Source organism: Aptenodytes patagonicus, chromosome 3 (assembly GCF_965638725.1).
Source record: "Aptenodytes patagonicus chromosome 3, bAptPat1.pri.cur, whole genome shotgun sequence".
NCBI lineage: Eukaryota > Metazoa > Chordata > Aves > Sphenisciformes > Spheniscidae > Aptenodytes > Aptenodytes patagonicus.
In genome coordinates, this window is record NC_134951.1 from 101,858,395 (window position 1) to 102,002,573 (window position 144,179).

Here is a 144,179-nt window from a genome sequence, read left to right on the forward strand (position 1 = left end):
AGACCCCCCCCTCCGCGCGCGGGGAGCGCTGCCCTGGCCGGCGGGGACTTGCCGCCGAGGCTCCAGCGGCTGCCGGGACCGGCCGGGCTAGGGCTTGAGGGGGAAGAAGTGGGTGTCCATCTTTGTTAAGGGCAGAGCTGAGGAGACAGGCTGTCGACGAGGAGCACGCTACCGCCGCGCTACGCCCGGCTCTTCGGGCGCACCGGAGAGGCGGGAGCGCGCCTCGAAACAGACCGCCTCTGGCGTCCGCGCCTGGGGGCGAAACTGCGTGAAACGGAAGCGACTTGAGGAAGCCGCGCCAGGGACCGTGTCAGCCCGCCCGGCGTGCGTGCGTGCGGCCGCCCGCCGCGGCTCCGCGCCTCCGCGCTGACATCAGCGGTGCTCGCCCGCCGCGGCTGGCTGAAGCGCCCTGCCGCCATCTTGGCTACGGGCAGTCCCGCGAGGGAGCCGGGAGCTGCTCCTGCTCGCCTGCCATCTTATACCGGGCAGCCCCGCCGGAGGGAGAGCGGGTTCAGCCCCGCCTGCGACGGCGAGTCCTTGCGCGGGCCGCGGGCGCTGCTCGGCGTTGGCACGGCCTTGCCGCGGCGGTGAGGGGCAGAGCTGGCGGGGAGCGGGGCCGGGTCGGTTTCTCTGGCCCTCGCCCGGGCGGGACGGGGGAACGGGACCGCGGGCGGTGAAACGCGTGGGGCCTTTCCCCCCGCAGAGCTGCAAACCTGTCAGTTCTCCTGCGAGGGGGGGTTCGGCTCCTGCTGTCAAGTTACCCTCCTGAGATAAAGTGATTTTATTATATGGTACTTACAAAGGAGGAAAAAACTTACAAAACCTTCCCGGTTTTTGGTTCTTCGACGTTTAAGCATGCACAGTTGCACCTTCCTTTCTCTTCGTTGATAGTTTCACTAGAGTTAAACTTTCAACTGCCAGGAACCACGTTTTGGAGTAATGTAGCAGGTTAATATGCAAGCTAAGCTGTGTGTACCAGTTGTTAAGAAACAGCTGAAGTTTTACTGTTCTCATCTGATTTACCTAATGAATCAGTCTCATTTTGAAAGAAAGGAAGTTTTACCTTCAGTTTATGTTATGTATACACATACACGGTGTAAATGATCAGCGGTTTGGGATTTTCAGAGATTTCAGGTTGACTATCAAGAGATGAAGGTTAGAACGTCATGTTTTGGACTGCGAAATCTTCTCCAAGGGCTGAGCTTCTGTGTCAGATACTACTTCAGGCATAACCATCTTCAAACAACATGTCTTTATAGTAAAATAAAACCAAAAAAATGCCACATCCTGGACTGTTCAGGAAGTACATGCACACACATGACTGTGCCACCTGGAAGCATCCTTCCATGGAGATTCTTTTCCTGCAAGGTATGCTGTTTAAGTATAAACTTAATGTCAAGAACCACCTTGGCACATCTGTTAAGGAAGCCAGCCATGTTTTTCAAATGTCGAGGAAACACTTTTTTCCTAAAAGGTTTGAAGCAGGGGGATAAATACTAGGATTTCAGTTATGTTCAAAGACATATACTGTTGTTCAACTTTCCTATACTGTTTTGATGTAAAGCTGCATTTTGGTTGCTTTTCCTGCTGTAGCAATTTTTTTAAAAATTGGTACCTTCCAGAAAGATTCAGATAAAGTGTCAGGAGAAAACTGCAGGGAGAGGTCAGCTAGTCTAGAGGCAAAGTGTCCAAACCGATGACACCAGACTTAACCACTGTGAGCTGGCTCAACAAAACTTGACCTTTACTGTGCTGACCAGAAAGTCATGGTTTGTACCATATTAAATACTAAAATATTCTATTGACTTCTCATAGTTGTATTCACATGTGATAAACTCTACTTTGAAAGGTACTTCGATTTATTTCTGTAAGTAAATACTGTGTAAATTGGTGGCAATGTATCATGCACAGAGTCAGAAAATGGTCTGAAATAATTTCAGACCTGTTCTTCCGTTCCTGTGTTTCTAATACAGTGTTTCCTAAAGGTATTATAAAAGCTTACTGCAGTATGACAGCCTGTAAACTGATTTATATGCATAATGCATAAATGCTGTTTGAAAAGATCAGTGTTTTGGTTTATTTTACCTTAAACGTTTTCAGATGGATGTGTAGTTCTAAAATTGTTACAAGTTGACAGGGTTTCTTCAAAGGTGACCCAAAGATCATCTTGTAACCTTCTTATTTCTAACCATAACATAAACAGTTCCTAAGTCTGTGTCTGAAATGTAAACAAATGTTTCAAGGAGAAGTATGAAGTCTTGATGGATGAGAATGTGTGGTTCTGTTTATTCATTGGCAGTTCACTAACACAGTTAGAAAAGCTGGTCTATCATACTGGTTTCAGGATACAAACAAGTGGTTTTCACCTGAAAGGAAGCTATGCCTGTTTGCTTTGGAGCAAATGTTTGCAAACTGATTGTGACCGAGATCCTCTGCTATCCTCAAAATCTCTCTAGATGCTCTTCTAGATGACTCTGTTTTCCCCAGGTAGGGAGGTGTACAGTAACTCTAATGTATACCTACACTGTGGCCACCAGCTCTATATAATATTTCAAAATAAATACCATGGGAACTGTTGAAAACAAAAGGAGGGGAAATCATCAAAAGATTCATAAAGTGTGGAAGTTGCCAAAATAAGTTGTGGATGCTAAAATGTTACATAGCTACAAGGGGAGACGATGCATGTACATAACAGAGACTTATTAAATATCCAGAAACTGTATTCAGCCCAGGAAGTGCCTGAGCTAAAATCGTTGAAGGCTGGGGGAACACCTGTTGGGGAATATCATCTGGGCTTGTCCCATTCTTACGCTTCCCTAAGTATCCATTTGTGGCCACTGTGGGGTTTTTGTTTGCTTGCTTCTGGTTTGGGGAAGTGTTTCTTACAGCAGTTTTTCCAGTGACTGGTACTACTAACACATCCTGCAATTTCTTTACCTTGACCAACTACACGGTTGCTCCAGAGCTTCTCTGAAGGCTTTCACGGTTTCTTTGACTTGTGCTTCTGATTTGATACACTAGGCTAGAGGGACTGTTGGTCTGAACCAGTCACAAACACTAGTATGCTCTCATGAATGATGTGGTTTACATTCATAGGGAGTTTGGTAACTGGAGCAGATAGTTTCTCCTCCTTTCAAAGTCTACTTATTCACATTTTAGATTGCGTGCATTTGTGAAGACAAACCAGGAACAAACCATCAGTTCTTGATGCAAAGTGAGGATGGGGTAAAAAGTATATGCTGCTTTTTAAGATTAGACACATTCACAATGAATGTTACAAAATGCTACTTTGTGTGATCTGTGCAGTGTTATGTACTGTAATATATGTTGTTAAGCTTACTATTTGATCAAGATTTTACAGCAAGCAAAAAGAAGTAGCATTGTACTAGCAATTTTAACACATTTTTAACATCTTTACAAAAGAAGACAGCTTTGTTGGCAATGAGGTCGCAGTTGTCTGCTCACGGATCATGGAAAACCAGATCCTTAAGCTTATTCCTGATAAAATTGTTGCAGGACCCATAGCAGTTCACTGCTTCACTTCATTCTGTGCCTTATTTACACTAACACTTTTCAGGAGGTGGAGCAAGAACCTGAACAGCTGCTAGGACTCCTAGGAACAGGGACAGAGGCGTGGGCGGCATTGTTGTCTAGGAAAGGAAATGAGAAATGATACTCTTAAGACAGGAAGATTATGATAAAACGCCTCTGAAGAAGGAAAAATAACAGAATTCCATACAAATTAACTAAAAACTAGTTCTAAAACAAGAACAAACATTTTTGTGTATAATCAATTAAGAGCATACATTAATAGTACCCTAGATTTTGAAGGGAAGACCTCAATAAATGTGTCAAGTAAAGCACGTTTGACAATGCCTTCCTAAAAGATCAGGAAGAATTGAAAAGAAAAACTTATTCCAACTCTGGTTTTTCTTTTTAATGGCAAGTACTATTGTAATAATGCAAAGTTGGGTTTGGGTCTGTAGCTCAGGAAATACCATCATTGCCTCAGTATATTCATACTGGAGTACAGAGTGCTGGCTTGTAGCCATTGTTGTCTTTCCTTACTTAGCAGGAAGGAACAAAAATCCCTTCTAAAAGGAAGCAAAATACATCCATAACCTCATCAGAGCTTTCGTACAAGAATCTTCTGAAATCAGAGCAGGAAAACTGGAAGGACATTTCAGCAAGATACAAAGCTATGACAAAAAGGATCAAGGAAAAATTAGAAGAATTGCACAAGTATACATTCAATTCAGGAAGCCCAAGGGTAAGTGGCAAAAAATACAAACATTTCTCATCATTGAGTACAAATAAAAGGCAGTGAAGCCATTCCTGCTATAAAATGCTGTTTTACTGATTATTTTATGGTGGTAGTTTTGAAAGTTGAATATTTTAATAATTGTGGATAGTAACAGCATGTGTTTAGAACAGCTTATACCTCTTATGATAGTGTATTTACATTAATTTCTCCATAGGCAAAGATACAATAATCTCCTGACTTTTTGATAAAGAATACAAGATGTTGTAAGTTACAAGAGCAATTACAGGTGATCTGAGCCTTTTGTTAAATTTAGAGCAGGTATAGGTAGCTTAAGTACCCTAACTTTGAAAGAACCGTTCTGATGCATGCAATTCCTTCTTTAGTATAAAATGTATGTGCTATATTCTGTCATTTGTGTATGTTACAATTGTGTTGTACAGAACAATGATTGAATATAGGGATTCTAAGGAAATGGTCTAACGATATGTTGGACTTGAAACATGTTTGGTTTTTATTGAACAGATCAGGTTTGGAGAGAATGTGTACTTTGAAGAGAATGGCTGCATATTTCTTTCAAAAGCAGATGATGGTAAGCGATTTCTCTTCCTAACATGGTACAATTGTTAAAAATGTTGTGCATGTGTCACTTTGTGTACTTTTCTTACATTAAAGCTTAATTGCTCTGTTTCTTAAAATAACTAAAAATACTTTTATAAAATTCTTTAATGATTGATTAATAATTCTAGAATCCTGAATCTGAAAAGGTGAGGTGAAGAGAGTTAGGGAATAGTATATATTGACACTAAGGCACGTTTCTGGAGAGGAAAGAGAGAAGTCACTTCTTTTCAGAGCCCTAACTTAACATTTTGAAAAAGGAAAACCACATTCATGCTTTTTTATTTCTGAGGGGGTGGGAAAAAAAATTACTAATTGTATTTAGTAAAAACAACTGTGCTTTAGGTATCTGAACTTTAAAATTTAATACATTTACTAGAAGCTAAGATCTACACTTTAAAAATATTTTTAATAATAACTACAAGACTTTTTTTTTCCTGGAACTGTATTTTTTTTGTTTATTTTTACAAAGTGCATTTGCAAATATCCTGCAAGACAAATATTTGGTGTTAATAAATTCCAGTAGTATGCTTGTGAATATTGCAGACAGACTTATTAAATACAGGTATTAACAACCACTGTTCATTTTGACAGTGCCTTAATTACAGGATTTTTTTTGCTATCTCTTTTTTTTTTTACGTAGTAGATGGAGGAAATGTTGATATTTTATTCAGTACTGAAGATCTTGGCTTTTCTGATGCCTTTATTCAACGGATCAGAATTTCACCAGATCAGAGATACATGGCTATCAGCTTAAAAAGTGAAAATTCTGAAGAGGCAACCTGCGTTATTATGAAACTTGGTCATTTTCCTGTCGTGGAAAAAGTAATTCCAAATGTATTTAGTTTTGGTAAGTTGTTTATATAAATACTCTGTAGATCACACCAGCTTTCAACACAACAATTTTGTTAGTCTACAAATAATATTAAAGTATTTAATAAAAAAAAAAGCAAGCAACATTTTTAGATTTAATCCTTATAGCTGTTGAATTGTTTCTTATTTAAGATATCTTCCACACTGCACAATTACAAGTTATCTGATGTGGATGAAAGTGAATGCTTTCATGATAAAAGTTTTCCTTCATTGTAAAAGCAAGCATTTATACATGTTTGAAGTCATGCATATCATTCTTTTTATTTAATTCAATACACTTCTCTAAAAATTTACTGACATAACTGTTTGCAATATAAAGATATTTTTCAGAAATATTCCAATTATTAAACCCTTACAGCTACTACTGAAGTCACTGATAGCTGGAGGCACTTAGCTTCGCTGAAAAGCGTGCAAGTGCTACCTACTATTAGGGCTTGGCTGGAATTTCAGCTGGAATCTAGGATGTGGGTCACAATTCAGAGCCCGAAGAAGTCAGTCAGGCCTTGAGTCAATTCTTTCAGAATAGATTAGAGAGCTTTACATTGCTGTTAAAATAAGCAGAGGTAAACTGAAGTGAATGGGAAACCTTTATTTTTTTATAGTATGTTAAAGAATATAGCAAAAAGAGTGCAATAGTGTGTATACAATGTTCCACATCTTGTATTTTGGATTATATTGTTAGAAGTCATCAAGTATATATAGTGCAGTAAGCAATTTACCTGGGCAGGGCAAGAATTAGGTAAAACTTCCTAGTTACAAAAATGAACACTAGCAAGAATTTAATGTTGTAAGTGTTTGCACAATTGAAGTTTATAATGCCTGCTGAAAACCAGGCCTGAAAATTTGCCAGTGACATTTTTGACTATACTCGCTTTGAACATGTATCTAGGTTTGTCTGGAAGAATCAGTACATTGAAGAAACCAGCTCCCTGTTGCCTACATAGGTGTGACAGATTACGGCAGATAGTAAGAGTACAAAAAATGACTACCAGAATGGTAGAGATGACACTGATTTTGTAAACTTACTCAGGTGTAAGTGAGGTACTGAGGTATCATGAAGTATAGAGGTACCTCAGTCATGACCAAGAGAATTAGGTCTTATGATCACTTGCAAAGTATATGCTTGTATTGCATGATATGCAACAGCAGGCAGACAAATGAAAGTTCTTGAAAATTTACATCTGTGGTTTTTTAAATGCTAGGCTATAGAAGAACTTGGATTTCCCTTCTAAAGGCTTGTCTTCATAGTGAACCCTCAGCTACCTGTGCACTTTGGAGCCACATTGCTGTTCAGATAGCAAATTGTTTGCATTACTTCAGTGTGGTACTTCCTCGGGTTTTGTACTGAAAAATTAGTATTTATTCATAAGACAGAATACAGTAACTTTTTAAAGAATATGTACTAAACATCATTCTGGTGGCTGTAGGAGCAGCAGAGATGGCAGTAATTTGGCTGTATCAGTAGATTACTAAACTTCAGAATAGCAAGGTTCCTATATTTATACGTTTATGTTGGTGAACACATGTACAAGCATAGAAAACTGGAGAATTTTTCTCTCAGCAGTACCCATGAGGCACATGCATCATCTCTTTTCTCTAAATGGTTTGCATGCAGTCACATGCAGTGGTGCAGAGCTCATACCCTCTTTATTATCTTGCTGACTCTATGTAAACCTCTGTTTCTCTGCTCAGTTTTGAACAGCCACACATCATCTATTTTCCTGTTACCTCCAGAACCCCCACAGGGTCAAGAACTTCCTGTGCCTTTTTTTTTTTTTTTAAATATATTACAAGATTCTTGTTCTGTGGGATTCAGAGAAAACATGGAAAAATCGTTTTGTGGCTTACCCCAGCCTCTGGGATGTAGAAGTGCTGTCCTCAGTTCCATGCCAACTGCAACCCACCTTTTTCAGCATTGGGTCCAGTGTTCATGGAGCTCCATTTTCTCTCAGTAATAGTATATACTGTTCCAAATTTGATATGCTTTTGTCTTTTTTTCCAGAATGGGCTACAAATGATGTTTTGTATTACACCAGTCAGAAGAACCTTAAATGCCAGAATGTGTTTATGACCACTTTCACTAATCAGAAACATACTAAGTTAGTTTATACAGAACAAGATGCAAGGTAATACTTACCTAAAATATAACAAGTCCTTTACATATGCTAGAGTATTTTATATGTAAAATATAACTGGTTTGGAAAACAAATTCTTCCATATCATATTCCAAATGGTAAAAGGCATTTTTAAGTTGTGTTCTGCTGTCAGTAGTGCCTTACGCGGTCTGAGAAAGTGCTCTGTTCTCCTCTTGATATGTGATCAACAGAGATTTAACTTCCCTCTCTTACCTCACGGGTTCAGCTGAGTTTAGAAATGTCAAGGTCAGTCTCAGGTCAGGGTGTCCTTTAATGAATGTGTGACAGTTTCATACAGGGTAAATCAGACTCTGGATTTCATTTTGTTTTCTCTGCTATTGATGTCTGATACATCTTCTAAAAAACATAGAAGTTCAGGCTAATCCTTGCTCTGGGTAATGGATGAGCAAAATCATTACGGCGTTCCCAGAGATAGAACTATTGTTGACTGAATACCCTCTCAATAACCTTTCTTTAAGCAGTGGTTTAGGAAGACAAGAAGGCTCTTGCTAAATTGAGTGCAGAACTAGTTTTTCAGCCACGTAGCATGTAGCATGTGGTAGATTTATACAGCATTCCATAAATATTTGTGATTACTCTTAATTTAAGTTACATATTCAGTGAAGAAATGTCAATTGTACTTTCATCTAAAAAAACCAGAAAAAAATCTGCAATTGAGATGGAGTAAATAAGATCCTTTTGTTCCAGCTGCATTTGATGCATACTTTTGGAAAATCAAGTTGCACTGACCTGACACTTCCCCACCGGGAAACTGTTGGCATAATTCTGAAGGTCATAGTCATTACAGTAAATCTACTAGAAACTTACTCTAAAGGTTCCTGTACTATTGCAGCTCATAACTGAACTCACTTGTTCATTGGAGATGGCAAGACATTCTTTTGTATTGCCATTGAGCAGTTCCATTCTACATCTCACCAGCTCTTTTAGGTGCAATCAAATATTTTTTTTAGAAGCTGAAAATTTCTTGACTTCCTTAAAAAAAAAAAAGCTACAAAGACAAAAAAAAAAAAAAATTCTAATAGCAAGGTCAGAGTCCTTGGGGAGAAGTGTAACCTGCATTTCAGCTTGACTCTTAGAGGTAAGGTCAGCAGAGCTGAACTGTTGGAATCTCTGCTGAATGCAGTGCCATGCTCTTGCCAAATTCGTGTGTATTAGAGAGGCAGGAGGCTGATTCCTTGCAGACTTTAGATAACCCGCTGTGCCTGTCCTCCTAAAGATGTCAAGAGAGTGCAATTAGAAAAAACAATAGTATCAAAAAAATCAGAGTTCCTCCACCTGCAAATAATTAAAGGCACTGAAAATGCTATCTTAAAGCATCCTTTCCTTCACCAGTCAAATATTTTGAAGTCTAGAGGGATTATTATTGCAGTCATGTATCTGATCTGTATAATGCAGATTACGGTATTCAACCCTGCAATTTCTTCATTAAATCTTTTGGATCTTTGTGTTGGACAGTGTTGCTTTTAGAGACATCCAGTCTTAAAGATTCAAAACGGCAAAGAAACTGCTATGTCCCAAGATGTGACGTTCCAATTAATTAGGATGACTCAGAAATTTGAATCTGAATTTCAGCCTGGAGTTGTCTAATATTAGCATCCAGCCACTGCTTATCATTCTGTTTTCTGTTTCTAGATTTTAGAAGCAATTAAAACCAATAGATAGTTCCTAATTTCTTAGATAGTTCCAAAACCAGTCCCTAGTTTCCAGCTTTATTACTGCAACGCTGTCCGTCTTGTCTCATATAGGCCTCTGTACTTTTTAAAAAAATAGTCTTTTTTGTTTTTCTTGCTTCAGACAAAGTTAGGTCAGTAACACTTAGGCTTTTTATCAATTTATCTTTATAATAGCTCCTACTGTTCTTTTGTTACTGCTGTTCCCACATGATGTCCTTTATTAATTTCAATTTAATTATCCGTTACTACTTTTTTTTTTTTTAAATAGGGTTACGAGCTCAACAAAAATTTCTACATTTTGCCTGGATTTTAAAGTGTGTATACATCAATGAGCTTCCAGTCTATCTCAGTGAGGCGAAAACCTGGATTCAGTTGCGCAACAACTGAACTGCTTTCCTTGCAGATTTCAGGTTCCACACACAAGATTGTGGGTTTTTGAATCCCAGGGAAAATGCAGCAAGAGTGGGTCTGGGAACCAAGTAGTCTGGAATTTCTCCAGCCATGCTTACAGGCATGGTGTTTCTTACCTTGCAGATGGAAGCCCGTGATTCTGAAACAACCAACGTATTTTAAAAATACTAATCAAGTTTCAGTTGTTGGGGTTTTTTTTTAATTATTCCTTACAGATTCTATGTGGACATATATTGCACAAAAGATAGGCGTTTTCTCACTATCAACAGCAACAGCAAGACAACCTCGGAAGTTTGGCTGGTTGACTGTAGACATCCTTTTAAGTTACCTGCTCTTGTACAAGCACGAACAAAAGGGATCATTTACCACATTGAGCACAGAAATGACGAGTTATATATTCTTACTACATACGGAGAACCTGCAGAATATAAGGTAATTTTAACTGATAATAAGATTCATAGGATTCATTCAGATACCTGTTGCAGATCATACAGAAATAGTAAGGCTGGCTTTTAATTCTGTGGTTCACGGCTTACTGAAATTTAAGAGAATTAGAGCGCGCTGCATGGATTGAAAGACTGATAGTAGTACACCGAGTCTCGCCTGTAGCATGCCAATTTGATTCTAACTCCTTTGGCAACATCAAAAAATGAGTATACTTTAACAGTTGTTTCCCCTATATTAAATTTTAAGTTAGTGATCTCAGTCTGTACAACCAAACCACCTACAGTTCTGCTGGCCACACTGAAAGCACTTACTGCATGAAAATCTTCTATAGCTTAATCTATGAGAATTGAACTTTTCCAAATGTTACTGAATTGTTCTTCCATTTTGCCCAAGTAAAAGGAATTTAAAAACCTCAAGTTTTAGTCAGGCAACCCCCCCCCCAATACAAACTAGTAATTTTTTGCAATAAAAATGTTGCATGAGAGCACCTATATGTCTGTACATCTCATTTGTAACTCTTACTACATCTTAGTAATGCAAGATTGTTTTTTGGTTTTATAGTTGATGAAGGCACCAGTAGCTTCCAGTGGCATGGAGAACTGGCAGTTAGTTTATGCACTGGAGGAGAAAACCAAGCTAGTAGACTTGGAGATGTTCAGTGATCACTGTATTATGTTCCTGAAGAATGCTGGTCATCTTTACTTAAGTGTGATTTCTTTTGTTTCACATTCAGTTCAGTCAATAAAGGTATGTTTTAACTTGGCTTAAGCAGCATAATCTTTTTCCAGTACTATTTCATTTTTTTTTAACATAACATTATAATGAAAGCAAAGATAAATTCCAAGAGTAGAAGTGGTTTGGAAACTATAATACTGCCAAGTTTGTCCTTATAACTAATTGTATTACCTGTGGCTGTTCTTCAGGATTTCATGTGGTGGCTTATTGTAGCACTTCGACAGTTAGAGAGCAGCTATCCTATGAGTCAGTTATTTCTTCAGCTTATTACTGTCAAGCTCTTTACAATATCGCTGATTTCTAGTGTAAAATAGGACTTGATTCCCTAAACACTCTACTTAGTTTTACTGGGCCTATTTTTGGTTACACTCATCAGTGTAAGCAAGGAAATATGCCTGGCCCTCCCACAGAAGAAAGATTAGAACATTCAGAAGACAAATACAGACACTGTCCCATAATAAATGGGAAGAGTTGATATTGCAGTACAATTTGTGCAAAGTATTTCTTCCCTTGTCTAGTTGTTGCTAAATACTTGTGGATTAAAAACAAAGTGACTCAATTCAAAACCATGATTTCTGGAGACCATTCGGACAAAATATTTAATTGATTTGTTGCCTGAAAAATACAATCTGAACTACTCGCAAGTTTCTTGCAACAAGCTACCAATGCTGCATTCTGTAAAACTGCTACAGAAAAGGTTTTCAACAAAGTACTCTGTATGGTCTCTGAAACCTTCATTTTTGAAAATGGTTGTAGTTTATTTATTCAGAAAACGTCTGCAGTTACTCTGGAGAACTTGGACTTCTGCTGCCATTTCAGAAGTCTCTAGCAACCTTACCCAAGTAAGCAGTGGCCTGGCAGAGGGTTTGACTATGTCCCTGCTGCTCTCAAAGAATGAATCTTGATTTCTTTTATTCTTAGCAGAGTTAAAAATCTTAAATATAATAGCAGTAAGTGTCTGAGGGTGAATGTGCCAGGAAAAGGTTTTGTTCTTCACAATGGCTGGCACTAGGAACAAAGTTAAGAGGCAGGGGTTTTCAGTGGCTTAGCATTACTGAGCTAACTCACAGCAAAAGCATAACAACTGACATGGACTTGGCTGTATAACATGTTGAAGTAGGACTGGAAATCGGAGGGGAAATAGGACCAAAAAAATAAAAACAATGCAGGATAATTTCAAAAAATGTTTCAGTTTAAAAAAAAAATCTGCACTAATGCCCATTTTAAACTGAATTTGGATTTATTTTTCTTTTTTATTTCATTGTTGAACTTGATCCAATGGCCTTAGGGGAAAAGTTCGCTGAAGTCTTTCACTTTTTGATTGTTTCACTGCTGAACTTAAAAGAAATACAGGTTGTGCTACATACAAACTGAAGATATTTAGCTTAATATTCAAAATCTTTTCCTCTGAAGGACACAGTAGGCAAAATTTACAGGAGCAGTGTAAGGGTCTTACCTGAAATGCCGTGTTTTCTCAGCTACCTACGTGGGCCTGTGAATTTGAATTGGAATCTCATCCTGAACATACCACCGGCACTTGCTATTTTCAGCTCACCTCCCCAGTACACCCCCCTAAGCATTTTGCATATTCGTTTAAAGAAAATAATCTCATTGAACAAGCTGTGCAAGAGGTACCAATTATTACGAATTGTCACACTACACGTTTACTAGCTAAAAGCAAGGTAAGATTTTTTCAGTCCTTTTCCCATTCCCTTTATTCTTCCCTTCCTCCCCACCCATTTAAAGAAAATACATTTGGCAAGGCATAGAGATTAAAAAATGTGAAGAGCGGTTGGTGCTATAGTTACTAAACAGTGGGTGTTTTCTTCAGTGCTACAGAGAAGAACAAGAAAGAGTCGTGATAAGATTTTTTTTTTTCCATTAACCTGGATATGCCAGAGGAGATAACAATACACGATGAGTCAAGAATCTTAGTATAGTGTAACTTAGACTTGCTAGTTGATGTATGGTATCATACTCTCCATGATAAATTAAAAAGATGCCAGCTGTTGAAAAGAACACCACCCCACAACCACCTGCACAGTATAGATGAAGAAAGAAAAGTTTTAACAGCCTGAGTTTAAAAAATTGGAGATGTTAATAAAGAGTTTGTGCTGCAGTAAGTGGTAAACTATTTTGTTAATAATAGATATTCGTGGTGTTAAAGGGGGAAGGAAGACTTGGGTGCTTTGGTAGTTTAAAAACTCCTCAGGTGTTGCACTTAAATGAATTTTAAACTCTGCATCCATAAGCCTACACAGCAGAGGTTCAGTCTCTCGCTTTATTTTTCAAGAGTGCTTTGTACATTCTAAGTGAAAAAAAATTACTGTAATCAAAAAACCACATTTTAAAATAAATAATTGAAGTTTTCATTGCCATGTGTCATTAAGATTTCTGAAATGTCCTTTATTGTAAAATACTCCTTCATTTCCAGGATGAAACTTTGGTGCCAATTACAGTTTTTCATAATATGAATTCTAAAGAGCTACACAGGAAACCACTTCTGGTTCATGTATATGGAGCTTATGGCATAGATTTGAACATGAGCTTTAAAGAAGAGAAGCTGATGTTAATTGAAGAGGGTTGGATATTAGCATATTGCCATGTCAGGTGAGTCAAATATAAAATGGAATTAAGATTTTAATCTGTGGGATATACAGCCATTTCTTGATATGCAAGTGAACAGGTACAGAAATTTTTTTTTCATGTAGCTATACCTAATTCTTCATGCTTTTCACTTCCATCTCTTTTTAGATTTTTTTAAAAGGAGTTTTTAAACAAAAAAAATAAATTTATCTCAGGAGAAAAAAATTACACTTTCAAGACCACATACTGCATTTAAGTTTCTTAAATCAACAGGATGGTTGTATGTAACTTTCAGTCTTTTGAAGTCTTATTACTTCTTGCCTCATCTTTGCTCAAGAAAAATTTTGGTAACACGTTCAAATTGCAATGACATGCTACCTCCCTCTTTCCGAGGGCATTGTATACTAATGTTCAGTCTGCATCTTCCGAAAGCCATTTGCCTTCTACAGCAACAACGAAGCATTTAACCTGCATCTCTTGTTCTTTTATTGGCTAAATCCTCTGTCTCCAGTTTAGCTACAAACGTACTAGTTTTATAAAACCACTATGTACAATAGGCTTCATATTTTCATTGAGATAATAATTCAGTAGGTGAAGATGATAACAAAAGAATCACTTTTGGAAGGGGAAGGAAAGGGGAGAATGAGCAATTGTTTGAAATACCAGTTCCAAAACAAATTCAGCATACAAATATATTAGGCCTGCTATATTTAGTGGCAAGCATTGTGCTGTTCTTCCTCCCACCCCTCTAAGTATCTTAAGATGGAAGTCAGTCCTAGATGAAGATGGATTCTTCATCCAAAGATGAAGAATTGTGGAAGACTAATCAGTTAATTCATTTTAAACTGGAAACCTGAATAAGGAAGCTTCAGGTGGCTGAGAAGCAAAATTGTGGTTGCGTAGAAAGGAATACAAATAAATTTTAAAATTCTGTTTTACAAAATATAACATTTCAAGTAGTATTTGAAATTCACAAACTAGGAAAAAAAAACCCCACACCTAACAGTCTCCGAATTTAAGCTACACAAGACAAATCCTGAGAGTCTCAGTGTGGAGCTGAGAATACTATTTTACTGTTTTTAATAAATGCTAGTGTTAGTGATATAAGTATTGAAAATGTTTTAGATATTTTAATAGCTTCCTGTATAAAAAAAGATTATATTAGCATCTGATTTTGTATTGCCTACAATGACGGTGTCATTTCCTAAAATGGTGCTTTTCCTGTGAGTTCCAGGACACAAGCACACAAGGGCACAGAGTGCCCTTATGCAGTTAGGATTTTCACCAATCATCACGTACAGATTTTTTTGTTTGCATGTTGTGTATTTTGGCCATAAAGGAGGGTAAAGACAAGAATAGAGAAAAGAAGAGTTAATTGGAAAGGCATACTATGGTTTTGCGATTCTGTGGCTGCTGCTGTCCTCTCACTATCTGAAGCTTTGCCATGTGATGTTTTCCGAAGAGACTCCAATTTGAATCGCTTTAAATTTCAGGGGTGGAGGAGAGCTAGGCCTTAGCTGGCACAGAGATGGATGTCAGCATAATAAACTCAAAGGTCTCCATGACCTTAAGGCTTGCATCACGCTGCTGCATGAACTAGGATTTTCTCAGCCAAAATACACAGCGCTAGCAGCTGCCAGTGCTGGAGGAGTTCTTGCAGGAGCCCTGTGCAACACTGATCCAGAACTCATCAGAGCCATGGTTTTACAGGTGAGGGGCTGCAGACCTTTTATGGATTATGACATTAAACTGTATTTTCTGCTTCATGCTACCAGTTTCAGAATTGGAAACATTCCAATTCAGAATTCACTTTGTGTCCTATTTGCCAACTTTTTTTTTTTTTAATAACAACTTCTAAGGCTCCTTTCGTAGATGTTCTAAATACAATGATGAAAACTCATCTGCCACTGACAATTGAAGAACAGGAAGAATGGGGAAATCCATTAGCAGATGAAAAATGTATGAAGTATATCAAAAGCTATTGTCCATACCAGAATATTAAGACACAGGTAAAACTATGCTTTCTGTGTGGAATACTACAGTACTAAAGTGTAGCAGTTTATAAGAAAACAAAAAGCAGATAACTGAAATTTAAAAAAAAAGTCTATTTTACGTTTTCAGTGCTTTAAACCCCAGCATTTTAGAATTGTCTTAGCTGCTGCTTTGTGTTAAAATGAATCATCAATACAAATATAAACTATTTCAGTAATAATCTTAGCAATATTTGGAGTCATAAGTGACTACTGAAATTAACCAAACACCTTCTCCTAAATAATCAATAGATTTCAAAAACTGTTTTTGTTATAGGACTGCCAGGAAGTAACAGATTATTCTATTGTATAAACAAACCTCAACATGTAAAATACGTTCTCCTTTTGTGGGGGGTTTCTCTTGTTCCACTGGGTTTTGCAGCATTTGTCACAGGAGGGAGGAGGTATTTTCCACTGACTAAATACCTTTTCAGAGGCGAACAATGAAATGGAAAAGGAGCTATGGCTTTGATATTGTCATCTTAGAGGAAATCTTTCTCTATTTGAAGTAATGCGTTAGCTGTGTTGCATAGTTTCATTAAGTAAAATCTTTATGTATAAAAACAACTACTTTTTAGGTATGGAAAGATTGCAAAAGTAAACTTCTACTACTGTCCTAAGGTGAACCATTCCATGATTAGTACTTCCCCTTTTTTTGTAATCACCAGCAAGCAGACAGGTATCAGACCTTTCCAGTGGGGAGAGGATGTTTTTGGTTAGCTTTTGCAAGCAGATGATCCCCTAATACGAAGTAATTTTTCAGACAAAAATACTTTTTGCAGTTAGAGTGATAAAAGTGGTTTTTTAAGAGCAGCAGGTAATTATGTAATAGATGTGGTTTTAGATAAACCATAACAAGTAGTACAGTAAGATAAATAGAGAAGAATTTGTTACTCACTTTATGAGAAAAATCAGTTGTCACGTATGTAACTGGTTTTGTTTTTTAATCTCAGTGTTATCCTTCAGTTTTTATCACGGCATATGAAAATGATCAACGGATACCACTAACAGGAATTTTACAGTATGTTCAGAAACTTAGGAAGGCTGCACTAGATCACGCCAGCAGAACAAGTAAGAAAGGTAAGAGTAAGAATATTACAGATACATGGAGTTAACTAAACCAGAATATTAGTAGTCATGTAATTAAACATCATAGAGATTGACTCCTCCTTAAATGCATTTGTTTGTACAATACAATCCAGTACCTAAAGCTCTGAAGTAGTTTCCATTATCTGCAAAGATGAGCTGTGCAGTCATACTGACAAATAGATAAACCTCAGCTTCTAAGATGCACTCTCCAGAGCCTTAAAAGGGACCAGATATCTCTATATTGTAGACCTGCCTGAAAATAGTTAAACCCCTATGTGTTAAATGTTAATAGTGACAAACCACAACAGGCTCAGAAAACCCTCTGAGATGAAAAAAAATGAGGACTGGGAGAATGAGTTGGGCTCAGTCTTTCCTAGGCCTCAACATACGGCAAGTGTTGGACAGGGCTGGGTGAACCCATACTGTCTAGTCCAGCTACTGATACAGTCAGACTGCAGTTCTCAACGACACATGGATAAAAATCTTATTTTTGCTGCTCTATAAAAACCTGCTTTTTGCAGTTTGCTACAACTGCAGGTGTTAGTCCAAGTTAGAATGACAGCAGTGCCAAGGCGTAGATGCTTTTATACCTGAAACTTAACACTAGCATCGGGACTGTTTCCACAAAACGTATATTCAAGCCTTATTATTTTCTAGTACCATCTAATGTGGGGAGAGGCATTTACCATCAGTACCAAAATAGATCTTGAATTAGCTTTTCTAAATTTCATTATGCCCCTTCTCTGCTAGCAGCACAGCTGCAATGGTTGAGAAAGGATAGCAGGTACTGCAATTGCTGTTGCAGTCTTTGCTTAGAAAGAAAAAAAGCACGTCTTTCCACAAAGACTGCGAGAGAGAACAAACATGCCAAATATATAAACAGTTTTCAAATATGTAGTTCATAGAAGTACAAATAGTTCATCCAGCAAGCCCCTATATGATTCTTTTTTTTTCTTAAGGAACAACAGAAATTCTGGCAGGATAGAAGGCAGAATTATCTATCCCTAAACAACTCACATCCCCGCTTACCTTTTTCCTCATTCATTCAATGTCAAATGATCACTAGCTTCACTGTTCCAGGAAATCGGATCCCTAATATCATCTTAGACATCCAGGCAAACGGCAGTCATTGTGATTCATCTTGGGAGGATTCACTGAATGAGGTGTGTTCCCTTTATTGCGCACATCCATAACAGGTTGGAGGGAGGTGTCCCCTCAATTGATACTTCAATGTTAATAGTTCATGCAGTCATTGAATGTATGTTTGAAGTATTAAAAGAAGAAAAAACCTGCTGGAATTAAGGTTGCTCTTGCAACCTTTTATACATACTGCAAGAGCAACTGCTGGGTTTTTTTTAATATATATAAAAATACAAAACCAGCAGGTTTTTTTTTAATATATATATAAAACTATATATAAAACTAGCAGGTTTATATATAATTTTTTTTTATATATCGATATATATTTTTATGTGCATATATATACACAAGAGCCAGTGACAGAGCCAGATTATTGAACCTCATTGTGCCTTAAGCCTCAAAAGAGTATTAAACTCCCACTGTAATGTGCTGAGAGCTCTGAATGAAAGGTTCTAATTTGTGCAAAACATTGTTCCAGCAGGAAGAGTCTTGCACTGTAGAGTATTAAGTGCTTAAAGTTGTCATACTGGCTATTTACTTCCATCTTCCTCATGAGTAGAACATATATGATGGGTTTGATCTTTACATTCTGAAATGCACGATCTGTACTATCAAAGGACACTACTACAATTAGGTTTCAACATTTTGCACTTCGTACAAGCGTGCATGCTAAAAGCAACATACTGCCGAGACCTGCCATATTGTTACTGATGTCTCAGACTATCACAGTTGGATACAAATTTTATTACTGTTAATTTTAACAAACCCTAGCAAGTGTTACTTGGTTCTTGTGACAGTTATTCCCAAAATGAATTCTTTCAGGAAAAGCCTCATTCTGTCTTAGGGCAAGGTATTGCTTAGCATTAGTATGGCAAAGGAAGAAGATTAGAATAGCTGTGCAAGAACCTGAAGGTTTATAGTGCAAAGAATTTTTTTATTTTGTAATAAAATATTTTCATTATTTTAGGTTGCAAGACACCTTGCTTTTCTGAACAAAGAACTTGAGGAAGTATGCCATGTCCAACATATGAAATCCTGCAAGTAGCTAATAAACACATTGACCACCTGAAGAACTTTGGGTCAGATTTTTATTTGTATGAAAAGTGAACACCTTCTCCAGAGGATCTCTCCTCTTGGATCTCTGCTTTACGGGCATAAGCAGACAAGAAATTCAAAGTTGGGGGTGGCATTGGCTTATAAACATACAAAGCAAGAGCTGAATTTCTCCCCTGCCAGATAGTACAGAAGTAGCCACCTGCATTAATCCATTTGTTCAGTACAGTTCTGTTCACATAAGCAAGCGGTGCAGCACTATACAAGTGGAGCTGAAGCGCAACGGTTGGTGCTTAAAGCCTGACATGTGAAGACATGTACTTTCCGGTCTAGGACCTCCCTTCCGAGACCACGCTTTACACAAGGCAGTAAAACTCCCAAGAAGTATTTGATGTAAAAGTCTCACTAGGGTCTTCTAAAACTAATTCACATACATAGGTGATGATGACTATTGCCCTTCCTAGCTACACAGCAGCAATACTGTACTGATCATATGGTGGGATCAAACAAACTGTAAAGAAAAAATGGACTCTCAAGAACAGGAATTTTAGCAGAACTCTCATCTGAGTAGATCCAAAATCTTGTAGTTAACCTTAACTAGCATGGTAATCTTAAAAAGGAGGTGCCGGAGTCCCTCCGGAAGACAAGACAAATGCCCCAGAAGGAGATGCCAGAGTCCCTCCAGAGGATAAAACAAAAAGAATGCCCCCACTAAAGCAGCCTGATCCATAGCTGACCTCTGAGCAAGGCACAAAACTGCTGCACGTCGCTTGTTATGATAGATGCATGGCGCACACCTAGGAACAGCAACTGGTACAAGCAGTTGGTGGAAAATACACTATGTGGCCATAAGGTCCTCAAACCGAAACCAAGTTCCCCAGATCACCCCCGTGTCCAGAACAGACTGCACTGAGTCAAATGCGTCTCCTTCCTTTGTACCACATAAGCCACTGTAGGTGCACCAAATGCAAATCAAAGCACGTGAACAAGCGTGACGTTCAGTCGAGTTGTTTCAGTTGCTCACTCTGAGCTAATGTATGCACACCTCACCTCAGCCTTAGGGTAGAAAAAGAAATAAGAGAATGCAAATGTATTCTAACTCAGCAGGGGGGAGGCAGAATCAGTTGGAAATACAGTCCTGAGCGTAGGATTATTAGCTATATTTTGTAACTTTGAGGATAATCAGAGCTGTTGGAGTTGAGAGAAGAGCTAAGCCATCACAGCTTTATATATCAGTCTTGCTTGCTTTTACCTGTCTTAACAAACATAGGGCCACCCCTTTAGAACAAGTTTTACAAATCTACAGACTTTCTAAAAGTTACTATGAACTGCCGCAGGCTTTGGATTCCTCAGGAGCTCTTAATGACTAGCAACTGTAAGGGGCAGCACCCAGAAAGCAACTGTTCTCCTTCCTCACAAAAATGCACACATTTAAACAGGACAGCTTTTTAGGACAGGTTTACTTTTCTTCTCCACAGACCCTAGGGGAGATTTTATACCACACTTTTTCCTATTCATCACCAACACAGATGCAAGACAATTAGGTATCCGTTTTATTTTTCAGGACGTTTATTTTGTACACGAAGTTTTAAAAGCCAAAGAAAACTGAAATTTTTTAGCATTTCCCTGAAACAAACATTTCCTAAAGTAACATGAAAGCTTGGTTATTCTACTGCACTTAACAGTTCACATAGAGTAAATTGAAGGCACTGGAATAACAAGCTTTTTCTGCCACAAAACAATTTCCTTGAAAAGCTTCCATAGTATGAACAGGCTTTGCTGTTTTATATTCGAGGACGAGGCCTTCTCCCATTTCAGTTTTAATTAGTTTGGTATTGACGGCTTTACCAGCATTGCTAAAATTAGTACTTAGTCTTATAATAGCTTCAGATGGAAGGCTAGGAACTATAGCTTTCAGGTCTATTGTCGATTCCTGCCCAAAATTGAGAACCATCATAAAGACTCTGTCTAACCCATCCAATTCCCTCACATACACAAAAACATTACTGTCATTCCAGACGTAGCACATCCACCCCCGATGAATGGGTAGCTCGCTGTTGCGAAGTAAAGTTAGCTCTCTGTACAAATTCAGGGTCGAGTTGGACCAGGTCATCTGGATCTGCAACAGTCAGCGTTAACAGGGTCATTTCTTTGCACTGAACGTAGGAAATGTGACTTGCCTCCCGCACCCACGCAGTCTGCTGAGAACACACCTATTAGAATTCCGTTTTGACAAGTAGCTCTCTTCAAATTTGTCTGCAAATTGCACTGAAAAACTGCTTTTTCTCATGCACTTCCTTGGCACTTGCGGAGTGGCAGAGACAGAGATTATTAGGCAGGACAGAATTTCCCCAGCACTAACCCTATTTCTTCCTCCCACAGTGTCCTTTTAGTACCGTTTATTCAGGAGAAAGCCACAGCCATTCAAAGCTCGATACTGAACTTTTTTCATTGAGTCTAAGCAACTGAATTCACAGGGTTTGTTCTGTGTTTTATTTTTCCTGTCTTCGATTTATTCTTTTGCCTTCAATTCTGGTCAGCACTGTAGATCAGCCAGATCTGTTTGATTCACTGCTCAACTGCCTTGAAAAAAATTTTTATTTACTTACATTAGAGATGGTCTATGTTAAGTTCTTGTTACAAGGCCAGTGCTTTCTATAGCAACAGAAGTGAAAAAAAGACCAGATTTCAATTTGATATTAACATCCTTTTAGTAATTTTTAAGAGCCGAGTTGCCACATCTCCGTTACAATTGCAGTTGCCCTGCTTAAGTGAATATAGACAAAGTAGACTCCTTGCTCGTGCAAGGATTTCCTCTTCTAATAAAATCTGTTCGGATTCAGTGCCTGTTTATTTTCCTCCCTTGAGTTTGTTCTTACTAGCTACACTACCAATTCCCACTAAGTAAAAGAAGTCAGAGCAAAACAGATACAGTAAGATATTTTTAAACCATTAGAGTTAGTCACACATACAGATACCTACTTCGACATTGACACTTCGGTAGTCGGAGTTAACAGGTAACCAGCTACTGTTGCCTTCAGTAAAACCAGCATTAACTTCGCCATCCCACTGCATGGGGGATTTCTCTGGAGAGGTCACCTAGAAAATAAAGCGGTGTCAGAGCATTACCAAGAAGTTACTTGTTTTGATTAGTATATTAAAAAGTTATGCCTTGAATAGCATGTTCTCACATCTTCCAAACGATCACCGTTGCAGCATTGCTTTCTTTGGTTTAAGTTTAAATTTAATGAGGAGGATGTAATCCTGCTCCAAATCTAAAGGGAAAATAAGAATCCAAACAGTTCCTGAAATGGAGGAGAACGGATGGTCTCATGGGTACGGCATCACTGGGTAAAATGTGGAATTCCCAAGTGACTCGACTAGAGTTGTCTCCCCTTGCAACAGACGGTTGGATAAAAGTTTACTAAAGACAGCTAGGATATTCTGATAGTGAGTGAATATAGGAGGTAATGAGATGCTGTGAAAATAACAGTAAACAACTAGTAAATGCTATTCACTGTCTGTTCTTTTGTAACCATCGCACTTTTCACCTGAACTCTTCAAGCTTACATTTGCAAGGGGTACAATTTGGACAGGATTGTTTGTGTTAGAAAGATAAAATTATTTCCAAGTGCAAAAACTTTACTGAAAACCAGCTTTTAGCTGATTAAAAAGTGTCGATGTAGAAAGTCTGAAATTCTTATTTTGAAGAATTCAGAAAAATTCTGAAAAAGCTTCCTCATTGTTACTGAAGAGCTTGCCAAAAGATCTGACACTTAAATTTAATGATATAAGAGGGCATAAAATATTTTGCACGTACTTTGTTTGTTTTCCATGAAAACTGTTTTTCATATAAAGGGCACTTTTCAATACAATCTGTCAGAACAGCAGCTCAACAAAAGAAACTGTCACTTTGCTTTGTGACATTATAAATAACAGGTTTCTCCTTTTAGCATGTTCTGAAAACAGGGGGGGAAAAATCCCAAGTTTTCAACACTGGTAACACTCCCTTTCATCTTTTCCAGCTTCTCCTGAAGCATTTTAAATGCTGGGGCTAAAAAACTATACCCTGAGCAAATACTCTCCAGCTTTCTAAGACACCCATTAATCAGGGATTCCTCCTCTCCAGACTGAAGAGTGGGTTTGTGTTGTTACAAAGCCGTGAGCCACAGGGCAGCCACTAAAAGAGTAAAGCCTGAGGAGCCAAGGGCAAGCCACTTTTCTGAAGAGCATCATTCTGTCAGCAGTAAGCAGCAGCAGGAAGAAAACGCAGGAGATCTTTTGACCTCAGTGTTTCTCAGAGGAAAGGAGATTTCCTTTTAAATCAGAGAATCATTTCCTCACATCTCAATCAGACAAACCTGGAGATGATCCCGTGCTTCTTCAAGTACCTCTTTCCATTTGGTACAAAACTAGCCAACACCGTTGGTAACATCATCAGAGGCTGTCTCATTCCCTAACAGAGGCTTTTCACAGTGAAACCAGCATCTGCCATAGGACCGTGTTCTCACGGTGCTCAAATATGGTCACGAGAGGCAGAGCTGAGCTGTTCCCTTTTGGGCATGACCTTTTCCAGTCACGCCCATACATCTTGGACAACAGACGCAACAGAAGTCAGGTATGATCACGGAAGAGACAAGAAATGAAATTACAGGGGCTGAACATGAAAGCTTTTGAGTTATGCAGGTCAGCACAGTGTGAAGGGCACAGACACTTTGTTTTAATGCCTTGACCTTGAATAAACTTACTTCTGAAAATTTCTGTAATCTAACAAACATCCTGTCATGTGTTACTTGTAGTTGTGACCAAGTGAGGTTCCCAGGCTCAGGTGCCTAAATCCTTTATAGAAAAATATCTAAAAGACAAATCAAAAAACCCTGTGTGACAAGCAAACGCCACTTCTGCTTGCCACCAGGGCAATGCTAAGCAGGGGCTGGTCTGTACACCCACCCCTTTCTGGAGATCCCTTCTTCAGGGATTGGGCACGTTGTAGAGGGCTGTGGCTCAGCCAGGTGCCTTTGCATAGTCAGAGCAAAGCAGCCTGCAGGAGATGGTGACTGTAGCTACGGTCTCTCATGAACTCTGATTTCCTTTAAAGAGCAGCCGGGAAACAATGGACTTTGACATAGCGATTAGGGTACTTCTGTGGGAGGACGGAGATAGCGACTTGGTTCCTCTTGCCTCGGATGGCTGCAACACCCCTCTCCTAACCACCAGCCCAGGCCCGGTGTTGGCACTTGCTGCCCTTTCTGCTGAAGCGAAGCAAAGCAACACCGCTGCAAACCATGCAAGACTAATCTGGCAGAGGACAGAAATCAGGGACCATGATTGCAGTCTTAGCTGTTCAGACACACGTCAAGGCTTTGGTTTCTGGTCTTTGGCCATTTCCACGTGCTGTCCAGTGATTTTGCCGTGGGGAACACAGAAAACCATCTAAACAGTAAGAAAGACTGGGTTTGGTTAACAAAAGGAAGTTCTTGTATTTTTGAAAGTTCTCTTACTCGGAATTAAACAACAGGATTAGAGTTTATATGCTCTTCACTTACATTTTCTGATACGGTGTTCTCCATACCTATTTCTTCACCATAGTAAGTTACAGGAGTACCAGGGAGGGTTAAAAGCAGCATGTTCATAACATTGACGTACTCCTTCCCAATCCGAGATGAAATCCGAGCAGCGTTGGGGCTTCCAACCTGGAGAAAACATCGTTCTGTTAAACGCACATTATAAAATTCCATGCATATGTGAAATTGGTTAACTAATTTAACAAGGTAGTAAGTTTTTTTTTCTTTTTTTTCTTTCCCCTCCAGGCCTGCGAGGGCAATTATCTTTTTTATCTTGGTGCCAGTACAAACTTCTGCCCCAAATAATTTAGCACACAGGAGCCCTGCCAGCAGCACATGGGTCAGAGGTGAGAAGAGATGACGAGTAACAATTCTTCACGATTACAGTTCCCTCAGATTTCTGCCATTTTCTCTGCTGTGTGAAGGTGGTCCTTGTTTTGAAAAGATCTCTTGCACTTCCCAAACGTGCTTCCTAGCAAAGACCAGCAAGGTTTTGAGTTAACTGTCCTCAGCTGCCTGCTCTGTTCTTCCCCGCCTTGGGAGGTTTTCAGAATCCTTTGGCCATAAACTGACTCAATGCAAAGACAATTGTACCAATCCCATCCTCACTGGTGGTTTAAGCCAATGCCCCATACTACATTGGAGACACCGAGGGAGAGGCACGATCATAAATTCCCTTCTGTCACCCTTGCACGGGGCATGTAACTGTTACCGAAGGGCAGGACAGCCAGCCAGCTGGCCAACGCCAACGGCTGCAACTACAGCAGCTGAGAGTTTCACATGGATACCTACTATAGCTCAGCCATGGGCTCAGGCTGCTGCTGATCCCACTGAAATCAGTGTGTATGTGTGGGGGAGGTTTCTATCACCGTAAGAGGAACTATCACCTATAGGTTTCTATCACCTATAGAAACAAGCCCTTCCTATAAGAGTTGGTCTAGAACTCTTACCGCCCAGTTTGGCCATTTTCCTGCAGGCATGTTTTTCATCCACAAGTTGACAGCTTCAAAAATACTGTTGCCCGATAGATTTTTCATGTTAATTAGGTTGAAATTGAAGGGAAAATCTGCTTCTTGGATAAAAGTTGTTCCATAATACATCATTGTTGCTTCAATGTCTTCATAACCATCTGAACCCATAAACCTACAAAGAAGTACAAGTACCTTTTCTGGCTCATTCCTGGTTTGCACAGAGCGGAAGGAAGCTAGGAATGGTGTTGGCTAGGAATGGTGTTGGACATACTTAGAAAATAACACAGCATTAAGAATTATGCTCGCTTCCCTCCTCCCCATTAAAAAAGATTAATACAGAGAAACAGTATTTTGTAAAGCAGACAAGGAGAAATATTTCTTGGAAATTTCTGGAGAAAAGTCTACAAGAGTCAACAAAAGGCTGTAAGTATCTGACTGAAGTCTTACCTTTCTGAATCCACATCCACATAACTCCATTCCAGCAATTTCCATGCTTTCCTTTACAGAAAAGGACCTGGGGTCCCTCAAGGTGAACATGAGCCAGCGATGTGCCCTTGCAGCAAAAAAGGCTAACGGTATCCTGGGCTGCATTAGGAATGTTGTCAGCAGGACGAGGGAGGTGATCCTTCCCCTCTACTCAGCGCTGGTGAGGCCACACCTGGAGTACTGTGTCCAGTTCTGGGCTCCCCAGTACAAGAGAGACATGGGCATACTGGAGAGAGTCCAGCAAAAGGCCACTAAGACCATTAAGGGACTGGAGCATCTCTCCTGTGAGGAGAGGCTGAGAGGTGCGACTGGAGAAGAGAGGTCTCAGGGAGGGAATCTCATCACTGTATATAAATATCTGAAGGGACGGTGCAAAGACGACTGAGCCAGGTTCTTTTCAGTGGTGCCCAGTGCCAGGCCCAGAGGCAACAGGCACAAAAGGAGACACAGGAGGGTCCCTCTGAACATCAGGAAACACTTTTTACTGTGAGGGTGACTGGGCACTGGAACAGGTTGCCCAGGGAGGTTGTGGAGTCTCCATCCTTGGAGATGTCCAAAAGCCATCTGGACGCGGTCCTAAGCAACCAGCTCTAGGCGGCCCTGATGAGCAGGGGGGGTTGGACCAGATGACCTCCAGAGGTCCTTTCCAAACTCAACCATTCTGTGATTTTAACAATCTCTGACTATGTGTCTGATATGAACAGTACTATTCATACTATACAATAAATCAGCCACGGGGCTGATTAATTACAGTGTCTCTGCGGTCCGAATGGTCGCCCCTTCTGCTTACTTTTGTACAGTCCATAGACACAGCAGAACTACCAGGGCCAATTTGTTTCCTTTCCCTCACACACTGGGGAAGAGGTAATATAGCCTATGCACCACTATTTGCATTTGAGGAAGAAAACTTTTTATGGCATATTATGTTATTAAGAAAAACAGTTTAGTGCTAGCAAGAGGGTGACAAATATTAGAGAAAAATTCACCAGCTGTAATAATGATTACCTGTATCGGCCAGGCTCACTGCTGAACTGATTCATGGTTTGACGGAAGCTACGGATGATATCATGCATACCAACTTGCGTGGTCGTGTAGTCATGGTAGAGCTGGGAATAGGCTGCGATACTCTCCTTAAAGAAGAATGCAATATTTCCCACTAGTTCACCAGTATTTTAGATTTCAGAACTCTCCAAATTCTTCCCATCCTTTCCCGAGACAATGCACCAGTCCAGATAAATTTTAACTGAAATGCGTTTAGCAAGCTAACACTAACAGCGCAGAGCTGAACTGCACTTGGGGAACTCTAAAGATAGGAGAGCAGAGGGCTGATTATTTTGGATCCCGTCCTTCAAGAGGGAGAGTCCACCCACAGCGCTAACCAAGCGGGCCCATCTGCAGCAGCAAGCACAGCAGGTGCTGTGGCCACACACCAGGCTGGAAAGATGGACAACATTGTTGTCGTAACTTATAAAGGCAAAGATACTTGTGGAGCTGACCAGTTTTATGTGATCCCCAGCTCCGCAGGGGAACGGTCTTAGTGCTGGCACTATCTGGGAAGGTCACCAAGTTCACTACCTCAGCACAAGCAAATAGCGTTAGCAACAGGGTGCATGCTCCTGAATGTGTCTGGCCACCTCTCACTGTGACATATTGCCAATACGAGGTTTTTTGTTTTACTCTGATTCCTACCAGCAATGTAGAAGAAATACGTGCTAGTGACTGCTACAGGATGCCAAGCGGGCAAGAGCTCTGAGCTTACCTCCTGTAGTGGGCTCCCCAAAGACAAGCAATCAACTATTAAAATCACGAGACTGGTCTTTTTAGGATATAAATTGAAAAGCAAATTATTTTAAACGGAAAATTCAAAGCAATGGTGTCAGAACAGAACTATGAAGTGTATACGGACAACTCTCTTCCCACCCACTGCGCTCCTGCTTGCGGGCATCTCGCTGACCTACACCCTCAGCCCAGGGGCTTCTTTCTTGTATGTGCTCCTTCTGCAGAGCACCCAGGAGCCACCTGCCTTCCAAGGGACACAACTGACCCGCTCTTCCTAAAGCCGTAATTAAGACCCAAAAGAGTAAAAACATACCCTCTCTTGCCCCAGTGGGAAATACAGGGGAAAAAGCAAAGACAGAACATATACGTTACTGGATTCTGGGACTTGTTCACTTGAGGCTCATCTCGGAGATGCGTTGCTTCTAAAAGAAATTTAAGAGCGCTGAAACTAAACCCATCGATTCCTTTGCCGAGCCAAAATTTGATAATATCCTAGACAAAGGTAAAAGTTGAGAATTCCAAGTGAGCCCATCCTGTTCAAATGAGTACATACTTAAAAAGAAAACTAAACCTGTTAGTAGGTATTAATATGTAACAATTTATTTTTTAATTTGTATTTCAAATTTTACTAGAAGTTAAAGGGAATCCTGTCGATATAAGGTCAAACTCAGATCTAAATAGAGCATGTCTTATTATTTCATCCAGTATAGAAAAGAAAAAGACTGGTCTTTTTACTTCTCCCGTAATTCAGGAGACCGAAGCCAGGGCACGCCTCACTGAAAGTTTCTAATCTCATCCATCACAACAATTGGGCTCGTGCTAAGCGCTGTTGTTGGTGAACACCCATCATGGCTGCACACAATTAGAACACATTGATTCAAATATGCAAGAATATGTTGTTCCGCACAGACCTTGCACCACCAATTTTCTTTTTATACAACAGAGCTCTTAAAACATTTGTCCTATTTTATTTGAATGATGTGATTTTTTTTTATTTTCTTTTCAGGCTTATTTGTTGATTTGGCAGGACCGTGAAAAATTATTTTCCAAGTTAACTGCTATCGATTTATAATTTCACTATCAAATTCAGATATCTAGTGATATCTGTGACTATCAAATAGTCACTATTAGTAAAATTATATCCTACTTCAGTAGCTATTATATTACTACAGTTTTAATTGCTCTAGTTTTAACAAACAGCTCTAAAGTTCAGTCCTTCTTGAGTGTTTTCTGCGAATGTTCTGTTAGACCAGATGCTTTTCTTCATCTGAGGACAAAAACTTTTTTTTTTTTAAATACAGCTATTGAATTACCTTTTTTTGAATGTATGAAGTACTCTTGCCTGAATAGGCTGGAGTAGAACTAGTCCACACTCAAGCCTTACAGATTTTTTTTGTTTGGCAAATAAAGACTCCACCTCACCAAGTTGTACTTTCTCGTAGAGCCATTCTGAAAGCAGCAGCTCTCGATACGGTGTCTGTCCAATATTGACTCCACCAGAAATTACTTTGTGTTTATGCACGTACTCATGACAAAAGCAACACCAGGTATCAGCAGTGCAAATACCAAGGACTGACGTGGTACTTGCCGAGACCGATCTACTTCTACTTATGCAAGAAAGCTACAGCACAGTGGCTGCTAAGCTTCATTGCTCCCACATACCCTTTGGCTAAACCAAAGGCTTGGGAGCTTCTTCGGTAGAGTAAGTTTGCTTTCTGCGCAGTCCCACAGCCCTAACCTTCTGAAACAGGATTTTGAATTAAAATAGTAGACAAAGATTATTCTTGAACATGCTGGAGCAATTAATGATGTTCATAAGCATTTACCAAAGGTTGGTGTTATCAGGCCAAACTTAGTATTTTCATTTCATTTCTTTGCATAGGAAACGCAGCATCTATTTGCTACCGGAGCTTCAGTAATGTATCAGGTATCATTAAAAAAACATCAGCCAGGACCATTGAAAAGTATGTGTGATGCTAGGAAAAAAGTGAGAGTGGAAAGACGTGGTGTTAAGGGAAGTACCAAGATGTAGAGAGGTTACTAGTGGAGTTCTTCAAGGATCAGCCTCGAGAGCATCTCATTTCATGCTTTACTTAACAAGTATGACCAAAAGTGTTTTGTTTCTTCATGCATACGCAGTACCCGCGGTGAGGGGAGAGGCCCCAGGCAGTGAGACGATCACAGTAGAACTGGGCAGCTGTGAAGACTACCATCAAAGAAATACACTAAAATTCAACAGTACAAAGTAACGAACACTTAAGGACTAAATCGAAACACTTGAGGTAGCTCTACTACCTGATGGGGTATAACTTAAAGAAAAAAAAAAGAAAGAAGCAGCAATTGTCAGACTCCCCGTGTTCAGGCCCACTTCCCCATATTTTAATGAATTCTACATTGTCTGCTGGGAGACACGATGCAGACAGGCACGAGGTTTCATCAGAGCACCGCCTTGCCTGGGTGAAGCGCTCTCGCTGTGAGGGCTGTCCATCTCTCTCCCCAGTGAAGTCACCAGAGATGTAGACAGATCGAAACTCACCATCTCCCCCTTATCCACAAGCCCAGGCATTCCTTGTAATTCAAATCAGCATTGCCTCACTTCCTTGAAAATGCAAACATCTCTTTGCTAAAACAAGGTGCCATCCCCACATTTGACTGGCTAATTAACAGCTCCTTGTAACAACAGAGAGAAAAACTTCTCTCCACTTGAGTGATTCAGCTCTGTTTCAGCACAAGCTTCAGTGCAAGAGCCACTTTACCTTCCAGTCAATCCTTCCATTAATTGTCGTCCTTGATATAACATCCAAAGGCACTAAGTGCCTTCATCCTTGGCTCCTGACGGAGACTACAGCTGATAGCAGTTAACTGCTTCCAGACAGCAGTCATGCTGGATTATTTGACTACTAGCACCAACTTCAAAGCAAGTAACAGCAATCTTAGGACACAGAGAGAGAATTACCTATGCCACTGTACAAGATTCTGCCTAGACGTCTCTTCTGTTAAATTTGTTTAATTCTGGCCATCTGCATTTGAGAAAATCCCTCAGGCTGGAAGTGCTGCGAGGAATAAGCAGCAGCTAAGCAAAGGGATGGAGAGTCTCTCACCTCAGGGAAGACTGGAAAAGCCCGCCCCATTTAATCTAGCTTAACAAAAGCTGAAGGGGGATGTTATCAGAGCTGAAAAACAAATAAGCATAAACAAGGGTGGGAAGAGTTACTTCAGCTGAAGGACAGGTTTGGTTCATAGAGAGCTAAGCGTGAACAGCTTGCGAATAAGGTTAGGCTGAAAAGTAGAGAGCTCCTGAAGCATCAAAGCAATTTTAAGATAGCCTTTAGTGGGAAGAGAAAGGGAAAGGGAGCTCCTTGTAAAGTGCTATAGCCTGTTCCAAAAACCCATCAAGATCTTGCAAGGCAAGATCTTGTGAGAGCAGGGGACTTAAGCCAGCAAAAGAAATCAATAGTCATACCTTCTTAAAATCCAGAGGACTGCAACACCACCCACAGCCAGTAATTCCACTCAAGGAGAATTTTATTTGGGGTTTTTTTTTTTTGGTTGCTTGTTTGCTTTTAAATTAAAAAGACTTGAAGCAAAGTAGCTCCAATACTGGACGCATTACAGCATAAAGCTTGAATTTTGCTTATAAACTTAATGTTTGTCTAGACACCTTTTTGTTTCAATTGTTTACATATGCTGCAATCCTTGAATTACTTCCAACTAGCCTGTAAATTGTGTAGCACAAATAATCAGAGAAATTAAGTGTAGAAACAGCTGCTTTGCTGTTGGCGCAGCAGCAGCAGGTTACATACTTACATGGATTTCTTGTTGGACAGCAAGGTTGCGAAAATTTAAGTCTGGCTGGTCTTTCCCAAACTGATGAAAATAACACTGCTTTCTCACATCATCAAACTGCCAGCTGGAATTCCCAAAGACACTCACCTGCTCATATACAGGAGGGGGGAAATAATCAGAACTCTTAATTTAACAAACATTTACTCCTATGCATACTTTAAGATGTGGTGCATTACAAGCATATAATAAAGCACAAAATGCCTAACCAACAGACTAAATTCTGAGTAATTTTGGTACTTATATTTTACATTTCCTTCTGCTAGTTGCTCTCCCTTTAGTCATGCTTTGCCACATGTATTTCTTGTTCAATGTTCTGTTTCATTCTTTTTTTGTTTTGTTTTTTTTTTTTAAGTAGACTTTCACTGGGAATTATTCAGAATAGAGGGGAAAACATGGGTGGGAACATTTCTTTTGGAATTGTTTTTCCTAAAACTTATTAAAAATAGCTTTAGTTAACTTAGAGCTTTCTGCAATCTGGTATTATCCCTTTGAAGCGCCAACAACAGTCAGCATGTTAAAATGTTAACTTTATCATCTCTGTAATAAAAAGTCCCAAAAGCTAAGATAGCTCTTCAGACTCTAAGTTTAAACAGAAATGACACTAGCCAGTACAAAAGATGAATTCCGCCTTGAGTTTTTAGAATATACATGTTCCTAATCACACACCCATCAAGTTCAAATTTCAAATAAATATATTTGAAATAGGTGACCCACTTTCTGGCCTGATCACCTTCCAGAAAAAGGAAAAAACCCAGGAACACACTGTTTTGTTTCCCTCCCCACCAACTATGATTTCAGAGGAGCCAAGATGAAGTTTCTAGAGCAGAGTCGCCCCCTTTGGTGTCTGGGGAGCGAGAACAACTTGTGAACAACTTGTGCACAACTATCCCTTTTTTTGTTTGTTTAATGACTGAAGGTTTAACACTGAGGGAAAGAAACAAAAGTCACTTTTAAAATTCTATCTGAAGTAGGAACCCCTCCACCCTGAGCTGGTTTAAATCTTGATCTGCACTAGCTCGTTTAGTAACACCAGTTTGTACCTCTGAACAGGCATTTATAACCCAGTGTACATTGGGACAATTATGTTACGGCTGCTTTTGCTATGTGGCAACGTGCATCCAGCTTGGGATTTGCACGTGTCCCTTCCCGTGTTTACCCAGTTATTTGGAGGAGTGACCAAACCAGCAGCCTGCGTGCAGTCCTGCCAGATGTAGTAGTCTGTGTACTTCCCGGTCCGATTGCGACTCAACTGAAACCATCGGTGTTTGTCACTTGTGTGGTTTGGTATTAAATCCATTATCACCTTTAACCCTTACAAAAAAAATCAAACCATAAAAAAAAAATATTAAATTCAACCTTTTAAGACAAAGCTCACATTTTTTCTTAATGCAGTATTGGAATTGTTTGGGCTTCTTCCTTCCCAGAGGCCTGGCAAAAGAGAAAGGCTCCTGCTGGAAGGGTTTAGGCTCGAGGGACTGGTGAGCGCATTACATTTTGAGCCGGCACAGCCCCGTTGGCTGCTGAGACGGGAATGCACAAGCACAAACAAAAAGCCCCAGACTACTGATGCAGTTAGTCTAATGAGAGTCTGCAAGTAGCTGCTACACATCTTGCTGGTGCTGTTCCCCCCTGCCCATTGCTGGGGAGGGAAAGGAGGGGGAAGAAAAATCAGAACCGATTTCTGCTGTTATGAACCACTTCCACTGACTTCAACATCTGCCTCCCACCTCCCAGGTGGGAAAGCCACTTCACCAGTCTAGCATCAGCGAACACACATTCTTCCTCACCCTTCTTAAAGGCTAGACAGTTTTTGAAATCCCAAATGTTTTTGGGACTGGCAAATCATTTTCCATTCAGCCCAACAGCCGTAAGGGGAAACACCTGAGCAAACATTTGGTCTAAGGAATAAATGCACCAACCGAGGATGCAATCGTAGGAAGGAAGCGTATGTTCCCTCCCAACCCCGTACTTGTTTTCCTGCTTTCTCCAGAAAGCAGGAAAACAATCATAAAATTCAAAGTCAGAAGCAACTGCATCTCAGCCTTGATCCCGTTGGACTACTGATGCCCACACCCATGTGCACCAGGGAGCACGGACAGTATGTCAGCCCTACCACCCACAAACACCCTTGGAAGGGACCATGCCTTGCAGAGGATGTACCGCAGCCTGACGCTGCTGTTGTAACTCCCCTCGCCTTCGGTCCTGCTCCCAGCACCAGCCCAGCGCCCAAGGGCAGGAAATGGCCATCGCAGAGCTTGCGTTGCTGCGGAGCTAACGCGTACCCTTCGCTGGCACCTCCATCTGCTTCTGCTCAACGCCACCATGGGGGAATTGCCAGATGCACAAATTGAAATCTCAGATCATAACCTAGCACTACAAGGTACACCTGTATAATACGAATGAACGTCTTTTTAGTAGAGTTATTTTGCTCCGAGTTTTTGCAGCTTACCTCTATCATGTATGGCCGCAAGCAGATTATCAAAGTCGCTCATTGATCCAAACATGGGATCAATATCATAGAAGTCTTCAGCTCCATATCCAAGGTCTTTTAAGGGTGACTTATAGAAAGAGGTGATCCAGATGGTTCTTATATTCAAATACGTGATATGGTCCAGTTTTTCTTGGATACCTGTTTAAAAGAAAAGGGTGTCATCTGTTTAGAAAAGACAAAATATTTCTGTTGAAGTATGTTTGCCGTGGGCTCTCAAAGGTGGTACACAGGTCCCCGGGGTACATAACCATCCTCTGTTTCCACTGATCTCAGGCAGCAGGGCAATCTTGGTGTTTCTTCAGGGATAGCATAAGATCGCAGAACAGAAGCCATTCAAAGCCACTTTTACAAGGAAGATAAAGCAGGAATTTAAAAAAAAAAATCAGACCAAAGCAAATTTCTACTCTGTATTATAAAAAGATTTACAATTTCATTTAATAAATTTAAGACTCACTTCTGAAAACAAACTCCTATATTTCTTAAAATGCTGCAACAGCATTGCTTTCCCATTTCAAGAAACATCAATTCATCTTCAGACCACGCAAAGGGAAGCACAATTTTGATGCAAAGATCCGAGGTTTTCCCTGCCATTAGGAAAAGTCTCTTATGGTTTTTTTTTCTGGTTGTTTTTTTTGTTTGTTTGTTTGTTTGAAGACCCCTTACTCCAGTCTCCCCTAGTTGTTTTGGTTTTGTTGTTTTGTTTTTTTTTTTAAACCCAAATCTCTTCTATCTTCCTGGCATGTTACTACTGGCATGCAACTATAGAAGCAGTTTCTTCTCTTCTCTTGCTGGTAGAGTATGTTATAGCTAGTGCTTCTTGTTTAGAAATTTATTGTCTGTTACGGTGTTGAGCCTTCCCCTTCTGAAACTTAGTCTCAGCTAAGCTACTGGTAAGTGGCTTCTTCTCAGCCACTCCTTCTCAATGCACTCCTGAGAGCTCAAAACCACCCAGACCATGAACAAGAAGTAACACATCTTTCTCTCCTCTTTCATAGTTTTATTTGTCTCACTTTTCCTTAAGGAACAGCAGCCAACCTAATATGACAAAGTGCTCAGCACCACCCGTCCTCCTGATTGACCTCAGTTTTGTGGAGATATTTTACTCTGATAGCAGCTGTGCTGCTGCTCACTCACTCCCAGCCCCACCTCTAAACATCTGTGCTAACTCCGGGCTTAGATTTAACAACTTGAGCAAGAAGCTCCTAGATCTATTAAAGACGACATGAATTGCCATTGATGGTTAGTCAGACAACTTTTATTCCTCTCTCCAGTAGGGTGGCTTTCTCTATCGGGAAATTTCTCTATCTATATTTTTTTTAAGTACATATACACATGTATATACACACTTATATACACACACCAACTACTTCTACACAGCTTTGCACATACCAAGAACGGAAATTCACCCACCTTTCAGATCCCCATTCCCATCCATGTTGCTGTCCTTGAAGGAACGAGGATAGATCTGATAAATAGGACTGGCCTGCCACCAATCGAGGCACCTTGGAGAGAGAGCAATAATCGCAATCGTAGCGCACACAAGGATGAGGGCAGCGGCGATTATGAGCCAGAAGAGAATCTCCCTGGTGACTCGGTACCGGGCTTGGCTGGAGAACTTCAGCAAGACTTCCTTTGGCATCCCTGCATAGGGCTTCAACACCAGCCCCTCCGTAGCCGCTGGGTCCACATCAACAATGCACGTTTTTGGCATTTCTTCTCGGCTACTGGTATTGGTCTCCTTGACATCAAAAGCCTCATTTTGAACAAATCCATTGTTCTCCACACCCCCCTTCTCACTCAGCTCCATAGGTAAGCTCTTAGCTTCCTCCTCCACCATTTTACTTCATGGGTCTTGTCCTGGAGACTTCGGCCACAGCAAGGAGGTGTGGAAGCAAGGAAGCCAACACACCTTTGTTCAGTGAAATGAGAAGCAGCGTAATCAGCATCTGGGTTTATAATCAATCCTGACCAACTGGTCAAAGTTCAAAAAGAGTCAAAAAGGGCAAAGTGCTCCTGCTCTTCAGCATAATAGGCATCTTCAGCAAGATAACAAAATGCTACAAGAAAACAGTTTTCCAGGGAGGCAAGCCTATCGCTCATATCAGCCGAGCAGAGTTACGTTTACTGTTGCTCTCCCCAGTACCTCAAACTTCTCTTCCTTTTGACAGCAGGGGAAAATTTGGGATTTTTACCAATAAAACATTTAGTAAATATGCAGCTTTCCAGACTGGTCATGGTCTCCCCTGGCTAAAGCAGTCTGAGCATTAATGAGTAATTTAAATATGGACAGCAAGAACGAGGAGTTGACAACTTCTGGCCCAAAAGCAACAATACAAACTAAGAAGAAAAGATACAAAGGCCAGTTGCGCTTCGTTTCTCACAGCTTAGAAAAACAACCCCCCCCAAACTAACCCAACCCAGCCCACCCACAACTCCTAAGCAGTAACCACGATAAGGCACATACCGATCCTGCGATTCACGGCATGTGACAAGTTGCTACACCCAGAGCTATCCCCAGGTCAGGTCAGGATAGCTCTGCACAGGCACAAGCAAGACTCGAGAGAAAAACCCACCACCCACTATTAAAATCCCCCCCCCTTTTTTTTAAATTTGTTTAAAGGAAAGTGACTTTTCCTCTCCGTTTTTCCCCCCTGACTACTACTCTAGCCAGGAAAAAGCATTGCCCAAAGTCTGCACAAGCATGCACAGATTTACACGTCTGTGTGCCCTAAGGGCCAGCTGCCCTGAAGCCAGCAAGCCCACATCCCCCAAGCCAGCCCCTCCAGCCAGTGCCCTCTGCCCAGGCATACTGAAGGAAACACAAAGCAATATACACTTGCCAAGGAGCTGCCTTATCACATGTAAAAGCAAGCACCTGCCCACAACCATAGGGTCAGGGTCCCAGGGAAACTCCCATTGGCAACTGCAGTGGAGAAAAGGTTGGTTTTGGCCTCAAAAAAGTATTTATTATGTTTGCCTCAAACCATGAAAGAAGTTTATAAACTAATAACTGAAAAAAATCCAGCATGCAATATTCAATTGATTCAAAACCATGTTATTTCTTCCGTAGCTGAGCTAAGAAGAGGTCTTTTTCTCTGACAGATTTAATCCTTTTCTTTCTCCCCTTCGTCACAGCAGTGCCTGGCAGCAGCCTCAGCCCATGCAGAGTCAGGCAGTTGCCGGAGCATTTGAGATAGCGGCAGTAGTTTCAGTGCCTGTAATTCAGTATTGCCGGGAAATTATTTGAAACAGTCTCCCTTCTAATGACTCTGCAGTCATGGTATCAGTAAGTTGTAAAAGTTTCCAGGCAGGCACGGGCACTCAGGGCATAAGCTTGTATTCAGTACCTGGTTTGAATGCGTCGGTCTCTGCTGTATGCTTCATTTGTCTTTTCCATGACACCAACCGCTCCTCCCACCCCTTAAAATTGCTTCATTTCAATGACTTCATTTCAGATTAAAATAGCAAATGTGTAAATACTGACAATTTTTAGATTGCATCATGTACACCTCAAGACCTTAGTACTCCCCTTTGCTTTTTACCCAAACTCAGAGTTTTAAACATGCCCATGGCTTCCTTCCCCAAAGCTCCTTCAAGCACCCAAGTGCAGCAGGAAGCAAAGAGAGTCAGAGGAAAGAGCAAAGGACAACTCGAACGCAGCCGCCTGCCGCGGGTGTGTGGGTCAGCCGAGCCAGCGGGGCTCAGGATGGTCAGGCACACAGAGAGGGCTCAGCGCCAGGGCCGGGAAAGTCCGGGAACAGACTCACAGCACCCTCAGTTGTGGGTTGTTGAGTTTTGTCTGTTTGGGTTTTTTCGGTCGTTTGTTTTGCCTTTTTTTTTTTCCTAGACCATAAGCATGTTTCTAAATTGCGTGGCTGCCACAATACAGAATCAGAGTTGAGAATGTGGATCTATATATGAATAGATATAAAAACATAGGCACAGAATATCTATGTACACACACCACCCAGCAATGCATATGACCCTGCAACAATCCCCTCACTCACCACAAGAACAAAGCCAAGTCTCCCAGATCACGAGACTGTGCAAAACCAACCCCTGTAAGACGAGGTTTGGCTCCTGCTGCGATATTTAGAAAGAGAGAGGTAAGTAGTATGTAAAAAAAGTTGAAGAAGGACATTCACTGAAAAAAGTCAACTAGGAGTAACACTGACACACAGACTGTGCACTAGTTATCCAAGTAGCTGTGTTTTGTTTGCTTATTTGCTTCTTGTTTATTTTTAAAATGCATTCCCAGCCATAACATCGCATCCACCAGGAGCGGCCACCACCCTGCTCATTCCAAGTCTTTCCTACCAGGCTAACAGGGACAACCTCTCTGCATTTGTAGAAAATACAAAGGATATATTCATGCTGGAAGACAACTGCATGACAAAACAGCAAAGCATTAACAGTGACATCTAATCAGATTTTCATGCTCCTTTTTCCATTTCTCTCCGTAACGTCGCGCCTGACACACGAGCCCGCAGAGCCACGACCAGCCGTGCTGTCGGTTTGCTTGGTACCGCATTGTGACTGCGTCACGCAGAACTTGCCGCAAGTCACGGTCAGCGTCTCTTTTGAAGAATGCAGCCCGAGTTCGAGGTTCCTCGTGTTGACCATTTTGCAGCATGGGCATACGAGAGAAGGCAGGTGTCAAAGCATTTACATACTCCGGATGCAGATCAGAACTTCTGCAAGTCCCAGAAAGCATCTCTGGCATATCACTGGGACACAGACATGTAATTTATCCTAACAAATAGCTGCTCAATAGGCAATGCTACATGACCGTGATTTAAGATGCAGTTTTATGTACAATTCACCAGCATTTAACGCTAATTTAATCAACTCTTATCCCTGACTGCTTGTTCCTGCCTTGCATTGCCCCCTGCCTCGTGCCAGGTGAAGTGTTTAGGCAGCTGCACAGTGAACCAGATTGGGAAACAGATTTGGCTGAAAAAAAAAAAAATACAAACCAGTTTCATTCTTCAGACAACTCTATTGCTAATCCACCTGGTCCCCATGAGACCACGTGAATGCTTCTGCCAGCCCAGCACAGGGAAGGAGGAGGAGGACGATGACAGGCAGGGAGAACGGCCAGGACACAAAGCACAACTACTTGACTGAGCAACTCTTCAGGCAAATCATAGCCTTCACATTTAACATTTCACATTCGTTTTAGCATATTCCTGTCTGTCTCTTAGAGAAAGTCAGGGAGTAGAAAGCAGTTAAGTCTCACACCCACAAACTTTGCTGGAATCAAAAACAGTGAGAGGGTTTAAATTCTGTTAATGGCTTCCCCACAATCACACATGAAAGCTGCAGAGGATCAGGGACCCACTTCACCCAAGTTACTACATCACTGCTACCCAAAACACTGTTGAAACTCTGGTTCCAAGTGAGTATTTCAGCCCCCCCCCCCCCGACCCCTTTTCTTTAAGCCAGTAAACTTAATGGTAATAACTGCCTGCATGGACATACGCGCTTGATCTAAAGATATAGGGAGGTTACCCTTCGTATGCATACTTCTAACAACTGATAAAGGCCAATTTACTATTTCGGTAGTCAGAAGCTGCCACTGCTTTCCACACGCGCGGTTGGGAAACTGGTACTTTCCCCTTATTCAAACGTCTTGCAGGGGCGCAACAGCCAAGGCCTGCTCTGCTAAACCTGCCACACGGGAACCGTGTCTTCAAAAGGGCCCCTCTTGTCCTAATGTAATCCCTAAGTAACATTAAAGGCTTATTTATATCTTAAGTAGGACAGATCGTGTCTTAATTGCCAAGGGTCCGGCTGAAAAGAGGAGGATTATGCTGCTGCGGCAGATCAACGCAGCATGCACGAACCAGAGGCCGTGGATAGATGAATCCGTGTGCGCTACCTCAACCTTCCTCCAGTGGCTACAGGGCATGCAAAGATGCAGGGACACACAATTATTTTAAGGTTAAAACAGAATAGAAACCATCCTGGAAACAACCAGGTCACTGTCTTGGAGAACACACATTTTTTGCAGCCAGACTGACTGTGCTTACAGCCAGATTCAATTGTATTTCGGATCAACTCCCCATTGCTACGTAAGAAGAGCTGCAGCACAAGCAGGTACCAGCGGAGCACAGGTACGCTTAGGCTGGACATCTGGACCTCGAATAGTAAAAATTTTTCTAGAAAACCTGGAGGGAAAATACAGCCAAGGAGCTTAAAATAGGTCTGGACGATCACCTACCACAGACCCCGGAGAACAAGCCCAAGAGTCTGGTACCTCCTCCTATATGTTTTTTCCTCATAGACTAAAAATAAAACCACACAGGTATTTTGTTTTTATTACAGAACTATTTTTTTTTTCTCTCCTTGAGTTGCTCGCCTTAAAATTATTCGATAAAGGGAAACTGTAAACTTATCTTAAGAGAGGCAGATCACCAACAATTCCCACTGAGCTTTAACTTTTTCCTTTTAAAATATATTTTATGTATGCAGGCATTACGCTTCTGGCTTGCTCTCAAGCAATTCTGAACTGGTTCCCTCCTGAGCAATTTTATAGTTTAGCAGGAATAACTAGCCAATGCAACTGCGTTAGCAGAATCCACTGAAAAGCATTAAATAGTAAAAGAAAACACTTCACATTCTGTGCCAGTTATTCTGTTTACCTCAGGGTTAGATAGGGAAACAAAACCAGTCGGTATGTGGGCAGTAATAGCTGCTATCTCCACACAGATTGCCACGGTTATTTCTGTAAGATGGAGGGGTTAATTTCCATAAGTATTTCTTATATATAATTCTTTAGATGCACAGGCTGACTAAGTAGTCTGCTGTTTGATGCTATACAAATGCCAAGTAGCTTGCCAGTTACATACCATACATATTACACCGAAAACCATACAGAGGGGTGATTAAGCACCCTAATGTGCTAAGTGTAGGAAGATGTTTATTGTTAAAAAGTTCTCTTGCTTAATGCTTTTTCATTAAATGGTTTGTTACCACTGGAACCAGTCTGACGTAACGCACTTTACCTCTAAATATAACCTCATTATTTACAGAATCAGGACCAGCTTTACACCCGTGTAAAGAGGCAAACACTATGGTTGTCAGTTTTTCCTCAGCGGCTCCCACAAGACTGATGGATAAGCTGACCTTTAAAGCTATATTTCATTCAGCACTGAGAAAGTCCTCCCTTGACGCGGAGGGCAGCTGTCAAGAGAGAGACCCTGTTGAGGAACAAGTTTCACGATGCGGTATCTTTTACCCCGGGCGTCCCCGACCGTGCGTGAGGTTTCTGCCATCAGCCTGAAGTCCTGATTGTGTGGGATGCCGTGACATGGTTTTGTCGGGTTTGTTTTTTTTTTTTTAATGCTCTTAGTCCACTAATGGACTATGCGATTAAAGGTTAATGGCATTATAAACGCTGTAATTAGCTACTGCTTGGCTCACGTGACGTTTTAAGGGGTAGGTTTTGGGGGAAGGAGGCACCTGGCCCCTGCCCCCCATGGGCGATCAGCACGGCCGGCTTCTCCCACTATTTTTAATGAAAACAATTATCCTCTAATTCTTGCTGTTAGCATAGCTGCAAGAACAAGAGCACGCAGAGTTGACGACTCCTGGATGCCCCCCCCTACAGAGGGTCAAACACTATACTGTCACGCATCCATAGAAAAACTTACTTTAGAGTAAACTCCAGGTTTCTTGCCTCTCCAGGAAGCTCACTCACATAACTGCACCCTTCTCCATTTACACTGTTACCACTCTTCCCTTTATAGGCATTTGTCCAGCACATTTCTGTCCTAGAGGATGACAACGTTCAAAGAATTTTCTTTCCCAGCCTAGTCCTTAAAAGCTTTGCCAGTGAGAGACCCAGACCTCAATTTTACCCTTGCATGAGCTGGGGATGTTCAGCACAGTATGAAACCCTGAAAGGCTGTTGCTGAAGTTTTGATGGCTATACGCTCAAGAGTGACTTGGTGTTACTGAAAGACCTCTGAAATGGGGAATTGATAATACCGACAGCACGCAGCTAGGCAGCCCCACAGGAAGCCAAGCAAAAGCTCAAAAATAAAATGGCGGTGCACTGCATCACTACCACATCCATCCTTTGGGTTACTGAGAGACAGCACCCCATAGCAAGCTACGTCTATCCATGCTACAACTTACCTCTTACAACAGTTTACATTCACTGAATAGTAACCGAGGAGCAAGTTTTGGTCTGTTGAGCACTAAGCGCTTCCTCATGTGGAAGGATGAAAGGATTTTCAGCGAGGAGCTGTCAGGCAAGGAATACTGCGTTCTGCAGGGCTGACACTGCGTGACCACAACTATCACCACACTAGACAAGCTGTACTGCTTTTCACAGGACCTCAGTTTCCCCACTTGCAGGAATTACACATGTATTATCACACAGTTATATATAGCACTCCACTGAGCCTCACCAGAGCTTAGAAAAATGAGTTTACTCCTTCCCTGTCTCTTATCAGTGCATATCGACGGGCCTTCCTGCAACTAATTTGCCTTTTTCACATATATCAAATTGGTGGCAGGCATTTCACGATCAAACCATTGTGCTCCCCTGAAATAATTTCCTGCCGAAAGAGGTCAGTTTAGATCAGAAATCTCCAATCTTTGTACAGACAGCTTCACACCCTACTACTGAATTGCATCCCAAGCCTTTAACAATGCCCGTCTGTGACCAACAGTTCATTGATTGTACACACTCCCTCACTCACGTTCCTGTTGCTGGACTGTTACGGCCTGATGTGAAGTCAATGTGAACATTGGGAGTGAAACCAAAGAACTGGAAGTACAGATTTCTGTAAAAAAAAAAACCAAACCCAACAAAAAAAAACACTTCTCCAACTCAAGTGGACTGACCTAGCATGCTGCCTGGCAAGAGCTGGCACGTGCAAGGTTCTATATTCAAGGAAGGTGCTCTTGGGCCAGCACAAACCAGACCTCTGCAAAGAAAGATTTCGCTCTAGGAAGCCATCTCCAAATAGATACACGCACCATTCAACGTAATAGGTGGCAGAACTTAATTTTAAATTTCACATTAGCCTGAACATACAAAGACTGAAACTGAAGACAATCCTTACTTTCCAGAAGTCAGAAGAACTGCTAAAATACTAACTTTAAGTATTAACATCTAAACACCACCCTACAAATCTCCCCACGGCCCCTTCTTCAGCCGCACAGCACAAGTGCCCTCCAGCTCCTACAGGGGCATGCTGCCTTCCTTTTACACAGGACTACAGCACGGTCACACCTCTGACTTGCAGCCTCACTCTCTTCCCTCCTGCTCCCACACCACCTCGCAGACATTAACTCCCGTTTCTGTACTACCCCGCAGCTGCTCTACCCCTACCTTCTATACACCTCTACAGAGGTGGATAAAGCACCTCTCAACCGCACGTTTATTGTACCGAAGTGCAAAACCAAAGGAAATACAAGCAGCGCTTGCCACCACCACGAGGAACACTGCCAGTGCATGCAGTACATAAGCAAGTAGCGTTGATACAGTAAGCACGTTGACAAGACCGCTGTTTGAAAAGCGCTAAACAGCGGCACACAAAAAACATTCCAGGAGGCCCATATGTGATCCATACATTCTAGGGTTTTATTGCTATTAAAAACCACATTTAGCTCATAAAAAAAGAGAAATACTCTTGCAATGTAGTGACAGTCACTAGCCATACTTAGTTTTTCCGTATTGTTTTCTTTAGGGTTAATTTTTGGGGGGGTTATTTTTCCTAACTATACTGTTTCTACATAAGTGCTAAAAATACACAGAATTTACTATGCTTCGCATGGGAGGCTTGGTTCTTTCAGACACAAGAAATGGCCTAATAAGGCGCAAAACTCAGGGCAGATTCTCATTTCCACACAGGTACTACTACAGTTCTCCCTAGATCTGTCTGCCTTTATGAACAGCACCCTTCCTGCTAAACAACCCAGTCCACAGCAGACGCCTCAGCCATCCTATCAGCTATATAAAGGCACTTACAGTGCGAGACAAACCACTGTACGTGACTCCATCTCGGCAAGGCCAAACTGAATCTGCAGTGTTGCAACACCAGAACTGTAATCCTCTACGACTTTGCAACCCCGTCACAGATACTACTGCCACAGGAAGGAAAAGAACACCAAAATGCTTCACTTGGCTTGAAGGCATTTCTCCTCTCACTGCTTTTGGAAAGGAGGAGTATGGCACCACTCCCCATTAACAGATGGGGAATAGAAGTCCAGGAGCCAGAAATACTCATGAAAACATTCCTGAGTTGCAATTTGAAAATTGTCTATGCTTTCCCTGGACAATTGTATTTACTTAGCCCAAGCCATACTGACTACCTCCCAACAACTACCTTTTTCTTTGGAACTGTCTCCAAAACCATTCATATAACATTTCCTATAGCAAAGCCCCTATGACATGAGTCTGTCTCTTCCTACGCTGGCTTAAAGCGACTCTGTTCTAAAAATAGTGATAAACAAATGGAGCCAAAGCAGGTTTTTTTTGTGGTGGTTTTTTTTGTTTGTTTGGTTTTTTTTTTTAAGATTATTGTTGGTGTCAGTTTTCCTGTAGGAAAAGGAATTTCAGTTAGGTCTTCACCATGGTATATACCATTTAGGATTATGAACTATATTATAATCCTTTGCCTTGAAGTGAAACCTTGAAGTGAAACTAATAAGCGTTTATCTGACAACAGAGCTGTAACATTATATGCCATGTGACTGCATAAGCACCCCTAACAGTTTGAAGTTTCGTTTCGGAATCGCCTGGCATTCAAGGATCCAGTTATCAGGGTGAGAGCAGTTTGGTGAAAGGTGAAGAAAGCCATCGCCTGCAGCAAATACCAGGCTTTCCATTTTGAACTTAATGAATCCACTGATTTGCGTGGGCTCATCAGGTGCCGCATCTCACATGATGTATCTGCATAAAATAGTTTCAGGCACCTAGCTCGTCTATACTAGTGAACCAGAGAAAAACGTAATCCCACATTCAGCAAGTATTCACACAAGTATTCACACAGTGCATTTAAATCCCCCCCCCCGCTCCCCTTGCTCCAACAGTGGAGTGACAACTATCACACATACCCATTTCACATCCCCCCCCCCCCCCCCCCCGAGGATAATTAAAGCAAATGTCTGTCTTTCATTCTATATAATCATAGAATCATTTAGGTTGGAAAAGACCTTTAAGGTCATCGATGCGCTCTCTCATAGGTCTCATGCTTTTAGCTCTGCCGTGCTGTCTAGGAGTCTGTAGTACCAAGTCCCGTGGGACTCTAACCCACTCGGAACAAAACCGGTTTGCATTTCAAAGATAGATCTTCCAAATACTTCAGTACTGAAGGCTGAATAGAAAGACAGACATACAACATCTTTAAGTCGGCGATAATACAATACCCATTTCGTACATTTTTTCCTCCTTTTCCTTAATTTCATCCTAAACCTTTTATTTAATGCAGTTCAAAGCATAGGGGCTGCTAAGACCATATTAGAAGTTACATCTACAAGATACAACTTTTGTTTTCTTTTCACTCCGTTCACAGAAGCAGCATGTGAAATAGGGTAACTGCATATAAAAAAAGTTGCTGCAATTACTCACACACTGGGATCTCTGCATTTTTTCCCCTCTAATAACTTGAGTGGGAAGTTAAATGCAGTAATTGTAACCTCTGAAGCAACAGTATGGAACTTGCTAAATGTTTTTAAGGCGAGGATGAGTAGGAATGAAGAAATGAATGTAAAATATATTTCACCATTTTATAATTTGTCACCCAGTACAATGAAAAAAGGTGTCCATGACTAAAAGTAGAGACTGAGAAGTTGTTGTAAAGCACCACACTTCTAATCACCTCACACGTTGTTTGCATTAGCATCGTATTTCCTACAACTATATCCTACCAAATTAAATGCAGATTTAGGAGAGTTGGAAAACATATTTTGCTTTGATTTCACACATTCTCTGCTCCCAAAACTGAAACATTATTATTTTAAACGCACTAGAAAAACACACCTGCTTTACATACCCAGGCCAAAATCCTTACTGCACCGTTAAACTTAGATGTGTTTATGAACTGAAGAGGACCACTGGATAAAGGATAAAAAAAAAAATCTCAGAGCACATTCTCCAGTTTCTCTTAAGAAGAACAAATTAAATACTGTAGATTATTTGCCCAAGATTAAGCAGACGTCCACCTTTTTGCATACCAGTAACCTGCCAAAACAAAACCAATATTCAGAATGAATTTGATGGGGATGGTATTAAGAAGTTTCCTTACAAAAATAACGGGAAATGTATTTTCATTAATGCAATCAGACTTTAACTTGTATGCATTTACTTCAAAGTTTCCAATTAACTTCTAAATGTAGGATATTTACTGAGCTACATGTTCACCCCCCCAAAAAAAGTGGTTAAAATACATCAGCGTAGAGAGGTGTTAGAGGTGTGTTTTCACACCACAGTTTCTCTTTTAGCACATTTTTTAAAGACAATTCAGATTTTTCAAGGAGAAATTCATACTCTTGCAAGGAATATAACATACCCAAACATTTTTGGGTACCCTTTCTAAGTTCTGGACACTAATTCCTGAAAGTAGTGTTTTCTCTCACAAGACATAGAATTTTCATTCCATGAATTTGTCCAATGTCTTTCACTTAAGCTTTGCAGCTCTTTCAAAGTGATAAAAGCAGATCCCATTTGGTCATTTTCTGACATAACTTTGCATAGAAGTTCTCTGAAAAATACTTGTTTGAAAACATCCCGTAACTACCCAACAGAATCCAGAAGCCGCCTGAAAAAGGCCAGAAAAATCACTACTTCTATATTCTCAGACCAGATGAACTTCCAAGATTGTCATGAGGGGACTCAGGAATTGGATCATTTCCAACTTTTTAAAGGTCAAAGGCAGGGTCCTTACACCACCGAACACCATTACAACATAGCCTCAGCTTCCCCGCAATTCGCCTTAAATCCCAAAAGTCTGAGAAAGCGGAAAACCAGGGTAACAGTCATTTCCAAAACAGACTTGACACAACAGGTAAGAAAATTATTTCCAAGAGCACTGTTTCAGTTAGTTGCCACAAGTCTTCACAACGCATCTTCCTACTACACAGTGTTTTTCTTCCTTTATTAGCAGGGGCAACTGCTTTCACAGAAAGATTACCAAACTGACAGAGAATGGCAATGATTTCCCCCCCCAGAAGCCCATTCCCATGACTTGAATCCTTATCAGTCTTCGGAAAGTTTTAAAAGCGGGTGCTGAGGCAATCATTAGTTGATGTTAATTCACAGTCGCTAATCACAGTAACGGCGCAGTAAAGCTTTTTCTGTTGGAAATTCCTAGTCAAGCTGCATATGGACAAATAAGGACAGCCAAGGACAGAAGCTAGAAGTACTCATCAATGGAGAAGGAAGTTCTCAATAATCCAAACCGGCCTTTGAATCCAAGCATTGCAGCAAAGGAGAGCTTTAAGAAGGTTTGTGAAGAAGGAAAAATAAGGTATTTGGGGGGAACATGACCTTTCGGATGTAAAAAGAGGAAAGCACAGGAGCACTGATAAGCATGTAGCAAAGTGAATGATGGAAGTGAGAGATGACCTCGAGCAGTGAGCTAAACACAAAAAGGAGGCACAGTCATGCTAAAATGCAAAAGCTACTTGTCTTTCGATCAACAGAGAAGCAGCTAGGTAGGAATGCAAGATGGCACAAACAAAGCGTAGCTAAGTCCGATCTATACAGCAACAGTCCAAATAAACACGAGCAGGACAAGATCAGATTGGCACACAGCGAAAGGGGTTACAAAGATACACGAGACCCCAGGTGGAGTTTCAACTGCACGAACCGCATACTTACCCGGATTATACTGCAAGTTCAGTGGCTTGGATACTTTCTTGTGGTTTTGTCAAACTGCCTTCATCTCTGGGAGCGTCCCGTGCAGTTGCTTACCTGCACCAGCGGAGCTACCTCCGACTTAATTTTTATTTTAGAGCAAAAAAAACAGCTATAAAGAGCTAAAAGCAACATGCCTTCAGTAGACAATCCTCAAATCTAAAACTTGCTTTTTAGCCCAGCAAAACCCAAATTAGTTGACAGATTAAAAACTGCGTGGCACTGTGGCTTTTTTGTCAGAATAGACCCGACACCTAATGTTAGGCAGCACTGTTTTTTGCTTCATCTTCCAGAAGTAAAAATTGCCCACTAAAGCTTGGTTCAATGCTGTAACTAATCTCGGGTTCCTATTGATTTTGATTTCCACTATGAACCTCTAAAGTGCCAAAGAAAAATGACTGGTTTTCTGGGCCTAATTTTACTTTTTAAGATTTAAGCCAGTGATTATGGCTGACAGTGTAAGAAAGCTCACAGATGAAGTGGCTGACTTCACTTTATACATGATACCAAGAAGCTACCTAGCCACTAATAGCTAGTCTGTGATATGTTAGAAGAATTGACGACTTAACTATTTCAAGAGTATGGTTTGGGTTTGGGGGTTTTTTTTGTTTTTTTTTTTTTACTCCTTCACCTAAAGAGCGACATCAGCATTAGTTCACATAAGGGACATGAAAAGTATGGATATTTTGGCCAAGTCCTGCAAAAGTTTGCATGCAGGCTCAAATAAGCACATGACGATGTGCTGATGAGATCCAGTCTAAGAGGAGACTTTCATTGTAGTTAACCTCTCATACAAGCCTTTTGAGAAGGTCAGGATGACACCACATATATTTGCATTCATTTCTTTATTCCCTATTCTATTTAACATGTTAATGAGGATCAGGTAAAACAAATCTTTATTTTGCTCAAGATTATCAGAGAGCAGACTTGAGAACTGGCAGACTACTTTCATAGAATCATAGAATCATTGAGGTTGGAAAAGACCTCTAAGATCATCGAGTCCAACCATCGACCCAACACCACCATGTCCACTAAGCCATGTCCCTAAGTGCCTCATCTACTCATCTTTTAAATACCTCCAGGGATGGGGACTCAACCACTTCCCTGGGCAGCCTGTTCCAATGTTTCACCACTCTTTCAGTAAAGAAATTTTTCCTCATGTCCAATCTAAACCTCCCCTGGCGCAACTTGAGGCCATTTCCTCTCGTCCTATCGCTAGTTACTTGGGAGAAGAGACCAACACCCACCTCACTACAACCTCCTTTCAGGTAGTTGTAGAGAGCGATGAGGTCTCCCCTCAGCCTCCTTTTCTCCAGGCTGAACAACCCCAGTTCCCTCAGCCGCTCCTCATAAGACTTGTTCTCCAGACCCTTCACCAGCCTCCTGTACTTTGTTACAGAAGTCAAAAATGAAGAGAAGAATCAAGCTGAATTTGACATGTCAGAAAGACCCGAGGTGAAAGAGACACCCCCTACTCTCAGCATTCTGCAGAAGTATCTTTATGTTAGTTACTGGGTGGCAATATAATTAAGAGAACATAATTTTAAAACAAATGTTAAAATTGACAAATTATGGCAAATACATGAACAAATTTTATCAAACATTCAGACTTCTCACGCTACAAAGTCAAAAAGCATAGGGGTTTTTTTTCCCAGGCTGCTGAAATCTGAACAGGATTTGATTAAACTAAAAACATGATTAGAATTTGGAACCTAGTGGGTGCACGAATGGAAAGTAGTGCTAATTTAGAGAAAAAAAAAGAGGTCTTGATTTACATTTTGTTGTAGTTGTGCAAGCTATGGTCCTTCTCTTTGAAAAACCTATGTGCATGCTTCACTTCTATACAATAAAAGCATAAACCCTTTTATTTCAGGGAGACTATCCACATGATGGAAAAAAACTACACATATAACTGTTCACAGGGCTGGAGCCTACGGATTACAAGAACTCTTACCAGTGGAAGAAGGTATTAAAATCGCAGTTCATGAGGAAAGTGTGCAGCGGTTACGCTGTGCAAGCAGAACCAACAAAAACGTTCAGAGAACTTACAGATTTATAGAGCTTATAGACTCAAAAAAAATCTAGAGGTTGTTCATAAATACACCCATTCCACAGTAACACTAAGTATTCAGACAGGTTATTACCATGCAGTATCAGTAACATGGAGGATTTCGTTCTCCTTTCCCACCCAGCTAAACAACTTCATTAATAAGTTAAAAAAAATCAGTAGATGTTTTAACGTGAGAGCGTTAACATTAGAGAAGTTTCTATCCAAAACACTGTACAGAAGTAAAACTTCATAGGTCTAACCTCAGATCTTTAAGAAACCTCAAGAAATGAGCTGACTAAAAAGTTAAGTTTAATCTGAATTTTTAGACTTTAAATGAATGCTCTCCCGTAGCTGGAATAAGACTCATTCCAGCTGAACTTGGGATGGATTTGCCCCAGGAGCTCTAAGTGTTGTTTGTACTCTTCTGTCTCCCCAGAGAAGCCCACTTTGAGACTTCTGGCTTATTGTGACAAAAAGCCACATTCGCTATAGAACAAACAAATCCATCACTAAGAGACACCTCATAAATCCTATTTGGTTATCTTTTTATATAGAACACTTGCATCTTCTTGACAAATCCTTCTCAAGAAAATATAAAGCATATCACACTGTTTTAGCAATCCTTTATTGAAGATAACAAGTTGGTTATGTTCACTGTATTGTATGAAACATCACAATATCATACTGGGAAGGTACTATCAGTACAGGGTTGGACCAGAGCGGACAGTCTGAACAATAAACCATTTTGCATTCTTCATTCCCTATCTTTTAACAACCCCAAAAAAACCAGTAAAGGGACAAATACCTGTTAACATCATCATTTAGAACACTTTAACTTACAAGGCTAAAATCTAATGAATAAATAAAATATACTGTGGCAATAATCCTCTCTAGACCAAAAAAAAAAATCAGATACACAGTGAATCAAAATGATTGGGAAAGCTGGCCTTCGGCACCAGTATGAAAGAGCATGTGGTTTTTACAGACTCACCATGGGGATAAAGTTACAGAAAACTACCATGAGTTCCATTTCACACAAAACCAGTTGATGACTGTCATTAGCTTAAAACTACACACAAGGGCAATTACATCCTCGCTGAAACACAGTTTAAACAAATAGGAAAATGTTTACAAGGCATCCACAGCATGTAAGTCATGTACAGATGGATACATTCATTGTTTCCCCTCCCCAATAGCTTTTATTTTAGATAAATACTTTACTCTTCCCCATTTTCAGCATTTACTGGACTCATTACATGCACAACTCAAAGAAGTCAGAAAAAAAGTCAAGGTTATTGCAAAAATAGAATTAAACTAAGAATCTTCAAGTACCTTACATGACAGCCACTCTGTACCATGCCCATTGCTTATAAAATGAAAGGTCATCGAACCCATGAAAATATCTCTAATATTTTCTTAATTTAAAATAGATAATTTTAAGTGTATTTATAGTAATCTCAAAGTGATAATTTGAACTTTGAAAATAATGCAAACAATTAAAAATTATACCCATATTACACAAGACTTCTGTCTGTATCTTAAGCTGAAAAAAATCAAAAACTATAGAAAACCACATATAGAACAAAAAAATAATCACAATTTACATTATAATAAAGGCAAATTTTCAGCATTTTTTAAAAAAACCTGCAGCTGTGAGAGATGTCAAAGCAAGTCACTACTAACTATAAATTCATCAGTTTGGTTTTAAAAGATTTTCTCTAGCAAGAGTTTAAGGGTGTGTTGTACACATGCGTAAAATTCTTACTGTTTTTAGATGCCTAGAATCTTCATATATTATTGCCAAATACACTTATCTTCAAGCAAGCAGTAGGCAACATATCACAATTTGGACACCGCAGGGAAACCTAACGGTCTGGTAATACAGGTAAAACTGGAAAATTAAAAAAAAAAAATACACATCTGATAGCGTATTGCCCAATTGAAATTACTTCCAAGCCACAGAGCTGCAAAGCCTTCCAACTCGGTAAAGTGAGATAAGTAACGTCTCAAACAATTACTTGTACTCTCTCACGCTTGTGTGTTGCACATTTCATTTAGCCATAGTGTATCTTCAAAGTACACCTACAATCCCGTGCACCTCAGGTACATATACTGATCTGCTGAGGGAATCATTCCTTCCTTCCTTCCTTCCTTCCTTCTTAGGGCCAAAGTTCATTACAGATGTAATCAGTATGCCCGAGGCTGGTAAAAATACTGTAGTACAGGCAATGCTAAGAGTGGCAATATCAGAAAACACAAAAATGAACAAATGATGGAAAATTCTAATATCTTTCTGCCCATTTCACAAAATGTTGGAAATCCACCAGAATTTTTCCCTTGTATTGAAGAAAACAGATTTAAAAGGTTTTTTCCCCCTTTCAGAATCAAAAGCATTTTAGTAGATTTGTAAGGCTACCACGGATCTTCTAGATCTCCAGCACCCTACAGGAAAAGAAGAGGAGAAATATTACTACTCACCAATACAAATGAAAACATTTTGTTGTACTTTGGATTTAACTGGCATAATTAAGTAGAATACTAGCGTAAGACAGATGACATTTTCCTTTTTCCCCCCCCATACCTGCCCACTTCCTCACACACGGACACTCTGTTCCTCAGCTTCAGGAGGGAATTCACTTTTATAAAATGTGAACCCAGTAAAGCTATAAGCATAAAGACTTAAAATTAAATATGATCTAAAATTGTACTAAATCATAGCTATCAATAGATATTACATCTATGGACTACCAAAAAAAAAAAATCTATAAAATGCTACAGAACTCAGCTCTTCAGGTATTCCTGGTCCACAAGAAATTCCCACAGGCTCTTTTTCATTAAGGCAGTGAAATCTGTACCTATTTTGAACAATGATATTTTTGTGCAAATGTTATATTATGAACCGACCACTGACACAAGAATTCCAGATTTAACTTATTAGCAGATTAGTTACCACCACTGTAAATTCCCAGTATTACCACTGATCTACCCAAATGCACGTACGTACACGTGTCGTACACCAAAAGACACGGAAAAGATTTGGTAGAAGGTAAAATTAGGTAGAATAGCCAGTTTATTCATTTATGTGGCTGATTTTTAACTTGAACCTGAGAAGTGTTGCCCAAATAGAGGATCACGATGAATGTGCCAAACCCAAAATTACTCAGATATTTGTAGAAACTAATGAACATCATGAGTTAATTTGAGAAGCTATGAAAAGTTTCAAGTCATGTCCAAGTGATAGCATTTCAAAGGCAGTTTATTACTTGCTTAAAAGAGTCAATATACATACAGATATTATTCCACAGCATATTCTTTATTTTCACTTAAACACAAATTCTTAGAACTTGACACTAGGTACTAAATCTAAGTACATTTTCATTTCTGGATATATGTTATGCTACAACCTGGGAAGTAATAATACAGTCGTCTAGAAAATAGATATTTATGATGAACAGTGGATACAATCTAAATTGGAAAAAAAAAATCAAAGACATTTTATGAAGAATAAGTGACAACCTAAAACATAACAGCTTTTGTAATTCAGTTATAATATAAACTATACACAATTCAAATACAATCATGCAGTATATGATGCTGGGGAAAAAAAAGCTGAAGAATTTGTATAATTCAATTAATTTGCATAAAAGATACAATGAAGATGTGAATTACTTTACAATTAGCAAACATATACCATCAAAATTATTATCTAAAAGTGTACTTAAAAGAAAAAGTTTTAAAATTTATTTTTGCATCAGCATGTTAGATTCCTATTGTTGGTGTCACAGGATTTAAAAAAAAAAAAATCAAAGTCTCAGATGGGAAGTTAACTGCTTGCTACACATCATCAGATGCAATTACTATAATATACCATAGTAGTTGAACTTCTAAGGAAAAAAGAGCTTTGTATAAACAATCTGTACAAATAACTAAAGTAAAAACAAACAGACTTGTAGGATAGATGTGACAGATGTTGAGATATAAACAAAGGAAAATACGCCAAGCAAAGCGAAGCATTAAATCTGCTATGTAAAACATTACATCTGTTTATCACTCATCTCATTCATCCCTGAATCTTCATTTGAGCTCTGTATTTCAGCAAGGCGATTCCCAGATTCTGTGTGGGTGTCTGGTACGGGGTCACTGGGTCCAGCATGAGTATCTGAAGTAGATGCTGCAGCTGATTCAGCAGTGCACTCTTCTCCCTGCATCTTAGCTAGCCTGTAACTAGTCAGCATCTCTTCCAGAAGGTGGCGGTAGTTCCCCCTATGATTAATTCTCATTTGCCTGAGTGCTTCCACCAATTTTCCCTGCGTTCCACTTTCCTCGGCTTCGCCAGGGTCCTTTTTTTAAGATTCAAGACCCCAAAAAAATCAGTAGTTAAACTAGGATATTTTCTAACGACATTTAAAAAAACCCCAAAAAACACAATTTTTCTGACTGAGAAAACATCAGCTTTACTCTATTTGAATCTAAACCACCTTACTAGCAACATACATCTCAGAACAATATCATCCACGTTTGTCTATTTTATACAACATAATAATTTAAGAAGTTATACCTATTACAACAGCATTTTTAGTAATTTCAATTTATTTTGAGCCAGACAGCATCAACATGTTACCTCCTCCCAATTAACTCCATCTTGGTTCAAATTGTCTTTCGATGAATATAGCCGATATTCCCCACAACTGTGGTCAGTCATCACGTGAAAAATTTGAAAATTTAAGCTTCTTTAGCCATCAGGTCAATATTTTTAATTGTGAATTTCTGCACAGCCAATAGCAACACAGCCCTGTGAAAAACTCACTAAAGAGAATAGATAACTACTGCTAGCAGTTTAGTTGAAGCATCACATCAAAAATCAATGCTCTAAGTGTTTTACAAAACAATCCCTCTACATTGAAGACTGATTTTTGCATGCATGATGCTGCCATGAAAGAATTGCACAGCCACCCATCAGTACCAGGAGCAGTAGTGGTGTTTGAACAAAGACAGACACGATTTTTGGCAGATGTGTGTATTGGCTAGAAAAATCAACAGGTGGAACAGCTAATTCAAAGTAAAATCTAGCAACCTATGGCACAAAATCAGTGCTTATTACTCAGGTTAAGGAATGAAGGTCTCTGCAAACCACCTATTTGGCTACAAGCCTTCAGTTGAAAATAATTGGGGTTTTTTTGTTGGGGTTTTTTTTGCGATAGACTTGCACATCTATTACAGTGCTGAGACTGATACTAGATATTTTAACTTTCAAGTGCTAAAGCAGTACTGTTGCTTTAAGGGAATAGTACACTTTGAATTATTAATACCTAGCAAGTTATCAAGCTAGACAAATGGAACTGTATCTCTGAAAGCTGGCAGATTTTGCAATACATTAGAGGCAAAATCCAGACTGCCTTTTTCTCATGCTGACCTCATTTTACTGTCATCTAGTCCAAAAGCTTCATAAACTACAAATATTGCAGTCACTCAGTTATGAGCTTAATAGCAGCATTAAGACAATATCTTGGGTTCAGTAGCATTTTGGATGCTGTAATGTTCCTGGAATAGAAGCCCCAAGACTGATTAGCACAGTCTAAGTTAAAAAGGGGACAATTTTACTACAAAAATGAATGTTACTGCACATAATGCTATCCCTCCAAGCTTCATTTGTTGCACATACTTCCACTGTGGTTTGCTGGTCTTAGTTTGAGATGTTTTGACTCCCATGTACTAGCATTTTCACATTCAGATAGCTCTTCAAGAGCCCAGTGAGGAGAAGCAAGTTAGAGGAGGTAGTTTTAATGTATGAAGTGGGACTGTTTTAATGCCTCATGAGCACAAAGTCAGTGAAAGCTCCGGGCATCAACATGAGGCTACAGATGTATCCTATTTCTTAGGTTTTGACAAAAAAGTACTATTTATGTATTTATCTAGCTAATATTAAACAAGGCAGCATAACTGAAGAATTCCAGGTTTTTTTAAGTTCAGAGAACATTCAAATTCCGTACTTCCTCCAGCCCATCAGTTTTGCTCTAAGGCTGACATTAGCAAACATACACCCTGAATCTCCACATTTCACAATATTCAAACCTTTAAAAATTCTTTTGGCAGACTGAAGTGAATACTTTTGCTCCCATGCAACACTGAAGAGTAAAAGCAATAGAAGCTCTGAGACTCCTGAACTATTCAAATGCTAGTAGGAGTTGAAATAACAGTGCTGTTAGTGTTTGATATTCAAACTCACATCCTGCTTTGCTTTGCACCCTGTTTGATGGCGGGCTATTTTGTGCTTCCCTCATCTCCCTCAGTGCTAGCAGACAAGAACCCCCACGCACAGTAGGACAGAAATTGCCTCTTTTATATACTATACACTATATACACACACTATAACGCAGATTTCTCTCTAATGATGTGTGGCTAGAACGGGTCCCTGAAAACTAAGATTATTGTGCAAGTTAACATGAGCATTCACCATTTTTACACAAGTTCTGCTCTGTTAAATTATGTATATAAAAAGGGCTACTACATATTAGGGACAGGATTTACAATGTTTAAAGGGTGTAAGGATTTTGTCCATTTACATTTTTGAAATTATCTGTAGCAGCCCTTAAAGACACATGATTTGATTTAGCAAAGTGCCAGAGTATAGTATTAGTAAAAGCAAGAGAGAAACATGATTGGTTTCAAACAAGATACTCAAACACGGCTTTAAACAAATGCCGCTGAAATTATTAACACAGCCACTGTAATTTTAACATTGTTCCTTGTGTCTAAGGACACATATACACCCAAGTAGCCTAACTAGATAGTAGCCTCCTAGTCTTAGGAACACAAAAAAAAAAGGTTGAAGTAGTAGAGCCATTAGAGAAAGAGTAATACTTTAACATGCTAACTAGAACACCGACTCAATAGCATTGTAACATTACAGTGATAATTATTTAGCTATGAAGAAGTTCTTTTAAATTCCCTTTAAAGAGCTGAAAGCACCAAGCCCCAATACATAACAGATTTCTATGATTTCACTCATACTTGTAAAGGCACAAGCCACCACATTTATAGTCCCTCTGCTGAAACACTGGCAAAGCTGCTCTTTGTGAGCCCAATGCAGGGCTCTCTCCAGCCCTGGATTTACGAAATACTTGTACTCTGCTGAGATGCCTAAAAGAAAAAAAGACTTATGACTGCTATACCCTGAAGCCACACTAGCGATCTCTGAGTGCTGCTGTAGTAAGGATTCTTTCACTCCTCAGTCTCTCACTCACACAACATCTCCTTATTTAGGCTATATGTTAAAGATTCTCAGAAAGTACACATGTGAAGAATTGGAAGAAGGTACTCTACAATCATGAGCTTGGATGACAAAAATTCTAAGCACAACACTAACTGAAATCTTTACAGAGCTGAGTAAAAACAAAGCTAATCTCGAAAAGGATACCACCTTGGTTTTGATTTATATACTTTCTAAAAACTTAACTGCAAAGCTATTATGATCCAAGTTCACAGTAACTCAGGGTAACTAGTTTAAACTGTTCAACACTAAAAAGTATAGTCTCTAGAAGGCTGTCATACCCTCAATTGCAAAAGTTAATCTGGTTGGTTTGGGTTGTTTTTGTAGGGTTTTTGTGTTTAAAATTTTTACCCGTGTGCATTAATATTTTAGCAATTAGTTACATTATTATTTTGTCAAGGTTAAAAAAACGATTCTAGCCTTACATAAAATAATCAGATGAAGATGACTACCACAGGCAGACTTTCCAGTTAGTAACAGCAGTATTCTGCACTACGCCCACACTCTAACAGACACGTGTACACTTAACTACACACGGGGAAAGATTCTCAAGCGCAAGTCAGTGCACCTTTGTGCTCTGCGGACTTAGCATCTGTGTCTGCAGCTCGTGATTTTTACTATGAAGATCCACTCTTGCTTCATACTAGTTTCTAACAGGGGCATTATTAGTTAGATTTCGGTCTCACTTGGAAATGTCATCATTGGGATGTACTGTGTGTTTCCTTCCTACCTTTGCTTCCTGTTTAAATGTGAGATGTGTAGCAACATTATCACAATGTGTAGACATTGTGGAGAGTCTGATAAGCAACTGAACAGCTTCCTTCCCTTTTACCGTCCCTCCCACCCCCCGTGCACTAGAGTATTCAGTTCAGAAGACTAAGATCACCGCATATATACCTGGAACTGAGTAAGGACTAGCGACGAAGTCATCTTTTCATCACCTCAGAGATGAGGCCCACTAAATTAATCCACGTCAAGGACAGTAAGATAACAATTCCTACGTGCTGGGAAAGTGCAAACAGGAATTGCATCCTTCACCCAGTGGCACATCCTCCTCTCAAACTGCTCTGAGTCAGAATCAGTTAGGATGGAAAGAAGAAAAGGTACTGACTGGCAAATGACATCTTACCACAAGATCAAACTAAAATTTAATTCAGTGTATTTAAAATGCATCATCCAAATCATTATTGAGATTTGCACTAAATACCAACAGAAGGCAAAGTTTACAGAGTAGAGACCGGAGCGTACTGCTCGCATTTCATATTAAAGAAGCCAAATTAAAAGGACTCAAAACAACTGTCCAGGGATTCTAATGGCAATAAAGGTCAAAGCTATTAATGGTAATAAGGGTTAAAGCTATGTTCTTTTATGAGTAACTTGCATATTTAGTTCAGCTACCTCGTTTTATTAAATTATAATGGATGATGTACAAAAATTTCCTGGAAGTAGCCAATACACAAAAGGATGCTGTACTGTATGTTAGGACTTTCAGCGAGCTTGCATGGTTATTGAAAAGTAAATCTGAACTTAGAAAAGATGCATCATAAATGCAACTCTGGCATATGGTATTTCTAGAAAGTTACCATTAGACAAACTTTTTTTTCCTTAAAAAAAACAACCAACTTATAAAACCTATGCCATAATCTTCAAATAAACCACTTTCACCAATAACTTTACCCCAAAAGCAGGAACAAAATTTTGGCTAACTATGAAAAGTAGTAACAGGCTGATAGAGGTGCAGAGTTTCCTGAAGGACTAAAGAAGCTGAAAAGGGGAAAATTTTGTCTAGCTTGTTTTGGGGTACTGTTGCACAATTTGTTGAAAGTTAAATGAAAAATGTATACTCTATCACTTTCAAACTAAAAAAAGGAACAAATCCTAAAAATTAGAAAAGTTAGAGTACAAATCGAGAAGAAATCTCTAACAATAGTGGCCCCTTCCACCTACATAAGCTTTCTAATTTAAGAGAATAAACCAAACATAGGTAGCCAAGAGAAGATGACAGTGGGAAAAACACAGTAATTGTGGTGACACTGCATATTCACAATCTCAAGGCACACAATTGATCATTTCAGAGTATTTAAAATAAAAGTTGACATCTCTCCAACACCATTCATTGTAATGACTACCTGAGGACCTTGTAGCCATCTTGGAAGAGAAAAAATATGACAAAGGATTTACTAGAAGATGAATGGTACCTTCACAGATTAGTTCACATAAACTGTACACGAAATGACAACATGTGTACAAGCAGTAGTATTTTTTAATCAGTTCTTCAGTTTTCCAAAGATTTTTTTAAAACAAATTTAACCACAACTGATATGACCACCAGTTATTACTCTTTATACTAATATTAAGAACCACCTAATAATCAGGTTTAAAGTTACAGTAAACCATATTTCAACACACTAAAAATTCAGCTTATTAGGAACTGGGCAGAAGAACGTAAGCCATTTTAGAAATCAGAACTGAAGTAAACTAAAATCACTTTACACTTTCCTTAGACCACCATACATGGGATATTTAAAGATAGTGTAAACTCTAAAAGAGTAGTCAATATTACAATGCCTCGTTATCTTTTATATTCAGTGTACCAAGGTCTTCTACACTTACAGAAGACAATACGAAGTGTTTGCCCTCTATTCTACTAGATTTCTGGACAGTAGACATAATAGCTAGTTAAGTAATGAATATGTTGACCATAATTTTTGACAATAAGCTATAATTTAGAAAAACCCTGCATTGTTGTCTCACAGGTTTGACTGAAAAAGCAGTAGTCAATTAAATGTTTAAAAAGTCTTTCAGAATTAGGTGTCACCTTGCTGTCTTTTTGAGGATGAAGTTCTACATCAGATCCATCCAAAACAAGGTCAAAATGAACTGTATGCTACAATAGGTATTTTGTGTTTATAATACTTTATTGCCAGTGATGTACACTTTTGCTTAATGTATGACACTACTTTGATGTTCTCATTAACAAAGAGGTGTAGCAATCAAAATGGGAACTTACCCCTTCGTTCTCTCTGTGTGGATTCAGCCTACTATACACAGCTTCAATAATATTACGCCTAAAAAGAGAAGTTTTAAAAAAATTGAGCACAAAGGAGTTCAAAACATTGAGAACTTAGAAAGTGAGCACAGTAATAATTTCAAAGTGTTTAAGAAGTTTTGCCTTTAACCTGCCTCTTAAAAAGATGAAGTCCACTCTCAGCGTCTTTACTCACTTTCAATATGATGTTTGGGGATTTAGCAGTAAGTCAGGATTTGTAAAGACTAAACAAGGCAAAACACTTTCTTACCTTACCCTCCTCATGGTCTACCCCTTTACATCTTTAGAAGTTCCAGCTGCATAGTCAGATTTTGCCAAGAGTAACATTTAAACCTATATTTTGCTTATTATAACAAAATTCTTCAAGTTTGCTGGTTTTCTTGCCTTATTTCTGGATGTGGAACTTGAAGACAGTTGGGCTTTCCCCCATTTTTATTACATACACACAGGTTACTACTTGCCTACGAACTTTAAGTGTGGTGCCCAGAGTACACAACCTCTGAGATGTGTTGTCCAGCGTCTATTCACACTGCAGAAATTAAAACCCGAATGCTGCTAGACAGACTTCTTTCTGGCAGTGCCATGTAAGGCCAAACCTTCACAGGCAGGCAAAATAAGCACATGCAGCTTCTCAAAAAATAAAACCCAAAGTATAAACAGACTTCTGAGGGGAAAAAGTTTATGTCCCTACATCTTGAAATCATAGTAAGAACTGGGAAGTGTTCAGACAAGTATAATAAATATGATCGAAGTTATTGACAGCTTCAGCAAAAAGGAACTGCTACATGAACTAAGACTTTCAAGTCTGGAAGTTGCCAAGATCTATAAAAACGATGTCTTATAGAATGCGGATAAGCACTGACTGTTGACTCTTCCAAACAAAGAGCACAAGGGCAGCAAATGAAGGCAGCAGCAAACGTCTCAAAAATACACAATGATGGCTCTTGATGCAACAGAACTTTCTGCCCCAGAATATGGAGGATGCCAAAAGTTTGATGAGGCACCTTCTAAACATATTTAACTTCATGGAAGAGAAATTTAAAGTCACTAAGTACATGAACTACCTCAAGATCAGGAAGCACCTCAGCTGTGAGAATCTGAAAACTGAAATAATAATGATAGGGGAAGAATTTACATATTTTCCTGGTTTTATATTCTTCCCTAGGCATCTACTTTCAGCTATCCTGTGGACAGGACACAGAGCTAGAACGATCCTTGGTCTGATTAGTATGATGAGGTTGTTCTGTTCACACCGTGGAAGCAAAAGCACATTCAAAACAGCTCTGTTTTTGAATGGAGTGTTGCAAGCATGTCAACTTCTGAGACAAAGCAATAAATCAGGTAATCTCAGTATCTAGTGTCCAGCATCAGAATATATTTTTCCAGTCATGATCCAGCATTTAAAACAGTACCTACTAAAATACTCAGAACTCTGGGAGATGGTTTGCAGACCAGTGAATGCAAGAGACAGTGCATCAGATCTCAGGATGACCACTAACCTACAGCACTGAAAAGACACTGTGCTATCATGTGTTCAGAGGCAATATATGTCGATGATGAAATTAGCATTTATCTAGACACCACACCAAGACAAGCAGAAGGCAGGCACAACAGATACACCTGACAACTTGAAGCCTCAAGACACTGGTGTATATACAATTTGTGCTTGTTCACACATGGTTTGGGGCTGTGTCTGAATGAGCTCCAGGAAAGAAATTAAGAATTAAATTGATAGTGGCACTTTCAAAAATTATGTCTGATATGAAAAGTACACCGAAGAACACAACTTCTCCAAGGGCACAACAGTTAAAGTCAATGCTTTAAGAATTCTGGAAGGGTTGCATGGCTGAGCTAGCATGGGATCCATCAGCACTGAAGGAAGATTTTCCTAGAGAAAAGAAACTGAATCTTTATGCAGATGATTCAGGAAAAGGTTCTCTCTATTTAGTTCCACGTTTAGTGATGGTGGAATGGCTCAATTCTGACCAAATGTCTGTACTACAGAGAGCAATGGTATCTCATACCAATGTAACAGAAAACACCCAGACAGTCCAAGCAAGGCTGCCATAGAAACAGCAGATAGCCATTGCAGAGGGTTTAAATCAGACTTAAAACTCAAGCCTTTGGGAATTTTCCTATCTTTGCAATTCACTTTTCTTTCTTTGAACAGCATGCTGCTTTGTACTTTCCTTTGAAGGGAAAATTCAGGAGCAAGATGTTGAGTGGAAGTACTAATGCCCAATTGACAGGATGGCTCAGAACTTTTGTTTTCTTCAGCAATAAGTGACCATTCTTTTGGCAGCATTTGAAGTTACAGGGGGATCCGAGTCAAGCCAGAAGCCAGTGTTTGAAGAGTAAGATTTTAAAGGATAAAACACCACCATCACGTGACCACAGCAGAGTTGACACCTTTAGATCTCCTGTCTGAAAGAATGAGCCAGTACGGGCTTCTACACAAGTGAGATGCTTGAAGGAAGTATACAATGCCAGTAGAAGTGGAGCTACTTCAGAGGTTCCTAAGGTTTGCAAACATAGTCTAGTCAAGGTAACATCGCATTGCGTTTCTCCAGCTCAGACATACTAAAAACCAGGAGCAACTGTAACTGATGCTAAAACCAAGGATGTCAGCCACAGACAAGCTCTTTCTGCAACCTGTTTGAGTCAGGTCTTAGAGTTCAAACAGAAGGACAAAGTGTGAACTCTTCATGTCCTGGTAACATCACAGGATAAGGATCTCAAGACAAAGAATATTCTCTTGTTAGGACAAAAGTTTTAGGTTACACGGTATGTGGTTTTGGGTTACGTAGTTGTACTTTTTCAAAATTTCCATTCAGGAGCTCAATCCTGCAAGCAAAGTTAACTAAATACATCATTGCCTGTCTTTGTCCTAAGTTTGAAGGCCAGGAAAAAGTTACTCAATACTGTATGCTATTCTCTTAAAAAAAGCTGCAGGTACACCTCCTGAAGTCAGTTTTCTGTAACGCAGGACTTTAAAAGTCAAAATGGAGAGAAAGGCATCAAAAGGCAAATTCTGAACCTAAGCCCATTAAAAATGTAACCTGGGTCACAACTAATTTAACTAGAATTTATATGCAAAGGTTCCAGAATAATGAAGCAGTATGTGATGCAGTTATAAATGAGCAAAACAACAACACACACCAACTCATTCAGCAGTTGAGAGGCACTAAGAAGAATAGGCACACCACAACTTCTCTGAATGCCTGGAATGCACACAAGTGGAGAAAAAGGCCCAGAACATACAGGTACTTTCGAGGCTAGAAGAAAAATAATCATGGCAAACAGTGCTAATTAATAAGTACACACAATGAAAATAGATGTATGCACAAATACTCAGAGGATAGGACTTCATATTTTGAAAAATACAAGGGTTCCAGAAGCAACATGACCTACGCTAAGGAGTAATAATGGGTCCCACTGTTTGGCGAATTCTAGATTAACAATTGTTTATGCAATCCTAAATTCTGTTCATTAAAATCCTTAAATTATAGGTTGTTAGAACATCACCACTAGCCTCCCCAGAAAACCAATGTCATTCCTGAATGTTTATTCCAATTAAGTTTTAAAATGCATATCCTAGTTCAATACTCTTGCTTCTCTAACATTCAGTTTAAGACTAAAACAAAGAAAACCAATTTTCTTATGAGAATGTTTGCTGAGCAAACAAGCATTGACCCAAACCTATTATGGACGTTAGGTGGTGGAGGGAGCACGACATCAAGAAAACTGAGCTGGTATTTTGATATTCTGGTTACATTATTGATAGTTCTTAACAAATGTAAAGCAGTAAAAAGCCAAGAATAAATATTTTTTACTTTTTAAGATGGCCATATGGAAATAGTAAACTAGTATGTTATGTACCAGAATATGATCAATCTGTTTCCTCTTACCATTCTGGAGTGGGAACAGTGACACAAATGTTTATGTAGTGCAAAAGGTAAACTAGCTTAAAATATAAAAAACAACTTTTTCTTTAATTTGAGTATAGCTATTACAATAAGAAAGCTTTAAAACATTTAAATAAAAGTATTTGTTTCAGTGAACTAAACAGTTCAAGAAATTCCAGTACTGTACTCACTTGCCAGCTAAACCACCTCCTGGTGGTAAATTAGGGATATTCTCCGCAGTTAAAATACGAATAACATGAGCAAGATCAGGCATTCCTTCTTCACCCGATTTTTCCATAATTTCTAATTTAAAAACAGAAGAAGGCCTTAGATTACTGAATTAATACCACCCATTCCTTTAGATGCTAATACACAAGATACTATCACTTTTTCACAGAGACATTATGAAAAAGTCACACGTAACCAGGAAAACATTCTTCACATTTTAAGTAAACAGCCTTTGCATGGTGGAACAGAGCTATTAAAATCCATGGCCTGCCTTTCCAGTGAACAGCAGCCTGTTCTCTTGCAAAAAGATGACAGCTGGGAGTTGTTTCAGTTACCTTCCTGTTGCATTGCAACACATACTCAGAAGTTACATGCCATAAAGCCAATGCTTCCCAGGAATTCAGTATACTTCACTGTGAGTAACACCTTGAATTCTCAAAGGCCTGAATCTCCGGTGCGTAAACACTAAGACCATCATGCAATAAAGAGGCATATATAATGGCCCATTATCACTCAAGCGGCCAAAACAGAATATAGAACTGACAATGAATAATTAATAACACAGTATTCCATTTTCAAAGCAGAAGTATCACACAAGTCCAGTGCTAGTAAGTTCTTCTACCTTGGAAAAGAACTGCCTAAACTGAAGTAAATCTTCATATGTTCTTATTCCTCAAAGCTGCTGTAAGGCGAACGTGTAATAGCTGCGTATACATTCACATAGGCATAACACTATCAGCTGCCAGTCGTCAGCCACAAGTCATTCAACTACCACCATGGCAGAAAAAGATTCACTAAGTTATCTACAAACTGTAGTTGTGTGCACATACCACATTTTTAAGACTTTTTTTTTCTGAAAATCAACTAAATTAAGGAATGGAGTGCCATTTCCTGTAGACATTGTTCTAGATAAAAATTCTTTGTTTGAGCCACAGAACAGAACAATTAAGAAGAATGAATCCTCTCAAATATAATCCTAAAAAAACTTCAGTCAGTCTGTATCTTGGCTACCATCCAGATAAACAAATCACTTAAATTTCTTACAATCAATTGATTATATTATGGATGCCTGATTTGGAGCCTGCAGCTAAAGCCAGAAGCAGCTACAATTTGAGTTTCTGAAGTCAGCAGAAAAGCACATCACTTACCTGCTTTAAACACTGTATCCCAAGTTTCCTGGTATTTAAACCTCTCGATGTCTATCACCTATCTAGAAAGCAAGTGGTATGCAGGCTTCTCTCAGGACTACTAAAAACAAAGTGCTTGCAAGGTACTCACTTACTCTGTATCAGGGAGATCTGTAGGAAAGCCCCCAAAAGCAATTCTACTTTTAGAATAGTTTTACTACCCCGTAACAAGTAAGGCACTGTGCTTCTAAGCCCCAATTTTAAGTCAGCACCATACAATCTCTGCAATGAATAAGCTAGGTATACTACTACTAGAAGCGATTAAACATTCTTCCATGAAACTTTATGTATACTACCATACATCCATCCATTAAGAATGAATCATGGCTAGCAAAGGAAATGACAGCTGAATGTGTAGGCTTGAATCTTAGGATTTTGATCACTTCTTCCATACACATTCACACAAGCCAGCCACAAGTCCTCTTATACATTGCGTCCTTTTGTTCTACCTAGTTAGAAGTAGATTGTACCACTATAATATAATTTTGCTGAGTCACATCTGATAGGAAATGTGTCATGCATATAGGGCATTTTATACCAAGAGCACATCTGGTTCTGTACTTACTAAAAGTAGACAAATAGCAAGAATTAATAGAAGAAAGGCTACAGAAGTCAGTAATTACTACATATTAATGCAAGCATTAGATTTTTGTATCTTCTTAAAAGGGAATTAAAGCAATCACAACTAAGGATTGCTGTATATTTCTTGGTACCGGAAACTTTTACTTTATACTGTATAACCACTTCTCAGGGAGTGCTGAACTGAACCATGTGCATCTTCTCCCCATTGCTAGAAGGTGCCAAATCAGGAATTCTGGTGCAACTGACCATCTCCTTGTTCTTTTTCTGATATTAGGGTGAATAATTTCATCCAGAACATGTCCCCTCTCTTCAGAAAAAAAAAAAGCTTCCTAATAGAAAATCCGAGAATAAAGCAAATGACCAAGCACGACCTTTTTTCATTACACATCAGTTAGCAGATACACGCTGTGGATTTGTTTGACAAAGGCCACTAGAGAAAGAAACCAAACATTTTCAGAAACAGATTTATAGGCATTTAGAAGGTTTTCACCTCTATGATGTTAAGAATAACCCTGCAATTAATTTTTTTTCCCCTTGAACGTGCAAAACACGATTGCAGAAACTTTTACATCTGCATTGCTAATATAATTCAGACACTTAAAGAATCATTTCCTGATATTATCATATATTCAAATGCATGAAAGTCCACTACGAAGTCTACTTTACTCCTAAAATACTTTTCACTAAAAGCCTAACACTTAACTCTGAGATAAGCGTTTTGAAAACTCAGACAAAATTTTATTTCAATTTTCATAGAATCATTAAAGTTGGAAAAGACCTCTAAGATCATTGAGTCCAACCTCCAACCCAACACCACCATGCCCACTAAACCATGGCCCTAAGCGCCACATCTACACATCTTTTAAATACTTCCAGGGATGGTGACTCAACCACTTCCCTGGGCAGCCTGGTCCAATGTTTAACCACTCTTCCAGTAAAGAAATTTTTCCTCATGTCCAAATTTTATATAATGCAAGTCCCCAACCAGACAGCATTACAAGTTTGCTATGTTCCAGCATCTCCTTTGACTTCCAGCTATGATTATGACAAATCAGTTTTATATACAGTATATATTCCACATATGTAAAATGCACCATCCAACTCACTGTATTAACTGAGTATTCATCTACTATTAAGACCATTTATGCCTACATAGAACAGGTGCCCCTATTTATGATTTGGGGGTTAGTGTGTTTTGTTTTCTGGGTTTTTTCGGGTTTTTGTTTGTTTTTTTAACTGCCTGTCTGGTACACCCTTTCAAATAAACTGAAACATATCAGAGAATTTAATTGACTTCTGTGCCTAGTTTTCTCTTCCTGTGACCAAACTTCAGATCTCTACAAAACAGAGAAAAACAGAGAACAGAAAGTAGCATTTGAAAGTGGCAGTAAGAAAAAACTGACCTAGCATAACTTAACTACTGTGCAACACCTGCATTACCTTGGAAATTAACCAATTAAGTGACTCAACACAGAAGCACGGCTGTGCTCACCATCATAAATAACTCAATCACAAGCTATGACTACAACCTCATAAGTATTTCAGAATACTCTTGAATGGGCAGCTTTGGAATACAGTTATACACATTCTATCAACCTCAAGACCCACACTAGCAAAAGAGCTTTGGTATACAGTTCTTCCACTAGAAGTTTACAGAAGTGACTGTAAACTGTCACTTGCCGAGTTTGGTTTTTTAATAACTCTGTTAAAACAAAAACTCTGTTTTGGTATTAAAAGAACAATTCTCTTTTAGTAACTCCAGAAAGATCTTATGGAACTACTAACTCAAGTCATTGTACAAGTACACAGGATCTCAGCATTCTACTTAGGAATGTACAAAGACAGACTACAAATGTTACATGTGTAAGTATTAAACTGCTTTTGAACAAACAAAAAGCATGCCTCAAACAATGCCTTCCTCTCGAAGCCAGAGCTTAAAATGCCCAAGCATAACAGTGAAAAAACCTGTTGTCTAAAAGGTTTGATGGGTTAGTCCAGTCAGCTTCAAATTTAAGGTCCACAAGAGAACAGAAAAATTTTCCATATTGAACAGTGTACATTCATTAAGAACAAATACCACTCAAACTAAAATTGCTTCAGGACCACTGATCAAACTAAAATTGCTTCAGGAAGTCCCAAAGGATTTTATACTAAGTGCCAATGTTGCCCTGATTTAAATTAGTCACTTACTGAAAGACAAGAGTATCTAAGAGAACTCATAGCTTGTATTTTTGACAACATCTCCATCTTTGCAGCTTAGTAGTTCTAAGACAAGCTGATTTTTTTCAGAAGGTTTTTACTACACGTATAAATAAAATTGTTATTGGCTATCAACCAACTGCACATAACCTGCGAGCTGTTAATTCTTTATCAGATAAAGAAACATTATTGCACATAATAATTTAACACGAACAAAGTCCATTATTTGCCTTTTGAAAGGAACAGTCATCATCTAGTCTGGCATTTTAAACATCAGTCAATCTACTACAGAGCCTCACTATATACAATCACTTGCTGTAACTGAACATAGATTCTTGGATTTAGCTGCCTAGCTTACCACATTCAGAGCCTCAAAACACATCAGAGCTACGAATAAATTACAACGAAAATACTTCCCTGAAGACGACTATCCTAAGGTGTAAACTATATTTAGAATACATCTAAAGAAATACAACTTCTGTCTTTTGAAAATAACCAGAGGAGATGATCAAATCCATATTATCAACATCACAAGTTATCTACCAGGCTTTAAGTTTACTTATCTACCAGGCTTTAAGTTTTTAGAATTAAAGGCAGTTTAAACCTTTCAGACACAGCTCTCTTATGCACTGTTTTCCAGACTATGCTTAGTCTAAAGTTGAATGCAAAACTGATTATGGCAGTTGTCCTTTCCTGATCAAAAAGATGTTCCCACCTTCCAAAACTTTTCCTTACTACTCTAGCACTTGAGATCACACTCTCCCCCACTTGTTTTTTTTTTTTTTAAAGTTAAAAGTACTTCTGCTCACTACTTAAACCTTTAAATCAGACTACTTTTTTAAAAAGAATCCAACATGTTTCCAAACAATTCTCCCCATGCTGCTTCTCTGTATCATTTCTGAACTAATAATACTCAAGGCACAAATGTAAGGTAAAAATTGCAGTCCAACAACTTTTTTTTTTTAAAGTTAAGGAGGCTGTGTCAAAATGACAGTTTCATAGAATTTATTATAAATGCAAAAATTTGTTAGAAAACAGGTAAATATTTCAAGTCCTCCTGAAGTCCATTTCCTTTATTTTCTCCACTTGACAGAATTTCCTCAAATATGCTAACTCTCATTCCTTGCTAAATACTTGACATTTAAAGGACTTGCACTCTGTCCAATTAGCAGAACACAGAATGACACAGGGAACTGATGCAGGGCAAGGCAGAAATCAAGAAGAGCTGAACCAACAGAAGTCCAAGCTTTGAAGCAACTCATTTCTCTGGAGCACTTAACAATCATTTTGAGTTACATTCGGAATGGCTCTGCATCAGTTCAGACTACAAACCCTCCACTTGTTTTTGGTGTGCGTAGTACTTGTTAAATATGACAATATAGCTAAAATACATTCCTGCTAAGAAGTTATTTTGATATGTTAAAGTAGTAACTCAATTATGCTACAACACTGCATTGTCACTAGCAAATAGTGCTTCCTACATCACTCAGTTAATCCAGTCACTCTGATCAGAAGTTATTTGACAGCTTTTCTATTAATCTTCTTAACATTCACTTATGAAAGCAATAAAATATCCTGCAGTTCCATACATTTTTCACCTATTTGCTAACTGAGAGAGGAGCCACCGAGAAGCTGGGAATACTAACCAGTAACCACTGAGTGCACACCTGACTGCTGTCAGTGAAGGTAACTGCTCCTGGCTCTCTCCCAGAGCCTATTAACAGCTCATGTACTCTACTCAGACACAGGAAGATAACAGGTATTTATCTTAACTAGTGTCATCTAGGAAGTCTGGGATGTAAACCAAGTACTGAGAAACAGGCCTAGAGTTAGCATTTGAAGTGACCATTAGCTCTCTCCAATCTCAGCAGAAACTACAAATATGCAAGCCATTTCCATTTAGATCCCATTTAAACAAGAGGGAAAAACCACACACAACACCAGCACGTTCAGAGATAACTTGTATCCATTCAGAGGTAACTTGTATCATGGCCTGAAGGCCTTATATATATTTAAAGATTAAGGTTTGTTACATCAACTATCTAGATTACTGGGACACTGACACAAACAAAAAAATGTCTAAGTCCACCTCATTTGCTTAAGTAAGAGTGTAATAAAAAAAGATATCTAGACAAAGAACATGAGTGATTTTCACAGCTGTTTCACACAAATGAAAAATTAAATGATGAAATACCTAGAGTGTCACTCCTAGCATTAAAATAAGTTTGAGAATTTTTGATACTAAAGTGGCAAAGCTAACAGTTGTCCACGCCAACCGGGTTCCAGCGGCAGCATGTACACTTCCATGTCACTGTTGCATTCTACACTGAATTAGTGTTAAGAAAAGTTATGAACGGTTAGCTATTGTACACTCTCAGAAGATTCCTGATCTCCTCGGATCTACAGATTACTTCTTATTTATACCTAATGCTACTGATTTGGATATGAATTACTTTCTAATAAAAGCATGTCCAATCAGTCCTTTCAGTATCCATTACAACATGTTAAAAAGCCAGTAGGTGTCTCATATATTCAAATAAACCAAAACCAACAAGAAAAACAGAAGTGGAATCTATCTCATATGCGATAGTGCTGCAGTCCTATATTAGGACTTCTCATCAAATAGTCGTAAGAAAGCAAATTAAGTATTTTACCTCTACAGATTATACACACCTTGCTTGGGTGCCTGGAAAGTTTCCGGATCCATGTTGGGATAATTTGGTCAGTCATACCTTTTTTTCATAAAAAACGCTCAAGCTCAGGCAGTCAGCAGCCAGAGCTGTGGTTTATGTAATTGAGACCTTGTTACAGTCTCAAGATGGTGGCTTCATGCTGGTTCTGACCTGCAAAGTCCCAAACATCTTGGCACCCAAATTTAAAATTACTTTCATGGAACTCTGCTGAACAGTCCTGTAGACTGCCAATATCGCATTTTTCAACATGAACCCAGAAAAGTACCATCAGGACAGCAATGCTATAGCATAAAGCTAAACCACTGGTCTCAGCACCTGGAACAAATACATCTAAGAAGGCCAGATGACTCTTATCCATCTACAAAGGGACCACCCTCTTCATGAAGCACAGTTAAACTTGGATCTAGTGATCAGAATATTGAAGTCCAGGCCTGAAACAAGTCAAGAAAGGGTACAAGTTATCTCAGCCAGCTTTCTCTTCAGTAAACCCTTTCCTTCCTTAAATACTGTTGCTATAACTGATAGCTCCAACAAACGGGTTAAGAAGTTGCATCACTGTAAGTGGGTGACAGTGCTTCAGTACTCTTCTGATGAGATTAGGGAAGTTTAAAGAATCATTAACAACAAGGCTTTCAAAACCTCTGAGGACAGCGTCTCTCCAATGTTGCTACTTCACAGTATTATCCTAGCAACATTTGTAACAGCAAGACAAACTGTTCCAAGAACTCAGTTCATGCCCGGTTTGCTTCTGCAAAAACCCTGTGCCAACATAAGAACAATATTATAAAAAAGGCAAACTTTCAATATCAGCCCTGAACTTCAGTCAATTCTACCAAAACTGAACTATACCTGGATCACTAGAATAATTGAGAAGATTGAAGAGACCAGGAGGCCACTACATATAGCTGTCAGACCTGAGAACAGCCTTAACTAGCGATAAAAGATTTTTAATTAGAGGCAACAGTTTGAAAGCCTGCTTCAAACATCAGTTTTTCTGACATGAAAAATGCTGCAGAAAAGCAATAAATGTACAAGGGCAAGTCTTCCATTCTTTGTCAAGCTAACTTTCCTTTCACTGTTTCTGCTTAAGGGAAGAAGTTGCATTCAACCTTTTGGATAAGTAAAGAGAGTTATAAAATCAGTGACTAAAAGAAACTGGTTAGGAATTAAATTTAGTCCTCCATGAAAGTTCTAGATGATTATATGGTTTTTATTCACACATACACAGACACTTGGTAAGCATTCAGAATCCAAAGGGATGATTTAAGGCTCTTTGTATTCATAGGTATTTGATCATTTATACTGCTAAGTATTTGCAAAAATGCATTTAAAACAGTTGCCAGTGTAAAAAATAAAACTCACAGCTGTGTTAAATAGAAGCAGTTACAAAAGCTTGGATAATTAAATAAGTTGTCCCTTCATGAAAACCCGATACAGCTTTTTCTTTTTGCCAAAAATTGTCACAAAAAAAGGGAGCACGAATCACAAGTATCCCTTTTAATGGTATTTTATAAGCAAGACATTAACAATATCACAATTTACTTAGCTGATATAACACTCTGCAAGGTCAGTGGTTGCATTTTGACCTGTAAAGATAGAAGTAAAAACCTAAAGCTCACATTAAGAAAACGCTTGTGGAATACCAGGATAAACTAACCACGTGGCTTAAAAACATTTTTCCTGACACACAAAAATTCAGAGTTGTAACCAGGCCTGAATTTGACCCAACATATAGTGGCATCATGCCTTTCAGGGTTTTTGTTTTCATGCTCAAGAAGGTTACGACAGCATTTCTAATGAACAAAACAGACGCCTTACCTTCAACCCGTGATTCCAAGTACTTATCCAACTCGGCATCTTTTTTCACCGCCTCATCTGAGACCTTAGGAGCATTTGAAAAACAAACTAGTACGATACTCATGTTATCACGACTCCCCTATATGACAAAGCAAAAAGAAGAGTTAGGATCTTTAGTCTTATTTTTCATTTTTCTGTTCTAGTCACATTATTACTTGTTCCAAATACAGTACTAAAGAGATACCTGGGGAAAAAAGAAACCTTGCAATAAAACTGTATTTTGACAAACAACAAATTCTAAAGTTTCCCAACTAAACTACTCACTAGAATTAATTTTACTGATTTTTATTGTATGTTTAGTCTTAAAGTTTAACATATTTAATGGACTTATTTACATGTCAACCATTTAAAAATAATATCAAGAAAACAGGTCAGAAATTCGACAGTCATTTAATGTTACCTTAAGCCAAGTTAAAAAACAACTCATGCTGCAAAATGAAATGCAGAATACTTATCCGAGACTACTAGAATAGCTAGCTCCAGCTACTAATTTATTTCAGTTTGAGAGCATTCATGTAAGACATGACGTTCATTACAAATCTGTTTATCAGAATGCACCTCCATCATACATAGCAAATTGAAGAAAACAAATACAAAATATGAATTAATTTAGTACGGCCAAGCTGACTGTATAGACTATCATGTGCTAAGCAACATCAGCCAACAGCTTTTTTAGCTACTAACTTTAATGCCAGTTCTTCACTAGTAAGCTCTGATACCACTTTCCTGCTCATATTTAATTTTCAAAATTATAATCCACAGCCAAATTGAAAAACACAGTGTCTAAGTCTCTTACAAGGAGATCCAGTAGAACCATAATTTTAACTCCTGGTTTGAAACCAAGATCTTAATTTTTTTTTTTTTTGTAGAAATTTAAGTGCCATTAGTCACTGCATATCATTTCTGTGTAAACCCAACCTATTGGATAGTTCCTATTATCTATCACAACTCCTCCTTCTCCTGAAGAAATTAAGTAGGAATCTGACATTAGAATAAATTCCCTCGGAAGTACTCAGGAGTTACTCCACATTCCCTTTCATACCAAGTATATGGGGACACCTATTTTCTGCAGCAGTTAATCTTACATGGTACAATACACATCCTGAAGACAGAGGACAACATTCTAATATCATTACAAACTGCAGAGATCCAGGATCTGACTTTATAAAATAAACACGAGGTCAGGGCTCAGTTTTACTGAAAGTGACCATCCTTTCACAAGTGGTTGGTCAAGTGCTTGGTCAGAAAAGCCACGGCATTTAAACCAATCATACAATGTATGGTTTATGCTGGAATACACCCTATTTCTGAAAAAATTACTTACCCTTTAGCATTAGAATTCTGAATTTTAATATTTTCCTCAAAATTGCATGTTTGGTGTGTGGCTTAGCAAAAGAACTCTATTTGCACTAGTAGGAGTTGCACTTTTCAGGGAATGCTGGAAGTAGTATACCTATGATACATTTGTAGACCGACCCGTAGTTGCTCCGAACAAACTCTACATTTGAGGAGTACAAGCAAGCTCAGATGCAAAAGTAGTGCTTTTCCATCTAAGTTACAGCAATGAGCTGAGGACACCACTTCAGATGACAGACAAACCATACCTTGAAGAGGAGATGGTGCAAACACTGGTTTTATGCAAAGGATACAAACTCTGCCCAACTTGAAAGAACAAAAAAAAAAACCACCTTGCACAAAATTTATTCATTTTAAAAATGTCATATTCGGAAACAAAGTTTAGAGCTGGAACTATATGCAAGCATTATTTGAGAAAATAATAAACCTTCATTTTTGCAATTGCTATTACCTCTCCAGGCAAAAGGATAAGGCTGTATATTCTTCAGCAAGAATATATAGTCAAATGGGTACAGAAGTTTGAGGGAAGGAAGAGGGAGAAGGCGAAGAGTAGGCCAGGAACTGCTGTTAACACTGTACCCATCTAAACAGAAGATCATTTTAGAACAGCTGCTTGGAGAAAACAGTTACATACCTTATGTAAACAAGTGTCCACTACCCAATTGCACACTTTTTCCAGGTCATCTGATACTTCAAGTCTAGACTTAACAAATTCACAGAGCTCTTCGTTGCTCATTACATCCCAGATTCCATCACAAGCCAAGATGATAAACTCATCTTCTTCTGCCCTTAAAATTTCACAAACCTCAGGCTCTGGAGAAACAAGTTGTTCTGTAGGGCCTTTACCATCAACACATTTGTAGTCATAGTCCCCCAGAGCTCGAGAAACTGCCAATGAACCATTGACACGCTGAATCATTACACTGCCTCCTGCATTCTGGATTCTCTCTTTCTCCCTTGGGTTGCAAGGTTTGTGATCCTGTGTTGAAAAACAGACTTGTCCATTCCTATAGAGAACAGCACGTGAATCACCACAATTGATAAAGTATACATGCTCAGGTGAAATCATAACTCCCACTGCTGTTGAGCCACTTCTGTCCATCCCATTTCTGAGGTCTGAGAAATTGCGCATATACTCATCAATTTTCAAAAAACCAGTTCTGATTCCACTCTTGACGTTTTCCACTGAAGGTTCAAGAGCAGATCCAGGTTTTTCTGTCGCCCTAAAGTCTTCATTGTTAGTGATGTGTTCTAATAAGTGCGTGGAGCAATAATTTGCAACACGAGATCCCGCGTGACCATCATAGACAGCGAAAAAGGACCAGTCCTCTAAGCCATGGGGAATACCTACAACAGCTGTGTGAGCATCTTCCATTTCCACTCTCCATCCCTGCATACTGCTGAGGCCGTAACGCAAGCCATTCCCTGCACCATGAGCATTATGTTTTTCAGTTTTTGGTTTATCCAAAAATGCACCCATGTTTATGCAATATTGAATCTGGAAAACAGAGAAGAAGAGTCTTATTTATAAAACCACCACTGCATATAAGCTTTGTTCTCCCTTTCCCGCGTTTCTTCTTTATAAAACAAGTGATAAAGCATGCACGTGTGCAGAAGTCAACAACTATAATGGGGGGGAAAAATAATTAATAAATGACATGAATGAAGTGTGAACTTACAGACCCCTGTTTGCATTTTTGGTGAGGTGTTGTGTCTTTTAAGGAGCTACTTCATCATAATTAAAGGCTCTCCATATGAAGGCAGAGTAATTCACGTACCTTTGCAGCCCTGCCAATTTTGTCATTCTCTGCAGAAACTAATTCATGCTGGAAAAATAACTACCACATGACTCCTAGTCTCTTTCCAGTTTTATTGTGGCATGAAGAAAAGTTAATACGTCATAAATAAGAACTGACTGGTCTCACTAGCTTTGCATGTACTGTGCTACTTCTGTATTCTTGTAAAGCATGGCAAAAGTGACAATAGGGGAATGTAGACCATCTGCCAAAGGAAACAAGAAGGCAAATCCCACTTCAATCCAAGAAAAATTCTCACAGGATTCTCTTAATAAGTTATATTTAGTCCTTTGTAAAACAACATCTCCATTTTTACCATCCCTAAAAAACACTCGTGTTTACATGTGATTTTAAGTTCAAAGATGCATTGATCTTGATTTCAAAATTTATCCAGTTACAAGAGATACGAGCTATCTAAGGGAATAAAGTAATCCACAGAAAGTTAGTTGTTCTTCAATATGTGGAGACCTACTTCAAAATATACAAGAAAGAACCATCTCCAGAGAGCAAGCTGCAGGTAAAATGTGAGTAATCTGTGCTGAAGCTTTAGAGGACTTGTGACTTCCTTTCCTGCACTACACTACCTTGCACTTCACGAAGTCAGCAGAGAATACATTCTTTAATCCACGGATCCCATAGTACTTTTCTGAGAACTTCAGAAACTCAGATACTGCAAGCTCTGATCATGCTAAAAATGACTGCGCCATGAAACCCTTAGTGACTGGATATGAAAATTATAGCAACCTTCACCCAAAAAGAATTTGAGATAATTCTGCCACGAGCAATCAGTCACTATGTCTCTGACACATTAGTACCCACCAACCAAGCCTGCAGAGCGATGATAGTCTAGTTCTGGTTTAAGAGTTTGTTACCAGGTCAGAAAAAGAGCTTAAGAAATCCTTACTTCTGCCATTCCCCACATCTAAACACATTTTCAGCTTACTGAATACACAGCTTACTCTGACAGGAGAGATAAAAAGAACAGTACAACGCAATGAGGAAAAGATTACAGTTAAATTCTGCACCCCACCTCCCTTTTTAGGGTAAACTTTAGGACTTCCCTACAGATAATCCAAACTTCTGCTGCAGTGACCTCCATGAAGTGCCAAGGATCTCCAATGTTCCACAGACCCCAACAGTTCGCTCACCAGTTACGCCTCTTTTGAAATTTATCTCCCGCTCTGTCTTACTTAGACAAACTTCCCCAAATATTGCAGCAACTCCTTATCTGGTTTACTTTTTAGTCTAGTTTTACTGTCTGTCTTAACTCAGGTTTAATGGCCTTTGATTCAGGTGCTACTAACATTATGCAAAAGGAGCAATGTGGTTCTCTAAGAGACTGAACATCATATAACTTGATGTACTTTTTCTTTAAAAAAAAAAAAGCTAGAGAGAAAGCACCTGGCTAAGTCACATCAACTGAGAAATGCCAGAATTTAAACAGCTCTTATGTTTGAGTACTGTGCTATGTTCTGATTACAAGTCTTTAAATTATCTGTTCTGACATGGAATAAAACACTAATAAGACTCCAGATTTAGAAAGATTTGCTAGAGAAGACGATTTCTTAATTCAGCTAGAAATTGAGGTTTTGCATGGACAGTATAAATGCTAACACTATGCAATTACCCCCTCTAGTTCGGCTATGAGATACTACCGCACTTTTTGATAATTTCTCATTTATTAGGGAACTCTACACTTGCGGAACAATTAGTTGTCTCTATGTACCAATCTTCTGCTATCAAGAAGTCTGATGTTATAAACACAAGTCTTGTACTTAGTAAATTGTCTTTAGTAGCCATTAAAAAAAAAAAGAGGAATTGTGTGACAAAAAGTGTCCTGAGCCTCTTATGCTCTCCAAAATGGTCATTCCATGTATAAGGTACACCTCCTCAGCTGCAGAATCTATAGTAAAACCGAATGATTAGGAGAACATGCTCAAAGGTTGTTGCCAATTTGATTTTACTCCATATAACAAAAATAGTCCTCAAACTGGATTTTATAAAGCAAAACCAGAAGTACCAATTTCACAGATTAATGGCACATCTAGTACAAAAAAGCAAGTTACAGAATGACTTCAAAGCCCCATCTAACGTTCTCAAAATACTTTCCGTACTTTTAACAACTTGAAAAGTCATTAAGCCCTTTCAAACACAAACCATCCTAAACTTCACCCACCTTCCCAATCAATTCAATTTTATGATATTATTTAATGAATTTCAGGCACAAGAAACCACAAGTATTATCTTTATTCTTTATCTCTATAGTCACCATCCACTGGCCTCTAATTATATTACCTGGGATAGCAAAGATGAAGACAAAATGACTACATAAGGTTATGTCATGCATTGTAAGCTTCACACTGTATGTAATTTGCAAGTGAAAGTAGTAAGTTACATTCTGCTCAGTTATTTGCATCATGACTTTTCCTTCTTTATTGGAAAAGAATATTTGCAACACTGCAAATCAGTGGAAGCAACACATAGCAACAGAAATGAGGTATTCATTACTTAGTGAGATACACAGCCAAAATGCTTTTCACAACCCTTTCTCTTGAAAGATCTGATTTTGCTTTGAAAAAACAAACAAAAAAGAATCAGTGTCAAATGGTGTCATAAAAGCAAAGCAAGGCAGTGCTACACACCACCACAAACAAGTGCTCTTAGTGCTTTCAGCAGCTGATGTTCTCAGTTAAGAGCTGAACAAGTTCTACATAGTTTAATAGTTCAAGTAACATCAGTAAAGGAGATTCATGAAAGGATTTTAATAGCTGATGAGCACTCATTCACAAGTTACACACAATATAAAGCTATTTTAAAAGCATACAAAAACATTCTTACCAGTAAAATGTAATACACAACTGAAATGCTGCCAAAATGACAGAAGTCCTCCAACACTTCAGACCTGGTATGAGATTCCTTTGAGTTAAGTATGTCCTTATGTTCTTAAAAATCAAAAGTGTGGAAGAAATCATACAACTGAGTAAGGAAAAAGATCAAAACCTATCTAATTGCAAAAGCCTGTGAGCTCAGTACTGTGTTGTGTTTTATATATATAAAATAAAAAATACTGTTGAAAAAAACCACCAAAAGCACGTTCCACTTCTTAGCTTCACCTATTTCATAAGTAACTTCACTTCTTACAGCACAGAAGGAGTGAGAAACTGAAAAGAAAGATATTATTCAAGATTATATTCTTGATATTCTACATATCCTATTTAATAACAGTAAGTTTAGGAGTCAACTTATGGCTGGTCCTATAAAAGACACCAAACACGTGGAAGAAGAAATCTTTCTATCACTATGTATATTATGTAGACTATGTAAGGCAGCAATTGGTTTGAAGACGAGCTGAAAAAGTCAAGCCATTTCAGTGAGCATGGAAGAAAGAAACAGTGATTTCACTGACTCGTTGAAACTCAGGTTTTCAATGAAAATTATCAGTGACAGTGAGGCACAAAGGCTACTTAAAATGGATGAACACCTGTAATGTTAAAAACTTCATTTTTAACAGTAGCAACTTTTAGCATTTTAAAAATACTAGGAAGTTACAGAAAGTAACAAGCAGGTGACATGGCATACAGGCGAGTACAGTGTATTCCAATCAGGTGTTACGCACAAATGTAATTTGAACTTCACATCTGCAGTGCTAACACACACAACTATCTCTAGCAGTAAACTCAGCTGTGTATTTACCTATGTACAAATTATTTACATAAATCAGAGATATTTTAATGAGATTTGTGGTATCATACCAAACTTTTTTTTTAAAGCTGCTTTGCTAAAAAAATAAAGAAAAACCACCAAAAAAAACAAACAACACACAACACAACAAACAAAACACTACCTGTTTTCTCCAAAATGAAAACAGTTCCACTGGAAAAACAGCACCCTGGTACTCACATCTAGTTTTGTCCCTCTTAACATCTCAGGCTAGATCAGTCAACAGACTTGAGCACCTAAAAATGGGACTCAGCCAAATTGACCTGCAAAAATCCTACAGAAGGCAAAACCTACCATAGGTCTAACCTGGTGTTTCCATCTCTTATTTTAAGCACACTAGGGTAGATAGAAGTTAATCTTGACACAAGCACCTAGATGATGTTTAAGTCAGGTCAGAATTCACAAATTACAGAATCATAGAACGATTCATGTTGGAAGAGACCTCTAGAACTTATCTAATCCAAACCCCTACTCGAAGTTCAATCAATATGATATCCAACACCAAAGATGGCTCAGGCTGTTCAGATCCTTGTCAAGTTTTGAACATCTCCAAGGATGGAAATTCCATAGCCTCTGAGCAACCAGTTCATGCCTGACCACATTCATAATGAAAACAGAACGCCCATTAGTGCAACTTGTGTCCTTTGCCTCTTAGTCTTTCATTACACATCTCTACCTTCTCTATACCCTCCCATTACATAGTTAGAAGACAGCAACTGGATCCACCCCTTGGCCTGAGAAAACAATTTAATTTCTTTCTGGTGAAAATATTTACCCCACATAAGATTATTAGCTGAAACTTTCAAAATCTGCAAGACTATGTCTACTGTAATTCCCAAAACTTCCTTGGAAATACAGAAGGCCTTAGTTCTCATCCATGCTCCACAGACTATTCTAAAATGGTATATATTCTTCAGATCAAGAATGGAAACCTAGGATTCCCTTCTTCCAGTAGTCTTCCCATCCCTGGGAAAAATAAAAGAATAAGAATAATAATTTAAAAAAAAATCAATCACCTGGTAAGTGCCAATAATCACCAAGGCTCAAAGGCTTTCGGAAGGCCTTTGGAGGAAGAAAATACTGGCCCTTCTCCCTCTCTGGCAATGGAAGAAACTGAATCTGAGCAATACGCTGCTAAAGCAGCGGCTCTAGCTACCGCTCTACTGTACACTTTTCACCTCTAGTATTAAATAAATAGCCAAGCCATTTCCAAGAGAGTTCAGGGCTGTGAGTCTCTAACAAAAGCTGACATCCCTTTCCCAGGGCAAAAACCTAACCCAAGGCTTACTTCTCTGAAGTCCTAACATATATTCTTTTCTGATGTTTCCTACCTGATACAAATACTACATGAGGTCTTTATCTCATACACAGGGAACATAAGCAATAATTCAGGCTCAGGAAACAAAGACATCTACCCTTTTGAGGTATGGAAGTACGAAGACAAAAGCCATGTCCTCTGACACACTAGAAAAATTAATGATAAGTATCCTTTTCCCTACAGCTACACAGTGAAGACTTTCTTGGTATTAGATCCGCCATACAGTAAAGGGTCTTAAAATCAGGTCTGCGTGTAAGTTTTAATTTCTCTGTTTAAAAGAAAAACAACCACACCCACTGATTTTCTCCCACGATCTACTTATAAAATGGCAAATGGTTCTTGCTCAGTTACAGATACCCATGATTTTCTACTACATCACGATGGGGAAATAGGCAGCTACTTTAAATGAAAAGCATGCTCCTTTCCATATAGATTTATATTTAACAGGCAGAAATATTTACTTGCTGGTTGTCATGAAGGCAGCCAAAACGTAATGAGATTATAAAGGTCTAAAAGCCATAATCAAAGTTTTTGTAGATACTATAAAATAATTTTCAGATCACGTCAGTTTCAAAGAGAACATCAGAACTAGACTAATACCTTGATGGCCAACAGTCCCAAAGGCAATAATGTATCTTTTCATATAATGAGAAGGGTCCAACATCAATCTTTTGGGCTTAGGTCATAAAAGTGTACTGTAAAATGTCTCTTCTTCAGAAGGATTCACTCAACGGGCCAGTCATTTTTAATAAGTCAGTGCTGTGGAAAAGAAACAGTGCCAGAGTTTCCTGTTACAAAACACATGTGCTCCTGCTATAAAAAAAGAATGACGTTTCAACAAAGAAAATGCTGCACTAGATATTAAAGATGTAAGTGACGAATAAATCAAGGTACCTGTGACAAACAATTTCAAAGGTTATTGAAAGTGCAGGAAGAAATAACTTTTCTGATTTAAGTACAAAATTCAAACTTAGCCTTGGTTGGAAGCTCCTCTGTCTCCATCTTACGCTCTCTCTCTAGTGTGTATGTATGTGCATACACACACTCTATGCATTACATGTGTCTACACACACTGTAGATAGTTTTGACATTCATAAAGATTCCCTATACCCTTCAATTTCCACAAGAAACAGTGACAATGTTGTAAGTAATCTTTTACTAATCTTGTGTTTACTTACAATACACTATCATTATACTATCACCATAGTTACGTTATACTATTTATACTGTATGTATACTAAATACAAGTTCATTTGATGAGTGAAACCAGCTTTAAAGATCTTTATTTTTGATCCCAGAAAACTTGGGATCGCTTTTGACTTACTGACCTTAAAAATGCTGGCACTACATAAATTTACATTAGGCAAATAGTTAGTGAGTTTCTGAGCAAGAGCTCTACTTGAAGCTTGGCTGGAACAGCTACTCTAACTACGTAGCCACAAGTACTGGCAGAGTCTAACAGCAATTATTGGAATCTAAGAATGAGATCTGAATATTTTACTTTCACTTAAAAATGAACTACATAAAAGGACAGCGATTATCATTCATGTCCACTCACTATGGGGTTTATTTGTTTTGAGGGGTTTTTTTGTTTTGTTTTTAAATAATATGTGGCCATGGGAGTCACCATCAGGAAGGATCTCAGCTGACCAAAGATACTGACACAAAGAAATTAAGTACCAATATAAACCTTTAATATAGACCCTACTATCAAAAACTTTTCCTGCCAGGATGACATGAAAGAAGCCCAACAGGCTTTTAAACCAGGAATCTAAAAAATTTTGCAAGTTATCCCCATCACCAGGAAGAATACATGCCTAGGAGCTACAGCTGTAACTTTGAACTGAATTTCTGCATCTCTATCATTACAATAGTTGAGGGAAAAGGAACAATAACAAAACCAAAACACGCAACATCCCCACCACCACACTACTTTTAAACCAGCAAGTTAAAAAGGAGATGAAGATTTGACAATGTGCTTCAGCTACTTTAAACTGGTCTGGGGGTACAAAACAATCACAGGTGTAATTTAACACTGTGGATTCACATCTATTTTCAATGTCAGTAGCAATACCTGAAAACATTATCACTTCTGCTCTGCCTCAGCTACTCACCACTACCTTGTGCCAGCAATTTCTTTTCTTTCAGAACTGCTGGCTGAGACATTTTTGCCCTTACTCTTTGAACTTTTCACTGAAGAGGTGCAAAGTTAGCTTTAGTATTTTGAAACTTTGTGACTTTGACCGTAGTGGGTTTAGAAGCCAGCAGCTTAGACAGCAGATCCAAGGGGGCAGTAACCTTCAATGGGGAAGACAGTGGGAAAAAAAATAGAAAGGAGCACCAGGACCTAGGTTAAGAGCTATAACCTTTTTAGCTATGTTAACACCAGAAAAAACATATACGCTCGTGGTCTTTTCAGAGGTTCGTTTCATATTCTGCTTTCTTGCACCTTATTAAAACATGGATGAAGCTAGGTAACTGCAGATCTTCAAGCTCAGCTTACATGGCAACCGTCTGTCTCTCATGGACGAGCTGCCCACTTCTATGCTGTTGCTTCTTATTTTTCTGGAATGCAGTTTGGTAGGTGCAAAGTTAGAGATCATACCTCAGATATTCAGGATGAACTTCACAGAAAACTTGAAAGTGGACTCTGAATCTAGCTTTGCAATCATAGCATGTAGTACAATAGTGCCCAGGTTGATGCATTTTTACAGTCACCAAGCCTTTATCATGCAGCTTCACCCTTACAGAGGTTGCAGAAGTCAACTTCATAGAGTTTTATGGCCAAATGAAAGCTTAAAAAAAAAATATGCAGTGTTCTTCCTAGTTAGCTACACATAATTCTGTGCTTGCCAGTGTGACTTCTGACAGCAAGCAGCCCTTACTTCACTTTGGCACCACAGCTAGGGACTTACTGCAGAAGAGTAATGCAGTGTCATTCTCACTAAGAAATGCACTGCTGTAGTCAATCTTTTCATTAATGTCACTCATCTTAGTTTTCCAGGTAACAACTTGAGGTTTTCTTTACCAAGATTTCCTCCAAACACTATGAAGTCTGGGAAATTCAATCCCCTTTGTTATCTGCAAACAGTTTATCCGAGTTACAGATTAACCATACAAAAAGTGATGTGTAAGATACATAAATACCCAGGCTGGTTCACCAAGTACAACAAATTGGGCCAGTGCAAAGCAAACAGAGTATTGCTTCTAGCACCTCCATGGGAACAGAATGAAGGCTAAAGTCTGTAAGAGCCGAGATAGCTCTGCGTAAGCCAATATTCATGCTCTTGTACCATTTTCTTGAAATACGAGTTTGGTGCACGGGCATCCGAGTGAAATGGGCCTACTTGGTTAAACTGGGTATTACCTGTTTGGGCTTACTATCCCTGAAGTAACATTTTGTCCTTAACTCAAACTCTGCAGCGAGGTGTGGCTTTATTTTACCACCCAGAAGACGGCACTGTATTCTTGTTTATCCCTACTGACCATACTATGGCGAGATTTATAGCCCATGATATTAACTGGAATTCCTTTTGTTTGCCTCTATCTGCTCATACTTCCTATAGTAAAGAAGTGAGAATATGCTTATTGACTAGGCTATTCAAAACAGATGCACGTGTGGCATTTGGATACTACAAAGCAATGACTCTTCTGTAATAGAGTTCATAGTTATTTCTATGCAGAATCATTTTTTTTTGTTCTCTAAATTCAATACGAGATCAGCTACTTAGAGTTAAATTTAGTTTGCTCCTTCTCAATCAATCTAACCACGAGCAGCCAGGTTTTTATTAAAGAAATAGCACCTAAGATTTTGAAGAAAGAGAGCCAATGTTTAGCCGATACACTATTGGTATTAAAGTTGAACAATTTTTTTTACTCATTAGCATGAAGCTGTATGTCACTAAAAATGAGTTGTCCCTTATTCTAAATTTAGAAATTTAAGACAACTTCTTTTCTTACCTTTTTCAATGTTTGTTTACCAAAAGCTTCAGATGCATTTTTACGAGAATAGGGCAGCAATGAATCACCAATTCATATCATCAATAAATTGTTCCTAAACAGGTCTGAAAGACCAGAATAAGTGTTCTGCAGCAGGTCTGCAGAACCACAGTAAAACACTAAGCCATTTATTTACGTAATTGAGGGCGACTTGTTGATTCACACACACAAATCTGAGGAAGTCAGACACAAGGGTTGGGCTAGATGAGTGCCAGAGGTCCATTCCAACATAAATTAGTCTATGACTTGCACAGTATAAGAAGAGTTAAGTGCCTTTTTTCAACCTATTACATCACTGCAAATTAAGTACAAACATTCAATCAAGACAACGGTAACAAAAAAAAAAACCCAAACACATTTGAACCCTTCTTTCATTGTAGCAGCAGAACAATCAATGCCACCTCCTTGGCACAAACCTGTCATTGACCTAATGCATCATCCAACTTCAGAGTAAGACATATTAGACTGCTTGATACCAGCAGTCCAGACTCTTGTCCTGCCACTATTGACAAATGTAGCCTAAGGCAAGCAACTCTTCCTGTCAAAGATACCAAAATGTGAAATCAAGACTGAAAGGCCTTAACTTGATCATAATATGGCAGATTCAGCACATAAAATAAAGCTACTTCATGGACAGTCTTCAAAACACATACTCCCTGTTTAAAAACAGAAATAAATTATTCAGAAACATACAAACCAAAATATGCAATCTCTATGACAGGTATTTGTGGTGGTGTGGGTTGTTTTTTTTTTTTTAATTAATATAGTTTTGTAGCATTGAATTTATCTTTTTTTTTTTTTAAAAGAAGTTAGAGTAAAAGAACATTGACTTTTAGTTCCCTACACACGAGTTTAGAAGACAGTGATTGAGTAGTGGGACAAGAGTTATCTCCATCATTGTCAGATAAAGTTATGATACAAAACCAGCAGCCAAAACATTTTCACTGACCTGGAAGAAGACATCAACCTTTACCCTTGAAAAGGTGACTCAAGAGTTGAAGCTACAGTGGACTTGTAACAAAAATTTAGAGATTTTCTGTAACTGATTAAAAAAGGTAACTTAAGCAGTACTGCTGCTATTAGCACATTTAAGGAAATACAGACCTTGAGGGGAAAAAAGCCACACACAGACAGTAAGCTGATCTCAACACACAGTGGCAAAACACTTCATGACTTTTACTGACTGACACTGTACAGTCTTTTGTGTGAGAAAATACCTTCCTCAAAATCTGAGTCAGCACACATTTAGGTGTCGAAAAATTACTTTTTTTCCCCTCCATTTACTAACACTACTTTGTACTATAGGAGAGAGAAGCTATACTTTAAGGTATATTTCCTCCCTATTAAAAAAAAGATTAAGCAAAATTCAAATGGATTTAAAGAAGAAAAACCACATCCTTTTATCCAATCCGTTCTGAAATTTCTGTTAAATTCTTGGCCAATTACAAATTGCAAATTAAAACACAATCAAAGTAAAAGCGATTATACCTTCCCATAAATTTTCAAGTGGCAGAATTTGTTCTTACCTGTAATTGCAACCTTGTCAAGGTTCTAGTTCAGTGCTGAAAGAATTAGTTTACATTCCTGCTGCCAAGAAGCACATAACAGAATGACTTGCAAAACCTTGAGATAACAGTACAGGACACAACATCTGCTTTATTTTGGTATTTCCTAAAAAGAAACAAAGAAAGTAGTTAGCTACTCCAGATGGTTTACAACAGATTTGTACATGAATTTTTTCATGAATACAACTTTTTCCTAAATAGAAGTGCTTGAACTAAAGCTACGCCTGGATGTCAAAAGACCTTTCAGTACACTCTCTAAACACCATATTAAAGATTAATGCTAACAGAGAATCAGATTTATTTTTCTTCCTATTTCCTTCACTGGCACAGACTAGCACTTAAAAAGTCATCTAGCCTATTACCAGGCATTCAAGTCCCTAAATTCAGTAACAGAAGGAATAGCTTTTGCATGCCTGCTAAGGTTAACAGTGCTATTGGCTTAATTTTATTCACCTGCTCAAATGACAGAGTACACTCCTTGAGTGTTTGACAAGACTTCAACCCACCAAGTGCAGCATGTATAATTTGTAAGCTCTTTCTTCTTCTTGCTTAGATGTAAAAAAAGGCACAAGAGTTTAAAACAAAAGCAATAAGCTTCAGTTGCTAAAGTATTTCAGCTGCTCTGAAATAAGAATCATTACATTTCTTTAAAAGTAGTTTCAAGAAAATTAACCATAAATTCAGCTTAAAATGTAGAAGTAGCAGATAACTAACAATTCAGATGTGTGTATCTACAAAGGCATCTACCCATTGTTTTGAACAGGATGCAAATGCCCAAATTCCTTCATGGATCAGGGACTACTTATTTAATCTTACAAACCACTGCATCTTACAAAAGTTACCATGACAGTACACTGGTAGAAGGAACTATCGCAGGAAGAATTCTGGATAACAGCCGGCTTTCTCTGGGGCATGAGGAAAATACAAGCCTTATTGTAACACTGGTGATTTTAAACTGATTACAGCTCTCTGATGAGCTGAACGAGCGATAAAGGGGACATGCTGCAGACCTTAACTTTAAGCCCACTGATCAAAGAATGGAGCTATGACAACATGTCATTATGGCTTGCCTCTTCCAAACACTAAATAGTGCTTTTCAACTACCAAAAAGTATCACAAGCAAGAAATTGCTCAAAAGAAGGAATACTTTGCTACTGTTTGAAGAAGAATTGTAGGGATTCAGTTTGTTTTATGCCTGTAACATTACGCTGCTGCAAGCCCTGTATTTTCCCCAACATTCTCTCTTCTTAGGCACCACAACAGGATAGATGGTTCAAGGAATCAAACCAAGCCAGAAAAAGTCAATTATTTTCTGCCACTTGAGCTCTCCGAACCAGCTCAGGAAATCAGGATCACACAAGTGCCAATGCCAGAAATGCAGAACCAGCAGCTGCTGCTGATTCAGATTTGCTCAGAGTATTGTGAAACCACACCTTAAACAGCATCCACTAAATCATTACTGAACTCTGAAAAAGTATTTTGAAAGAACTAGACAGCAAGTATCCTAAATCATTGTATTGGACTACATGGCAATAGCCCTCCCAAAAAAGTTAAAAAGTTTATCAGTAAAAGTTGTTTCCACATCCAAGAACTTCAGGAAAAAACCAAAACACAAGCAGCGCAGACTCACAAAGTTACACAAAACAGTTTAATTCCCTCTTCTTAAATACACCAGTGACTAGGGCATGAATACAGAATGCATGACCAGAACGCAACTCTCTTCAAGCACTATCTCCCACCTTCAGAAGATCCCCTTAACTATGAGGGCACAGGGTGCTTGCGTGATGAAGCACTCAAGAGCCTCAGTTCTTCTGATGCTACTCCAGTAGCCTTTAGAAGTGGCTGACTCACAAAAGCAGACCGGAAGAAAAGCACTATGCTTCCCAAGAAGCAAGAGGCTTGATCCCTCCCAAATTCTTCTACTCTACAGACGATGTGAGAGCATTCATTAGACAAGGGTGACTTTCAGCCCAGCGACAGGTTGCTTAAAGTCAGGCAGATTCAAAGGTAGATATTTTGGGCTAAAAGCATCTTACCTCAGAATATGCTCGCATCCATCCAAATTCTATCTACACTAATTCTCAGAAGTAAGAAATGCAGGTATTTAGTGTCTCAAAACACAAAAATATCTTAAGATATACACTCCACCACTGAACACTGCACAAAGAGGGGACATTACTCCTACTTACTTCTGCACAGTAGTGACTTTTACTTCTCCAAATAAGCTGCACATTTTTTTTCCCATAGGAAAAGATACTTAGATTCATGATACAGCTTTGGGATAACAAGCTATTATATCCAGCCCCCAATAATTTGTGTGTAGAAAATGCTCACGTACACAAATGAAACTGTTTTATCCAGATTGCTAATCATAAATTACATCACAAGAATAAAGCTGAATGCTTCCTATTAAAGGCTTAATGAAGTTACAAGATGTATTAAGCATTTTATTTGGGCTCCTTAAGTCTTGGGGTATGTAAACACTCAATATTTGAGTAGGACTAAGTTAGTTCAGTAAACTTTTATAATTTTTGCTACTAAGACACCAGTACCTTACAGTAGAATAGTTTTTGAGCACAACTTAAATATTCCTTGGCTAATAAAGAATTTGATTTTCACCGTGTTTACAGTATTTTTTTTCAGAAGGGAAAGACTATATGCAGCCAAAGCCGTCATAAGTAAATCACTGCTAAAGAACTAAACCCAATTTTCAATAGTAAGCACATGAAAAAAATTACACAGTCTAGAGAAATTTGAAGAACACTACTATGTTATTTTACAGAAGGGTAGGCATCAAATGCTGGTCTTCCTGATGATTAAATACATACTTAATAACCCCAGTGGCAAAGCACTAATAATCCTCAAGCTGAATCCTAACGTTCAAAACAAACAAAACCCACTACAACATCCAGTCCTTTGCAAGTTTCCAGACTCTGGTCAAAGAAGCACCAGAAAAACACTCATTTCATTCTGCTCCACTACCAGCTACACCTCTGACCTTTTACAGATAACCAAATCATTGCTGCTTTAAAACAAGTAAACAAACCAACCAACCCACTCCCTGAACATCAACAGAAAGAGCTATAATCTAGTATGTCATAATTGACCTTATGACATCACAGTACCACCACTGCCAATATCATCCCCCAGAATTGTAAACCGGTTCACGCAGAAGATAGTAAAAGATTTTGCAGAAGTAAAAGATACTAGGAGGGAGAAGGAAAAGAGCAATAGTGTAAGCTTACCACAGGTTAGCTAGTATACTGCAACCTCTGAATTGCATGTTTCCAACACACAGTAAACGTAAGATAACATCCCTCTCAAGAGAGGCATTCGTTAGGTTACCTGATTTTTCCAGGAATATAAGAGCATACCAAGGGAGTGCACTAGTTGTGCTGCAAGTTCACACAGTAGTTCTTCCTTAGTCTACATATATGACAAAGCCCAAACTAAAACAGGAGTTAATTTCTGTGTAATTACTTGAGACAATGTACAACTTTCACCCTAAAGAGAAAGTTGTTCATCCTTTGTAATAAAAGGATGATGGATTCTCTCTGCGTTTGCTAAGTGGTTCTTGGTTCTACACAAAAACATTGTGAATCAACCAAGACCAGGCAAAGCCTCTATTTGTGTTTTTGTGGGTGTGGGGTTTTTTGTTGGGTTTTTTCCCCCCTCTTCAAATGTGGAAGCTGCATTAAAATGTTCATTATTACAACAGTGAAAGGGAAGAGAATGAACCGAAGTTCGAAACTAAAAACTTTATGAAGTAATTTAGGTGCTTTATCCTTTTTGAAACAGTTGATCTAGTATTACGGTTTTGTAAAAAGTGCAACGGTATCTTTCCACTGCATTTTAGAAGTAACACCCAGGGTTTCTTAAAAAGGTAAATGCCTTGAAATAAATTTACTTGGGGTTCTGATGAAAATTTAGTTCAGCAGTTTGAAGTTTGCAGTTCAAGCTTTTATTGCAAGTTAGTCATTTGAACTATTCAAGGCTGAATTTCCAGCAGGAACACACTATTAGACTAGTATTTTACACTAGTCTAAAAGCTTGATAATACTACGGGCTTAGCATTCTAATTAGGTCCATACTTTTAAATATTACCTCACAAATGGTGGACTTAAGCTACAGCATTGGAAAGCTGCCTTTTGATACATCTAGAAAGCAGTTACAAAAGCTATTCTGAACTTTTTTCCTGCAGACCTATCTTTAATACATATTTGTAAGGCAGCTCTTTAATTCCTAAGTTCTCTGTAATTCTCTTTTAGGTAAGCTTTAGATCAGTAAATTCGCATTATGGCTATGTAGATGTCTTGGCAGCAGTGGTAGCTTAAGCAATATTTGCTCTCAGCAGCTGGTTCCTGTTTCCATGCTAATGTCTGTTGGTCAGCCACATAGATAGCTATGCTGGTACAAGTGAATGCCTGAAGCAGAGACTGCTCATCTAGCTGATGAGTAACTCAAACTCTGTTGAATTATACAAGCAGAAGATGAAGGAATACCAAAAGGCAGCCTTACTAGAATTCAGAATGCACATATGCAACCTACATTTGCCTACTGGGAGATCGCTGACAAGCACTTACTCCTCTGTTCTCCTGTAAGAGATCAGAGTTATGCTTAGCATAACTTGAGCACAGAAGTATGGAATCATCTATCAGTTATGCTGGACAGCTTTTCAAACATCCAGTTTCAGGAATGCTGAAGAGAAAGGCCATCTAACATGCTTCAGTAAAAATATCCAAGTACAAACTTGTTCATTTTCAGTTACCTGATCTTCAGCCGAACTAAGGAGAAAAGAGTATCTTCAAGAGTTAAAATGTACTGCATTTATGTGTTAAGTGTTCTTTCGCAAAAAAAAAACCCAACCTCAATTAAACTACAAAGAAGGATTGTAAGCAAAGGACTTTACTTTGAACAAACGTGTTTATTGGGGCTGCTAGGACTTTCCAGAGAAGAGCTTGCAAAAGTCTGACTAGCTTTTATCATATCTTACATTATGGCTACAGTGTAAGTAAAGTTCTAGATATGCCTTCCACGGCAATCCAGGAGTTGCAGATTGAGGTAGGTGTGTTCATATTCCACATGGGTTTGTGTTTCTTTTTTCTTAATGCAAAGGGCAGAGTCTGCAAACATCCACCTTCCTGATGGGGGGATTGAAAATTCCAGCTCAGACACACCAGAGTGATTTGCATGGGCAACATAAGATCATGTTTACTATTACTGAAGTGCCTATCTTTTGAGCACATTCCTACAGTGTTTCCCCCATAAGGTAAATTTATTCTCATCTTACTAGCTAGAACACCTAGGTAGCAATAGCTAATGAGTCAGTTTGCAACCATCTGTCCATTTGTTGCCTCTGAACATCTGGCCTTCAAAACAATGTTTAAAAAAATACAGTCACTCCAGGTGGATTACTTAGATTTTGTAAATAGCCACCTGCTTAAAACAAGCAGAAATCACAGCCTGAGCACTGGTTAAGTGTTTGAGAAAGAATCTACCACACCTGTCATCTGATAACATTACAGGGCACATCTACTCAGAAGTCCTCTGGGCCAAAACAGCATGTCCCTAAACCACACCTCACTTCACACAGAAGTGAACTCTCATCCACTCCAGCTACTATAGCAGTATTAAAGAGCATCCAGAGTTTATCATTCCTTTCCCCAGGAAAAGAGCAAGGTGTTAGAAAACTACGGTATTATTCAAATCCAGAAGTAATCTTGCAAATAAAAACTTCCTCTGTTGATTATGCAGTAAAGAGGGCTTAGCCCTTTCTTGCTAAGCCTTTCAAGAAAACGTCCTAAGTGTAAGACCATGAAGAACTCTCACAGAAGCAGTTGTCAGGAAAATCAGAGAAAGCAACAGATTTCAGATCGGTTAATTCTGTAGCAAGTACGTGCATTTGGATAATAAAGAAACTCCATTGTTGCAGACTTCAAAACGTGATAGGATAAAGAGGTAAGAAACCTGACATAATTGTCTACTTTCATTGCTAAGACAGCAAAGGTGACTGAGCTCCAAAATTTTAAGGTGCTCTAGCTGTAGGATATAGTCAGGAAGTTTCATAGTTTTCAAAGGATTGGTATCATTGTGAGTCTATCATAGGAAATGCTCACAAAGGGGAAGAACAGATTCTCTGCAGAAGGCTATCTTGACTAATTCTTCTCTGAACAGTGTTCAGTGATTTTTAAGCCAGCTAACAGCTAGAGTTCTCAAAAGTTAATTTGCATCTGGGTGGAGAATCTCACCCTAGCATCTAGTGGCTAGCAACTCATTTAGAACAAGTCAGCTTTTGAATGAAGTCTTGCTACTACCATTGAAGTCAATAAGGAGGTTTTTTTTATCTTCGATACCACATCTTGTATTTCTGCTGCTCCTGACAGAGAAAAGCTTAAACCCTGTTTCTACAACATGTCTTTCTGTACAGATCTGGTATTTAGAGCAAATATCCCACACAGGTTTCTCAAAGGCACAATAGCATCCCATTTTGCCTATCAGGGGAATTAAGCCATTAAAATATATGCATGTCAACTAATCACATTTTTCCCTAACATGTATAATACACACAACCCTAACTGGGACCATGAGTATATCCAAAATTTAGAAGGAATTTAAACTCCACAAAGTGGAGTGAAAAACGAGCAAAAAGATCAAAATTACAGTATTTCAGTTAGCACCAGGTACAGAAAATACAGTAAGAATTCCCTAATGTTGATATGTTTGACAACGACAGAAATCAAGTTTTATCAAGTTTATAAGGGATAGAAAGAGTAGGTTTTTATTTCTTTATATATGATACTGATGATTAGGGGAAGGACTTTCCCTCTTTCCAAGAATGCAAGTAAGGTTCTTATTCTTCCCTCATCTTCTAAGGGCAAGTCTTCAGTTACAAATGAACTAAAACTGAGCCATCACAGCAGATGAACTTGGACATTGCTGATGTACCTGTGCAGACAGTTACAGGAGGCATAAATTCTCTGCCACACTACTTAACCACTTGGATCTATTTGTGGCTTTTTTAGCCATGTTACCACTTGCTAGGTTTATATACAAAAGGAGTTAAATTAAATGCAAAAAAAGGTCATTCAACACCATAATAAAATCACCAGCAGATTCAAATCAGTAATATAAGAACATCAGCACTACAAGCTGCCAAATATTAACACTGACTATGTTATAGGCATTTTAATGTTTACTGCAAAGCACACAACTTGGAAAAAGATAATTCAAGCATCTGTTACGTCAACTAACAGCCTACACACACACAATCTTCCAAAAGAACTAATTTAAATAATACAGGAACTGAAGCCTCCAAATAGGAATTGTTAAAATACATAGTTATTTTTAGACCTCAATTACAGTTTTAGAACACCTTTTTTTTTCCTTAGTCTCTTCCATGTTAAGAAATTTTTTCTGCCTATTAGCAAAGTTACTTCAGTAACCATACTGTATTAGTATGAAGAGAATCAGCACTTAGAAATATAAAGACATCTTAAGATTTCTAAGAGGGTCTATTTGCTTAGAAAGTTGCTCCCTTATTGCTAACACAGATTTATCTGCTTCCTAAATCAACCCAGTTGATTTGGTTCATTTCAAATAAGGCACATCTCAAAGCATTTTAAGGCAGTTATAAACAAATGCTTAAGAGAAGCAGCTGATCCTACATGATACATAATGACATACTGCCATACTGTAACAGGATCAATATACCTGTAATCACATGATACATACTATTCAATCCACAGTTTGTTATAGAAAGTTAGGTTTTAGATCACAGATGGCTTGTCAGACTACTTCAGAGAACACAGTACTCCCCCCTGCAGTTTTATAGCATGCTCTACTTTTCCATCAGGCTAGAGAAACTTTTAAAGAAAAAGTCTGAAGTCTAATTAAAAAAATTACTATCTCTAGGAACTGCAGAGTGAAGCAAATTTCCGTTACCTTTTTTTCCTGGCAGCAGTCTCCAGTATCGTTGCCTGGACACATGGAATCTTTTTCAGGTGTCTGCATTGAGGCTATCTGAACTGCTTCACTTGTCATCTAAACAGAGGAGTACTTGGCAAGAAGCAGCCATTTGGCAACTTGCAAGCTTAAATACTCAAAGTTTTGTCCAATTAATACTGCAACTTCAGTTTCACAATAAATTAGTTTGACTCACTTTTAATCAATACAGTTTAAACTCTCTTGATTTACAATATATATTTCAATGCTGAAGTTTCAAATATATCTATTGAGTAAAAACTGTTTTAAATTTCGCCACTATGCAAGTATCACAATATGTGTCGACCTATACCTGCAAAAATTCAAAGGGCAATTTTATCAATAAGAACGTTAAAACTAACATGCAAGAAGACCGTGCCAGTTTTCAAGAAATCAATATTAGAGAGGGTGCTTAAGGGCATTACAGACAGTCAATGCAGTAATGATAGGTCTACATGGACTTGACAGCAAAAAGGATTCCGGGAAGCAAGCATGTTAATAATTCAACATTCATTTTATGCTATTCATCAGGTCAGACATCAGCTGCAGGCAAATTTGGATAACACAGCTTAAGACACCATCTCCAGCTCCACCAAAGGTTACTGCTCCTATACACTCTTGGCTGCAAGACATGCCCTTGCTGGACTGAATGGTGATGGGAACATCTTAGCACAAAGACGCATAAAAGAACACATTAATTGTAGCAAGGGGACAGACACCCTACCCTGTCATGCCATTTATAGAGACAACATGTCAAGATATTTTAAAATGATTTATATTTTCCAAAGCTCGCATCTCAGTCTTACCACTTTACTACATGTAAAGCTTAACCTGCATGTATTCTATACTAAGTTTAACAAACTGCCTGGATTAAACTAGGAATCCATAAAAAAAAAATAATATCAAGGCTCACAAAGGAATACTCAAGTATTCAGGCTTTTGCAGAACGACAACTGAAAGAATCTGATGAATTTAGCAGTTTAAAAAGAAAAGTAGACATTCAGCTTGGGGATTACACAGATAATTCCCACTATATAAAAAAACAGAACCACACAGTCACAACAAATTAGAAATAGGTACATGAATAGAAGACTGCTGATCTGAGCCTTCAAATAGGTGCTGAATTCAGCACAATGAGTGCCAATTTCAGCAGGTCTCCACCCCCCCAAAATTGAAGAGCTAGCATTAGGCAACCAGCTGCCTACATTAAGTGCTACTTGTACCTTCCAGTCCCCAAAACATCTCCTACATCCTTCTGAGTGACTCCACGTGAATGTCTCCACCATCCGTTCTATGGCTGGATACTATGGCCTTGTATTCCCCTTCTTACACGAACTACCGTCTCTGCAAGGGATAGCTATGTGCCTCTCCATTCTTCTGAACCACTTTTTCAGTTCCTCTCTTTGAGTGCCATGAACACAATGCTAGCCCAGTCAACAGGACAGTCCATCAACATTCCCCCCAAGACTGGTCCCACTGGAGGGAATTTCACTTTGCTACAGGCTTTATCCCCCTGGTCCTTGTTATATCCTCCACTCTTCCCTGGGGGTGGTGTGGGAACAACACAAACATTATTAAACATGTTGTTAAACTGTGCATGGAAGCTGAAGGCAATGGTATCACTCTGCTGAATGATGTCAATGGCTCCTACCACTTGACTGAACTTGCAGACAGATGACAACTGTATAGCTGCTTGAAGCTATGGCTTTATTGAAAGAAATACATCTACCATTCCTTCAAAAATGCAGAAAATCTGCCCTCTAACTCGTAATTAGTTCCTGATATTTTGAAATTGACTGGAAATGTCACTCAAGAGCTATAATATTGCATTCATAGAGAAATTACAAGCTCAGCACAGGACCTTAAAGTAAGCCAGAAAGAGTTACTAAGACACTGCCAATTTAGTGAGACATTCCATTTTATATCATGCAGCTTAGTGTATCAGTTTTAGAAGTGGGAACACCTATGCTACCCAAAAGACAGCTTTGCATAGTTAAACATTCGTTACATGTAGCAACCTACTTAATTGTTTTAGTTAAGGAACACAGCCACAGCTAGCTTATATGCCTCTGATCATTAGTGTATTTCCACATAATTATGCAGAAGTATTTAATACTTGATAAATATTCATAATATTCTGTAGGAATAGTATAATACGCAAGAAGCCAAGACCTCAGAAATAGTACCATTTTGCAAGCCTCAGTATTCATGCTTTTTGTCATCTGATCTTGGACAATTTTGAAAGTCTTACCTTGAACGTAGTACAAAAGTCAAATTTCTTCCAGATCTTTTTCCTTCTGATAAAGATTCACTTTAGAGACTCTTCCTTGTATATTAGGGGGTGAATAAAGCAGAAGAGCCTGTGAGTCTGAAAGTAGTAAGATGGAAGAATTGACCAATTTCTCTCCTCGTTCAACATGACATTCAATAAAATCTATAGCTCAAGAACTGCTTAATAGCAACTTCTAGACTGGAACTAATAAAATACATGAACCAGTTGGAAGCAGCCAAGTTAGTAAAGAAGTTCCTACTTGTCTAAGGTAATGCAGCAAGAGATCACGTGAACGCCTTTCACTTGTTGGAGATGAAAGTATGAAGTGATCTAAGCCACACCATTCAATGGCCACTACTTGCTAAAAAAACTCCCACTGTCAATACGTACCACCTTCACAGAGGTGTAAGCAAATCCATTTCCAAACCAGGAATACGTACAACCACGTGACAGAGAGCGAGCCTGCATATAAACATGCGTGCATACGCATAAGTAAGTGGAGAGAGGATGGAAAAGTCTGGCACACTAATGCAATCGTTTACAAGAATATACCCAGATTCTGGACTCAAAGGAAAAGAGACTAAAAGTTGAGATTCAGACTTATTCTAAAGCACAGAAACCATGACAAAGAAGCCTGTTACTAGCCACTATAGATTTCTTTAAAAGCAAAAGCAGAAAGACACCTGACTAATAAGCAAAAATTATCATGGTTACGAGTTGCTTTTCTCACAAACGCGTGAGAAGGGCTATCACAGTTAAATCCACCATGCCTAGATATACCAGTATGTAACTTCTGCAGCATGAATCTGACTAAAGCCTTCTCCGTTTTAGAGATGTCTACATGTAGCATCCAGGATAACAGCTTCTTTTCATAGGCCTGGGCAAAGAAGGAAGTGAACCCATCTCAGAGAAACCGAGATTTAGTTCCCTTTTCCAGTATCTTTCTTTCCTCCCAGTAAATTCAAACAACAAATGCTCTACAAATTGCTTTGTTTTACTACAAGGTTCAGAATAATGGGTGAAGGCAAGTGAGAGACAAGACATATTGATCACTATAAAGTTCTAAAACTTTTTTCAACACTGAGAAAGAATATTTTGCCTTTCTTAGGTGAAATGAGCTTATTCAATTAATGTATCTTGCTTATTCAATAGGTAGATTTCAAGTAACTAATGCTTACTATCAAAAATACTCAACAAGAGTACATTATTACGTTCAAGCTATTTTATTTAGCAGCACTAGAAATAAATGCCACTCGCACAAGGAACAAAGTTTCCAAATAAAACAAAATGTATTGATTATTTTGGCTACTTAGGTCCCTGCCGTGAGCGATTCTTCAAAGAATAATTCAGAGTGGAGGGGACCTATGAGGTCATACAGTTCAACTCAGTCCCAGTTGCTTAGGGCTTTATCTACTCAGGTCTTGAAAACCTCCACAGAGGCTTACAGGTTACCTCCTATAACCTCTTAATTATCCTTACAGTAAAAATTTTTCCAACATAACCACCCATTTCAATTTATGACCATTGTCTCTTGTTTTCCCACTGTGCATCTCAGTAAAGAGACTGGCTCCATCTTCTCAGTATCCATCCTTGTATATACCAGATGGTTGCTATTGGGTCCTTCCTAAGGATCTCTTCTCCAGGGTCAACAAGGCCACGAAAGGCTCTCAGCATGCCCTCACAGGTCACATACTCCAGCTCCCTGACCATCTTGGTGGACTTGCCCCAAGTTCATCAACGTTGTTCTTGTTGGGGGTAGGGAAAACAGGAGCAAAACGGGCCACAGTATTACAAATGCAGCCTGGGAACATCTGGAACAAATGCCAACTAAAGGGGAATAAAGCTGTTTGTTTTCATCACTACCAGGGTGAACTGCTGACTTGTATTCAGCCTGCTGTTCACCAGAACCAGGTCCTTCTCAGCAAAGCTACAATCCAACCAGTCTGTAGCACTGCAGGAGGGTTACCGATCCTGGAAGCAGGACTTGTTGAACTTTGTAAGATTCCTACGGGCCCACTCCTCTAGCCTTTCCAAGTACTTCGGGATGGCCGCCCTGCCTTTGAGCCACCCAGTTCTGTGTCTACCACATACCTGATGAAGGTGCATTCCACCTCCTCCTCCAGGTCACTGATAAAAACATTAAAAAAAAGACAGAGTAGCTCACAGCAGACCCTTGAGGAGCTCCAGTTGTAACTGCTGTCCAGGCAGAGTATGAACCATCAGCCACCCTTTGAGATGACTCTTCAACCAGTTTTCACTTGTCTAGTCATCCTCCCATTCAGCCTGTAAATAGGAGTATGCTGTGGGACACTGTAAAAAGCCTTGCTAAGGTCAAAATAAAAAAAATCCACTGCTCTCCCCTCAGCTGAAGACCTGGTCATTTGACAAGAAGTCAGTCAGGTTGGTCAAGCATGACTGACCCTTAGTAGAGCCATGCTGACTACTTCCAGTCACCTGCTTTTTCGAAGGCCCCAGAAATGTTTTGCTACAGGTTGATATAAACTACTTATTGATAGTGCTATCCAAGTAAAGCAGTATTTAATGGTTTTAGCAAGTAAAATAGAAAATTTTCTTTATTATATAACATAGCAAGGATGCCTGAAACAGTGCACAGGAACCATCTCTGGGCTTCAACAATTTGCAAAATTCAAATGTTCCAAAGCCTAAATATAAGAACTCTGTGCATAAAAACAAGCAGGTCTCAAAACAAGTGAACACAGCCATCAAACAATTGAGTTTCTGGCTAATTTTCAAGGTATCTGGCAACAAGACAGTAATAGCAGAGGTTATAAAAGGAAAAACTTGGTGTTCATAACTCTACCTAAAATTTATTACAGAAAGTGGTGGCAGAGAAAGGGATGAGAAAGGAGTGGAAAAGACTAGCAAGTGGCCAAGAAAACTTAAACATGTTTCATTATGCACATTAGAAAGAATTTCTGACATTCAGATTGCTTACATCTTTTCAGATGGTTTGATTTTCTCCTGGACTGTACTGGAAGAAAATCCACTTTACTGAGACCTCTGAACTCGAACAAATTCAGGAACTTCTGGACACAAAAACTGTCAGTGCCTGACAAAACAACCTCAAATTCTAGTCTCTACCAGTGATGAGATTATTCATGTTTCACCCAAAATACTTCAGTCCTGTTGCAGTTCCCCAAAACTTATGCTTGAAGCAGGGAGTAGATAAGATACTCTAGCTCCACATTAAGCAGTGAACAATGCCAATACCACAGTGGATGAGCAGAGGCAGTCCTCTTATCCCCTAAGGAAATTTGCAAACGTGACAAAAAGCACAGAAAAACAGCTTGACTCGCTCAGGAACTTTCTGACAAACTCCTTACCATGACCTTTGCTATGTAAAGTTCTTGTTTCTGCTGTATTCTCATGTGCCTACAGAATAAAGATATTCTTGTCAGCAAGTGCTGCTATTTAATTAAACCAGAATGACTGCTGTGAAGGGAGTCATATCAACATCTGTAGCAGGCTCTGCATTTGGGGAAAATCCAAAAGAAGAGATGGGCATTTTTAATTTAGTTATAATAGAGGTTTTAACATCAATATTTAACTGCATGTTTTACTTTAGGATTGCAACATGGCTGGTGACACTGCTGACACTGTCAGTTGTGGGACTTCCAGTATGGTCTTCTCTTCATCAGCAGTAACATTCCAAGTAAATTTAGAACTTCCACTTGCAAGACAGGTTATCAGTTATCCAAACCATTAGTGTTAAGAACCAATGTTACTAACTACACCTTAAAAAAACCCTCCTTTGAAACATCTCAGGGTGCAGTCTTACTAGAAGTTAGGCTAAGCTAAACTGGTAACTGCTGTAAGCCCACCTCCTGCCACATGTACTTTCTGCTCCAACTTTTGCATCGGTAGTTGTTCTCATATCCTCATGTAGCAAGCTGATTCAAGAAGCTAAACTAAAAGAAAATTAACCTCAGCAATAGATACCCAACATACACACTCTCACTATCAGATAAGACACAGCCAAGTATCAGCACGAGGAGGAAGAGGAGCACATGGTCAGAGGCAGAAGACTGCAGAAATACAGCAGCACTAACATACTTAGGTAATTATGAGAACCTCTTCCTTAATGAAACAGTCAAGATTATGAGTGGGTTCCAGAAGCAAATGCCTGAGTGCATGCAGAGGCCTAACAAGAACTCTCTTTTCTGTACTGTATCAACATTTAAAAGTGGTGAAAAAACAAACAATTCTAAGGACCTTTAACTAAAAAGAGGAATACCAGATGCTCACTAACTAGGCAGCATGTAGCAGAAAGCTGTTTGGGTAGACAGAATGAACTCCCCATAAGGAAGAGACAAAAACAAAGCTATATTGTGTACATTAAGTGAGCCAGCTTCCAAGATGTTACATCCATTGTTTTTAAATAGCTGTAAAGAAATAACAACAGTGCCTGGCTGACAAAGGAAGCAGATGTATCTAGTGCCCAGCACTCTCACTGAGGTAGCATAAGATTTAATGACTAGAAACCAACACAGAAGAAAATCAGAATTAAAAATTCAGCTTCAACTGAATTACATGCTAGCTGCTACTTTAACTGTGCTGGGTTTACCTTTGTCCTGTCTCTAGGGTTTTGAAGGCAGTTGAACCAAACAAGCTTTATTGCTTTTTCCCTCTTAATGGAAAAATAATTCTGGGTCACATCAGCTCACTCTAATTTTCCTTTCTTTCTCTGAACATGGCAGTTTAGTCCAAGTACATCCTTTCAGTCACCCAAAGACCTTCTAGGAATCTTTGCTTCCTCAGCGACAGTGATGCGAGTCTACCAATTCCATGACACCTTAAATCCATAATAAGATTAGATCATGCCATGCATTGTTTTCCTCTATCTGCAGGACTTTTTACACAGTTCAGGGTGGAGAAAAAAAACCTAAAAAAACTTTCACACAGTTCAGGAAAAAGCACTATAGACTAAAGCTTCTCCCATTCCCCCCCAACCCTTCCCAAGAAGGGACACAACAGGAGAGAATGAGCTCAAAGAAACCACACATCAACAAAAAAAAAAGGAAAGAATTAAGACTAATATAAAGAAGCTCCTCCCCATCTCACTCAGCAATACAGATGTCAGTGGTCAGCTTATACTTGTTGGTTTTTACCCATGCCAGCCAGTATCAGAGAGTCATGATACCCCTGAAAGGCAAATAATTCCAGTAGACTAGTGGCAGACAGCAGAACTTGGTTATAAAGTGTTGCATATCTGCTGATAAAAGTCTTCCACACGATGAACAGACAAATGAACAGAAGACAGAACCCTGTGATAAGAGAATAAGGAAGAACGCTCCTTGATGAATAGTGTGCTCTGCCTACTCAAGTATTCTCTGGATTAGCTTAAGTTCTCAGTGAATTTATGACTTCAGTTCTTTAGGAAGCATTGTAGTTTTCTTCCTCACTAAGAACACTACTTTTCATTTCCTCTCCTGCCTCATTTCAGTTTCTCTCCTGCAGTAACAGTATCAGACTTTGATCCAAGGAAAGGAGAGGATAAACACTAAGTGGAAAGAATCAACAGTTCTGAAATTGGAACAAAATAAACTGTGCAGAAGAAAGTTTGCTCACAGGTCGTCCAGGCTCACCGACTCTTTTTGTACTAGTGATAGCTTAAGATGATTACTAAAAAGAAGATAAATAACAGAAAAGGATGATGGAGATTCCAGTACAGTGTTCTAGGGCCATTACTTACTTTAGAAAGGCTTCAAGCACAAATCTGACAATTCATGACAGATCTAAGCTGTCATGTCTGCTTTCTATGCAAGAGCTTCTGTTTTAATCAGTGCTTCAATAAACAAACAAGACCTATGGAGGAAGAGACTATATGGAGAGACATATTAAGAAGCTTTCCACATCAGCTTCATATTCTTTATGAAACTGACAACATAACCAGGTTTCATGTCTGGACAAACCTTAAGACACCTTTCAAAAAAAATGAGTTACTTCAGTTACGGAATTGCTACCCCAAGTTTTTGTTTAGACAAAACACATTTGAATCTAGTAACCCTGAACAAAACAGCAGTGAAAAAAGATCACTTCAAGCAGTAACTGACTACTACTTTTCCTATACGGAGCCCTGCTTTCCCTCTGTACAGATTCAGAAACATGGAAAACTTTACACTGAAAATAGCATGGTCATTTAATGTATCTGAGAATATATAGCATTTTTCAAGGAAAATATTTTCTAAATATAAATTAATAAAGGGTTTAAAAAAATACAATTTCAGAGTACTTTCCCCAGTGACATGTTTCTGACCATGTTAAATTCTACTCCCTGCCATTGGCAACAGCAGCACACAAGCTCATTTCAAGAATCCTGAACTATACTGGAATTTTATTTCTTCCCCTCTGACTCTGTAAGTCAAGCCCCATTTCACTTCATGTTAAAAAACCATCAGAAATTGTTTTGACAGTCTGTAACCTTATCCCCTTCCCTCCAAAAGTCAGATATTCTAAGTTGACAGCATTCCTTTTTTTCTTTAAATTAAAACAATACTGAAACAATAGTCAAAACCATATAGTAAGCTGTTATAGTTAACAACAGCTACTGTTTTGAGTTAATTAAATATTTTAGACGACTTCTCTGGCCTAGAATTGCTTGTGTTTGGTGCATTCCAATTAAGAAAGTGAGAAGTCATCCTATTGGATTTAATGTTACAAGCTAGATATTGATCTTCAACAGCTCTTAAGAGTCTCTCCATCACTCTCACACTCAAATATAGTAATAAAACATACAGAAGCATAGCCATGGCCCAGCATAAGGCAAACCGAAGAGGAAACAGAAGTTAAATAAATTCTGTTGTTTACTATAAAAGTAGGATACAAAACACTAATGTCACTATGGCAGAGTCTTAACAATGCTTCTCTTCCACATCACACACACGCCTAATTATTATTTCAATTTTAAAACATAGGAAATTGTTAAACTATAGCTTTTACCATTTATAAAAAACAGATGGCCTCTCAAGGCCTGCCTGCAGAGGAGACTGCACAGCTATTTGACTCTAGCAAACATTGTGAAACATTCTCTTTCCAACGTAATCATCCACAAAGGTAGTATGCTTGTCTTTTCCTTGATCCCACAAATTACTATTAAAAGAGAGAGTCACCTTAAGCTGCTTCCAGTGTCTTTACATTGTAAGACATGCACGGAATCTAAAGGAGGACTGGTTGGAAAGCCTCCCAACAAAACAAGCAATTGCTATTATTACAGCATCTTTTAAATGACTGAATGCTTATGAACTTCTGGATTATCTTTTAAACAGCAGTTCAATTGTGGTGCACTTATGGAGGATTTACAGAACAAATTTCACACACCCCTCTCCCCCCAGTATTAGCTCTAGCTATTGTTTTCACAAGATTGTTTTCATTTTCCTTATGTATAAAACCCCTACTATTTGAAGTTTTATGCACAACCTTCTACTAGTTTAGAAAAAGTGCTCCTCAGAAACATAATCAGCCACAACCTAGACTTTGGATGATTCCAATAAATTCATCCATCAGCCTAAGCAATCAGAAAGAGCAGGAAATAACAAAACCACATCAAGTATTGGATATTTTAATATTATCATTAGTAGTACAATAGTATTTTTCACACTTACACCCCATAAAAGAACATTAAAATAAGACATTACCTCAGAGAAAAGGAAAAGTGAAACAAAAAATCCCTTGCTGTAACATGTCTCCTGGAAAAGTGGTAAAGACGCAGAAGACATGACAAGCTAGCAAATGGATAAACATCACATCTGAGGAGTCAGTTTGATACACCTATAGGTAGTAGTCCCACAATTACTGTATAACACTCACTAAAGATGCCTGTAAATCCCACCTGTAATTAGACATCATTAATAACCTCCTTAGAGGTGTCACTTCAGTTCTTATGGATGACACCCAAAGTGAGACATTTGTGAGTCTTAACAGACTGTCTTGTGCACTGGGGCTTTATTGAGATAGATGGAGCTTCTTTGCCTTCTAAGATATAGGACTGATCACTACCTCGGGGAGTCAATGGACTACCTCCGTTAGGTCTGGATTCAAGTTTTACAACAGCTGAAATAAGAAAAGCACTTCACATTTGTCTTGAATACATACACTAAAGAAGAGTATCCTATTCTTGAAAAATCAGCTATAAACAATTTTTCTCAAATGCCCCACAGAGAATCAAACTTTTTTTTTTAATGTTAGACAGTAGAAACCAGTGCCTGCAACTAGTACCATATCTGAAGTGAGGTCTTGTGCACAAACTGGTATGCAGAGTACCTTTTGACCAGGATGAGATTTTCCTGTTGGAACTAGAACAAATAAAACAAGTATTTTATTACTATACTAGGGAAATGGAGAGCAGGAGCAGAAAGGACACAGAAAGAAACTAAGTAACATCTCTGCTAGATTCACCTTTCATACCTTTACAGAAGCTCTCTGAAGTCAGTGCTTTGAGTACAGGCCCACTTAAAATAGAACCAAAAGGAACAGTTTCTTCAGCTTTATACACCGAAGACAGAGCTCTCAGAACTCAGCCTGCAGTACCATATAGCTTCAGTACAGTATTTCTCATCTGAAAAGTTTCAAAGCACGTTAGTTTCAGCAGCTTTTCAAGGTCACAAGGGCAATCACAAACACAAGTCCCTACCCCCTCCAATTCCTAATCCACCACCCTCAAAATCCAATCTAGCTGTACTCCAGAGGCTTCAATACATCATTCATTTTCGAAACCTTCATTCACTTCTCTCCTAGAATCATGATCCAAAACTACCATACGTGGTACCAGTGTGTATTACCGTGTGTATTACAAAAGGCTACAATATGCAACTTTAGATCTGTCTATATTTATTTGGAGGTCATTTAACAAGCATGTTGGATACTCTGAAGAATTTCATCTATCCTATGGAGAAGAGATTTTTAGCATCCCTTAAGAAGTTGCCATTAGGAACATAATTTCCTACTTCCAGATATGTTGCCTGAAATGTTAGGTGTGGGGGGAATGCTTTTAACTCTTCCGGAAGAAATTTAAAATAGTGGCAAATATAAAAAGACAGTAAAACAAGAGATAGCATTAATGGAAAATAAATAAAATACAACCTTAGGAAGCCAAGTTACGGTGTGTGTCGTTTCCCCCGCCCTCAAATTTTATTGAAACTGGCCACAATTCAGAAGTTAACACAAGGGTAAATATTTCAGAGATAATCAGGTCCTATGAGTTTTGTAGAAATAAACAGTCAGATCAAGGAAAGACATCCGAACTGGTGCCCCTTGAGGACAAGTGCAGCAGGAGCTCAGCTATGTTACCAAAAATAACTTCCCATACAGGACAGCAGGACAGATAGTGCTCCAAACACGTGAAAATACTGTCAGAGCTCACAATACAGTATACCCAGAAAAATCCAACCCCAAGACACAAAGCCACAGGAAGTCAGGCTTCATAACCTGTTGCTCACACAGCTAGTTTCAGTCTTGGTTAACTGAAGTAAAACCATGAAAGAACTACTTTCCAGAATTTACTGTTGTTTTAACACCAGTCATTTTCACACACAATTTCAAAACTAGCAACAAGAATTTGGGAACAGAGATTCAGTTACCAGTCAAGATAAAACAAACAATCCTTACTCAGAGAGCAGCAGGACAATTTCTGCAGTCCTGACAACAGCATTTAGGAGACAGAAGGCAGAATCCAGTCCTCTGCATCGCTCAACACCCTCTGCAATGCTCCAAGGTGCCTTTTAGAGACCCAGTCAGTACATCTATATTAGCACTTTAGTTTGGATCAGGAGTGCACTTTTGAAGTAAATCTGAGTCACCCCACTTAACTGTGCTTTGCTTTACATCTCAAAGAAGTTTCTGAACACATGATCTGGACATCTCTCAGATTAACCTAAACCAAAACTCTGGGAAAACATCTAATACCCAGTAATGTTTGGAGTATACTCGGTCCACAGCACCAGACTACAACTGGTCTAAAATAAAGCCCCATGAAGTACACACACTGTGGACACTGGGTCTGCCTAACTTACTGCTTCACTCGTACGATCTTCTTCAATTGCAGCATACTGCTTCCTAATGTAAATATAATCAATGTGGCAGATACTGCCCATTCATTTACGAGAGCCTCAAGCAGCAGTAACTAAACCCACAGACTTAAGTTGCCAATGCACACCTCATTAGCCCTAAAAAGGAGGGCTGCGCTGTGAATTTGAGTGTTCCTTTTCCTGAAGTAACCACAGCAGCAGTGTCTCATCATACATCCACTTTTCCTTCCACCCCTTTACAGTTAGGAGTATCAAAAGCTAGTGGGATACATCTAGGAAAGTTCTCTGAATACAGTTAAAAAAACCCCCCAATATCTACACAATTCATGCATCACCTACATTTGCTGTTTTATAAAACTTTTTAAATAACGCTGAAAACACAACCCAATAACTCCCATCAATGGCTCCACTGTAGCTGGTGACAGGAAAGGAAGAGCAGCATGTGCTCGATAATGCTTTTTATTACTTGCACATCAGCTTAACCAACAAAGCTGCCCAGAAAAGAGGTTTTTTTGTTTTTGAATAAGCTGACCAACATAATATTCATTGTTTCAGTTTTCCACTTGAATCAAAACATCAGTTCTTTACAAATAGTTCCATCATTTCAGATTTGTTCTCTCCAGTCACCAATTTTTCTTTTGCTGTACAAAATTTTAAATACAAGATCATGAGTTTTGAACAAATAATACCTGGCTTTAGCAGGACAGACAAGCTGGTAAGAACAGGCCAAAGCAGTATTGTATTTATAAATTACAATAAAGTGTTACCTCCCCTACTCAACAAAATCATCATCTTACTTCATTACCTCCTCGACAAAAACAATTAATTCATATGCTAACAATGCAGAGCCATGTTTGCTCTACATTCAGTTAACATCAACTTCCTACACTGAGGTGCAGACACAAAAGTAGGATTATTGAAGACGACATTTTCTGTTAACACGCTAATCCCCTGAAAACTGCAAGGACCGATGCTTTCCTTTGTGACTTAACTGGAAGTTTTTGGTCATTGACTTGTCCTTACCACACACGCTAAAGAGCCATCTTAAGCTCTCCAGTAGCCTAGTCTGAAACATCCTTAAGCGATGTTCTTCTGAGCTGAATGCCTGTTAACTCTTATGAAAATAGACTTAAGCACCTAGTTGTACTATTTATTTTAAAGAAAACTCAATGAAAAGGTTATTTCCCACCAAAGATGCAGAGAACCCATGCCACAAGATAGTAATGTAATAACATCAAAAAATGACGCATTGAAGTAATGTTAATGAGAAACTAATGGTGCATGGGGAAAAAGAGTTGTGGGTGACTTATTTTTCCTAACAGAACAATACCTGGGCCTGAATAATTTCCTCCGAAATTTTAAGAAAGGCTGTTGTCCGCTGAGATATGGGGGTTTCCCTTCTATCATTTTCTACATTAAAACATCTTTGTGCCTTCTCTCCCAATGTAGGTTTTTCTAAGAGCCAGAAGACTGATTTAACCTACACTCATTGCAAACCCTTATGTTTCATCACGCCAATAAAGTCTCAAGAAGTTGAGATGAGCTGAACTGCTCATCTCAAGAAACTGAGATGAACTACACCAGCTCAGTTATTTCTTACCATCTCATGCAAAGCGTTTCAGACCAGTTTTCTTTTGGAGTGACACTCAATTCTTCAGAATTTTTATTTGGCTTTAGCACACGATACAGATAGAAATCTGTTGAAGATTCATTTGCCAAATTTTAAGCAGTTTGACCAAAGCTCCCCATGCTAGATATCTGCCCAAGACTGAAAGACGTCAGCCAAACAGCTGAGGAGTTTGCAAGGTTGTCTGTTAAAGACAAACAGTTTTGATGATCTTTTTGGAAACTCAGCATCCTTGTTCTTGCATCAGGGACACATCTTTCATTGTCCATGCAAACAATTTCTCTCTTCTGGGCTTTTATAGTCCGATGTTATTTGAATTTGGGTGGCCTTTTTTTTTTTTTAAATTAAGAACCTGCAATGACTTGTCCGGGTTTTGAAATTAAGTTCCCTGAAGATTACAGACCCCTGAAGATACTAGATATGCTGAAGACCAGGGCTAAACCAGACCCCTCTTGAAGTTTCATAAAACATTTATCCTGCATTCACACTAACAGACAGTGAGAAGGAAGGAGCTACAGTTCACACCCTGTACATCTATAAACCAAATCTTGAAGATGTTCAAGCATAAACAACTGAAGCACAGAATGAAAAAAGTGACAAATAGGGAAGGAGCCATGATAAAAATTTTTACTTTAACAATTTTCCAAAGAAATCACCGTTGCTCTCCTCCAATTTACTGAGAAGACCAAATATTCAGATCAAATCACTTGGATTGCTAAAAGGCCCAAGATCTGAAGGATCCTTCTTCATTTTCACTGAGAACTGAATAGAAACACTAGTGCAGCACTGAATTCAGAGAGATGAGAAAACTTGTTGGACAAGGTGGCAAGAATTAAAAAAACCAACCCCAAAATAGAGCATACTTGATACAATTAAGGTGGTGGGCAGAAAGAATCGATATTAGAGGAAAAAAAACCAACTATGGACACAAAAATATGCATGACCTGTTACAGTAATCACTCTCCACAATCCACACAGAGTCTAGAGCTTCGATTCTTTCAACAAGGCCTTCCCGTTCACTTGAAAGAGACTGTGCTTGCAAGAACAAATGGTTAGCTAGCTATCTTCCAGTGCTGACCAGAAAAGAACAGCTATTTACCACTTACTAAGCTACAACAGTAGGCCTACGTGGCAGATTTAAGCATTCCTACCGGACTGATGATCCAAGACACTACCAAATGATCAATTTCAATTTTCAGAGTTTTTGGGAAAAAATACCAACAAAAAACCCAAAACCAACAAAAACCACACCAACACCACCCTAGGAACATTATCGTAGCATTTAGCTAGGTGTGCTGTAGTTTGCTTCATTTAAGATGGACAGTACCCTCTGAGCATTGTTCTAGAGATTGTCTGCAACAATCCCTTGTTGCAGTCTAAATCAACTCCGCTCCAAAGAGTGATATTCATTATTGCAACACAAATACTTCACACAGATTTTTTTGTATTAAATATTAAGAGTGGACTTTTACTGCCTGTCCCTTTTTATAATATGGAGGCAACACATTCATGTTAGAAATACTCACTACTCTCAATTGACCCCTCTGAGAGCAGTAGTTCTTGACACTGAGCACCTTAAAAGACTATGTTCAACACAGATTTCACAAGCTGTAATTTCAGTTGTGATGGGTTTATATTTCTGCAAGACAGGATCTCAAGTTTAGTAAGTCAGAAGCACACGTTAGTGATCACCGTTGGAAAAGTTTAAGTGAACAATGATAATTCCACACCGAGACAAGAAGGGAACTGGATTATCGAGAATAATTACTATGACACTTCTTTCTCTAGTTCCCTACCTCACTAACCGACCACCTCACAGCTATCGCAATAAAAGAAAAATGGGTTCTATGTGCTCTCTATACAGCCCTCTCCATACTACATTAATTCCATTTCCCTCATCTTGATGTTACGTGCCTTAATTAAATCACTACCCAATGTAACAACCTCCTTTAAATATCTTTGCAGAACAAGAGATGAGGGGCTGGGTAAACAGATAATACATACTATCACAAACCCGCAGAACATGGGATACACACACACAGTTTTTCCTCATTTCCACCTGAGCCAAAGAGCTTTCCATTCTAAACGGACTGTCTTTTCACAGATCTCCAACCCTCGAATGTTTATGCATTAACCCCCTTTCAAACACAAGCATATGTCCAGTACAGAAGACGTCATACCTTCTGGACACGTGCACTCAATTAAAGTGTTATGGTATATATAATGCACATAGTAAATATAGATAATAGACACTTTGAGCCCCTGAGCCCACACATACATGGGGCTTGCCTACACCACATTAAGTGCTTTTAGTTAGCTGCTGACCTGTCAACACCATTATGAGTGCTAGTTTCAGCAAAAGTTTGCCCTTAAAGTTAGTGGACAATTTACCCAGTGGAACAAACAGAACACAATAAACAAAAAAGCACTTTTAACAGAAACCCCTTGACTATTCTGTAGCCTCCTTTAATCTGACAATATTCATAACAGGCACAAATTGTCTCATCTTCATTCACTTTTTTAGTTTCCACTGGCTGTCACAACTATAAAATACTTCTCTCCATACAGTGAGGAGCAAAGAATCCCCACAGCCTCCCACCTGCTCAGGACACACCTGGGACTGCAGACCCTGTTCATCATCCCTCCCCCACACCATTCCAACTTTTCATAGCCTCAGCCAAAAATGCCTGCCTCCTCTCCCCATACACAGACTAGAGTTCCCACTAACTCAGCAATACGAAAACTCCAGTTTCCCTTTTGCACAAATACCATTCCCCCGATAAACACATGTATACATAGCCTAACATAATCTTCACCCTATATACACATAATCCCCACAAATTCATCCTACCCCCCCTTTTCAACCATACACAAACCCTTCAAAGACTCCACCATTCATTTCTACTTCTAAATATCCACCCAAGCCCCCTCACTTTCTTATAATCCATGGTAATCCCTGGAAATTTACACACAAGAGTAGTGCACTGATGCCCTTATAGACAGAAATTTACACTGCCTGACACCTGTCACAAATATAGATACCTACAGTTCTACAACTCCCCAGGACACGCGCAGACTTTTCTCCAAATAGCACTACCATGACCCCAACACGTGGCATTTGCTACCTGTTTTCCAATTTGTATCCCACAGCTCAAACAACAAATATCCAGCCTTTCAATTTCCTCACAGGTGAGACCAATTCACAGCTCCTCTCACATTCCCAGGAGACAGACCACATTGCTTGCTGCCCTAGCCCATCTCAACACACAAGAAACAGGGCTCACTGAGCTGGTGACAGCCAGGCATCTCTCTCAACTCTCAGTGTGAGCACCAGACAAACCAACTTACACGCATTAAGAACACGTGTGCCTTTTTGTCCACATACCATCTCATATTACACACTAAGGTCTCGCACATTAAGTCTAACCACGCTGGCCACCAAAGAAAACAAGTTCAGAACCTTGCAGTAACCTGTTACCACTGTGCCTGTAAGCTGTATACAGGCCTCCCTCCTCCACAACACTTAGAAGCCAGCCAACTTATCACCTTACTTCTCACAACACACACAGGATTGTTTACCTGTCACTCCTAAATTCATATGCCCTCATGTACCACTATTCCCAGATACACATGGCTTCACCCACCACCTGCATCCCCACGGTATAAACATACCCCTCAACCAACCACAGCACACAAAACAACACACATGCAGATTTTTCCAGCTGCCTCCCGCCCATCAAAAGGACTCCCTCCCTTCGACTAACTACAAATTACAGTAAAAATATATCACGTTTATATCCACTGGGTTCGCAGAGCCAGCAAGCTCCAAACTACAGGAGGGAGCTGCCTTCAACTTCTTTCCCCTTCCACGCTACAGGCGCCCCGGCACTGCCCGCCTGCCTGTGACTTCACCCCCTCCGCGCGCCACCAGCTCCTCACAAGCACCCAGGCCTAACGACAGCTTCTCCCTCCAACACCAGGGCCTTACCCGCAGCTCGCCACCTCCCACCACCCCGCCCCGTCGGTAAACACCGGGCACCGCCGGCCCCCGGCCCGCCACTCCCCCGGCCCCAGCCAATGCACGTGCACAGCCCCGGCCCGCCGGCCGCCCCCTAACCCCGCTCCGCACGCAGCTACCGGCACGCCGGCCACCTTCGGCCCCTTCCCCGCCCCGCACGCTGCGCTACCCGCACGGTGCCCGGCCCGCCGGCTCCCCCACCCCACAGGCAGCGGCCGGCGTGCGGGGTCCGGGTCGCCGGCCCCCCTGCCGCCGCCCCGGCCCGCCCTACCGTGGCGCACAGAGGGCGGGCCCACCGGCCCCCATCCCCGGCTACACCGGGGGGCTCGGCTTCCCCGCCGCTTCCTCGCCGTCCTTCCCCCGCGCGCCTGCCCCGGCAGCCCCGGCTCCCGCGCCGGGAGGCCGTGTCAGTGCGGCCCCCGGCCCTCTTTTCTCCCCCGGAGGGAAGAGGCGGAGGCCGGGCCTGCGCGGCGCCTGCCCGCTCCCCGGGGACGCACACGCAGCAGGCCTTGCCCGCCGCCCCTCCGGCCCCACGGAGCAGGCCGGCGCTGCCTGCCCCCGCTCCCCACGGCACGCGCGCAGGCCCGGCTGCTCGGTAACACGCGCGCCCAGGCCCGGCCCGGCCTCTCGGCCCCTTCCCCCTCTCTGTCCGCCTCGGCCAGGCCCGGCCCGGACGCGACCCACTCGCCCGCGACCCACGGCCGGCCCCGACCCCTCTTACCTGTCGGCGGACGAGCGCCGGCGTCCCCCGGCGTCCGGGCCGGCAGGGCCCGGCCCGGCTGTGGGGGGGGCCTGGCTCGGCCTCAGGCGCGGGCCGACCCGCGCTGGCCACCGCCGGCCGCAGTCGCCGCCCACTCGCGCACTCCAAGCGCCGCCAGCAGCGCGGACATGTTGGGAGCCCCCGTCCCAAGGCCGCCGCTAGGCCCGCCCTCCCCGCCGCCCACGTCAGAGCGCTCCGGGAAGGGCGGGCAGGGCACGGCCCCCGGCCCCGCCCCCGCCGCCGCTCCCGGCCAGGCCGCCCCGCGTCCTTCCCGGCCTACTGGCTGCTGCTGCCGTCGCTCATTCCGTCCCGCCCCCTCCCGGTGACCATTGGCCGCCCGCCCCGCCGGCTCTACCCTTCGTCAGTGTCATTGGCCGATCCGTTCGCCGCTCACCCGCCAGCCCCGCCCAAGAGCTTTTTCCTGATTGGGCTTTTCCCCTCTGCTTTGGTAACTATTGGCTGCGGCTCTTGTCAATCAAGGCGCTAGCGCACGGACTCCGTCTTTCTCCGCACTTTGTTTTTTATCCGGCCTCGCAGCCTGGGCAGGACTGACGGAAGCGGCTGTCAGCGAGCGCCCTTGCCCCTCCCAGCCTCCCTCCCCCCGCCACATCCTTTCCCTCCCGGCGCGGTTTGCCTGCAGGCCATTGGCTCTCAGCGCCGCCAGTCCCGCCGCCTCTCTCGCCCCGGCCGCCGCTTCGCGAAATGGGCGTGAATCGGGCAGTGGGTGCCTTCTCCTGATTGGCCGTCGCCCCTGCCAATAAAGCGGGGCCGGCGGGCGCTGGGGAAGGGCCGGCGGGCCCCGGCGGAGCCGCAGAGCGCGTCCCGGCCCGCGCGCCGCTCCGCACGGCGATTGGTCGCGGGGCGGGCGGGGAGGGAGAGAGGTGCGCGGCCTCCCCCGTGCCCCACGGTGGGCGGCAAGGAGTACCCGTATGTTCGCGCGATTACATCACCGCCAGCCAATCAGGGAGCGCGGGGCCCGTCTCCTGGTCGCGGGAGGGCGGGGCCTCGCGCCCGCCTGCGGGAGCCGCTGCGCCTCACGCGTCCGGGGGGGGGGGGGGGTTGAGGCGGGCGGTTGGGCCGCTGCCGGCTCGGCGGGCGGAGCTGCCCTTTTTATCACGGTAAAGAATGAGACTGGAGGTGTCTCGGTCCTCGGCGTTCCCTTCCGCCGGCGGGGCTCGAGCGCCGTGGCCCGCCTCGGGGGACAGACGGCCTCCCGGCGGTGCCCGAGGGAGGCTTCTCGGGACGGCCCTTTCTGCCGCCGGGCCCGCGGGCTCGGGGGGTGGGAACCGATTACCGCACCGGGGCCGCTGACAACGCGCCGCCTGAAAAGTAACGGCAGTTCGGGGAGGGCGCGAGTGGCAACTGCTCTCAGCCGTCGGCCCCTCCGGCTCCAGCGAGAGCCTCCCCGCGGGAGGCTGTAATTAACCCCCTGCGTGGGCTCGCCTACTCTTTAACTTCTTTCTCGCCCCGAAACAAAAATGTTTAGTCAGGAAGAAACATGAAAATCTGCCTGATGCCTCATAATCCCTCGCTATTCCATCTTTCTGAAGGGGCTGAGGCCAGCTGGGGCTCATCTCTCCAGAGAGGGACCCAACTCCTGCCTTGCTCCGCAGCCCTGTAGGGCAGTTCTGCTGGCTGCAGTTAGACACTAAAGTCTTCCCTTGTAAGCTAAATAGCATAGAAGTGATGTCCTTGCCTTACAGTCCCGAGTGCCTGAAGTTGAATGTACTGTCCGTACCAATAGCATACAAATTCCCACACGATGGTCTACTGAAGTCCTTGTCCCCTCATGCTGAGGTGTTTCCCCCACACACACTATATGCGTCAGTGTGAATGAACACTTGTCATGTGCAGGACTTGAGATCATAGGTCAAAACCCAGTTTATGTAGCATTTTCATTTATCCATCTGTCTTTCCCGGAGTGTTTGCAAAGGAGCTGGCCCTGAAAAAGATGGGAACTTTCCCTTCTGGAGTCAGCATTCTCTCCCGGTCTTCCACGTAGGCACACTATGGGATTATTTTTCCAGGCTCTCCAGAGTTATGTCCATAGTACAGAAAATACTTAAAGCTTTTAGCTTTAAGGTCATCAGCACCACCGCTCTCAGAAAATCCTTGCACAGAGCTCTGGAGGTACTTTGAGCTCAGGTAACTGATGCAGCTGCAGCTCTAAGTTAAAGCTGAAGCTTTGCTTTCTGTGGGTTCAAGTGCATCTACTCCGCAATGAGAAGATGGGAAAGGTCACTCCAGCGTGACGGTGCTGGTTCCCGCAGCTCGCTACCAGTTGATGGAGTTGATTGAGAATGAAACCTAGATTGCCTCAGCACAGGCACTTATGAGCAAGTTCAGAAACGGCCAGAACATGGAGGCTACAGTTAGCCCTCTGCCATAGGAAACTTGCTCATAGACAAGCTAATTTGAGTGCCCAGACCCAGCTGCCAATCAACCTACTCGACTTTGCAGCGTCCACATGATCTGGGACTCAAGATACTTTTATATATCTAGCTAAGGATTTTTTTTTTTTTTGCCTTTCCTCAGGCTTATATCTAGTAGTCATTTAAACACAATTCATGTATTATTAAAGCGATGACAAATCTGGCTAAAAATTGCTGTACCTTTGGGTTGGTGAATGTAAAGTTCAGTCAGCCTGGATACTTCTTGGACTTTTGAAATAGTTTTTATTTCAAGTGATTCACCCAGGAACTTTTTGAGAGCCTATCACTCTTTAAAGTAATGGTAAATCTCGCACGGATTTCAGCAGGTACAGAACTGAGCTGTAATTTTATCAGGTCTCTGTTTACACCCTCTACTTTTCTTCCTGGCTACCTGCCAGAGAGATACCATAGGTAGCATTAGATAACTTTGCTCAGTATGACCAAGGTATACTCAGCTGCTGTGACTCTTCCATCTAATTTACTGTGGCAGGCATTCTTCCCGCAGCGACTACTAAAACAAAACCGTACAGAAATACTGAAGGAAATCACGAGTTAGTCTTTCAGTTGTCATTCAAACCTTCTGACCCTGCCTTTCTCCTTGCTTCTAGGTTCGATGCTTTTGTTCTTATCCCCTTCATTTCACCTTCAGCTCTAACTGCATATATCACTTTACAACACATTTAGAAAAAATAAAATACTTCCTCATCATATCACCTCACTACCAGTACAACCTTTACAGAATTGACTTCCCAAAATAATAAATATGACCCTACATTATCTCTGATGTAATAAATCATATCCCCTATTGCTTCTCAACCACGACTTGCTTAAATGTTAGAGATTAACTAAAAATCTACACCCTGCACACGAGTCCTTAACCCAGCGTAAACAGCACATTCCTAATCACTAGAAAATGTGCATATCTGGCTGGTTTATGCGGGCTAAAACTAAACGCTGGCATTGCTCAAGAGGGGTGTGTGGCAAGAGGCAAGTAGCACAGTGACAGGCAGCAGGGGCAGCGGGTGAAGTAATAAGTAGGTGAAATAATGGTTGTATGTGGCAATGCGCAGTTAATGGCTAATCTAGGGATTTTGTGCCTTTTCATGGCTGGCCCCAGTTCAGCTTCGTGTAAGATTACTAAAGCAGGATATTTGTTTGTGAGAATGTAAGTGTGTCAGATCGACGGTAACGTGTGCATGCCTGAAAGCGTGTGCGTTTTTTGATGTATGCAATGTCCATCTGATTCTTGGTGGTGATGAACATAACTATGAACTATAGAAATGTTAACCAATAAATGGGAAATAGATTGTACGGGATAAGGGTAATTTGCGAACAACTTTATTTGATACTGCACTTAAGAGGAATGAAAGTGAGTTTTTACCATACAGAGTTTTTAAAAATCCCATTTCTTTATGTTCTGTTGTTATTGGTGAACAGATTTGTCCTTTTAGGAGTAGCTGTTGATGCATGTTAAGAATTAAATGTTTCATGTTCAAATGAATGAGCTGTAAAACAAGTCTTGACAAAATAGCAGTCACTTTGGGAAGTTACTATCTGACAGTGTTTTTACATTGTTATCATCTCAACCTTTACCTCTGTTTTTGAGCTTTAAAACAGCTTTTCATCTGAAGCATGTATCCATCTAGTGTCTTAACTGGCCTTCACACTGGTTTGACCACAAGTGGCAACTGCTCTAGTTTCACAAGAAAGCATTCTCAGACACTGAGAATATTCATGGTACATGAATATTTTTTATCTGCAAAGCAAACAAGCTCTTTCATTTTCAGCTGAGTAACTTCCCATGGAAATTAATTCACTAAAAAACAGTAGTTAAGTTCTTCACCACTTCCCTGCATACCCCTTCTAGATTACACCATCTGTGAAGAAAGGAAGGCAATCACCACAGATAATAGGGTCATCGTCATATTAAGGAGGGAGTAGAGAAAATTTGGAAAGATTCGTGTAATATTTCACCTTGGTTTTGCTCAACAAGAGGAAGACTAAATGCTAATACAGCAACGGGGAATAGGAAGAATGTGGGATGGGTAGCAAAGAAAAAGGCACAGATACAGACAAAGGCAAAAACCAAGTAATGGTAATGCGTCAAAATGAAATAACTGAAAAGTGGATATACCATTTCCAGCATTTGGGGAAAAAAATGGAGGACTCTCATAAAACAGTTCAGGACACCCCCTTGTGATAAAAGAAAACTCGTGGACTTCCTAACTGGAACATGTGGATTAGACAGGATTTGCAGTTGAGGAAACACAGAAGTAAAAATAAAGATGGGTAGTAACATTCTACGTTAAGGAAGCAATGTTCTGCAAATAAAATATAGGGAATAAAACAGCTCCTAATTTAGTTCCAATTTATTTTTGGAAAAGACAATTACAGAGCGTATTGAGAGGAGAGGGCTGTGAGATCATTACAGACCCCTGGGTGGAAGTTTTGGAGGTAGCTAGAAAACTCCATATTATTAAAGAGATGGTACTGACTGGATGCAAAGAATCAGTCAGTGAGATTTCAAATTCCCAGTTAATAGTTTGGGGAATACAGGCCACTCACTATTGGGGCCAGACATTCTGGACTGTGGTAGTCGATGAATTCCTCCTCCAAACTGTCACTGAGCCTGTAAGAAGTAAAGCTTTTGGATGGTTCAAGAATGTGCCCTTGAAGGCCTGACTGTAGATAATAACCCTGGAGTAGGTGATCACAAGTTGTGTGATGAAAGGTAGGGGTGAAAGCAAGTAGGACATTCTCAGTTTCAGAAAGGCAAACTGTGATAAATGAAGGTACCTGGCAATAAAACCAGCTTGTATAATGAAATTAGAAATTTGAATGTGGAAGAAGCCTTAGGTATCTTAAAGCCAAATGCTAATTCCGTTGGGATTCTGTATCTCACACAAGGCAAAAAGGTTTACAGGTAGAGGCTTCAAGGCATAACTGGAAGAAAAGTGGCATCAAGGAAGAAGTAAGAATTATAAGCAGAGACCATATACTAAACTAGAAAAAAAGTCTGGTTCAGGAAAGATCTCAAACGAATAAATGTGAGAATGAAGGCAGAATTTATCTGCAAAATCACGTTAATTTAGACCCTGCATATGATAGCTGGAAAACTAGCAAGTTATCCAGCTGTAACATAATATTGTAAGAAAGAAGTGATGTTGCTGTCCAGTGAAGAAGCGGGGATCAGAGATAGTCTACATCTGATTCAAAAACTAAATGCAGATTTTGTCTCAATTTTCAGTAAAGATGGTGATGCTGAATGCGGAGTTAGAGGGCAGGATGGCTAATAGCTAGGAGGGAAAGGAAATTGCTAGTATCACATTAAGATGAAAATAAAACACAGTCTACAGCCTCTGAGCAGAAAGAACGGCTAGATAATGCCCCTTCCGGAAGTCAGAAAACAGTATCACGTGAAATCACTTGTCTCATAGTAAGCTTTTTAAAGTAAGTATAGCAGAAAATGATAGAGAGTAATGTTTGTTTACAAAAGGTGAACCTTACCAGATTAACCTAATATCTGTCATTCAACTTCTAGATGAAGGAAGAGGTGATAGGAATTAGCAGAGCAGTATCAGAGAGTAATGGAGGTGATGGACTATCCATAGAGGGTAAAGAAAAAACTAATGATCAGGGATAAAGTATCTGACTAAAGGTGGTTCTCTTTTTTTTCCTCCCCCAAAGATCAGTTTGGTGCTTAAACCTATTAGATATTATCCTTAATGACACTGACACAAGAAGGTGGTGGAAAATAAATTTGTAAATGACCCAGTGCTCAGAGGAACCAACACTAAGGAGAACTAGGAAGCCATACACAATTAAATTGGAGAAATAGAAATGCAGTTAACGTCAAGAGTATAAAAGCAAGACCTTTGGGGACTAATATCAGAAATTTCCTCTAGCAGCTGGGAGATCATCACTTCAAAAAGATGACGAAGAAGGACAGAATATTCTAGTTTATCATAGCATGATATGGACTGCCATTCAGTTTCATCATTAGAATGACAAATGCAACCTTAAGCATGGCAGGGCAACAGGTTAAGTGCCTTCACACAGGCACTTAATTGGCAGTGTGGAGTACTTATTCGGAGCTCCACACAGGCAGCCATGAGCTGGCTTTGAGATGTAACAAACTGAAGGGGTTGATGTGCCATGATTATTTCTGTTGCCTTCATTTGAGCTTTGTTCATGTTGTTAAATTGGGTAGGGACAGACAGCCACAAGCTGTCAAGCCAGTTTGTAATTAAGCCATGCTAAGTCACGGCTTAATAAGTTACTACTCCACAGACAAGCTGTAATAACTGCCTGGGTGCATGCTCTCAGCTCGTTCAGCTGCTGAAGTAAAATGTGTTAGTTTAAGCTACTATACACTGCTATAGCATCCTAGCTGATAAGCAATAACTTCCTTTGGTAACCCAATCACTTGTGAGCGTACGTTCATGCTTTTCCTCCGTGCTACTGGGAAGCTCAGAACTCAATGCAGCATTGTAGGTAGCATTGGAGGTATGGACTAGAAGTGTTAGTTTTGTTAACTTCTTGCTGAGATGTCTCCTTTTGCAGTCTAAAGTCTTGCTAAACATTTTACTTTGATGTGAGAATACCAATTTTTGCTTAGACTACACTCACTCGTCATCCCTAATATGTCGTCTTCATTATTACGGCCCTGGTTTGCTCTTCACTGACTATCTGGGCTTTAGATTACTTTTTCTACCCTTTGACTGAAGTATTTTAAGAGAGCTTAAAAACTTAAGCATAATCAACTGTAAAGTACTTACGTTCTTATCATCTTTTAAGCTTATGTTACTGAAGAAGTCAGTCAAGTTTGGCTAGCAAGCTTGCTTTTAGGCTCCATAAAATAGATGACTTCTGGTAACAATATCCTCTCAATTTTCAAACATCTTTCAAATGCTGTATAGGTACAATGTTATATAGTACAGACCATTCTAATGACAATTCAAAAATAAGCATGAGATTCAAAAAAAAACCCCTAAATCTGAAGAGATTATCATTGAAATATGCAGCTTTTAACTGCTTTAGATACTTTACTGTTGATGCAATTCCATTGCTACCTTTTCCTGACCACTTACACTTCTGTCCTAAGCGTGTCTCTAATAGTAATCTAATGACAACGAGTTAACAGCTTGTCCTGGTTTCGGCAGGGATAGAGTTAATTTCCTTCTTAGTAGCTGGTACAGTGTTGTGTTTTGGAATTACGTAATCTTTGTGATGTTTTCCTAATTCATACGGAATCACCATTACTGTTAATTCACTATTTTACCCTTCCTTACTGTAACTATGAGAAGTAATTGCCTGGGAGAGTGGCAAAGGTTGCTTCATAAAATCAGTGACACTTTCAAAATACTTTCCCATATTTCCATTCGCCATCATCTTTTTCTCCCCATTGTTGAGGGAGAACAACAGCTTGAGAGCCCCAGTGAGAGAGGGGGCTTGTAACACACGCTGTTCTCATCTACCCATGGGTAAAAGAAGCTGCCTAGAATGGGGCAACACATCAGGCAGAAGCAATCTGATCTATGCGGGTGATTTGTATTATTCGAGGACATTTCTGGTGAGGGCATTCTGTTAAGATCAGCCGAGCTGTTAAACTGGAATGGATGTGACTCATCATCCTTCTGAGGGGAAAAACACCAGCAACCAAACTGTGCAGAGTGTGAAGGGTTGCCCTAACACACACTTGAAACATTAACGATGAGCAAAGAGGGTCTTGAGAAGTTTTTGGGGTTTTTGTTTTTTTTTTTTAAAGACTGAGGGGGAAAAATGTCATCTTCTGACAGAAACTTCATGCGTGTCCAGTAGGTCACTGAACCTTTTCCTAAAGAACTGAACTGCAGCAGGGGCTGTTGAGTAATTTATAGATGCATGCAACTGATGAACACCAGTTTAAATAGAAAGGAAAGGTGGCAAGCGATCAAACAGAGCAAGAAAAGTAAGCCCACAGCAAGGGAAGGGCCTCTGTCTCTCTAAAATCTTGTAGCGTCTAAGCAGTGCTCTCTGGTATCCATCCCCAGCGGTGCACAGCCCCAGAAGAAGTGGCCCAGCAGGCCAGAGCTGCAGACGTGACTGGTTGTGACCTTGCTAATGGAAACACTTGGTGGTGACTCAGTTAAAGGGAGTCCCCAATAGCAAACCCATCCAGTAAGATCATCAGGCTGCGCACCAGCTTGCTGGGAGGCAAAGCTAATAAGCATGATTGGCAAGAGGGATAACGCTGACTCCAAATGAAGCCCCTCCCTAAGTTGTTACAAAAAAAGAGTTCATTCTTCCTTTTCTGCATTTCTGTAGGGTGGTTTGATAGGTGCTATCCCTGACCATCAAAGTGGCCCATGTCATACACTGTGTCACCTTGCGGCCATTTAAATTTTGAGCTCTGAGCAAAGAGCTTAGCCTTCTGCAGGCTAAATCCAGGTACATCCCCTGCATCGTCTTGCAGTATCCACAGTTCAAAAATTAACATTTTTAATGTTAAAACATATAAGCATGTAATGAATCTTCACAAAGAAAAGCAAAGCAGAATGTAGGCCAGGTTCCATGTTGTTATTTATTAAGGTTTTTTTCAGTTAACGGGGGGGTGGGTGGTGGCGTTTCCAATTATATACTAATAGACAGAACAACTGTTTTAAGGTAAATATGTTGTATTTAGTTTTGAAAGTATTGTTAACTCCTCCTTTGTCTAGTTATTAAATCCTTCCTAAAAAAGAAAATGTGTGTATTTCTTACTAGCATATCCACATGGAGATTATTCATTACAAGGGTATTAATTTATATAAGTTATTCTTCTGGCTTCTAGAAATTACATTAGTGTCTGGACAGAAAAAAACCCCCACCCACTCAGATACATTCTCACCATAGTGACCTACGAGAGAACTGTCACAACAGAAGCTGCTGTTGCCACTACAGTTTCCAGAGCTCCTGCTGTTCGTGTTGTTGCTGAAGAGAAAATCTACTGCCCTTCGCTGCACTTCATGCTCGGTAAGATCAGATTGCAGCTTAAAGATAACGTTCACACTTTACTGTACATCAGTATCAAAGAGAAAATGAAGTGATCAAAATATGCCAGCCATAATGATAGTGTCAACATTAAGTATGCTGCGTACTTCCTTCGAGGTACCGAGCGCCCTGACTCCCTCCTGTTTCAGCAAAGGGAAACGAGCACCGTGATCACAGCCTTTGGGTTCAGCTCCGCTCAAGCCAGTGTGCCACTAATCTTGGTAAGAATACAAGCCAGGTACGAAGTAGAGGACTGATCCCCCTCAAAGGGAAAATAAAATCTAGTGGTGTTTTTGAAACACAGAAATAAATTGGTAGCTGCAGTTATGAAAGAGAAAACATAAAATAAGAATAGGCATGTTGTCTCTCTGCACAATGAATGTTATGAACTCTGTTCCCGCACTCTACCGAAGGACTGCCAGTTAAAATAAGCGTGTTGCAAAGGTGCCTTTTTGCCAACATGACAACTAAGTCAGTGAAATGTGTAAAGCGTACCTTTTTACCAGGCTACTGGTTACCCAACTAATTAAGTGTATTTCAAATGATTAGAAAAGATTTTCTGATTTCAAAGATAATCTAAAGCTAATGACGTGAGGACATCGGATTTTAAATGTGAATGTTCAACTCCAGAGAAATGAGCAGTTTCATGAATTCCACACTCTGCAGTACAAAAATGAAACAAAACCAATAAAGTCTTGGCGATAGGACTTGACATTTTAAAAGCAGCATTTCTGGAAGTGAAAGGGCCCCCAGAAGACCTCTGATTAGCCTGCTCGCTATCAAGAAACTCTGGAATAAATAACTCTGAGAGAAACTGCTGGGATATCTGTAATTAACTATAGCTAAGGGAATTAGAGTTGGAAGTTACTATGATAGTTGTAAAGCCTCTGATATGATAAAGCGAGGAAGTAAAAGGAATGAAAATTATTTGAGAAAATGCTCCAAGCCCTAAACTGACCATCATTATTGGTGACATCTCATGTGTGAACCCTATGAATAAAGTAATCGTTTTTTCACAAGCTGCGAGGTTAGGGTCTGATAGTTTTATTATATGCAATTTATAAGATCTTAAAAAGTCAGGAAAAAAAGGTCCATAATAGAAGTTATGCTGTCTGGGAAACGGAGACCCAAATCAAATTATAATTCAACTGATGTTCTAAGATGGAAGGTAAATCTAAGTTTGGAAATCAGTGTGTCAAAGGATCACTGCATATCAGAGATGATTCCGTTTGAGACGAGCATAAACAGGTTTCATTTGCATTCATCTAAATAGCTCAGGTTGATCAAAACTACCATACAATATATTCAAATTTTCTCTAAATTGAAGGAAGCAAGGGAAGGGAGATGGTCCAAAGAAATGTTCTGAGGTTTACCCTCACTGCCCCTCATACTGTGGGCGGAGGCAAGCAAAAACCCAACTGAGAAGTAGGTCCTGGAGTGCAGTTGTACTGGCTCCTTGGCTCCCAGAGGCAAGCTGCCAGAACAAGGTACATACTGAGATTGGATTTTCTTGTTTCTATGCTTTTTGTTTGCGTGTTTAAGTTTGTTTCCATTTTGTAATCGGAAACTTAACCCTTTGCTAGTATAATCTTTTTTCCCTCATTTAACTTTGCCTGGTAATAACAGTGATTTCAAGTAACTGTGGCAAGCACAAGGCACATTATTTCTGGAGAAGCATCAAGTCCAAATAAATGAGTTGGCACACAAACCTTTAGGATACCCACAACCTGGGAGAAATTTGAGAAACCAAGGCATTTCTTAAGAAATGGCAAGAGTCAGTGTTACGCTATAGGGAGAAGTCTTTCCAGTGGGGCATTCATTGAACCCATGAGATTGCACAATTGCAGGTGTCCAACTGAGGTTAAATCTTTTGGAGGTTACACAGTGCTCTGGCACTACCGAGGATGCAACATATCACAGGGAAGGAGGGGTGAGGCAGAAGATTAGGTGGAACTCCCAGACAGTCAAGCAAGAGTGCCGCAGGGAACTGCGGAGCATACGACTGCCAGGATAAGCCAAGTGAGTATCTTACATCTAGAAACAGATTCAAGAAATGTAAATATTACATTCCATTGCAAAAGGATATAAGAACAGCAAAATTCCGAAGGCTGGAAAAGCAAGAATGACGACAGACACTGGAGAGCACTACTGTGCAAAGCTCTTCAATGGTAACAAGTTTGGCTTTTTCATAAAGTGTTTGGAAAAAAGTTAAGAGAGGCTCCACAAGTGAAATGTAGTAAGTGCAAAGGTAAGTACATAGTAGACACTGCCAAATGCACTGCTGGCACTGTCATATCACAGTAGGATACTTAAAGCTGGATGCCAGCAGTATATAAGCTATAGGGATACAGAAAACCTCAGTGCCAGTTTATTCGGATAGAGAGGGACCTTTGGATACAGGCTTTGCAATGGTGTGTGTTTATCTAAGATAGGCCAGTGTTAGCTGAAACACCATAAAACATTTATTTGCATTGCTAGATGGGAATTTTCACTCCTTGAAAAAAATGTTACTTTTTTCAATTACTAGCACGTCGCTATTACATTATCATTATATTTTTTGCAAATCAGGAGTAAAAGAAAGGAAGATACAGTATTTGCAGAGACATCGAAAAGAGCAGGGGCATTCAGTCTCCAGTGGCTATGACTTCCAGGTCTATTTATTCAGTCTGTGACCCTCTGGAATAGGCTGTAGGCAAGATGACTTGCTCTGGTGGCAGTAGCATACATCTTACCACCTTCCAGAGGCCCTTTCCCTGCCCAGAAATAAAACATGGGAAGGACCAGAGCCCCTTGAGAAAGAAGGCTTTTAGAAATAAGCTACTGTGAGAACAGTTAATCCATAATCACTCTTTTCTCCTCAAAGGTCTGTGGCACTGCTTGGAGAGAAGGAGACCAACAGTGAGCTGTCTGAATTACTTGGCGACACTCATCTACTCTCAGCTGCTGTATTTCTTGGGCACTCATCTCTTCAGCATGGGAAACTTGCTGCGGGCAACCTGTTGTATATATTCAGTAATTATGGCGCTAAGGAAATTGCTGTGTCCGGCAGCAAAGGATGGACGGCAGTATACGGCCCTCTCCTGTCACTAGAGAAAGGTGTAGCATCTCAAAAGTGGGCATCTCTACTACAGAGCATTTGGCAGGAGTTCAGCAGAGCGGAGTCCTTTGCGCACGCCTGTTTGATAGAAATCATGGATGGTCTCAGGTAAAATGTAGTCTGTGACTGGCAGTGCAACAGCAAGAGAAGGAACGTGAATAGGCAGAACATACAGGGACTGAGACAGAAACATGTATTTCAACTTCTATTCAAACCTTGTCATACAGCTGTGTGGTTCTCCTTGTATCATGCCCCATTACATACAGAATCTTAATGACCGCTGAGGGTTGAAGTAACAAAAAGAAGTTATACTCTATTTTCAAGCACATTTAACTCAAACCACAAAACCAACAACTTCTGAATTCTACTGACAGAAATACAAGAAAGCCCAGTGTGAACAAGGGTGCAGGCAGGAAGGTGTGACTAAAGACTTAAAAGTCTGGGATTTTTGTTTTCCAAAAGCAATACAAAGGACTGTATACCCAAAGTACAAGGAAGTTGGCGAAGCAGAAACCACAGGGGATGAAGTGTCCACTCATCCAGTACTTTCAGATTTAGAGGACAGGGCAATTTAGTGAATCCCAGAGATGAGAAGACAGAATCATAGACAAACTCATGCAGATTAGGAATCATGCCTGACTGACTGCAGGAGCAAGAGAAGTAAAACACACAGCCCCAAAACACTGTCAAAGCTGACATACTTTTGAGAAATGACATAAATTCCCAGAGAAAGAGGGAAGGGCATGTGGCCTGGGGGCATCAACTGTTCTTTCAGAATATTGGAAAGGTGGAGAAAAGTCTAGAGACCTCAATGAATTTACTGAAGCATTTGATCGTGTTTCTTTTTGGGGAAAATACATGCATCTCATTCTCTGTTGCTTGAACATTCATTAGTCATTTGTCAGAAGAGTTTAAAAAGCAAATCATGCAGGAGTAGTCCAAGCAAAATATTTTTTTCTCTCCCTTAGTCTTTGTGTGGAGGGGAAAGGATCCTGGGGGGAGGATGAGACTATCATAAATCCTGATTTAACAAATATATGAGTCTGTATCGAAGAGTACGAGACTGAAGAGAAGCATTTATTTGGTTCCAAGAGAGAATCTCACCGGCATTCGTCTCTTCAGTCACTGCAGCTTGTACTGTAACAACAAGAATTACTTTTTCAGGCTGCTACATCACATCAGATTTTAACCAGAACTCGGAGAGAGACAAGTAATTGGACAAGTAATGGTTCCCATTAAAGTCTGCCATACAATTCCTATTTATCTCGGAAAAAGCAAGATCAGTCTGAAGATACTTGAAGTAGCATTTAAAGAATTGCTTTCACACCTAGTTTTATACCATTTAATTCTGTTGACATCAGTGGGGTAATACATGATTTTCAGTCTTAAAAATAAAACCAGAATCAGGTCAATTTGTCTTTTTATTAATTATTCATTGCCTAAGCTTAGGGACTTGCCACAGTTGAGGCCCATATGCACTGCTGCTAAAGCCATAGCAAAAAGGCAGTGATTATTTATTAGGCTTTTAGGTCCAGAGCATCAGTAAATTATCACTGCTTCTATATACCTGCAGTGTTTTCAGACAGACCTTTGTGTTTGGAAAGTACAGTTGCACTTATCCACGTTATTTTAAAAATTGATTTCAAAGGATTCTGCAAAACATAATCTGAACACACATTTAATAAGACATAAATACAAATTAAGGCAACCATTGAAGAAGTGTATCTGTCTCTGTAGTTAAAGCCTACTAAATTAAATTTTAAAGAATTCACTCAGACTGGAAATTATATCACTGTGTGTGGGCATAGAAGAAGGCTCAGTAAATTCTGGCTCGGTGGGTGAGTCAGCATGAGTCATCAGCAGACATGCCATCCTACGGTTATATGAATCCCCAAGGTACATTTAGAAACATTTCACAGTAACAAAATAATGCCATCCTCCTGCTTTTTGTCTAGATGGCATTAATGACAGCCCCAACTTTCCTAAAATATTGTAGGTGTTCTCAGCTCAACATGGGAGGTTAAAAAAAAAAATCCCTCTTTATTTTGGTATTTTCATTAAGCAAAGCTAACGCAAATATGAAAAGCCGTTAGGAAAGCCGCAGGTTGTAAATAAAATCATTTACATAGTTGCATTACACTGACAGACAACTGAGCAACATCTACTTTTCAGGTGGATTTCTGATTGCTTGATTGTATGAAACACGAGGAGTTTCTTTTTCTCTCTTCCAATTTTAATTGTTTCCATCACTCAAAATTTCAAGTGGGTAATAAGATGCTATGACAGATGAAGTTGTTTAGCTGACATCACCAACTGTGCCTTAAGCAAAATAGTGTCAATTTTGTTTGGAAAGACTTTTTAATTGTGGCATCTTACTGAAAGACTCCGAATGCAATATAGATGAGCATTTGTAAAGCTGAAACTATTCCTGCTTTCTCCTCTTCCACTTTTCTTAATTTCCATGGAAAAGTTAAATTGTTTACTTTTTACATTTCATTTTCCTCTAAAACAGATTTCATTCTCTTCCAGTGTGTCATTCCGTATGCGATACACAAATACCCAGCATAGCCCAATTTGTACAGCTACACAGGAAATGCATTTTTCCCTCCTTCTCGTATTAATTTTGGGAGCTCTAATATTTACTTTTTCTTTAGTTTTGCTAAAGATTAGGGAAATTTCACAAGCAATATGGCTGCGCTTACAATCTAGTGAACAGACTAGGACTGTTCATGGGCATATACGTACACAGCTATTTGCCCGACTGACCACCTCACAGCCCAGTCTGGAAACCAAATCCACTGCCACGATTAGTCATCCACTTGGATCCCACTTATCACAGTGATGCCACACAGATGCAGCCAGATCCACATCAGCTAATCTAGTTACAAAACAGAGGCCCTGGTTCTATCAGATATGTTAAAATCTGTGTAAATAGAAATGGCTTAACCTCTTATTTTAGGCTGCAGACTCTTGTTTCCCCGCTCTCTCAATAGCTTGGCAAATGCATTCTGAGTTTGTTCTCTCATTATTCTCAAGGGGAGGATATCTCCTGGATTTACTCCTAACTATTATGTTTTGGTTTACTGATTCCTTTCCCAGGTAAGTTGTCTTTATATCACCTACTTGGTATTTCAGGCAATTAATACTGCCCTTCATTTGCTATTGCTGTGTGCTAGCAGTCTTAATAAAAACTTGTGGGTTTTTTTTTTTTCTTCTGTGAATTATACATTAACAATTCTACACTGAGTAAAGAGGGTACACTTGCTTGTGCTGCTGCCTCTGCCTAGTTTTGTAAGGCATTAACCGTAGTTGGAACTTGTCTACTGGATGGGGCCCTTTGGCTGGATGAGGAAACGCCAATTTTTGTGAATCTTGTTGAATTTAGGAGCGAACTAGTGTCATGAGGACAGGAAGCCTTTGGCGCACCGTGCAGAAGAGCGTAGGCCCCTTGAAGGCTTTGCAAGAAGCTCTGAGGGCAAAGTGTTTTGCAAGTGTCAGAGGCACCTTAATGCTGGATTTGGGCTTCCAGTCTTTAAGTGCAACCACAAGGACAAACTCAAAGCCACGTTTGCCAGACATCTATGCTGTTTACTCACTGGGCAATCAGGGTTGCCAATTCCCCACACGCAGCACAAAGATTTCAGCACTTAACCCAAGTCGTGAATAAAATCAGTTAGCAACATGTCTGTTCCTAATAGCTAGCATGTAGCAAAAAATGCACACCAAGAAAACCAGAAATACTTTTCTTCAACCATGTTCACTCAATAATACTATTCAGTAATAGTTTTACTTCAAATATTTTACTCAAAGTCAAATCTTGTAGGACATTGCTGCTTTTTGACTGTAAATAGTGGAGAATGGAAAACATTTTCTGCAGAAAACCTCATTATTGTAGTTATATATATATGCAATATACACTTATGTACATACACATACTTATCTTTTTAGAATATATTCTCAGCATGTAGTCTTTCACAGAAAGTCAATATTCAATCTGCTTTGTATATTTTAAGCTGTTTTATACAAAAATGTAAAATAGTGTCTATTTTAGTAAACTCATTATCAAACGTTGCTGGAAGCAACACTCAGTCTTCTGATATATTGCTCTTTCTTCAGCATTCCCTACAATTAAAGTGGGTTGATGAACACTAATTTAAATTATAAAAAATGAGGCAAATTCCCCATTTCCTTATGCTTTTTATCAGCTCCTGAATTTCACATTTTCTGTAATTCTGGGGGAGTTTATTTCCAACCTTGCTATAAGTAGGGGAAATCCACTCTGGTAACCATACAATCAGGTTCAGAACAAAGGATTTGTCAAAGATGATTTACTATCTGGCTGCAGCAGATGATATAACGAAAGTAATTCTTGAGTTGCCTTTGAGGGAGGATCCCTCTTCCAACAGAGACCATCAGAGCCTGGAGGAGGCGCATGGAATTTCCTTTTCTTTCACTGCAAGTCCTTCCAGAAGAAACCTCAAAACTGAAGTTCACAGACTCGCTTATACCTGAAATCTTCCGGTCAGACCTACAGAGATAGAGACCTCGTAAGTAATCCAGACCTACAAGAGAGAAAACCACCGGAGGTGCCTTTACCTCCTTTCCTCCCTTAAATGCTTTCAGGTGCATTTAAAAGCAAATTCCTTTGCCAGGTGAAAGAGCCCCAGTCCCTGTTCAGTATCTCACCTGCCTGGGTAGCAGAAGCTGGAGGCTCTTGAGTGCTCTGGCAGTTTCTGCTCATCCTGTTCAGGCTGCCTGAGACTGTGGGATGGGTTCGTGTCCAGGTCTTTGGTGTATCTTGGGGTTGGGGCTGCTCCTCGCTTGAGCTACACAGCCATTGAATGGGTATCCAAAAAAGCATTTAGATACCTCAGTGCATTTGAGACCTCACGTAGGACTCTGAATGAGGAAATGCCAGCCCCTGTGACTGGGTAACACGATAATATCCTAAGTCTTCAGGTGGGCTTACTCCAAGGGTTTGGGACACTTACTCTTAAAATTCTGCATAGCCCTTGTAGTATTTTACATAGTGCCAATTTTCTGATTTAAGTCATTCCTGAATGCACTTATGATATCACTCTCTGTCTAAATAGACGGTGGATGAATTCAGCTAAGGAAATATGCTGTCATTCTGTATCCTTGTACTCTGTGTCCTTGCTGGGGAGGGACTAGTAAAGGCTTTTTCTATTCTAGCAACAGGAGGAGTTCCTAAGATGAAACTGCTGAGTAATCTTGGTCATTTTCCAGTATGCTGCTTCATTTAATGTAATTTAGAGCCTCATTTTCATGCCTGTAGCATTTAGGTAATCGCTAGCTAAGAGTTGCTGATAGTATCAAACATTCAGCTCTGCCATGCAGACCTACTGCTACATTTTCCGACTTTGAAAAATTCGATGTCAAGAGCAGGTACAAGTGTTGCGGTTTCAAATAAAAAAAGAGAGAAAGTGGGAGAGAGAATGAATGAAAGAGGGAAAGGAAGGAATGAAGGACGCGAGCTCTGGAGAAAAAGACTAAAGTTTTTCGTTAATTAATCTGTTATGTAAAATATTTGTGTGTGTTAAAACAGCTATGTTAAATTATTTTTAGCATCCTTTAATTTTCCTTCTTGTTTGATAAAAAGTCAAATAAAATTTCTAAAAGTAAAAATGAACCATGACAGAATCAAACTAAGCTTGTTCATTGACAGTGATCCTTATACTTCGGCAATATTTAATATCACTTTAAGTTTCTTTGCACAAATATAATGACTATACAAAATGCAGGGCAGTGGAGAATCTGACAGTATTTTACAGGTCTATATGTATATTTGTGGACCATATGCATATACCTATATTTGTGTAATTCTGATAAAAAATAAACATCATAGCTTTGACTTAAAACTAGCCAATGCTGAGTTAATTCACATGCATAATTTTCCCCAATAAACCTTTGAAAGTAGCCACGGCTTAGCTCAGGCTACTGCAGCTACAGCCAGAGAGAGTGGAGGGCTGGAGCTGGCAGGGCATCGGGGACGTGGACGTGAGAGACAGAAAGGCTAGAGTTGCGTGGGTGATGATGAGGTCCATAGACCATAGCTGTAAATAAAAAAAATAGCTAAATAAATGCCAGTTGTTTCATTTTCTCTTTTTGCACACCAGTATGTTTATGTAGACTGACTGGGCAGTGCTAGTGTCTGAGAAAAAAATTATGCGAGCGGCTGAGCTAGCTTTTACTGGGTGGGAAAGTGGGAGGCAGCGAGTAGGCAGCGGTAGAAATTGCAGATTTTACATGCTTAGGAGAAAAACGCGTCAAACACGAGCGTGTAGAAGCTGCTGGGTGTCACAGTGCATAGTGCTGAGCCAGCATTGTTCTGCTCTCTGAACTGATTGATGAGCAGATCTGACATCTAGCAACGCCAGTCATGGCACACGGTGAGCAATTTTGGAGCAAAAAATTCCCGTGGGGGCAGGGGAAGAGGGAATACTCTCAAAGCCACATCTCTGGTCTTTTCCCAGTGAGAGTCTGACGTTGAATTCCTCTGTGGTATAAGCACCATCCTTCCTTAGATGTTACTAATGGTGCAAACCAGTTAATGAAAGGCTTGTGTGTGCTGCAATTTTTGCGCAGAAAGTGCAAGGGCACGGGAAAACGGTGTAAGAGGATGCTTGTGCTGCTTGTGGGCAATGTGTGGACTGGGACAATGAGGTGCGTAGGATCCTGCAGAGCTGCCTGCAGGACCGTCCTGCACGGCGCTGCTGGGGCTGCGCAACCCTGAGGCTTCCCCGGAGCGTGCCGATGCACATGCTCGCCTGCTTTCAGCTGCTTTGCTTTGAGGCCAGGACGGAGTGGGCAGCGATGGAGCGGACCTGGGGATAAGGACTCTTAAGGAAGTGCTGCCAGAAGACAGTGCAGTGGAAACCAATGCATGTAAAACTGCTTAATTATACAGTGCTTAATATATATAATTATATCTAAATCTAGAGAACAATGAGTAGGAGTAGCCCATATAAGTTAGTTGCCTGCAAAGTAAAAAATTCCCTAGGTACTGCAGTTGGGTAAGTGAATTTCATCTTAGATGTTTATTTCTTCTTGTTCTTTTTTTGGAAATCCCAAAAGCTTCTCTTGCAAAGTTGCATAGCCGTCGACTTGCTGAGGGTAATGCTACTAACTGTGTTGCTGAGAGAAGTCCTCTGAAAGACTAAAACCTGTGGGCTTTATTTCTTTTCATATCACTGATTCATCGCTTGCTCTCCTCCCTCAAGATTTATAGTATGTCAGGGCCTGACTGGAGGAGCTGTCTGTCATACTTCCAGTTAATCAATGGCCTACTTTATTATTACATTTAAAGCATGGGCCCAAAGAGTGGCTTTTTGCGTCGAGTGAAGGTCTGATCAATAACTGACGTGAAGGACACAGCAGGGAACAGGGCTGTGGAAGAGTGAATAGTTTTTACTAAATGTCATTTCATGACACCTCCCCTTGGTAGTCTCGTCTATTTTAGGTACAACACGATGTCATTATTCCAGTTACTCTTTCAAATACAGATGTGCAGATTGTGGAAATATACTGAGCACTGAGCTGGAAGCCTTTCATATAAATATTAGCACATCAGAAGGAAACAAACCAAATTTTATTTTCGTCCCCCATCATTTAATTGTATGCATCTTGTCCGATATAATGGCAAGTACAATCCAACTCAGCCAGCCTCGGAAAGTTAAGTGGAACAGTGTGTGGAAGAAAATTACTTTCTACTGGACTAACAAAGGGCAACTCTGTTATGAAACTTATTTTGTAAGACTGCTACTGGTTTGGGGGACAGACCTGTTCCTTTGTGTCTTCTGTATCACAAACACTTCATTTCATTACAAAAGTAACCACTTGTTACTTTTACGCACCTCTGCAAAACTGCCGCGAGTAAGAGAGAAATGAATTGGGTTCTCCTTTGTCTCATGTGTCACCGAGACAAGTTTCTATTATGTTTCTATTACTTATACTATATATAACTTTTATATATATGTATATATACAGTTATGCTTCTGCAACCTCATTTAGCCAGTAAAGTCAGTGGATTTATAATGGTCTCACCAAAGACCGAAACCACCCATGCACTGGCACAGCTGAAGAAAGATTTGACAGAGTCTCTGTTGTCACTGCCAGGACGAGAGTTGGAACGATCTTGAGTTTGAGATCCGGGCTGAGCTTGCATGTTTTGTAACTGAACAATGTCTTAGGTCTGGATTCATCTCACCTAGCTATAGGCACATGTTTGAGTCGATCAGAAGGGTAAGTAGTAACCCTCATGTCTGCATAGGGTTAGTCATGAGTGACGGACCGAGTCAGTCCACCTAAGGGCTGATGTGTTTTCTAAAGGTGTCTATCTTTATCCATGAGTCAAGACAGGAAGCCCAGTGAGACCGTCCCTAACCGGACACCTCGGGAAGCGTTAGCACTAGCTGTTACCGGTCAAGGCCTTCATGCGTTCAAGGAATGGTCCTGACCTGGGAGGAGAGGACTGATAGATCCTCCCTCTGTTGTAAGGAAAACGGGAATTCCCTAAAATCTTGTGCCACTGGTAACTTTCCCAGCGATTCTGGAAAACAGCCAAACTCTTACACCTGAAATGTGTGGGGTTTTCAAGAGAAAAAGCTGGTTCCAGCAGTAACCCCTTTCCAATGATAGCAAACACTATTCAGGAGAATGGAATCTTGTGGAGCCAGAAGAGGTACATGCTAATGAAATTGGGGTGAAACCATGTTGCTCTTATGATTTTGGTTCCTGCCCATCTTTGCATAAAGGGAGGAGTTCCAACGCCTGCAATTTATACTCTCTGCAGTGCAAAACCTCCTTACGCCGTCTACCTGACTTGTTATTCTGCAGCCTGGGGTTAAAGCAGCCACTCAGAAGTGCTACAGAAGACAGACATCTGCTCCTCCTTCCGCAAAGTCAGAGTAGTTTTGGGATAGGTGAAAAGATGGAAAGGCTCTGAAAGTACCCAGCATCTCCTGTTCTCTCCTCCTAATATCAATATTTCGGCAGGGTAACATGCAGTCCTACCACAGGTGACAGAAACGTACACGTAATACCTCTAAAACAGGGTTTTAATAAGAGTAAGGTCAGGGCTGCTCTCTCCGCTCTTTGGATTCATTATATGGAGAGGAGAATTGCTGTCAAGGCATCAAAAGCTTTGTATATTAAGAGAAATGCCAATACCTGAAGCATCTCAGTTTCAGGTTCTTGCCAACCACGTGGCTTTGGCATTTTGCAAAATAATATTTCACAAAAATGTATTGGTATATAAGCAAACTATGGTTTTAAAATGCCACATTAAGCTAAGTGATAACAGGAAAACATAGGAGTACAGTGGTGGAGTGGTTAAAATGGGTTGCTAGGATGTTACAAGGATGACTTTGAGATTGTTCCAAAGAGTGTCCTCTCAAAACTGTAAACACACAGTTGGGCTGAGGAGTCAAAAGCAGATAAATTAGATGTTAGCTACGTGGCTCTCTGGCGTGCCAGAAGTTGGTATATCTTAACTGTTGTAGCTCAAAGGGCTCCAAAGATCAGACAGGTCATGAATGCTGATTATTATGAGATTTATATGATAAGATTATGCAGAAAGAAAGCCCATTTATTTAGTTGCAAACTGAATAATTAGATATGGAAATTAGTAGCCATGGGTCACATAATGCCATCGCTTTGAGAATAACCTCATTGTAAGAGCTGATCTAAACTGAAAAACACAAGGAACAACTGAACAGTACATAATACATTTAACAAGGGAATAAAATGATATTGAAATGACCACATTCCAGGGAAATGAAAATCTGCTCCCAAACTCTGACTACATTTGTTCAGAGTCTTATACGGTAAATCTCCCTGAAGCGCTCAGACAGATGCGCTTCCATATCACAAGCCCCTCTCCTATCACTGCTGCCCAGAGCAGAGCTACTGATGGTCTGCTTCACCCTGAGTGTGGAGAGACTTGCCAGGAACACATGGTTCCTTCCAAAGAAAGCAAACTTGTTAGTTGGTTGCTCAGTTAAATGCAAGCTACTGGGCTTTTTGGCCCCCTTTTTGTTCCTTCTACAACTATTCTGCGAATGAGATGTTTTGCCACTGAAGTCATGCAAGTAATAAAAAGGGTGATGTGGTGTTTCCTGTACCTATTCCCTATCTCAGCATGACACAGACCCTGCAAGCTCCAAACACCGCTGAAGCCTTTCAATCTGATGTTGGTAGAGCATGGCCTCCAGCAGGCTGTGGTATAAGGTGTCCCTGAATCTCAACCTCCTCCCTTTTGCACTTCTTGCACTTTAAATTATTCTCACCTCTGCAAGCAGAAAAAGAGCATGTACCTGAAAGTCCTGTGTTAGCAACTGAACCTTCAAGTTTCTAACAGCTCCTGAAGTGCTGAGTACCCTGAGCACTCACTGGAAATTTAAGCCCCTCCACATTTTCTGCAGCTAGCACCAGTGATCACCATAGGGAACCGAGATCTACGCCTCACTGTACCCATGCAGAAGATGGAGGAATGGAGCTGCCTTCTGCACTGCTGGTGGCTCAGGCCAACATTTCTTAGCTTTGTCAGACCCAAATGGCCTTGCCTATACAAAGAGCCTTCATGATCAGTCCAGAGTAGGGTTTGTGCAGCCTCTGGATAACTCACCTCTGCACGAAGAGCAGCGAGAACAGGTAGCCCTGGAGCAATGGGGAAAACATCCCGGCAGAGTGAGAAATATGAGGTGTTTCTGGACTGCTGTTCACATGCCTGGGTTGTCTCAAAGGACTCACCAGTGCTCTTCTGGACCAAGGCATCCAGAATCCCACACCAGAGATGTGGCCACAGCTGCCCTAGTCCGAGTGGAAAACCTGCCAAAAATTTAGGAAAGACACCATCTTTTCTCGGTGTTTGTATCAGATTCTGCATGAGCCAACAGCTGAATCTCCGTCCTGAGGGTTTATCTCCATTTTCCATGGCAGTGATGTTAATCCAAGTGGTTACTTTGATTTACACAGAGCTTCTGAGTTACTCTGTCATAATGTTAAGCAAAAAGATCCACTGGAAATGCACCAATAAAAATTACAACAAAGGCCAATTAAGTTATTTTTTCTCTGACTTATCACACAAAGAACACTTTAAAAGGTGAATTGCTGACTGAGGCACCACTCCAGCTGGGATGAGGATAATTTGGGGTTGGTAACTGTAAGAGCTTCTAGGTGAAATTCATTTGCTTCCAGTAGTGCAGCTCTAACTGATTTTCATCTGCACTTTTAATAAAGCAATTACAAAACAGCATAGTCTCCAGTATGTGAAAGTGTCCAAAGCTGGGACAGAAATTAATAATGTAATAGGGTAAGGTACCTAGGGTCTGGATAAAGTGTCCTGGAATTAGAAATGCTAATGGCTTGTCTCGCAGATAACTGGGTTGGTATAACAGCAGGCGCAGCAGCCTGCCACGAAGGCCACTCTGCACTTAAGTCACTCCAGAGCCTGGGAGACGGTTCTGCCGCACGTCTGGGTCTTCCCAGCACCACTCACACCTTTACAGAAATGCCAGAAGAAGGATTGCTGCAGCCATTTCACAGCACTGAGACTCCTGATGTATCTCACCAAAAAGACTAGGGTTGTGATAAGGAAAATCTTTTCTGCCTGGTTTTGAAAGGATTTGTTGATTCAGGACTAGACCTAACATTTGTGCTGAGACTTCCAGTGTCTCAGAAAGGCTGAAAAATCTGATGACAGTTGAGATGAATGGAGGAAGATTTCAAAAAGCCTTGCAAATTTCAGGAGTGTTTTGTTGATCATAAAGAGCTATTTCGGCAGGCCACAATTCCACACAAGATATTCATTTATAAGGAGGAACAATAGGTCAGAAGGAAGGCATAAATGAATTGTCACTTAGGAAGTTTCCACTGTGACTAAATCTTTCTAGAGGGGTCTTTAACTTAGCTTCTGTTGAGCTTAAGTTCATGGAATACCCTTCCACTGCTTCAAAGAACACACATTCACTTATTCAGAAATACCAGGCAAGTCTTTTAATTTTGCTATGCTACAGAGTACTTACTTGTACAAGCATCCTACTTGCCTTAAACGAAGTTTGCAACTAAGCCCACCGGTGTTTGCGGAGTATTTTAAAATACTTGGATGTCAGTGAGTCAGACATTAAGAGCATTTGGTATTAGTTATTTGCTGCGTTCTTTCTCCACATATTTTAGTCGTATAATATACATGTAAAAGAATAAAAGCAACTAGCATTGCTTTCCTTAAGATAAGTAAGTCTTTCTTCTAGCAGCTCACAATCTGGCCCTGCAGCTTTGGCTGTCTGCCAGACAAGTTAGTGCTGGTATCATGTAGGCTAATGTATCCCTTGAATCACTTGACTAAATTTAGACACTTGCCTCAGAATTGCCCCCAAACATTTAAATTGACCTCACAAAGATGCTTTTCGGGTTTTGTGGGGTTTTGTTCTTTTAATCAGACACATGCTTTTAATTTGGCTTTTTTATTTCTTTGGTAAAAACAAGTTATTATTCATAGTTACTCATTCAAAAATATTAATTCTAAATAGTTGAGAGGTGCTTCCCTAGCATGGCATGCCTTCAGCAGTGCCAGATGCCTGAGTGCCTAGTTGCAGGAGCAACGTGCAGAGCGGCTGGTTTGTTTTCTCCTCTGGCAGCCCCCGGGAGAAGCGTGCAGGGCGAAAACTGTGCAACTCAGCATTATATCACCCAAAACACAATGGCTGCGACGGTATTGTCTCTTCAGAGCACGTGCCTGGAGATACTCATCAGGAAAGTGACTTCAGACCTAAGGGAAATCAAAGGGACCTGTCTGGGTTTTCTCCCCTCTATCCTTCCCTCCCTGAAGGTGCAGGAGGTGTGGGAAGGGGGAAGAGTCCAGTGAAGCAGGTTTGCAGTCATGCCTCACCACCCCCCTTGACTGACCCCACACTTCGTCTTTGAGCTGCCTTTCTGACTAGTTGATGGTATGGTTATGTTATGATGAACTATAACTGTGGGCAGTGTGAAATCAAGCAAGTTAGCCATTATGAGTGGATCCCTGGCAGATACGAGCCAATTCACTTTTGGCTGGCAGTTAGGCCCAGTGACACGTCTGACGAGCAGTCAGAGAATGAAGCTTGGTCAGCATGACCCACTCTCTGGTGTGGAACTGTAAACTCACAGAAAGTCCCAGACTCACATGAACCACCAGGGAAAAGACATGACTCCAGGGCTTTTCTGAGCCTCTGGAAAGGATACCCCATTTTCTGAGCTAAGCCTCGTACCATCACTTTTTCTTTAAGGGATATTAAAACAAACCTGTCCAACAGAGGATAAGCTCATGGATGTTTTGCAGTTCATTATAAACTGTACATATTGGTATCTGTTTGTCAGTGTATAGAAACTTCCCTGCTGCAGAGTTTCAGAAACTGAAAGCAAAGGCTATAACTGGCATGTTTGAGAAACACCACAGAGAAGAATTGGGTAAGCAACCAGCAGAATGAGATTTGTAAGAATATATATGAACGCTTCAGTTGTAAACAGCTAACTATACTGCGACCACGCAGAGACAAACAACCCTGCGGTTTAACTAGTGACAGGGATGTGCAGTCCCTGCTGCCGTACTGAGGCAAATGTCTGTGTGAGAAGCAGAAGCAGAAAGTTTGGAGTGAGCTGGAGACTGTGTTGACCTGCTCAAACTCCATACATCACTCAGGGTGGTAATAGCTGACTCCACATGTTTTGTGTTCTTACAATGCATGGTTAATATTCACTCACTAACTGTGGCAGCTACATTTGGTTTATTCTGTATAATTAACGAGTTTATTCCAGAAATACGTACCATAGCATCCCTTACATTTTTCTCTGAAGCATCTGATATTGGCCAGGGTCAGATCCTAGATTTTTTTGGACCAGCTTGGAAATTCTTCCTTGTTTTATTAAACAAAGTCATAACATTTTCCTTGCATATGGCAAATAGCCATACTTGAAGCTTAGAAAACAGTATGTTAGCAGCATTTACCCTAAAAGAATCTGAACAAGCTGTAACATATATTTATACATACACATACAGATGCGTATGTACATAAATTTATATCTATAGGAAGCACTGTCTGAAATACCGCCCCCCCTAAGGAAAAGCATAGCAATCGGCTGGTGCTGAACTCACCCCACAGCAGCAGAAGGAAGGAGAATTTTGGCCCGTGTCTACAAAGGCGAACTCCTACAAAAGCAGAGTTCACACTGGTAGTGTTCATGCACAGCATCTCTCCTGCATCAGGCCTCAGCCGAGAGCGTGCGGCACCCCGCAGAGCAGCACTCCTAAGTGAGTGCCTTGGAGTTGAGAAAGACTGAATTTGCACCAAAAGACTGAAATGTTCATTCATAGCCAGAAGCCACAGAAAGCTTGCAATGATAGGCATGCCGTAGAAGGTGTAGCTAAAGAAGCAAGGAGTTAGTGAGTACAAAAGGACAAAACTAGGCCCAGAGATGTCCGAGAAACTGATCTCTCAAATCTGCTGATGTCCATCAGTATAGTGCCTGGGCTTTCTGGGTAGTGAGAAAGTCTCAGTGACATGGTATGTTTGGGGAAAAAGAGGTGAAATGGATTACTCAGGATAAAGTACTGGATTTGTCAGTGACCAGAGGCTTCAAGCAAGTTGCCTGAAAACAGGCAGAACTTCAAAGACAATCACAGTCATTGGCTTTCTCTGTTTAACTCTACTAATTCTTTAACTATATAATTCATTAATCTTCCTCCTTTCAAGAAGAGAAGGTAGAGTACTTAGCTAGAGATGAATGTGAACTTGGACCTCATTTTGAACACACACATATTTTACTGAAAAGTGTTAATTTCAATTTAGATCTGAATTTTACTTCTGATCACCTTTAGCGTTTAAAAATACTTAGACAGCTGGAAGAAAGACCTGTACAACTGGCAGTGTTTACATGTGGATCTGAATTTAAAACCACAGTTGACATGAACCCATAGTCTATGCATACACTATACAATTACACTTTCAAGGGTGTAGACTTTCATTTCCCCATGTGGTGTGTGGCCCAGACTACAGCATAGTGTTTTCCACATGCGAGAGCTGAATTGTCAGCTTTAATAGTAATTTCACCAGCAAAGTCATCGAACTGGCCAATGTCATTCATGGTTACTTTCTACCATGACATTCTGTCTCAGATTGAATTTGATTACCTAAAGCTTTATTGCCAAAGCGAAACAAATCACTCTAATACTGCAAGCTGAACACTAGCTGAAGCACTGTCATTTTTTGTTCTTTCAGTAAAGCCCCTCTCGGTACCATAAATATCCTTATAGCATGGTTTGAGATCATCTATACCAGCTGAAGCCACTATTAAAATTATCCTTTATTCAGTCAGTTTCAGGGGGCATCCAATTGTAACTTCAATACACTTCATCTTTATGCAATGGAGAAGGATAAAAGAGCCCAAAGGAAGACCTAAAAATCCTTGTTGCAGAGGTGAGAAGGATTCCTGCTGAGCAGGAACTGGAGACACAACTGTAGGGTGTTGTTTGATGACCTTTCACAAAGTCAACAGTAGAAGGCATAGCACGGCACTGCTGATGATTGGAGACAGGCGTATTAGGCTAACTAAGCTGCATTGCTGGCAGCAGCCCAAAGTTAAGAGGGCATAAAGTTGGAATTCCCGCAAAGCAAGGTAGAAACAAGGCAAAAAATCCTTTACAATATACCTACCCATCAAGAACAATTGCAATTAACTAAAGATGAGAGCAAGGGACTAAAAATAATCTTTTAAATTTGAGTTAATTTTCTCACAGTATTTTTTCTATTGAACTTCATTCTCCACTACTCATAAGCTGGGAAGCGACGTTGTCCCTACGGATCTTTCTTAGTATCAGTTTCCAGGTAGTGGCTCAGCGTATGAGCTGTTATTCCCCTCTGCACTGCCATTTGCTGTCCTTTCCTTGAAGACTAGTCAAAACATCTGCCCTAGCAGTTTGAATTACCCAACTTTGGAAGATATTGCTGTGTATACAGCACCAAGTATGCACATACCCTTTACAGAGCACGTTGAGAATGAACAACTCACTATCTCGCTTGCAGAATGTGATGCACAGGCCAGTCATTGTTGGTGAAGAGATCTCACAATTTTTCTTTTCAATGGTGGAGTGTTTTAAGGGAAGATTGAAAGAGATGAATGGTGCTTATAATCTTTAAAGTAGTGGCCTGTTCTAAGTAGAGGTGTGATATGAAAAGAAGTGCAAGTCACAAGTAGGGGAAGATGACAAAAGAAGTAGGCAGCAGAAAATGCATGGAACAGATCAGGGTTGACTCATACGGCTTTCAAGTCTGTTTATTTCTTTGGAGAGCTACACAGAAATCTACTTGCCTCGTGGACGATTGACTCCTGCACACAGCCTTGCTTTCTGGTTTTCTACCATTCTCTGAGTATGGACCTCCTTCCTCATACACAGGCCCTATAAACAAGCTGGGAATGTGTGAGGAAGGAGAAGGGTATTAAGATACTTCTGTTACTTCCCCGATCTGCAGGAAATTGGAATTAACCACTGCATCCTTGTGCTTCTCTATCCTTTAACCATATTGATGTCAGTGTTCTCCTCCCCTTTACAGTATCTCCTTGCTACTGAGAATGAAATCCTTAGAGCACCCTGTACTGGCAGGATCCATGTGCAAGGAGCAGGGAAACGATAATCTTCTGTGTTTTATGGCCTTTCAGGAACAACTCCTCATCAACCACATGCTGGGAAACCAGACAATTCAGATGCCTTCAAGATATCACATGGAGAGAGTGTGGGTAGAGTTCGGGGCTTAGGCAGCCAAAACCAAAAAGAGCTTTCAGGAGAGTGCTTAGACTAAACTTTTTACAGCCTGGAAACTTTGACATCCGCAGAATGCAATGCTTAGTTATTCAGCCTCTGTTTACAACTCCTTCAGATCTAGCCATCTGCTACACTTCAGCTGTTGTGTTTTGATGCCAACCTTCCTGTAAGCAGGCTTGCATTGATTAGATTCCATCTAGCAGTGTAGCTGCTTCTCTGTGAAAGCCTAGCTTAGTGGCTCCTTTCCTACTTCTGCTTGGACATGTGAATATTGCTTTCTCATCAGAACCAAACTGACATACCGTACATCTATTAGTTGCCCACACCCATTCTTCTAAGTCCATTCATTCACCGGAAATTCCTACTATGTTACTTCATGTTGCACTGCTGCAGAGTATGAAAGTAGAGGCATTCCATACATGCATGGATATGACAGATTTAGCAATTAGAAGTTCACTTTCTTGCACCTTTCACTGGCATCTACTATAGTCTAAGCAAAAGGAACTGTTCAATATATTAGGAGTGGGTCATTTTTTGAGGCTGAACTCATGGGCCTGAGTTGGCTGAGATGCAAAGATTTACTTAATCTTTATTTTTTTCTCTGCTTTTCTACTTCTTGTTGTCCTTAAATCTGGGAATAATTTTAGATAATATTTACCAAATGCATGGGTAGTAGAGGAACCATTCAGTAAGCTACTAAATTATAGCCATGCAATGAAGTCTAAGGAGTGGGAAGAGGAAGGATAGAAAACCTGAAAAAAAGGAGAGAAGTATAATAGGTATAGATCAGTGGGAGTAAAAATTTTGTTATTCTTTCTAAGATAGTAATGATGCCTTCAGAAAGTAATTTTTTTAGCTGAGGTTCTGAGTCTCTTCTTGCATACCTTGAAATTGTTATTTGTTCATACAGTCAGAAATGTTCTGCAACAGTTTCCTTAGTTTGCCAGAGCAAAAGAACAGCAGGTATTGGAAGACTGGAAGTGTGTCTAGCTTTATTTTCGTGTTTCATCTCTCTTCCTCCCTTACTCTTCATCTCTTGTTTCATACCTTTCCAGACCATTACACTTTGTAAGAGGGGCTGTGCCTTCTGAGGCCAGCATTTAGGACATTGTGAGCACACCAATAACATGAGCAGTCAATAATAATGGGACAGATTCTACCACTCTACACCATGGACCAGCTAATCAGCAAAGTAGGTCCTGCAGCTCATCCGTAGTGGATGTAGGGTCTTAATTCTGAAAACATTCCCACAAAGCTGTCTTACATGAAT

The 144,179-nt window shown here is 40.0% G+C and overlaps 4 protein-coding genes across 24 annotated transcripts in view; 1 reads left to right on the forward strand and 3 right to left on the reverse strand.

Annotated features, from left to right (window-relative positions):
• CAMKMT (calmodulin-lysine N-methyltransferase) overlaps positions 1-271 on the reverse strand; it is a 223,285-nt gene extending 223,014 nt beyond the window's left edge. The window contains exon 1 of the mRNA XM_076334423.1: positions 1-271. This exon is cut by the window's left edge and continues 118 nt beyond it. The gene's annotated coding sequence lies outside the window, so the exon portion shown is untranslated.
• A 134-nt stretch (positions 272-405) lies between these two features.
• PREPL (prolyl endopeptidase like) lies at positions 406-19,111 on the forward strand. Of its 11 annotated transcripts, none has more exons than XM_076334431.1 (15): positions 406-587; positions 1,260-1,368; positions 4,073-4,270; positions 4,787-4,853; positions 5,523-5,729; positions 7,755-7,878; positions 10,208-10,424; positions 11,001-11,186; positions 12,653-12,856; positions 13,609-13,784; positions 15,254-15,470; positions 15,620-15,769; positions 16,744-16,870; positions 17,960-18,042; positions 18,987-19,111. In XM_076334431.1, the coding sequence occupies exons 2-15, from the start codon at positions 1,318-1,320 to the stop codon at positions 19,062-19,064; spliced, it is 2,085 nt and encodes a 694-aa protein (XP_076190546.1). In that variant the 5' UTR covers positions 406-587; positions 1,260-1,317; the 3' UTR covers positions 19,065-19,111. The 11 variants fall into 11 exon arrangements, 10 of the variants coding, with proteins under 10 accessions (XP_076190546.1, XP_076190548.1, XP_076190549.1 ...); XM_076334424.1 differs by having other exon boundaries at positions 414-587; positions 1,126-1,368; XM_076334433.1 differs by lacking the exon at positions 1,260-1,368.
• A 1,493-nt stretch (positions 19,112-20,604) lies between these two features.
• SLC3A1 (solute carrier family 3 member 1) lies at positions 20,605-36,514 on the reverse strand. Its single transcript, XM_076334435.1, has 10 exons — positions 35,620-36,514; positions 34,168-34,347; positions 32,875-33,029; positions 31,680-31,805; positions 28,245-28,364; positions 27,099-27,223; positions 25,587-25,779; positions 24,619-24,765; positions 22,055-22,171; positions 20,605-21,191 (listed from the first exon to the last, which is right to left on the reverse strand). The coding sequence occupies exons 1-10, from the start codon at positions 36,044-36,046 to the stop codon at positions 20,751-20,753; spliced, it is 2,031 nt and encodes a 676-aa protein (XP_076190550.1). The 5' UTR covers positions 36,047-36,514; the 3' UTR covers positions 20,605-20,750.
• A 14,224-nt stretch (positions 36,515-50,738) lies between these two features.
• PPM1B (protein phosphatase, Mg2+/Mn2+ dependent 1B) lies at positions 50,739-114,372 on the reverse strand. 11 transcript variants are annotated; one of them, XM_076334447.1, is made up of 11 exons: positions 113,518-113,607; positions 97,088-97,204; positions 94,798-94,896; positions 86,818-86,962; positions 81,893-82,051; positions 79,093-79,196; positions 75,093-75,956; positions 73,064-73,181; positions 64,548-64,659; positions 60,413-60,470; positions 50,739-52,574 (listed from the first exon to the last, which is right to left on the reverse strand). In XM_076334447.1, the coding sequence occupies exons 5-11, from the start codon at positions 81,954-81,956 to the stop codon at positions 52,545-52,547; spliced, it is 1,350 nt and encodes a 449-aa protein (XP_076190562.1). In that variant the 5' UTR covers positions 81,957-82,051; positions 86,818-86,962; positions 94,798-94,896; positions 97,088-97,204; positions 113,518-113,607; the 3' UTR covers positions 50,739-52,544. The 11 variants fall into 11 exon arrangements, with proteins under 11 accessions (XP_076190562.1, XP_076190551.1, XP_076190552.1 ...); XM_076334436.1 differs by lacking the exon at positions 50,739-52,574 and adding an exon at positions 53,367-54,472 and having other exon boundaries at positions 113,518-113,610; XM_076334437.1 differs by lacking the exons at positions 50,739-52,574; positions 113,518-113,607 and adding exons at positions 53,367-54,472; positions 105,533-105,683.
• Positions 114,373-144,179: the final 29,807 nt, after the last annotated feature.

Bases quoted from the DNA above. Each gene is read 5' to 3' on its own strand.
- SLC3A1 (XM_076334435.1), bottom strand. From the start codon at position 36,046: ATGGTGGAGGAGGAAGCTAAGAGCTTACCTATGGAGCTGAGTGAGAAG. The intron at 33,030-34,167 runs GTAAGCTGCAAA...TTTTTTTGTAAG, and splicing joins TGCGGCCATACATGATAGAG to GGTTAAAGGTGATAATGGAT. The intron at 27,224-28,244 runs GTAACGTATATG...TTCTTCTTTAAG, and splicing joins TGAACAAGTCCCAGAATCCA to GAGAGTATCGCAGCCTATTC.
- PREPL (XM_076334424.1), top strand. From the start codon at position 1,150: ATGAAGGTTAGAACGTCATGTTTTGGACTGCGAAATCTTCTCCAAGGG. The intron at 1,369-4,072 runs GTATGCTGTTTA...TTCCTTACTTAG, and splicing joins GGAGATTCTTTTCCTGCAAG to CAGGAAGGAACAAAAATCCC. The intron at 18,043-18,986 runs GTGTGTTCCCTT...TCATTATTTTAG, and splicing joins GGGAGGATTCACTGAATGAG to GTTGCAAGACACCTTGCTTT.
- PPM1B (XM_076334442.1), bottom strand. From the start codon at position 81,956: ATGTTGGACCCTTCTCATTATATGAAAAGATACATTATTGCCTTTGGG. The intron at 75,957-79,092 runs GTAAGAATGTTT...TCTGTTTTCCAG, and splicing joins TTGTGTATTACATTTTACTG to ATTCAATATTGCATAAACAT. The intron at 73,182-75,092 runs GTATGTAACTGT...TTTGTCATATAG, and splicing joins TGGACACTTGTTTACATAAG to GGGAGTCGTGATAACATGAG.